Source organism: Symphalangus syndactylus, chromosome 24 (assembly GCF_028878055.3).
Source record: "Symphalangus syndactylus isolate Jambi chromosome 24, NHGRI_mSymSyn1-v2.1_pri, whole genome shotgun sequence".
NCBI classification, from domain to species: domain Eukaryota; kingdom Metazoa; phylum Chordata; class Mammalia; order Primates; family Hylobatidae; genus Symphalangus; species Symphalangus syndactylus.
Genome location: NC_072446.2, coordinates 22,066,277 through 22,209,689, shown reverse-complemented (window position 1 = coordinate 22,209,689; position 143,413 = coordinate 22,066,277). Strand labels below are relative to the sequence as shown.

Sequence of the window (143,413 nt, the reverse complement as noted above, 5' to 3'; positions counted from 1 at the left end):
GGAGGCTCAGGGTTTCCAGAGAGGGGCTTTCTCAACTTTCTGTTGCTGGAAAGTTCTGTCCCAGAAAGGGCAGACACTTGAAGAGCTCCTGGATCTGGCAGAAGGCTCTGAGACTAGGAGACCCTTGGTGTCCTCGCTCCCCGGCACCCCACCAGTTCTCGAATACAAGGGAGTTTCCAGAGAAGTCAGCCTCCTGGCTGCCTCCAAGCCTGCCCAGACCTGCAGGCCCAGGTCTCCATGAGGCCCAGTCCTGCCTCGGTTTCCCTGTTTTTAATTTCTCGGAGAGGCCAAGGAGTTTGGAGTTGAACAGCCTCATACGAGCACTAATTTCCCCTAGGCCTGGAGCATAGGAATTTTGGAGCCATAAACAGGCTTCTCACAGCCCCCATGATGAGTCCTCCCCACACTCCATCCACACCGGACTCTGGGCTGAGCTGGGCAAGGAGCTGGTCTGGGGTGGGCTGGGTGGTTGCCTGAGGGTGCGGCTCAGAGCTGGGGGCGCTACCTCTGCCCTTCTGTCCCCCATCAGAGCTGCCCCAGCTGTGTGAGAACCCCTCCCACAACGGCTACAACAAAGGGCACGCAAGTGAGACACCAGGAAGAACTGTTTCAGCTTTGTTATACTCAAAGGTGTTCGTACCCGTCAAGCCTCCTAGAGCAGACCTCCATGACAGCTGCCCATGGGCCAGATTCAGTCTGGAGATATGTTTAGTTTGGCCCTTGAAGTATTTTTTTTTTAAACGTGAATCAATTGCCAACATCTGACATGCCAGGAGATTTCACATAAAGTCCTTTCCTCTGGCTTCTCTTGAAAAATGGGAAGATGTGGCCATACTGGGCCCACATTCCTGCTGGACGCAGGAGGCCTGGGAGTGGGGTTGCGGGAGACCCTTTCCTAGTGGCACATAGTAGGTACTTTCCTGTTCACCCAGTCCCTGCGTGCCCAACTTTCCTCATATAATTTCCTTGCCAGGGTCTTGAAGTATGAGTAGGAGTGAGCCAGAAAAGGGCAATGGAAAAGCCTTCCAGCGAAGGGGAACTGCGTGAGTCAGTGAGATGCATCTGCTCAAGATTCACTCGACAAGTATGTATTGATGCTTACTGTATATGCAGGGACATACAGCAGGAAACCAAACAAGTCAAAATCTCTGCCGTCTGGTTCTCAACTAGGGGTGGTTTTGTCCCCCACGGGACACTTGGTTATGTCTGGAGATGTGTGTGGTTGTCACAGCTGGGTGGAGGGAGGGTGCTGTCAGCGTATAGTGGGGAGAGGCCAAGGAGGCTGCTGAACCAATCCTACAAAGCCCAGGGCGGCCTTCAGGCACAGAATGATCTGGCCCCAAATGTCAGTCAAGCCAAGGTCGAAGGACCCTGGTCTGCGGGCACAGACACCAAATAGGACAAGCCAATGAACTCAAACCGTGAAGCCAGCGGCTGATGAGCGCTTTCTGATTAAATGGGCCAGAGCATGGTAAGGGGGATGAGGAGGGCTGTGGCTGCTCAAATAGGTGCTGTCTGAACAGGGGCAGGTCCTGAAAAGATTGTGGCACTGCTGGCAGGGTGGCCCTGGCATTGTAGGTGTTCACTGAGCGGCACTTTCTGTCTTTCCACCCTGCCTAATCTTCATGACGGCCTTGCTGTGGAGCAGGGATCTGTGTTCCTGACCGGGCATCGCAAGCCATTAAGAGGCTGACCCAGGGCCCCTGACCACTCAATCGGTGTCCTTGTAGTGCCTGGAGGTGGTGATGGTCTCTGAATTGCCTCCTCTCATTCAGTCAGTCAACAAACATCTAACAGGAGCCCACTGGAGCATAGGGGGAGGGAACAACTTAGGGTGAACTGCTTAGCTTACAACATGTGGTAGGTACACAGGAGAGACTGGTGAGAGGAATGAAAAGAAGGAGTAAGTGAATAAGCAAGCCTCAGTCCATTAAGATAATGATTATGGCCAGCATTGATTGAGCGCCTACTGTGTGGCGGGCTCATCCTAAACCCTCTGTGTGAGAGTCTTACAGAAGGAACACTTCTGAAAGGGGGGCCAATGACCATCCCCACTTCCAAGGTGAGAAGACTGAGGGGAAGAGAGGTGATGTCAACTGCCAGAGGCCTACCAAGAGAATGGCAAGGCTGTCACCGGAGCCTGGGCCTACCAGATCCCAGGGTGCACTTGCTGCCTCAGTGTTGTGTATGCTGTGACTCAAATCGTTATGCCACCAGCCCTGTGAGGTAGCTGCTAGCATTATCCCATGTTACTGATGAGGAAACAAGGCTCAGAGACAGGAAGTGACTTGCCCAAGGTGACACAGCATGTGCGTTTGAATCTAGATTTCACGCTTTCAGCCACCAAACCCTGCCCCTCGTAAGCCCCGGCCGCTCTGTGAGGAAGATTCGTAAGTCCCAAGGGGTTGGGGAGGGAAAGCGGGCCAGGGAGCTAAGCCCTCCAGGGTCTGCAGGACCAGGCAGGAGGCTCTGAAGGAGGCAGGGTCCCTGGTGGGCAGATGGGAGCAGGTGGGCCTGGGGAGCCGCCAGCCTTCCGCCCCCACGTGCAGGCATGCCCGCCAGGAGGGCCTGTGGAGAGGCCGCCCCACGGTGTGCGCCGGGCTGACAATGGCTCCTTGTGTCTGTGCCAACGGTGGGAGAGGGGAGGTATTGTTTGCCAGGACACCTTCCCGCCGAGGCTGGCTGCAGGCGGTCCTTGTCCTAGGACGCTTGGCACGGGGCTGTTCCGGACGCCAGAGGGAAGTGTGTGTGTGCGTGTGTGTGGCTGGGTGTTCTGGGCCACATTGGTGCTGGCCTGCGGCTCCCTGGGTGTGCCTGTGCACGTGTGTGTGGGGGCGAGGGCATGTGTGTCTATCTCTGAGTGTGCCCTTGCACATCTTGCACACCCGTGGCCAGTGTGTCTGAACAGCCTTGTGGCTTGGGGCTTCTGTGTGTCTCCCTGGGCGTGGCTGTGGCTGTGACTTTGCGTCTGGCACCGTGTGTCTCTCTGTACCTCTGGACCACGTGTGGCTCTGAGCACCTTTGGTTTGCGTGCCCACATGTGTCTGAACCTGTCCCTCTGCCTGTGTCTCCACCTCCCTCGGGGTCTGCCTGTGGAGCATCTTGATCCCAAGGGGGCAAGAGAGCCTCTGTTTCGGAGTGCGGGCTGAGTTCTATTCGTGGCTGATAGGTGAGGGAGGGGGGGACTTCAGGCAGAGGGAATGGTGGGTGCCCAAGCTGGGGGGCAGGACGGAGCTGGCATATCTGCAAGAGCAGCCAGGAGGCTGGGTGGCCGCAGTGAAGTGAGCGGAGGCGAGAGGACACCAGGGGCCACCCGCAGGCCAGAGTCCAAAGTGAGGTGCAGCCATCGGAGGATTTGGATGGGACCATGACGTGGTCTGTTTCATGGCAACGCCTTTGGCTGCAGGTGACAAATGGGTTGTAGGGCAAGCCTGAGAGGTGTTGGGAGTTGCTGTGGCCAGTGTTAGGAAGCAGTTCCACAGCGCCACCTCAAGGAACCCCCACTCCATGGCAGGGGTTGCAACTTCCCCATTTTGCAGAGGTGGAAACTGAGGCCCAGGGGGAGGAGAAATGCCTCCCAAGGCCTGCGGCCTGGGAGCTGGTCCAGTGCTAAAGCCAATTTGCAACCTCCTCCATCTTGGCTGCCTGCCCCTCTGCAAGTCGCTCTGCATCTTGAGGCTCTGGTGTCGCCTGTGCTAAAGTCAGAGAACCTGGAGTCCTCGTCAGGAACCAGGACTCTGGAGCCAGACGACCTGGGTTCGAATCCTGCCTCTGTAGCTGTGTGACCTTGGGCAAGTCACTTAGCCTCTCTGCGCCCCAGTGTGCTCATTGGCCAAATGGGAGTGCTTGGTCATCATTACCTCCAAAGTGCCGTGCCACTGGATCTCACTTGTGACAGCCACATCTCCTATCCCTGCTTTATTTTTCTCCAAAACACTCATCACCTTCTAGCATACTACATCTTGTATTTACTTCTGATGACACTGGAGTGTCCGTCCCACGGCATTTTGGGTTTTTTTGTTCATGCGTAGTGTCTAGAACAGGGTCCTGCACATAGTTGGTGCTCAGTACATTTTTGTTGCAAGAGCCAGGTAATACATGTGACATACGGGAACACAGCCTGGCACGTAGTGGGTGGAATGGAGGTGTTCGCTGTTGTCATTAACTTGGGAGTAGGTACTCGGAAGCATGACAGCCCAGTCAATCCTGATTAGGAATGGGTGTCCCATCCCCTTTTCTGCACATCCTTCTTGCCTTCGGGAACTGCTCAGCCCACTCTGGGCCAGACATCTCTTATATTGGTCTCTGAACATAGGGAGACTCTGGCAGGTGCTATGAGCTGCCGGTTTCAAGCCTCATGAGGGATCAGTGACCCGGTTTCCCCACCTGACCACAGCTGATCCAGAGGCTTCGATGGTCTCTGCTCTCTCAGGACTCTCCCCTGTATATTCCCCTGTATATATTCCCCCTGACCAGCCCACTGCCCCAGATCCCAGTCCCTCTGTCGGTAAATACAGTTGGCAGCTCTGGCAAAAATGTCCTGCCAATGGTACAATGAGTTGTTGGTGAATATTTAGGAAGCCCAGCGGGTTTGTTAAGGAAGCAGCTTCCTGAGCATAAATATTTCTAAGAAAGAATGAAAGGAGGGGCCTTGGCCTCAGAGATCACTGGGTGGCGTGCTGACCTCCCAAGGTCATCATGTCCAGTCCCCTGCTGCCTGGTCATTGCTTCTGGTATCCCATTGGCACCTGGCATCCTGGTTTCCTGAGAAGAGTCAGGAGCTGCAGGGGGAATCCGGGCCCAGGCAGAGAACAACCTGCTCTGTCCTCTCACTTCCTTCCTGCTTTTCTTCCAGACTCCCATCCCTGGCTGGGACATGCTGCAGTTGTCAGGAGCTGCACAGGAGAAGAAGGTTGGGGGCTGACTAGGGTAGCCATGGCTTCCTTGAGGACCCACTGTGGTGTGGGGGCTTTGCTCAGCATAACTGGATAACCTTGGTATCAGCCCTCCTCTCCTGCAGCTGCCACGGTTCAGGTCTCTTCTCCCATTCCTCTCTCTCTCCACCCCACATTTATTGAGCACCTACTATGTGCCCAGCCCTCGGAGACAATGAAAAGACCTCTGCCCTACCTTTGCCCTGGTTCTGATGCCCAGTACCTGTCGTGGGACAGTTGTGACAGCTGCTCAATTGTCCCTTTCAGTCTTTCCCTGTCCCAGCCCTTCCCCTTCCACAACTCCTGAGTTCATCTTCAGAAAGTGCAACTCCAGATCTTGCTTCTGCTCTGCTCTAAAACCATCAATGGCTCCCTGCTGCGACCTGGAGAAAGTCCAAATGCCCTGGCTGGGTAAGCCTGGCCCTGCTCCTCTACCCCAACTGCCCTCTGCAGCTTCGTTCCCCATGTAGCCAGCCACGAGGATGACCCCTGGTTTTTCAAACACATCCTGGCCCCTCCCACCTCCTTACTCTTGCTCAAGCCATTTCTGCCAGCCCAGAGCCCTTTCTCAGCCCACCTCTCATGTCTGTAGCCTTTTGTTTGTTTCTTTCTTTCAGGACACATCACACAGTGCTTTGAATTGCACTTATTTATATCTTCTTTTCCTCCCAGAGGGCAGGAAGTTGCCAGATTCATTTCTGGGCTTGGCGCCAGGCTCAAAGTAGGTCCTCGTTAGATTCGCTGGCTGAGCTGGTGAGGATGCTGTATTTGCGCGGGTCTGGGGCCACCCAGCACATGTGCCCCTTCTTCTGGAGACCACATTGAGTTTCCCCTGCGGTGCCTCCACCCCCTTGGTCTTGTGAATTAGGAGAGTTGACCCCATCCATCCCCAGGGTCGACTCAGGGCTGCAGGCCTGGCCAATCAGTCCCCTGGCCACATGGATTGGTTCAGGGGTGAGCACACGATCCAGTCAGGGCCAAGAAATTAATCCTGCGACTTTGGAATGGGAAAGACTTTGCCGCCTTGAGATGGCTGAGCTCATTGTAGGATGTCAGCCTGGAGCAGCTGAGGCCACTGTGCCACCCTGAGAAAGAGAGACCACCTGAGAATGCCAGTGACATGGGGCAAAGCAGAGCCAAGAGGCGCAGACAGCCCCCAGACGAAAATCGTCATCGGTGCTCCTGGATCCAGCTGTATCTGAAGCAGTCATGGCTCTCTCATTCTCCCTTTTTAAAACCCACCTTGGGTTGGGTTTCCATTGCCTGCAGCTACAAGAAATCCTGACAAATAGCTGAGCCATCTGAATATACATCTCATCACCTTACTGTCCGCACTGCCATGACCCCATGCGAAATTCTCTCATGAGGGACCCCTTTGAATATCCAAAGCTGGGGGAGGCGTCTCTTCCTCCACAGAGCTTAGGTGCTAGTTTCTTTTTTCACTCATGGGCAATATGAGCAATGGTCACTGGTTCTGGTTGCCTCAAGCTCCTTTTGGAACAAGGAAAAGAGCAAGTAGAATAACCTAAAGGACTAAAATGGGCTCGAGTTCCCAGGGGCTAAGGCTGGGCCCTCAGCCCCACTACTGTTCAGCATGGACAGGCACACAGCAGATGCTTCTCGGCCATTCACTGCTTGACAGTGCAAGGCAAGCTTTCTCAACCTGGGCCCTTGGGCATCCTGGACCGGCTGCTTCTCTGTGAAATATGCCAGGTTTGGTTAGGAGCAAGTTGCTCAGTCTCTGTTCTACTGACATTTGGTGCCAAATAACTCCTGGTTGGGGGCTGTGCCGTGCATTGCAGGACTTGTTTAGCAGTGTCCCTGGCCTCGCTACCCGCTAGATGCCAGTAGCACCTCCTTCGCTGAGTTGTGACAGCCACACATATCTCCAGACATTGCCAAACATTCCTTGCAGGGCAAAATCACCCCCTGGTTGAGAATATGTGCTGTAAGCAAAGTGCGTCTCACAGGACCCGGCACATAGCAAGTGCTCAATAAATATCAGCAAAGATGGTTCGGTGACAATGATGCTAAAGATGATCACTTAGGAAATTTGGGGCCTCAGTGAGATCCAGATTTGGCTATCTTAAGTGGGAAGGAAATTTATTAGAGGAACATGAGTGAGCTTACAGAATTTATGAGAAAGCGGAAGAGTCAGTTCAAAACAACCCAGAAATGGAGGCAGTTCAGTAGATCCCGACAGCAAGAAGCAGATATGCTGATAGCGGCAATGAGCTATTCCCGTTTCAGCCATCCCCCCACTTCCTCCTTCCTAACAGAACCAATTTTGCTCATTTTGCACAAGAACTCCCTGCCCCCACCCCTCCCATAGGCTCCAGGAAGATGGGCCTCAGCCAAGCCTCAGGGGACTGATTCCGGTTACTCTAAGTCAGCCACAGTGCCCCCCACCCCAGCAAGGCCAGTGATTGATTTGGGCTGGACGTGGAATGTGATTTTGGCCAATGAGATGTGTTGAGAAATTTGTTAGAGGCTTCTGAGAAAGGTTTCCTTGCTCTTTGAGAGAGATAGAGGCTTATTTCACTTTGTATAATATAGGTTTTCTTCTTTTTGAAGGCTGAATAATATTCTTTTTTTTTTTTTTTTGAGACAGAGTTTCGCTGTTGTTGCCCAGGCTGGAGTGCAATGGCGCAATCTCGGCTCACTGCAACCTCCGCCTCCCGGGTTCAAGCAGGCCGCATGTGTGTGGCCTGTGCAGAGAGAGACTGGCAGCCTGGAGGGGTGAGATCTGGGTGGAAATGAAGAGTTCAACCAAAGAAATTAACGAAACTGCCAGAAGCTTGAGCCCCCGAGAAGCTCCTGATGTCTGGGGGTAATCCCAGGATCTCCATCTTTTTTTTTTTTTTTTTTTTGAGACGGAGTTTCACTCATGTTGCCCAGGCTGGAGTGCAATGGCACAATCTCGGCTCACTGCAACCTCTGCCTCTCGGATTCAAGCGATTCTCCTGCCTCAGCCTCCTGAGTAGCTGGGACTACAGGCGTCTGCCACCACACCCGGCTAATTTTTGTATTTTTAGTGGAGACGAGGTTTCACCGTGTTGGTCAGGCTGGTCTCAAACTCCTGACCTCAAATGATCTGCCCGCCTCAGCCTCCCAAAGTGCTGGGATTACAGGTGTGAGCCACCACACCCGGCCGGATCTCCATCTTTTAAAAAACATGACTTTCTTCTCTGGGCAGGTGGGAGGCTGAGGGACACCTCAGCGTTAAGTCAAAAACAACCGAGGCAGCATTCATGCCTCCTCCTTCCAAAAGCTCCCATGCCTCCAGGGCTTGGGAGCCTCCAGCTCTAGGCTGCGGGGATCCCCTCTGCCATTCAGGCCCAGCCCCTCTACACTGGGCCCTGAGCATGTACCTGGCTCCCCCAGTGTACCCGAGGGCCTTGCTGTCACCGGATGGATTGAGCAACTCAACCGAGTGTGCATTTTCCAGCTCAGGCTAACCACCATTCAGTCACTTCCGCTCACGTTCATAGACCAGTTGGTTCCTTGTCATTTCTCAGGGGACACCATGACCCTTCTTGTGAACTCTCCATGATGCAGGCAAGAATCTGAGTCACCCAGAGTTAGCAACCTGATTCACCTTTGTCCCCCAAACCCCTGGCCTGGCTCTCAGATGAAAACAAATAATAATAATAATGAATACAGCCACTAATTCCCACAGTGTCCTGAGAGCTTTACAGGTACCTGCACTGACTTTCAGGTAGGTACATGCTTGTCCCCATTTTCTAGATGAGGAGACTGAGTCCCAGAGAAGGTGAGTAACTTGCTTATAAGGGAAGGAGGAGTCGTGATCTGAAGCTAAGCAGTAGGGTAGATACATTCAAGCATGTTTGGTTAGACATTTAGCAAAACACCTTTTGCTGAAAAAAAAGTTTTGAAAAAAAGTTACGAGAAAAAGATTGGAAACTCTATTTTTAAATGTATCACCAGCTTGGGAGGCCAAGGTGGGCGGATCACTTGAGGTCAGGAGTTCGAGACCAGCCTGGCCAACATGGTGAAACGCCATCTCTACTAAAAATACAAAAAAAAAATTAGCCAGGCATGGTGGCAGGCACCTGTAATCCCAGCTACTTGGGAGGCTGAGGCAGGAGAATCACTGGTACCCAGGAGATGGAGGTTGCAGTGAGCTGAGATCACAGCATTGCACTCCAGCCTGGGCAAGAAGAGTGAAATTCCGTCTCAAAAAAATAAAAATAAAAATAAATAAATGTATCACCAGCTCCATCCATTCATCAGACACATATTTCCGCAGTAGATACCTTGTGCCTGGAAGGTGCTTCTTACAAGGGACATGGGAGTGAACAAACAGGTGAGGTCCCCTCCCCCCTGGAACTCATAGTCCAGTGAACACAATCAATCCATTTAGGACTTGAACGTTTGAAATTGAGACTGCCCTGTACCTATAATTATCAGAACTGTATGAGATCCTGAGGTGGAAAGATAGTGACTTCTGTGGGCTTTTTGGCTCAAACACAATTCTTTTAAGATAGAGACCTGCGTCTCAGGCTGCCCACCGCAGTGTGAGGATATGAGAAAGACCCAGGGCCATGTGATGTCACAGAAGGCACAGGACTGCCAGGTGCAGTGGCTCACACTGTAATCCCAGCACTTCGGGAGGCAGACATGGGGGAGTCGCTTGAGGTCAGGAGTTCAAGACCAGCCTGAGCAACACAGCAAGACTCTGTCCTCTGCAAAAAAACCAAAAACCAAAAACCACAGGGCTGGGAGGTCAGACCAGCTGCCTGGAATCCCAGCCCGGACCCTCACCAGCATGTGACCCAGGGCAGACCATGTGCTCTCTCCTCAGGAAGCCTCAATTTTCTCATCTGGAGACAGGGACAATGAATCCCTTCCAGGATCACCGTGAGAATACAGGCTGAGCATCTCTAATGCACAAATCTGAAATCCGAAATGCTCCCGAATCTGAAACTTTTTGAGTGCTGACCTGACGCCCGTAAGTGAAAGCCCGCGGTTTTCTGTTGTCGCTGTTGTTTCACGGCTGAGCCCCATATCTGCTGATATCGCTATTCTGCTTGGTTGCCCTGAACTCCTTATTTTCCCACTGTATTAATGCTATGTCATGCTTTTTACCATGGAGTACTTATGTGTGAGTAAGCGTAAGACAATGATTGCTTATTGATAGCATATAAATTCAGAGTCAGGAATAAGAGTGATGCCAAACAACCACAGATTGTCCACATGGGTAACTGAGATAGGTGTGGGACGCCTTTCTTTCTGTTGGTGCAATGTACACAAAATTTGTTTCATGCACAAAATTATTAAAAATTATGTACAATTGCGTTCAGACTGTGTGTATAAGGTATGTATGAAACATAAGTAAATGTCACGTTCAGACTTGGGTCCCATCCCTAAGATATCTCATTATGTATATGCAAATATTCCAAAATTTGGAAAATATACAAATCCAAAACACTTCTGATCCTAAGCATTTTGGATAAGGGATCCCTTAACCAGTACCCTGTGTCAATGTGGTATATACTGTGTAGGAAAATGTATTCGTGGTTCAACTCCCAGTCTGCCTGAGGGAAAGTCGATTCCAGAAAGGCCAAGTGATGAATGTTCTTCATCTTTGTGGTCGTCATCTGGGCTCAAGCACATGTTACAGGGCTCGATGTCAAAGGAGCCCTGAAGTCCCTTCAACAAGGGAGTTGGCTGGATGAGGACTGTGGCGGCCTGGAGGGTGGCTGCGACTCAGCCTCCACGGGGAAGGCATCCCAGTCATGCCAAAAAGCCATCCTCCTCAAGAGAAGCCAGAGATCCAGATTTTGATAGAAACTCTCCCAATTTTTAGGCCAGGCACAGTGGCTCACACCTGCCAGCACTTTGGGAGGCCAAGGCGGGCAGATCACCTGAGGTCAGGAGTTCAAGACCAGCCTAGCCAACGTGGCGAAACTCCGTCTCTACTAAAAATACACACACAAAAAAAATTAGCCGGGCATGGTGGCAGGTGCCTGTGATCCCAGCGATTCAGGAGGCTGAGGCAGGGGAATCACTTGAATCCAGGAGGCCGAGGTTGCAGTGAGCTGAGATCACACCACTGCACTCCTGCCTGGACAACAGAGAGAGACTCATTCTCAAAAAAATAAAAATAAAAAAATAAGAAACTCTCCCGATTTTTAAACGTTTCCCACTAATGAAGGCAAAGCATTGGACTACCACCTTGCACCTTCTGGGATGGCAAGTAATCAAAAACACAGACACTAGCAAATGTTGGCGAGGGTGTGAGCAACTAGAACTCTCATATCTTGCTGGGGGGATTGTAAAGAAGTACAGTCAGTTTGGAAAACAGTCTAGCAGTTCCCCAAAAGTGTAGATTGAGTTACCACATGATCCAGACAATCCACTTCTAGGTATATACCCAAGAGATACAGAAGTATATGTCCATGCAAAAACTTACACACAAATGTTCATAGCAGCACAATTCATCATAGCCGCACGGTGAAAACAGCTCCAATGGCCATCACTGGATAAATGGGTGAACCCCATGTGGTGGGTCCATACAACGGAATATTATTTGGCAATAAAAAGAATGAACTACAAATTCATGCTACAGTGTGATGAACCTCGAAAACATGATGCTGAGTGAAAGAAGCCAGACACAAAAGGCCACACAGGGCACGATTCTATTCCTAGGAAATGCCCAGAAGTGGCAGATCTGTAGAAACAGCAAGTAGATTGGTGGTTTGGGGAGGCTGGGATGAGGGCATATGGGGAGTAGGCATGGGATACTGGGTGTTTTGGGGAGGTGATGAAAATGTTCTAAAATTGATTGTGGTGATGGTTGCGCAACTCTGTGAATATACTTAAAACCGTTGAATTGTACATTTTTACAGCGTGAATTTTATGGTAGGTGAATTATATTTCGATAGAGCTGTTAAAATACAAAAGTGCTGGCCTAACAGAGCCCCTTGGTGGATTAGAGTCAACCACTGGCCACGCTTTTTCCATTCCTTGATTCTGGAGGTTATCCTCAGTTTTCTGGAAACTTCAGCCATCTGGAACACCGGTTCCTGCACATGAGGCGGGACTGTCCCAGAAGGCAGAATTTCCCCATGGGGCCCAGCAGTGACAGAGAAACACCCTGGAACGGGAGGTGAGGGGTGTTGCTACTGACACTTCCCTTTTTGCTTTTTTGTAAAAATAAGCCATTAAATGTAGGCAGAGAAAGGCTCTGTTGATAACTTCTAGCCCCAGACAAGAAGGAAGTGGAGTGGATGAGCTGGTGGGAAAACAGTGGTGGGCAGAGGCCAGTGAGGCCGTGCAGATCCTGGGTGGCCTGAGAGGAGGTTCAGCAGGACAAGCGCTGACCTGAACACTGGCTGGTTTTGCCCCTTCACCCATCAGCCAGTGGCTTAGCAGCTACTGCATGCCAGGCACTGTGCTGGGTGGTGGGAGAATGTCACATGGGAGCGTCTTAGGAACATCCACACAGGGGAAGGAGCTGCAGAGAATCTGGGAAGGCCTCCTCGGGGAGGTGACATTTCAGCTGAGACTGGAATGAAGTGACATCCGGGGCAGGGGATCTGCGTGGGGGACAGGAACTGCAAGTGCAGAGGCTGCAGTGTGCCTGGCCCCAGAGAAAGAGGCTGCGCAGCTGCATTCAAGGGGAAGAGGGAGACGGGGTCGGTTAGGAGGTCAGGGAAACCATGAGGGAGGTCCCAGACCAGGCAGGGCCTTGCGGGCTGTTGTGAGGACTTTGACTTTGCTCTAAAAGAGGTGGGAGCCATGGAAAGCTCTGGGCAGAGAGTCCTGACCTGACCTGGGTTCCAATAGTATCCCTCCAGCCCAAGGGGAGAATGGGTGGGGGTAGGGGCAGAGCAGGGAGGCCAGGTGACTGCAGGAGCCCAGAGGGGAGAGCAGGGAACAATGGCTGGTCCAGGGTGGTGCAGGCTGAGGTGGGAGAAGATAGTCATTGTTTTCTGTCACTCCACAATGTACCTGCTGTGCAGAGATACAGGGCAGGTGAAACCGGAGATTCCACACATATATTAGACGCACACACACACACGCACACACACACACACATACACTCTCATATATGTCCTATGTAGATATGGATCCTATGCACATATTTCACACACACTCATATATGTCCACATAGATGTAGATTCTATATGTATATTATACCGATACATATATATTCTACATTCATATAGGTTCTGCACATATATTACACACATATATATTTTGCGTACATATAGATTTGGCACATGTATTAGACACACATTCGATATTCATATAGATTACCTACAGAATACCTACTTATTTGCATTCTGTTTGTATGTGTGGATTCGAGACATATTATACACACACACTCATAGACTCTACATACACATAGATTTGTCACACATATTATAAACCAAGTTGACTCTGACTTCTGGCACCCACTGTCTGTGAACTTGGGTCTTGGAAGGGGCTCAGCTCTGGAGTTAGGGAGTGCAGGATCTGCTGCTTAGAGCTGTGGGATTCAGGCTTTGCTTCTCTGAACCTCATTTTCCTCATCTTTAAAATGGGATGACAATACCTGCCTTGCGGGGTTGTTGGGAAGTCTTGGTGAGATCACCATTTATGCAAAGCAGCTGATCTGCTCGGGAAGACTATTTAATAGCAGTCATCACACTAATAATGAGGTGTGTTTTGGGGCCAAGCAAACCCCACGGAGCACCTTCCTGGAACACAGGTGTGCACCACGCCTACACGCCCTCTCTCCCGCTCAGCGAGAATGGGAAAAGGAGTAGGCCTGGGGCCTCTGTTTGGGAAGGATGGACCAAGAACTCCAATGGAAACCTGTGAGTCAGCAACAGGCATAAAACAGTTAATGGGCGTGCCGCTTCAGCTACAGTAATGATGGGGAGATGGAAGCCTAGATAATGTCCAGAAGACAGGTGGATTAGTCAGAGTTGTCTCAGTTGCAAGGAACAAAAATCCAACTAAAACCAGTTTAGGTGAAAGATAATTTATTGGGTCACATAAAAAAATAGCAGGGAAGCTTGCTTCAGGCATAGCTAGATCCAGGTGTTTGAATGATATTGTTTTCCACGTCTCTCTGGAAGACTGAGTTAATCAATATATATAAAGCACTAACACACCTAATGCTCAGTAAGTACTAGCTGTTATTTTATTACTACAACTGCTGCTGCTACTGCCACAGTGACTATGACTCCCACTGATACTAATATGAGCCTATCAGTCCCGCGACCCAGAGGGAAACTCCAGCACTCTTTCTCAACCGTTCCTATCAAAGCCCCCAGGCTGGCTCCCACTGGCTGTGACTGGGTCATGTGGCCATCTCTCACCCTGCCCCGTGGCCCGTGGCCAGGTCCTCAGTCACAACGACATCTTTGAAGCTGGGGTTGGGTCAGCTTTGCTCAAACTCCATGGACTGAGAGTGATAGAGCGAGACTCCTTAATGGAATATCAGAAAGACAGAGAGTGGAGACTGGCCAGGTCCAGCCATCCTTCATGTGGGCCCTGGCGGGGCCATCTCTGCTGCCTGCCTGTCCCCCACATGGAGGTTGGCTGCGCCTGTCCAGTCATCCTCTTACATGCTTCCCATCACTTGGGAGTCCTGAGGCCTAGAATTTTCCACAATGTTACTTTCATTGCACAAGAGGCCTCTGGAGTTGAACGGACTTAGGTTTGATACTCAGTTCCATTGCTTAGCTTCACCCCCCTGTGCCTCAGTTTCCCCCATTTGTCAAATGTGGATAATGATTCTCACCTCCTTAATTCAGCAGATATTTTATGGAACACTATTTCTGGTACTCAGTGGCTACTACCTGCTTTAACACTTTCATTTTGACTCGCAACGACCCTGAGAGTTCAATATAACCATCCATTTTTACATATGAGGAAACTGAGGCACAGAGAGGCACAGTCACTTGTCCAAGGTCCCCCTCCAAGAAGGAGAGGCAGAGCCGGGATTTGAACCCAGGGGTGATCAGGCTCAGTGGCTGTCCACGTCGCCGGTGCCTCACCTGAGGAGGCTAGCAAGGTGTATCATCTCTCACCTGCCTCAGTTTTTCTCATCTGTGAAATGGCCTCATGGCTTTGGAGCAAATAGAATGACAGATAAAAGGGAAAAATGACACAGGGATCTCCATTTGTTTAACAAGTACTTATTCAGAACCTACTGTGTGCAGGACACACACAGCCAGGCTGTGGAGAAAACAGAAGCGGGTGACAGGATGGGAGAGGTCGAGAAGCCGCTAGGAGGAGAAGGCAGTTGAGCTGTGACCTGGGGCAGGCGGATGGGCCTCCCTGGGAAAATCTGGGTGTGGGAAGCGCCTGCCAGGCAGGAGGAACCTCAAGTGCAAAGGCCCTGAGGTGTGGACAGGTGAGACAAGACCAGGACAAGCCCCGCGGTTGCCGTTGTCTGGAAACCAAGGCACAAAGAGAGGAGGGGACGGAGCCAAGGCCACGCAGCTGGCAGAGGTGGAGCTGGGATGTTAGGGGAGGAACAGAGGTCACGACCTCTGCAAGCTTCATCCCCCGCCCCTCACCCCCAGCCAGAATCTTCCAGAGGGGTGGCCTCCCCTTCCTGAGCCACCCCAGCTGTTGCGGAGGCCGCTGCTGTCCTGGTTCCCTTGTTTAATTACAAACAACATTTTTCGCCCTCACTTAATTATGCAACAGACGCCCGTGGATCTGCCACCATCTGGCCCCACTTTCTGGCTTGAGACGATGAGTCCCCGTGACTTCGAGGGCTGAGAGGGGAGCAAGCGGGAGGCACCTCGGCCAGGAGGGCACCGAGCTTGGCATGGCCTCAGCTCTGTGATGTACCTGGCCACGTCTCCGAGTCCTCATCTGCAGATTTGGGACAATTGAGGGCTGGCGCAAGGGTCTGTGAGACAAGAGCTGCTTGACAAAGAGGAGCCCTCAGCCCTAAAGGGGGCCTCGAGGGGCCAGGATGCCATCCCCGAGAGGCAGAGTTAGCCCCTCCTGTGTCTCAAAAGTAGAGTAGAGAGAGTTCAATTCCACCTTCCGGCAACCTGCGTGGGCAGCAGAGTTCCCATTACGCAGATGGGAAGAATGAGGCTCCAAGCAGCTCAGGGACTTGCCCGAGGCCCTGGCATCTGAGTGTGGGAGCGGGTTCATGGCTCCAAAGTCCTCCATTTGCACACGAGTGTCTTGCAAACTGCAATTTTTCTTGGGCTGTCAGTTATGAGGGGAACAGCCCTCCCCTGGTTTATCCCCGGGGAGCTTAGCGTGGGGCTCTGTGTGTGGCCCTGTGTCAGCTGTGATGTCCCGGCTGATTTGAAGCCAAAACTGGCCCTTCCAGCTGGGGAGGGGAGCAAATGTGAATTATTTTCAATGCCCTAATTAATAATAATAGTAATATTCACTGACAGTTACTAAACACTGACTATGCACCAGGTACTTTCCATGAATTATCTCATTTTCAAATGATCACCAGCCTTCTGAGGGAGGCGCTGCTGTGCCCACCCCACCGGTGAGGAGCCCAAGGCACTGAGCATGTGGTGGTGGAGGTAGGATTCGAACCCAGGCCCTGCAGACAGCAGAGACTGGCGCTGCTGAGAGTCGACTGTGGAACACGGGGCTTTTTCTGGTTCCGTCCTCTTCTGGCCTTTCTTTAAGAGGCAGCACCAGCAGCTGGATTCCACTTTGAGTTGCAGTGTGTCCTGGGGTTGGAGCTCTGGGAAAATCCCAACAGCAAGCGTCCCGGGCTGCCTCCTGCAGGTGCATGGGTTGAGGACATCTATGCAGAGGCTGGACTTGTCCAGGAAGGCGTGGGAGGCACAGATATCAGGGCCCTCGGCCCCCCAGGAGCCATGAGGTGCAAAGAGATGCCTGTAAGGCCCCTTACCCAGGCTGCCTCGCCAGCTAGAGGCTTCTGAGCCGCTCTCCAGTCCTCTGCCTATCATCCCCATCAAACCCACGAGCTGGGCCTGGCGGCCACACGCCCTCAACACCTCACTCCAGCTCCTGGCCTGACCTGGCCCCAGCCTCGCCTCCTCCTCATATCCCTGCACTGCCCTCACCCCTAGGATCCGTTCTCCACACACGATTAGAGGGAGCCTCCTAGGACCCAAGGCTCACAGTGCCTCTCCCCTGGTGAAACACTTTTGAGGGCTCTCCACTGCTCTTGGCCTAACCCCCTAAGTCTTGTTGCAGCCTCAACAGCCTTGCATGGTGTCTCCCAGTAATCTCTGCACATGCCGGCCTCCCCTCTGTCTCCAGAACCTATTCAGACAGTTTCCACCTCAGGACCTTTGCATTCTCTGTGCCCTTTGCCTCGACTTCTCTGCCACTGGATCATACAGCCGTATCATCCTAGTCCACACTGTGGCCAGAGGAAGCTTCCTGAACCCTGCATCTCAGCAGGTCCTCTGCTGCCTAAGTCCTCTCTTGGGCTGAACACCCCATCCCCAAATCCAAAGCCCTGGATGGGGCTGAGGCTGCCTGCGCCCCCTCCAGCCTCCTCTCCTGAGCTTCTTTTAGTGCCCCCAAAGGCCTGCCTCTGTGCCAGGGTTTCTCAGCCTCGGACTGCACCATTCTCTGTTGCGGGGCTGTCCTGTGCTCTGAAGGACACTAAGCAGCATCCAAGGCCTCGGTCCACTGGATGCCAGCAGCACCGTCCCCAGTTGTGAAAACTAACATCTCCAGACAGCACTAAATGTTCCCGGGGAGAACAAAATCACCGCAGTCGGGACCCCCTGGGCCAGGCTTTTGTCCCTGCTGTGCTCTCTTTTGGAGACACTCCCCACCAGCCCTCTGCACCCACCCTGCTCACCCCTCTGTGTTTTTCACAACCCTTAGATGCCACCTGCGAGGAACCTTCCCAGCCCAGGCAGGTCAGGAGACTTCTGGGTGCTCCCACAATGCCTTACACTCATCATCGGAGACCTGATGATGCCATCTTGTAATTGTCAGGGGCATGTTGGCCCACTCCTCACCCCGCCCCTGGGGATGTCAGCTCCACAAGGGCGGGCTCTATGTCTGCTCTGTCCTCTACCGTGTGACACACACAAGCACCGAGCACAGGGCCTGGCACGAAGGGGACGCTCAGTTCACATTTCACCATCTCTCCACCCGTCTCTGCCTCTGTCCTCATTCATCACAAACACACCCCAAGTCCACACATGTGCGGGTGCCACGACTGCTGAAAAGAATCAGACGTGGTTCCTGCCCTCAGCCCACTCACACTCTGGTGGGCAACACAACACAGTAGGGGAGCCACAGGGGGCATCTGATCCAAACTATGGGGAAGAAGGGAGGGTCAAGATGGGCTTCCTGGGGGAGGTGACGTCTGGATGACTGAAAGGATGAAAAGGAGGATCAGCAAAAATAGTGCCAGGATACGGGGTACCCAACGTAGTGAATGTCCTAAATGCCACTGGGTTGTTCACTTTAAAATGTTTAATTGCATGTCACATGAATTTCGCCTCAATTTTTACAAATAAAAAAATAGTGCAAACAGAGTTCCAAACAGAGGGAATAGAATGTGTAAATGTCTGTTGGACAGAAACTGAAGGTCATTTCACTGGCGCTGCAGATCAAAGGAGCAGATATTGGAAGTGGTGATGAGACAGGAGAGCTGGCCAGGGGCACTGTGGCCACAGAGAGGAGTTTGGGCTTTTTCTTGAGTGAGTGGGAGCCACAGAAGGTTGTAGGCAGAGGAAGGAATGTGGAGAAGAGAGTGGGTGAGGCTGAAAGCAGGAAGAGCAGAGAAGGGGCGATGGCCACAGTCCATGGGTGAGAGGGAGGAGCCTGGCCCAGGGCTTGGCCAGGGAGGTGAGGAGATGTGGTTGGATAAAGGAGATATTTAGGGCATAAACCCAATAGTTACGATGGTGTAAATGTGGAAGGTGAGAGGGGAGCATCACGGACAATGTCCGTGCCGCCTCAGTCAGGAACCCATCCAGGACCTGCCCCCACGTCCCCCAAGAGCCTTCTCTGCGGGGGCAGGTGCAGGGATCCAGCTCTGTGCCTCCCTTCTCAGGGGCTCTGCCTCCCCCGAAGGCTGTGTAAGGGGTGGTCTTGGCACTCCCATGACCTTCTGTGTTACCTCTGGCTAATCTCTTGGCCTCTCTGGGCCTGTTACTAAGGCATCTTTGTCTACCCTTCCGGGAGGAGTGAGAGGCACAGGAAACCACCGCCCAGGCAGAGGACCTTGAAGAACCTGTCCTGCAGGGTGAGGCCCTCACCCGCCCCTCCCGGGGTACTCAGCAGGTGAGGGGGCACCTGATGCACAGCCTGGGCAAGAGACCCAGCTCCACCATGCCCTGCACGGCTGACTGGCCTCTGCTCACCTGAGGGACCCTGAGGTCCAATCCTCCAATCCCAGGGGCTGTGCCCCCAGGCCCAGCCTGGGATTCTGAGCCTCACACTCTGGCCAGGCCTGGGGGATGAACACTCTCCCTCAGCAGCCTGGGGTCAAGGGCATGGGGGCTGGAGCCAGGGCCTTGGGGCAAATCCCAGCTCTGCCCCTTCCTGTTGAGCTGCCTTACGCAAGTAACTCAACCTCTCTGATGCCCAAAGAAAGAGATCTGTCATGGAGGCTACATCTCACACAAGTGGGGCTTTTCCACATGGGGTGGATATGAGTCCCGGTTCACACACTGGCACTGTAGAGTTTCTTCGTGTTTTTGCAAATGGAACTGATTTTCTATCTTGTTGTCGTGGTTATGCCAGGCTGGAAGAGGCTTCATCTGATGGTGATTCCCACCCTCTCCACCACCCCACCCCACTTCTCCTGGGAAGGCCCTGGGTCCCCTGGCCTTTCATGAGGCCGAGGTGTTGGGGATAGGAATGAGGATAGAGGCACTGGTGTTGGGTGTCGTCTTCCCACCAGACATTGCCTGACGCAGGCTGGCCCCTGCCTGAGGCCCTGCATGGTGCTGTGCCTGCCCCTTCTCCATCCCCCCTGGTCCTGGGGGTCATTTGGCTGCTTCCTGGCTACTTCAAGGGCTGGTTGGAGGCTGCCTTTCCAGAATCCTGGAAAAGCTGCTTCTACCTGAGGTTCTGGGCCTCACTGGGCTCAGTCCCAGGCCGGGGGCCACCCCTGACACCCCCTCTCTGTACCTATCCTGCGACCCTGGTTCTGGTTCTGGGTGGGGGAATCTTGCTCTCTGCAAGACGTGAGTTCTTCCTGCTCTTCTCAACTTCTGAAACTCAAAAGCCAGGAAGCCTCCTGGGATCCCCGTACTTGGTGTCCCAGCCCTTCCCAGAGGCATTGAGTACAGACTTACCGCGGGGAAGGGCGGAAGGGAGAAAGGAAGAGAGCAGGGGCCTAGCTGGGTGCAGGGCAGGGAAGACAGGCCAGTTCTGCAGCCTCCCCAGACAGGGCCCTCAGGATCCCTTTACATTTTAAAAAACTGCTGAGAACCCCAAGGAGCTCTTGCCTGTGTGGACTCTATCAGTCGATACTCATGTTAGAAATGAAAACTAAGAAATGTATAACGTATTTATTTATTCACTCAAATGGAATAATAAATCCATTACATGAACATAACATTTTTATAATAAATACCTATGCATTTTAAAACAGACAAATTTAGTGAGAAAAGTGGCATTTGTTGGATTGTGGATATTTCTGCATCTGTCTGTAACAGCTAGCCTCTGGGGGACAGCGGGTCCTCACACTTGCTTCTGCAGTGGATCAGCTGTGAGACTTCGTTTAGGATGAAGTACCTGAGAAAACCTGGCTTCCAAAGGCACATAGTTGGAAAAAGGGAGAATATTGTCACATTGTGAAATACATGTATATTGAGATGGAGTCTCACTCTGTCGCCCAGGCTGGAGTGCAGTGGCGTAATCTCTGCTCACTGCAGCCTCCGGCTCCTGGGTTCAAGTGATTCTCCTGCCTCAGCCTCCCGAGTAGCTGGGATTACAGACATCTGCCGACATGCCCGGCTAATTTTGGTATTTTTAGTAGAAATGGAGTTTCACCATGTTGGCCAGGCTGGTCTCAAACTCCCGACCTCAGGTGATCTGACTGCCTCGGCCTCCCAGAGTGCTGGGATTACAGGCGTGAGCCACTGCACCCAGCCATGAATAGTCTTTAATGCTACACAAAAACTAGTCAGTGGTAATGTCTTAAATTCAGATGCAATGTGGAATCTAAACATCTATCAATGAACTTTTCAAAGTCTTTACACTCATGTGAGAATGAGAGTAAAAAGGGCAAATAATCCTACGAACCCCTTGAATGGGTCTTGGGGACCCCTAGGGATCTTCGGACCACACTTTTAGAACTGTTGTGTTCTCTACAAAGGACACGAACTCATCATTTTTTATGGCTGCATAGTATTCCATGGCGTATATGTGCCACATTTTCTTAACCCAGTCTATCATTGTTGGACATTTGGGTTGGTTCCAAGTCTTTGCTATTGTGAATAGTGCAGCAATAAACATACGTGTGCATGTGTCTTTATAGCAGCATGATTTGTAATCCTTTGAGTATATGCCCAGTAATGGGATGGCTGGGTCAAATGGTATTTCTAGTTCTAGATCCCTGAGGAATCGCCACACTGACTTCCACAATGGTTGAGCTAGTTTACAGTCCCACCAACAGTGTAAAAGTGTTCCTATTTCTCCACATCCTCTCCTTTTTGCTGATATCTTGGTCTTTCCATCCTTGGAATGAAAAAGCTGGGCCTTGACAAGGGGTCCCTCCCCAACCCCCACCTTCTCTGCCAGCAGCTGGACTGCACCAAGCAGGGGCAGGTGGAGGGGGGCTCATGCTCTAAAGCTGCAGGGTTCTCTCTGGGGACCCAGCCCTGCCCGAGCCCCCTTTATGTGGGGTACCCCGGAGGCCACTGGGGTCATGCTCCCCATCTCGACAGCTCTTTCCTTTCTGTACATGGTACCTGCCCTGCCCTACAGCAATCTCTCAAGCATCTGGGCCGGCAGACGCCCTTCTCTCTCCCCTACTCTCCCTTCAGACGGGCTCAGTCAAGGATTTCTTTTCCGCAACCCCAAGCCGACTGCGTCTCTGTGTCCCTGTCATCATGGCACACATCCCACACCCTCATCTTCCCCAACCAGGCAGCACGTTCCTCAAAGGCCAGGATTGTGTCTTCATCATCTTTGTCCCCCCGGGATCAGACAGTGGGCCTGGTGTCCAGTAAGCGTCCAATACATATTTGCTAAAATGACATGAATGCAGGACTCTGGGAGAGGTTCCTCTTATCGAAGGAGGTTGTACAAGTTAGCTTTGGGCTGCAAGGAATAGAAACTCAGCTCACACTGACTTAAAGTATAAAAGGCACTTACTGGCTTGTATTAATGAAAAGCCTAGTAGGAGGGTGAGCTTCAGGCTTGGTTTGATCAGAGCTTCAACTCTTTTCCTCTGCGATTTACCCAGCTCTGCTTCCATGTATTGTTTTTGTTTTTGTTTTTTTCCCCTCTGGCTGGTTTTCTTCACGGCGTTAAAACAAGCATGACAGTTCCAGGTCTCGTTCTGTCCAGACAAAGATCTCTTCAAGTGGCTACTTGGAACGCATTCCAGAGGCCCCTGACATTGATTCTTCTCTAGACTCAAACTAACCTAGTTACATGTCCGCCCTTGAACCAGTGGCTGCAGCTGAAGGTGAGATTTAGAAAATTAGCTTAGATTTGGTGTCAGGAAGGCAATCAGCTCCGCAAAAAGGGGGACCACACCAGAGAAGCGTGGCGATCCCCTCAAAATAGGAGTAGTTACCAAGAGAAGACAAAGTGGGCAAGACCGTCAAAGCATCCACTCTAGGAGTTTAATTATATTCAAATCCATAGCAAAAAAAGAAGCTGTTTTTTGAGCAAAAACCAACCCAGGGAAAACTTTGCTAAATGTCCAGATATTTCACCAGAACCTTGTGTCAAACATAAGAAGATAACAGATTTCTGTACTCTCTGACTGAATTTTGCTGACCAAATCCAAAGTCAGTTCACAGAGCCACAGATGACTTTACTGATTTTTTTAAATGTGTTTGTTTTTCTGATTATGATAACAATACATGCTTGTTGTTAAAATATTTAAATAATGCAGAAAAGCATTTAAAATAGTGGCTCTCAACCAAGGGTGGTTTTGTCCCCCAGGAGACATGTGGCAATATCTGGATACATTTTTGGTTGTTAGGATAGGGGGTAGGGGTTAGCTCCTGGCATCTAGTGGGGAGAGGCCAGGGATGCCACTAAACATCCCACAGCGCCCAGAACAGTCCCCTGCAACGAAAATTATCTGACCCAAAATGTCAATAGTGTCAAGGTTGAGAAACCCTGATTTAAAGGAATGTAAAAATTACCCCAAATCCTACTGCCCAGAAATAAACACTGCCGACATTTTGGCAAACATCATTTAGAATACTCTTTTTAATATATGCCCATTGCACACACAACTTAATACAAATGAGATTGTGAACATAAAAATGCTTTTCTCTACAGTGTCATGGCTGTCTCTCTATATTGCTGTTTTTGTTTGTTTGTTTGATTGTTTGTTTGTTTTTTGAGACAGAGACTCGTTCTGGTACCCAGGCTGGAGTGTAGTGGCGTGATCTCAGCTCACTGCAGCCTCCGCCTCCCAGGTTCAAGCCATTCTCCTGCCTTAGCCTCCCGAGTAGCTGGGATTACAGGCGCCTGTCACCATGCCCAGCTAATTTTTGAATTTTTAGTAGAGATGGGGTTTCGCCATGTTTGTCAGGCTGGTCTCAAACTCCTGACCTTGTGATCCGCCCACCTTGGCCTCCCAAAGTGCTGGGATTACAGGTGTGAGCCACACGCCCCGTCCTCTATATTGCCATTTTAATGAGTATTTGTAATACAGCTTAACACAATGTTTTATATTTATTTAATGCAATTTCATAAATTTTTAATACAGCATTTCATTATATGAGGACTATTGTTTGCTTAATGAATCTTCTGTAGTTTGGCATTTCAGAATTTTTTTCTCTATTTTAAATTTTTCACTATTTTAAACAATGCTGCAATGAACGACTTACCCCATAGAGACTACTTGGCCTATTATATCTTAGAATAAATGCCCCCAAGTTAAATTTCCAGGTTGCTTTAAAATTTCTGCCCAGTGAACGGCAGGGTGCTTGTTGCCATTCTGCTCCCAGAAACCCTTGCAGAGTCCCTTCGGGACAGTCTGAGAATCCCCATTTCCCCATACTCTGCAATACTGAGAGTTGCCAATCTTTTTTGTCTTTTCTAATCTGATAGGCAGAAAATGACACATCATTGATAACTGGTAGGGTGGAACTTGTCTTCATACTTTTTTTTTTTTTTTCCTGAGGCAGGGTCTCCCTTTGTCTCCCAGGCTGGAGTGCAGTGGTGCAATCTCAGCTCACCGTAACCTCCACCTCCCAGGCTCAAACAATTCTCCTACATCAGCCTCCCAAATAGCTGGGACTACAGGCATATGCCACCACACCTGTCTAATTTTCCTTATTTTTTGTAGAGATGAGATCTTTCCATGTTACCCAGGCTGGTCTGAAAATCCTGGGCTCAAGCAACCCTTCCACCTCGGCCTCCCGAAGTGCTGGGATTATAGGCATGAGCTACCTCGCCTGCCAGAATAGTGAGTTTTTAATAAGGTGTTTGCCTCTTCTTATTGTTTTGCAAGAACTCTTTGTATATTAAGGATAGTAATTCTTTCTATGAGTCTTATAATTGACTGTAAAAGTCTCCCTCCCTCCTTCCCCTCCCTCCCTTCCTTCCTCCCTCCTTCCCTCCCTCCCTCCCTTCCTTCCTTCCTTCCTTCCCTCCTTCCTTCCTTCCTTCCCTCCTTTTGTTCCCTTCTGCTTTCTAAGGATATGCCTGGTGTTTGGCATGCATTGCATGAATTACATTAGGAAATAACTTTTGTGACAAACCCATTTAACAACCATTCTTTGTTCCCACCTCCTGATAATGCTCAGAGCCACAGCAACAGCCTTTGCCCAACTCCATGTCATTAACCCTTGATCTTTTCCTGCTGAATTGCAGATTGCTTTCCGGGGCTGGCAACACAGTTTCATTTTCACCTTCCTGCTGATGGAACTGCCCTGGCTCTGTGCCAGATGGCTGTTTACATAAGAAATGATTTGATTATATTGTACAACCAATGGCAGCCTTTCTCAGAATAAAGAAGCCAGAAACATATAATCAAAGCCATTAACTGTGTACAAAGAAACGCAGCCCACTCTAAATTTCCCACCAACCATAATCACAGTTTTCCAGGGAAAAATAAGAACAGGGTTATGGTTCCCTACTAAAAACGTGTTAGGAGAAAGACTTTTAAAAGGAAATTGTGGCTATAGTTCAGTTGCACTCTCAGATCAACCCTTGAGCCTTGACTCCAATCCCAGCTCTGTAACTCACTGTCCTTGTGACCTTGGACAAGTCGTTTACTGCCGAGAGCCTCCGTTTCTTTATTGTAAAATGGCTATAATAGTAATATCAACCTCAAAGGTTTACAAGAGGATTAAGTGAGACAGTGCATAAGAACACTTTCTTAGTCAGAATGTCTTCAGCCGCAAGGAGCAAAACACTTGACTAAAGAAGGAAAAAAAAAGCTAGAGGACTTATAATTTCATTTAACAGGATTGTTTCATTTGGAGGCATAAAGATGTAACCAGTGATTCACATTCTTTTCATCTTCCTGCTATGCCATTCTCAGCAATTTATGGACATGTCTCCTCATGGTTTCAAGACAGCTGCTGTGGCTCCAGGCATCACACTGGGACATGATAAAATCAAGCAAAGAGGAGGAGGGCATATTTTCCCCTGTGTCTCCTTTTATGATGGAGAAAATTGTTTCCAAATTTCCTCCCTGCAGATCTGCAGACTTCTTATTGGCCAAGATGGCATTACATCTATAATTCCAAACCAATCACTGACGGAGGAATGAGAATGACCACAGTTGGCTTGGACCTATAACTCACTCTGAAGCCGGGGCGAGGAATAGCCACTGTCCCTGAGCTCCTGAGTAGATGCACAACCAACAAAACTGAATCCCATCAGCAAAGGAGTCATGGGTGGGCAACCGCTGTGTCTACCATAAGCACAACTCCTGGCACACATGAGGTGCCCCCAAAGGCTGGCATTTGGCAAGCTCGAGACTGGGAGTCCACACAGTGCTCCAGGTAGGAGGATTACGACTGCGATTGGCCAGGGAGTCCCTCTGGGTGCCAGACCCCTGTATGCAAAGCCCCACTCAGCATCTCCACTTGATTGGCTTATGGGAACCTCAAATCCAACACACTATATTTGAACTCATCATATTTCCTCCCCACTGGCCTCTTCTGTTGGTACCCACCTTGCTCAAGCCAGAAGCTGGCTGGTCCTCAAGAGTCCCTGCTTTCCCTCCCCATCTGTGCCCACATCTCTCCAGCTCTGCCATCATCTTCCACCTGGACACCAACCAAGCCCCGCTCTCCCTGCTGCTGTCTGGGCATCAACAGCCTATGCTGTTCCCTCTGAACGGAACTCTTCCCGCTCCTGTTTCCCTGTCACCTTGCTGAGGAAAGCGCTTCTGATCTCCCCACGTTGAATCCCTCATTACAAACCTCACATCCTGACATACATCTCTCCATTGCCCTGATCACACTTCTTATTTACCTTGTGATTATCTCACTCATGTCTCACCCCACCAGGCTGCAACTCCACGAGGGTGGGAATTGGGTCTGTTTTGTTCACTGATAACCTTCAGTGCCTGACACATAGCAGGGCCTTAATTTTTTTTCCTGAATCCTATAAATGAATAAATTCATCCCCTGCCCTGTTGCCAGGGAGATCGCTCTAAGAAGCAAACTAATCACTCCCTCTCCTGCCATAAGCCTTCCATGGCTCCCCTTTACCCACAGGACAAAGTCCAAAGGGCTTAACCTGGCTCTTTCAGGCTCCTCAAAGTGGATTCTGCCACCTCTCCAGCCCCATCTCACCTGCCCCATTGTCCTTTATGGTCCAGCCATCCTCTACTTCTTAGGTGCCTCGAAGTCTCCATGTTCACTCCTGCCCCTGGATCTGCCTATATACTATGTCTCTCCTGGAAACTTTGTCTCAAAAAATCTTCATTCTCATTGTCAAGGCTTTAAAATTTGCCACTTTTGGGGAAGGTTTAGTTCTGTAAGCTCATTCTGGAAATCTGGGTTCCTTCTATCTAGTTGTTGTCATGCTCAATCCATAGCTTCCAGTTAAGTCCAAAACAGCTGTTATAGCTTCTCCACCACATCTACGTTCCAGGCAGTGGGGAGAGAGAAAGGGTCATTCCTCTTAAGGGCATGACTCAAAAGTGGTGCCTATCACTTCTACTCAATCCCATTGGCTGGAGCTTAGTCATATGACCATGCCTAATTGCAAAGGAGGCTGGGAAATAGAATCACTGTCTGCTGATTATGTTAGCTTGTTTCCCACTAATGCTCCAAAATTCTCTCAGTATGAGAAAAAAGCTGATGGATGTTGGTGGACACTGATGGTCCCTGCCACACTCACCCCCACAGTGCCGATCATGGAGTTATCTCTGCCCAGCCAGACTGTGAGCTCCCTAAGGACAGAGACCGTATATGGTGGTCATTGCAGCATCCCCTGCAACTCACAGAGTGCTGGTTGTGACATATGGCAAATCAGAGTGAATGGCAGAGGCCGGAAATACAAGGTGGAGAAACTGAGGCAGGCCCCAGTTGAGTTCCACACACATTTTCTGGGTGCTGATTACACATAAGACTCTGGGCTTGGTCCCGGTGCCTGGGGGGGCAGCAACACTTCTCTGGCCTGGCAGTGTCCCCAAAAGCACCCAGTCGGGGGCTGCAAGACCCCACCCAGTGGGGAAGCTGCAGAAACAGAGCAGAGTCCACAGTCAGAACAGGAGGCACCACAAGGGCCTATAGGTAAGGCAGGTCCTAGGCCCTCAGCCCACCTGGCCCTGGCCCCGCTGCACTCTTGGCCACTCCCCAACGTTATCTGGCCTTGGGCCCAGCCCTGAGCACCTGCCCTTCCCTGCTCTCCCGAGAGGCCTGAGCTGGGGTTCCCCTCCCCTGTCAGCTGCCGTGCGAAAGGCCTTATGGGAGCTCTCCAGGTCCAAGCTCCAGCCTCGACAGCTGCCGTACTTGCTGTTCCCTCTGGCCAGACCTCCCTTCCGTGCTGCTCTAGCTTCTGCTCTCAGCTTAGACGGCACCTCCTCACTCTCTCCAAAAACCACCTCCCACCCCGGTGCCTCCCCACCACATTGTGCGTCTTGTTGCTTCCCAGCATGGGTCTGTGTGGGGTCGTCGGGGAACCCTGCTCTTGTTCATTAATTTGTTGGCTTCTTTGCTGTCTCCCTCAGTAGAGACATGGACCTCTTCTGTCTTGTTTTCCACTGTATCCAGAGCCTACCCCAGGGCCTGGCACATGGTAGGTGTTCAGGTAATATCTATGGAATAAATACATACACACACAGTGAGGAAAGACAAGAGAATTAGCACTCGTTGCACTCGTATGACATGCCAGCGCATGCATTGTTCACTTTGAGTCCCACGACATCACTGCCTGGTCAGAATCATCATCCCCATTTCACAGCGGAGGAAACTGAGACTCAGAGAAATGAAGTGACTCGACCGAGGTTACGCCAATAGGAAGGGCCAAGTCTCAGACGGGGGGAACTATTTATAACGAAATGCAAAGATCTTGGAGGAGGTGGTGGATTCTTGGTTGTATACATCGATCAAAGCTCATCAAACTGTACACTTGAAATCAGAGGTTCTCAACCAAGGATGGTTTTACCCCCAGGAGACATTCGGCAAAGTGCAGAGACATTTGTTTATCATGGGGATAAGCAATGCTGCTGGCATCTCGTGGGTAGAGGCCAGAGATGCCGCTCAACATCCTACAGTGCCCAGGACAGCCGCTACAGCAAAGAATTATCTGACCCAAAATGTCAGTAGTGCTAGGTTGAGAAACTCTGCTTTGAAGGAATGTAGTTTACTGAACATAAATTATATACTCCATTTATTAAGGTATAATCAATGCATTTTTTGTAAAATAGAAAAAATAGAAAAGAACTAACATAATTGGAAAAGAAACCAACTAAGTACAAAACAATGGCCACATAATTTAAAAAGGCAAAGAACAGATCAGAAAATACAAAGAGCCTATACATAAATGATAAGGGGCTCCACCTTAATACTAATAAGGGAAATTCAAATTATAACAAAAAGCCGGGGGGTTGGCTCATGTCTGTAATCCCAGCTCTTTGGGACGCTGAGTTAGGAGGATCACTTGAAGCCAAGAGTTTGGGAAGAGCGTGGGCAACATAGTGAGACCCCATCTCTACAAAAAATTTAAAAATTAGCTAGGTGTGGTGGCGTGAGTCTGTAGTCCCAGCTTCTCAGGAGGCTGAGGCAGGAGGATTGCATGAGCCCAGGAGTTCGAGGCTGCAGTGAGCTATAGCTAAAAAAAAAAAAAATATACAACAAAAATAATCACAATGGGAAAAATTTTTTTTAAATGACAGATGGGCTGGTGAGTGTGGGGGAAGTAGGCGCTCTCATCCTCTCGTATTGGGTGGAGGGAGTGCAAACTGGCAAAGCCCTGGTGGTGGTGTGGTAGCACTTCCCATCATTTTTGCAGCAATCTCAATTGTGTAGAAATACACACGTGCTCAGAGAGCTGTGTGCGGATGCTCACTGTGGTATTGTTTATAACAGTGAAGTTCAGGCCGGAAAGCTAAATATCAATGAAATCAATGAACGTGGAATTAGGTAAATAAACCATGGTCCATTCATGCCATGGAATACTATGTAGCAGATCAAAATGATAAGGCAAATCTCTACACACGTAGTTAGGCGAAACAAAAAAAGCGGGCTGCAAAACCACATTTACAATCTGTTTCGAATCAGGTGGCCTAAAAGAAATCCAGGGCCGAGGCCGCTAGCGCTTGCCATCATTCATCACCCCTTCTCCTCACTTTTGAATGGGGCAGCAATGCGCCCAAGTGAAATAAGACCTCCCCAGCCTCCCCTGAAACCACGTGGGTGCAAGGTAGTAGCCATGAGACCCAGGGCACACACTTTGTCCCTTCCCTGCCCTCTTGCCTTGCTGAGAAGCAACCCTCTTGAGGCAGGAGTTTGAAAGTCACATACCAACATGGGAGACCAGGAAGCTGGTCATTGGTGATGTCTCTGAACAAGTCTACAAGCCCAGACTTGCTCACCTCTGGACTTCTTTTTACACAAGAGAAGTGAACTCCCATCGGGAGAAACCCTGGTGTGTGTAACTTTTTACTTGCAGCCAAATGCAATTTCAGAGGCAGCAAACTCACTGCAGGGAGGATGGCTGAGTCTTCTGCAACAGAACTGTATTCAAGTGTCATTTATATAGTGAAGACTTTTCTAAAATAAATCAATACATCAAATAAAGCCTGTCTGGCTAGAGTCTGTGGGACTTTTGCTGTTTCTTTCAAAAAGTGTTTGTTGATTGGCTCAAGTCCCTCTCAACCCAGGCAAAAATGCCAAGGGGAAGATGGAAGGGCATCCAGAGGTTTCCCTGTGACCTGCTGAAGGAGAGGTTGGAATGCTGTTTTCTTAGGAAAAGCTCCATTTTCCTGGTAAGAGGACTAGAGCCTGAGTCTCTCACCCCAGGGAGGCTCAGGGGTCAGTCCAACAAGCCCAACCCGGGCTGCCCCTATCATAGTTGGTGACCCTCTAGCCTAGACATGCCAGCCTCCAGGCAGTGACCTGGCTGTCTCTCCCACCTGTTTGTCCTCTTCCCAGAAGCAGGATGCTCCCTTTATCTCAGGCCAAAGTACCCCCTCACCCCCCCGGGGAAGGGGAGGAATGCCACCTGTCATCACGGGATGGGTGAGTCACCTCTTACTGGCTGGAGGCCATAGCCAGCCCAACCTCTCTCTTTTGCCCCCCAGCACTCCCCTGTGGGTGGGGAAGGATGGGAATATCACCCTAAAAATCGTGACAGCAACAGCTGCCATCTCTGTGGCATGGAACCTGTCACTGGAAGCTTAAGTACACAGCCCTGGGTTCCAAGCCCAGCTCTCATGTTCTAACCTGGTGATTTGGGGGGAGTCACCCCTTCCTGATCCCCATTTATGCATTTGGCAAACATTTATTATGCAAGCACTCTGAACCAGGCAGGGGGTGCTGAGGATGCCACAACGAACACCCCGAAACAATCCTGCCCTGTGGAACCCATTAGGTAGAGACGTTCAAAACTAACAATAATAATAATAATATTAATAAATTTTAAAATTCCAAGTGTCAGTTGGTGATGATGTCACAGAGAGAAGGGGTGAGGAATGCTGGTGCAGAGGTCTTGTTCATGTAAGCAGGTGGTCTAGGACGCCCTGAGATACATTGAAAATGGAGGAAAGGGCTGGGTGCGGTGGCTCACACCTGTAGTCCCAGCACTTTGGGAGGCCGAGGAAGTCAGATCACCTGAGGTCAGGAGTTTGAGACCATCCTAGCCAACATGGGGAAACCCTGTCTCTACTAAAAATACAAAAATTAGCTGGGCATGGTAGTGAGTGCCTGTAATCCCAGCTACTCGGGAGGCTGAGGCAGGAGAATTGCTTGAACCCAGGAAGCGGAGGTTGCAGTGAGCCAAGATCATGCTACTGCACTCCAGCCTGGTGTCTCAAAAAAAGAAAGAAAAAAGACAAATAAAAAACAAAATGGGGGGAAGACCTGGAGGAGGCGAGAGAGGGAGGCTTGTGGTTCTCTCAGGGCACAGAGTCTCAGGAAGAGGGAACAGCAAGTACAAAGGTCCTGAGGCTGCCGTGTGCCTGATGTGTTCCAGGAGCAGGGAGGAGGCCAGTGTGGCTGGAAGGAAGATGCCAGAAAGGCAGAGTCGGGCTGTACAACCACGTGAGATCTAGGGACACTGCCAGGACCTTGTCTTTGACTCTAAGTAACATGGGAGCCAGAGGAGGGTGTTGAGCAGAGCAGAGATGTGATCCTACTTCCTTTGGGTAGCAAGACAATGATGGAATGGGGGAGATAGTTTGGAAGCCATGGCAACAATCCAAGCACACACACTCATGCCAGGGTGGGGCTGCGGACCTTGGAGGGTGGTGGGATCCTGGATGCAGGCTGTGGATGGGAGGTGGTGGGGCAGAGGCTAGAGAAAGAGAAGAGTAAATGAGGACTCAGTGTCTTTGTAAGATGGAGATTAAACAGCATCTGCTTTGCAAGGTTGCTGTGAGCCTGGGTCGAGGACTGAGAGGTCATGGGCAGGTAGCAAAGTGTAGGTAAATGTCAGCTCCGTTACTTCCACACCCAGCTCAGTGAATCCTCACGAGGTCGTTATTAGGGCCATCAGCTTTGATTTTACAGGAAGTGGAGGTTCAGAGAGGTTAAGTGACTGGTCCAAGGTCACACAGCCTGAAAATGGCACAGCCAGGATCCAAGGCTGAATCTAGAGCCTTGTTCTTGGCCTTCTACCCTGCTGCCTCTTCCCTGCTCTCCCAGCACCAGGCCCTTGGATCTTGAACTGATCAGACCTGAGGGGCTCCCAGCTGGGAAGGGAGAAAACCGTGAGTGCAAATGCCTCCAGGCAGACAGGACCTGGGCCTGCCCCACTAGGGGGCAAATTAGAAGTGGGGCTAGTGAGGCAGCATAGCCATGTGGTTAAGAGAAGCACTGCGATGCCAGACCACCTGGGTCCAATTTGGCTCTATCCTCACTAGGTGTGTGATACTGGAGATGTGCCTCGTTTTTATTTGTGCCTCCGTTTCTGCTGTGGTGAAATGGGATAATACAGGTTATTGGGAGGACTGAATGAGCTGGTCCATTCAGAACAGGACCAGAAACTCAATAGGTGCTCCAGCTCGGTTTCCACCAATCTTGTGTCCCCAGGGCCTGGGGCCACCTGCCATGCCTTTGGGTCCCCATCTGTCCCTTGCTCGAGGTTCACATCTTGCCTTGGCTGCTGTGAACTATGTGCTTTTGGGTTTCTCACCCAACTTCCCTGCACCCACACTTCCTCTGACCCCAAAGTGAGAACCATATCTACTAGTGGTGAGGATCAACAGGCACAGTGCCTGCAAAGGACACTGGATTGTAACTGTGACAGGCCTCAAGTGGGTGTTCAGTGTGCACGAATGTTCATGACAGCTGGAAACCCAGATGTCCTCCTGCAGTGGAACACTACTTGGCCACAAAAAGGAACAAGCGCATGATATTTGCAACAATGCAATAAATCTTGCAGGCATTGTGTTGAGACCAAAAAGAACACTCCTGGTTTTTGAAACTCTAGAGGAAACACAACTAAACTTTGGTGACAGCAAGCAGATCAGTGTCTCCCTCGGCTGAGCTAGGGGTGGGGAGTTGTTTGGTAAGGGATATAGGGAACTTGGTTTTAGAAATGTTTTGAATGTTGTTTTGGGTGGTTGATTCGTTGGAATTAATCAAACTAAACCCGTAAGACCTGTGCATTTTATTGCATTTTCATCATATCCCACTTTTAAAAAATTTTCTTTTTATTTAATTTTATTTTTTGAGACAAAGTCTCACTCTGTTGCCCAGGCTGGAGTGGAGTGGCACAATCACAGCTCACTGCAGCCTTGACCTTCCCAGGCTCAGGCGATCCTCCCAGCTCAGCCTCCTGAGTAGCTGGAAACACAGACGTACATCACCATGCCCAGCTAGTTTTTCTACTTTTTGTAGAGATGGGGTCTCACTATGTTGCCCAGGGTGGTCTCAAACTCCTGGGCTCAAGTGATCCTCTGGCTTCTGCCTCCCAAATTGCTGGAATTACAGGCGTGAGCCACCATGCCCGGCCCCCAATTATTTTAAAAAGCAACAAAAAAGCTTGTCGTTGTCATCATCATAAATTTGTTCTTATTTCTCTGACTGTTCTATGGCACCAAGAGCCCCCTTAGCCCCCTCTCTTGAGGCCAGGAGAGACCCGGAGCTAAGTTTGGGGTGACTTTTCCCTATCTCTGGTCCGTTAAAGGTCTCTGCCACATAAGGCAGATGAGTTGGCACTGTAGAAAGAGCCCTCAGACCCAGGTCCAAACCTGACTCTGGCTCCGCCTCGTCCTTGCTGGCTGCCCCTGAGTGAGTCATTTAAGCCTCAGTTTCCTCATCTGTTAAATGGGGCTAATAGTGGCGCCCTGCTTGTGAGGTGGTTGCCAGGATTCGTGGAGATTCTTAGAGATAAGAGGTGTGCAGGGCCATGGATATTGGAGGCTCACAGAAACAAAACAGAACAAAGCAAAAACCCCCAAAGGAAAAAACCCCAAAAACAAAATAAGGCGAAGCAGCTAGGAGAGGGTGGGGGTGATTGAGCGCAGTGGCCTGGAGCCCGAGTGCTGGGCATCAGGTCCTGCTCCTGGGCCATTGCCCTCACCTCTCTGTGCCTCAGTCTCTGCATTTGTAAAGCAAGGATGATACCAGCACCCACCTCACAGGCTGTGTGAGGGCTGATTGAGTCACTCACGGAGACAGAGCAGTTCGTGGTGCATGGTGTGTGCGGCTGTTATACTAAGGGTTGGGAAGGGGAAGAGCTCACCATCTCGGGGGTAACTCAGAGAGCCCAGTCCCTCTTGAATTGCTGCCTGGCCCAGGCCATGGTGTCCCAGCAGGTGAAGGGATAGGCAGTCCAGCCCCCACCCTGTCAGATGCAGCCGCAGGGGCTGTGGCTCACCAAGGCCCGGGGCCTGTCCTGGGCTCCTCACTTGGCTCCCATGGCTGGGAGAGATTGCTTCCTTCCTCTCTCCTGGGTGCCAGGCAGGCCCAGAAACCACCTGATGTCAGCAAGGCCTGCCCACCCACTGGTGGGGAGGAAGTGGGCGGGTGCCCAGGGACAGATGAGCCGGGCAGACGTGCCCTGAGGCAGCACAGTCAGGGCTGACGTGGGCATCATGCACCTCGAGGCTTTCGGAGCTGGCCCCGGTCCCGTTTGCCCACATCAAGCAGGTCAGAGTGGAGAGGGGCAGGGGCGCTGGGGTCAGGGCATGCACTGACTAGGCGTCTGTCCCCACTCCTCAAAACACAGCCAGGAGATGAGTGCACTGGGGTGGTGGCCTGTGGAAGAGGGGCAGGGTCTGTGTCCAGATGTGGCTGGAGGGTGGGGTCGACTGTGTGCAGTGCGTGTGTATGGAGGTGACTGTGTGTCTGGCATGCGAATGTACGATTTTAGGAAGGTGAGTGAGCTTGTGCACAGGTGTGTGTGTGTGCACGTGTGTGGCTAAGCATGTGTGAGTGAGTAGGCATCTGTGTGCCGTGTGTGGGAGCCAGGCAGGGGGCAGCATGTATGGTTGAGTGTGCCAGCACATTGCTGAGCATGTACTCGTGTGCGTCTGGGTGTGTGAATGACAAAGTAAGTGTATATGGTTAATTACATGAGTGTGTGAGTGAGCGTGGGGAGGGATTGTGTGTATCCTTGATTGTGGGAGTCAGAGTGTGTGTATGTGTGTGTGTGTATGCACATGTGCTGTTGTGAAAAGTTCTGCAAGAACCCCTCCCCTTTTTTAAATTTTATTTTTTGAGATGGAGTCTTGCTCTGTTGCCCAGGCTGGAGTGCAGTGGTGCGATCTTGGCTCACTGCAACCTCCGCACCCTGGGTTCAAGCGATTCTCCTGCCTCAGCCTCCTGGGAAGCTGGGATTACACATGTGCAACACCACGCCCTGATAAATTTTGTATTTTTTTTTTTTAGTAGAGACGGGGTTTCGCCATGTTGGCCAGGGTGGTCTTGAACTCCTGAACTCAGGTGATCCACCTGCCTGGGCCTCCCAAAGTGCTGAGATTATAGGTGTGAGCCACCGTGCCCAGCCAAGAAACCCATTTTGCATACAGAGCTTTGCTCCTTTGCACGAAAATGTTCATGAACAGGTGGGGTCAGCTGGTGGATGTGTTTAAAATTTTGACAGAAGTGGCCAAGGAGCTCTTTAGAAAGGGCAGAGCGGAGTGGTGATATCCAAGTTGATCCCTGACCAATCAGAACAGGTGTCAGCTGCAAATACCCAAGCCAGCTGAGCCAGCCCTGGTCACCCCAACTTCTGTCCCCACCAGCAGCATCCAAGAAGGCTTGACCTTGAGTCATTCTCAGGCCGCCCCCAAAGCAAACCAGCGAATGGTCAGCTTTATAATAACAAAGTCAACATATTATAATCTCATGGGCAGTCGGTTACAATGGCAAACATTCATTCATTCATTCACCAATATTCACTGAACACCTACTATGCCCCAGGCACAGTTTCTGGTGCTGGGGATGCAGCCGGGAACAAGATGGACAAAAATTCCTTTGCTGGTGGCACTGGTGGGAACAAGCAGATGACAAAATAAGTGAACAGCCTGTGGAGAGGGTTAATTGGTGGTAAGTGCTGTGGATAAAAATAAAGCAGGAACAGTAGATCCAGAACGCCAGGTGGGTTTGCAGTTTTAAAAAGACTGGTCAGTTGGGGCTCCGTGGGAAGCCGGCGTTTAGGTGAAGACCTGAAGGAGGTGAGGGCCGAGCCACATGGATCTCTAGCGGACGAGCAAGTCCCAGGCAGAGGCCACGGCAAGCGAAAAGGGCCGGCAATAGCACACACCTGGCCGGTTCAAGGAGCAGAGAAGGGGCCAGTGTGGATTTAGTAGCTTTTTAAAAACTGATGATAAAAGCAAATGGTGCTTGTGGAACCACCACACAGAAAAACGAATACAAGAGAAATTGAAAGTCCACAGTCACTGAAGGGTGGGGGCAGGGGAGATGGACTAAGGATCCGGGCGTCTGGGGTACAGTTCACTTGATAATCAAAGCAATTTTCCGTTTTGACAAGGCAACACCAAAATAGCGCAGCTGCGTCCAAACCTCCCAGCCGCAGCGAAACACCCGGCGTTTTTACACTCGCACCCCAGCCCTACGCTGAGCCAGGCACGTAGTAGGCGCTCGCTCTGCTTCTACATCCTCCCAGCTGCTCCCTGGGTCCTGAGCGGGTGAGGAAAGATGAGTGCAAACCCCCCAAGGTACAGACTGACTTATCCCCAGATCCCCACAGGCCGCCAGCCAGGCCCCCAGCGGCCCTGGAATGACAGCCTCGTCTCTTCCTCCTCCTGCTTTTATGAGCTGTGAAGGAGGCTTGTCTCGCGTTGCACAATTGCCCCTTAATTGCTATTTCCTCTCAGTTATGAATTATGTCATGGATATGGCCGCTCACGTTATTAAACTTCCACACAGGCCTTATCGTCTGGAGCCCGGCCAGCAACCCAGCCTGACCTACTTTCCCACCGGATTTCAAAACCGCCTCCCTTGTCCTCTTGTTGGACTTTTCCTAAGGAGAGTCTACTGTGCCCAAAAACTCGACGCTAAAAATAAAAACTAGAACGGAGAAGGGGGGCCACAGATGGCCCCACCGAAGGCCTGAGGCTCAGAGCGGCCCCTGGTGACTGGGGCCAAACCCCTCCCTGCCTAAAGCTTCCTCAGAAACCTTGTCCTTGGGATGCAGGGTTCCCAGCAGGACAGGCAGGGACACCAGCCATAGTCCCAGGTCCCCTGCATGATCAGATCCCACTCTCGCCTGTCTCGGTCAAGGCCAGGATGACTGACTTTGGAGACAGGCAAACCTGGGTTCAAACCTTAGCTCTGACAGTGACTAGCTCATTCATTCATTCATTCATTCATTCACTCCAGGTATTGACTGTCTCCTGAGTGCTGCCCCTGTGCTGGGCAGTAGGGAAATATCTGAGAAGGAGGCAGACACAGTCTCTGCCCTCATAGAACTTTTAATCTAGTGGGCAGAGATGGGCACAAAACACAAATTTTGAAATTACGGCAATGAAGAAAACAAGACAGTGTGGTAGGTTTGAGACCAGCAGGGCTGCCCGTTTGAGATAGTCAGGGAGAACTCTCTGCGAGGAGGGGTCATTTAAGCAAAGACCCCAATCATGAGAAGAGCTGGATCCAGAAGGCCGGCCCTAATGAGGGAGAGGCTCAGGAGGTGCCTCGCGTGCGGGATAGAAGGAGGTGCTTGCTTTCAGTCTCAGCCACGCACAGGTTGGCATTTGAGAGTGAGAGCCTCCTGAAAGCTTCACCCTGGGGATCTCACTTGCCCCAACCTAGTCCTGGGCCTGCTGGGAAGGAAAGGCATCTAAGCAAAGGACACAGCGAATGCAAAGTCCCTGCAGTGGGATGAGCCTGGTGCTCTGGTGCAGAGAGAGCCAGGGAAGAGTGCAGTGCAGGGATGGGGAGGGGGGTGAAGCTGGAGAGGTGGGGGTGCAGACCACAGAGGGCCTCGAAGGCCATGCTGAGGATTTGGTAAGGGAGAAGCTCTATTGTGAGGGCAGAGCCGGCAATCCTCGTGGGTGAGGTGATATTTGCGGGGGAGGTGGGGAAGACTCAGGATGCATTTCTAGACCGGATGATTTCTTGATTGATGTAGGAGAGATTAGCAAGTGCTTTATTTCTCAGAGTCTTTAATATTCTTCATCAGGGAAGTGGGAATAATAACATCAACCTCGCCAGAGAAGGTACCATACTTAGCACGGTGATTCACCTGGGTCACCCAGGAAGTTCGTGGCACAGCCAGGACTGGAACCCAGGCCCTGCTCTCCAGGATGATCGCAACAGGCAGCGGCTGGGTCTTGGCATGAGATTCTCCAGCGATGCCACCTCCTGGCCAAACAGGCCTCGGCAGCAGGGGCTGGATTTTTTTCTTTCTGAATTGTGCTTATGTGTGGGGCTGTTTATCTAACTTGGCTGAAGTTTGAGTCCTGGGTCTGTAAACATATCCTTTTAATTATTATACAAATGGTACATGTTCATGGAATAAAAATTTGAAAATGAAAATAAGCAAGAAGAAAAAGAACAGAGAGAGAAAGAGGGAGGAAAGAGGGAAGGAAGGAAGGAAGGAGGGAAGGAGGGAGGGAGAGAGGGAGGGAGGGGAGGGAGGAAGAGAGGAAGGAAGCAAGGAAGGAAGGAAGGAAGGATCTAAATCAGCACACGTACACCTAGATGCATTATATAAGGACCTTCATTGCAGCATCCTTTGACATAACAAAAGCCTCCAAACAATGTGAGTATCCAAGAATAGGGGACTTCGTAGCTAAAGAGTATTAAAGAGTATTTCAATCCTGTGCTGAGACTGAAGTGAATAAAGCAGATATCACTGTACTGATTTGAAATAACAGCCAAGATGTAATGTTAGCCTAGAAAAATGAGATGCAAAACAGTGATTATAGAATGCTACAAAGTGTGTGTGTGTGGGTGTGTCTGTGTGTGGGGGTGTGTGTCTGTGTGTGTGTCTGTGTGTGTCTGTGTGTGCGTGTGTATGTGTGTGTCTGTGTGTGTGTGCGTGTGTATGTGTGTGTCTGTGTGTGTGTGCGTGTGTATGTGTGTGTCTGTGTGTGTCTGTGTGTGCGTGTGTATGTGTGTGTCTGTGTGTGTCTGTGTGTGTGCCTGTGTGTGTGTCTGTGTGTGTCTGTGTGTGTGTGTTTGTGTGTGTCTGTGTGTGTCTGTGTGTGTTTGTGTGTGTCTGTGTGTGTGTCTGTGTGTGTCTGTGTGTATGTGTCTGTGTGTGTCTGTGTGTGTGTGTCTGTGTGTGTGTCTGTGTGTGTGTCTGTGTGTGTCTGTGTGTGCGTGTGTATGTGTGTGTCTGTGTGTGTGTGTGTCTGTGTGTGTGTGTGTGTGTGTCTGTGTGTGTCTTAAGGAGAGAGCGAGGAATGTGTTTACCTATTTGCTGGTAGATGCTCAGGTTTCCTGACTTTCGCAGGGTAAAAATGGCAAGTCACAGATGGGAGGAAGGATGATATTTTGCCTGTCCATTTGCACTGTTGAAAGGAAAACTTTTGGCTTTTTTTTTGTTTTTGTTTTGCCATGTGCGTGCCTGTCTTCTGTGCAACATTTTAGCAATATTTGAAAAAGTAGAGACTTTTCGAAAGGCCCTGAGATAATCTAGGCTGGTGTTTCCCGAAAGCTCCCCCAAATCCCAGGATTCCAGCAAGGTGCCTGTGGGCCATGGGGCTTGGGGTGGAGCTGCAGGCGGCCTGACCCTCCTTACTCAGAGATGTTTCTCTTTCATCTTTTTTTATAGGTTGGACAAGTAAAGGTTCAGCTGTAAAAGGGTTTTGCCTGCTTTGAAATGAAATTTTTGAAAAGCTTTGATCTTCAATAATCTCTTCATTCTACTGATGAGGAGACAGGAACCCAGAAAGGAGAAAAAAAGGATCATCTCAGAGTCAGGCAGACCTGGGTTTCAGTCTAGCTTTGGCTGCGTGCCTTGGATAGTAAATTTTCCTCCTTGAACCTTGGCTTCTTCCTCCAGGGAGAAAAACCCACCCGAAGGTGATTAGTCCACAGATAGCAAAAGTGGAAGTAGACCCTGAGTCCTTAGCTAAGGACCAGAACGATCTTGGCAGAAACGTGCACAGGAAATCACGTGACCTCTGTCTCACCATCGGGTGTTCCAGGAATGGCAAAAGTGTTCCCTTTTCCCCATTTCACTCAAGTCTAGAATCAGGCATATCTCAGTTTGTTAGAAGTCAGCTCACTACAAAACCCAGGTATTCCCTGGGACACATTCAACTGCAAGGGGCAGAGAAATTCAACTCAAATGACTTTATCATTAAGGAAGTACGTCTTCCTGTACATTCAGAAAACCCAGAGATGGCATGGCAGCTCCGACAGGCACGCATTCAGCTTCGAGGAACACAGACCCTGATCCCTGGCAGGGTTTATTTATATTGTCCCCTGCTACAAGAAATCCAGAGGCATCCAGAGCTGATGGGGTGACTCAGGGGTGCTACCAGGGGCTCAGGTTCTTTCCCAGTTTTGTTGTTGTTGTTTTGAGACAGAGTCTCACTCTGTCGCCCAGGCTGGAGGGCAATGGTGTGATCTTGGCTTACTGCAACCTCTGCCTCATGGGCTCAAACAATGCTCCTGCCTCAGCCTCCCGAGTAGATGAGAGTACAGGCGCCCGCCACCAAGCCTGGCTAATTTTTGTATTTTTGGTAGAGACGTGGTTTTGCCATGTTGGCGAGGCTGGTCTTGAACTCCTGACCTCAAGTGATCTGCCTGTCTCAGCCTCCCAAAGTGCTGGGATTACAGGCATGAGCCACCGCACCTGGTCACTTTCCCAGTTTTTGCTCAGCCGTCTCGAACATGTGGCTTCTGTCCTCATGGTTGGCCATAATTGCAGCATGACCATTCCACCCTCAGCTCGTGTCCGCATTACAGGCCGGAAGAGGGGACAAGGGCTGAGCAGTGTGTCCACCGTGTTTGTCTCTTTTCAGAAAGCTCTTCTGGGGGCCCCACTGGGAAAATTTGGCTTCCGTATCATTGGTCATACTGCATCATGTGGCCATTCCTGGCTGCAAGGCAGTCTAGGGGAGTGAGTGCATTTTGCTGGCTCATTGCCATCCCAATAAAGTCAGGGTTCTGTCAACAAGGAAGAAAAGGAGCGAGGGCATTGGGCAGGCACTGAGCAGTGTCTGCCCCAGTAGTTCAAGAATTGTTGATACAATGGCTGAAAGACATCTTCCAAAACCTGTGTTCTCTTTCTTTTTCCATTCTACCATCCTCAGCATGTGGGCTTCCATCTTGAGACTTGTTCTATCCCCTCAGTTTCAGGAGGGGGGTCCCTTCCTTGAAGGCATGTGCTGATGCCCCCTCAAAAAAAAAGGGCTCTCCCACCAGGGAGGAGAGTTGAAAAGAGCTGTGGTTGGGCAGTTGACTGTCTGTTCCACCTCTGTTCACCGGAACTTCTTCTGTTCCATCCTCTTTTCAGTTCAGCTCACTGCGATTTCATTTCCATCTCACAACATGGATCAGTCACCTATGCCTACAGGAATGCTGCCTGAGAAACCACCCCCAACCTTTTATTCTCTTGAATAGGGAGTTGGCTGCAGGTTGGTGGACCTTGGCTGGACCCATTAATGCATTTCCTGTTCAGCTGGAGGTCTGCTGTCTGGGCTGGGCTGGCTCTGCTCTGCCTCACGGGTCCCTCACCCTTCTCCTGGGACCAATGGGCCATTCTGGGCATGGCTGTTGATAGTGGGGGCACAGGCACAACAGCCACGTGGAAACACGCAAGAGATCTTTTTTTTTTCTTTTTTTCTTTTTTTGAGATGCAGTCTCGTTCTGTCGCCCAGGCTGGAGTGCAGTGGTGTGATCTCAACTCACTGCAACCTCCGCCTCCTGGGTTCAAGCAATTCTCCTGCCTCAACCTCCCGAGTAGCTGGGATTACAGGTGCGTGCCATCATGCTCAGCTAATTGTTTTGTATTTCTTTCTTTCTTTCTTTTTTTGAGATGGAGTCTTGCTGTCACCCAGGCTGGAGTGCAATGGTGCAGATCTCCACTCACTGCAGCCTATGCCTCCTGGGTTCAAGCGATTCTCCTGACTCAGCCTCCTGAGTAGCTGGGATTATAGGTGTGCATCACCACACCCAGCTAATTTTTTGTATTTTTAGTAGAGATGGGGTTTCTCCATGTTGGCCAGGCTGGTCTTGAATTCCTGACCTCGTTATCTGCCTGCCTTGGCCTCCCAAAGTGCTGGGATTACAGATGTGAGCCACAGCGCCCAGCCCAGTTGTTTTGTATTTTTAGTAGAGCTGGGGTTTCACTATGTTGGCCAGGCTAGTATCAAACTCCTGACCTTGTGACCCGCTACCTCAGCCTCCCAAAGTGCTGGGATTACAGGCATGAGCCACCACGCCCAGCCACATGCAAGAGATCTTAAAGCTTGGTCTCAAAATGACACACTGTCACTTTCATCTCATGCTATTGGCAAAAGCAAGTCCCATGGACGAACTGAAGTCAAGGCTGAGCAAATTCGCTCCATCCCTTTTGTGGAAGGAACCACAAAGTCACACGTGGGCGACTGTCTTCCTTATCATCGCTGTTTGCTGATGTTCCTCCGATCTCTCTGACTTTGTTTTGGTCTCATTTATGGGTTCCTCTTCTCTCTCCCTTCAAACACTGTGGGGCCCTAAGCGTTCCATGCCAGCTCTTCTCTTCTGTCTCTATGTGTGGTCTCTGGGCCATCCCAATCATTCTCTAGTTTTCAGTCACCACGTTGGCACTAATGACCCCCCAAATCCATTAGTGGGCTCTCTCCTAAACATCTCACAGAACTCCCAGATCTTTCTCCTGCTTTGACCTCAGCACCCTCAGCCTCAACTCCACTTCAAACTCCCTCCTCCTTTATTCCCACGGCACACAACCCCCTCCATGCAGCTGCCCGCCCAATCTGGGAACCTGAATGTCAGCAAGCCTACCTGTCTCCATGGTCCGTTCATGCTACAGCTGATGCTGATCATGACCACTGGCTGAGTACTTCCTGTGCGCCAAGGACGGGGCTAAGCCTCATCCCAATATTTTCTGATTTAATTCCTGAAACCCCTCCCCCCTCTCTGAGGAGTGAGGCACTGATATCAAGTTGTCTGTATTCCATATGGCGCATGCCCTCGTGGGACAGGTGGCTTCTTTCAGAAGCTGCAGTGATGTCTCCCAAACCAATTGGTTCTGTCAATCCCCAGTGAAAAATCCTTCAGAATCCTCATTGTCCCAGAGACCTGGGCTAAACCCCTTGGTCTGAAGCAGTCAGGTCCAAGATTCTTTCATTTATTCACACACAAAAGGAAATGACTGCACTCACTCCATAAGCCAGTCAGCCTCTGGGCGCTGGAGAAACATGAGAGGCCCCGGGAACTTAGGCCCAATGGCAAGAGAGAAAATAATAAATATCGAATATGTCAGATAGTGACAAAGAGATATGAAGACAATTAAGGCAAGGCAAGGGGAGAATTATTTACGAAGGGTCACTATTCCAGGAGGGAATTCAGGGTCAGCCTCTCTGCTAAGAAGGGGTTGCAATGAAGTAAGGGGGTGGCAAGTACAAAGGCACTGGGGTAGAAAGGGGCTTGGTGGCCGCCTGTGCAATGAGTGTGAGAGGTGGAAGAGGCTACAGTATGGGCGTGGCTTCCTCCCTGAGTGAAGTAGGGAGCCATGGGAGGGTTTTGAGCAGAGGAGGGCCCTGCCCTGACTTTGATTTTTACAGAATCCCTCTGGCTACATGTGGATAACAGTCTTCATGGGGGCCAGGAAGCGGAGAAGTCTGCTGCAGGAAGTGAGGTTTTGCAGGCCTCACGACACTTAGATCACAGAGAGGATTCAGGGGTTTGAGTGACATTCTCAAAAGACACAGGAAAACCAAACAGGATTTTTGGGTTAACCAGAACCTGCCAGAAGATGGATGGTGCCCAGCATGCCCTGCCCCCAGGCACCCTGGTCCATGGGCCTTTTGTGCAGCATCCTCGGTGGGTGTGGACGCTGTGGTGCTGGTGTTGCTGATGGGTTTTCCCCTGTGCCTGCCTCCCGGCTGTTGAGGACAGTGCTGGGGAGGATGTGAGCACTTAGCACCCCAGCGTGGTCCAGGCAATGGTGGCCCAGCTCCCGCCAAAGACGCTGACTTCTTTGAACCCGAGAACAAACATTGACGTTCTTAGTTCTGCAAAAAAAAAAAAAAAAAAAAGCCCTGCGTCCATGCACACTGTATCCATGCAAACTCGCTTATCTCGCTGCACAATCCTTCAAAGCACAACACAATGTATTTATGTCTGTGGTTTAGGTTCCCAAAACCTGTGACATCAGATAAGTACGATGTTCACAAAAACAAACATCGCAGAAAGGAAAAAAAATGACCAAAAAGAAGCCGCTGGTTTCAGCCTCGACTTCCTCTCCCAAGAAAAAGGGGCTCTATCTGGCTGAGGTTTCACTGTGTCGAGGCTGGGGAGGTCAGAGGAATGCCGTCCTGCCCTCTGTCCAACTGCTCGCGTCTGTCTTTGATGTGTGACTCTCTAAGGCTGAAAAATCTCACCTGCAAAATGGAAATGCCAATCTCCACCTCTTGGGACTCAAAAAAATAATAATAAAATGATAATAAAAATAGACCAATAATTGCTCATCTTTGGATCAATTGTGTTCCATAGGTCATTTCCTTAGTAAATCCTCACATTGGCCTGTGTTTTGCCTTCACGTGGGGTGGCTACTGAGAACATCTCCAGTTGACACATGGGGAAACTGAGGCTTCAAAGTAGGAAAAATAGGCAGTTATAAAACACTGCATGGCCACTTTTGGTTTTTAGAAAATGCAAACGTAATATATAAATTAAATAAATAAATAACAAAACATAAAAATATAATTAGGCAAAAAAGTTTGGCCGGTTAAATGCCCCAAAGTCACAGTGGTTTCCTGAGTATCAGAGTGACCACTGAGACAGGAGTCCCACCGCTGTCTCTTTCTCGTCATTCCCGTCTCGGCAAAATGTCACCTCTGCTGAGAGGCCGTCCCCAAGCTCTTGCCTGAGGTGGCCCTCTGGTCCCTCTTATTCCACTCACCTTATTTTATCTCTTTCTGCCCTGACCGTCGCTGGAATTTGCCGTATTTTTTCATCTGTTTCTGGGCTTACCGCCTGTGTTCCCCGTTACAGCTTCAGACCCACGAAAGCAGGAAGTTCACCCCGTCCCCAGAGCCTTGCCCAGTGCCTGGCACTAGTGGATCTCAATACATATTCTTGGACCAATGGAAGGTGTTTTCTTATTTTTAAAAAATGTACTTTGCACACCGGGCAAGGTGGCTCACAACTGTAATCCCAGCACTTTGGATGGACGAGTGGGGAGGATTGCTTGAGTCTAGGAGTTCAACACCCATCTGGGCAACATAGTGAGACCCTATCTCTATAAAAAAAAAAATTAAAGTATTAGCAGGGCGTGGTGGTAACTGCCTGTAGTTTCAGCTACTCTGGAGGCTGAAGTGGGAGGATTGCTTGAACCCAAGAGGTTGAGGCTGCAGTGAGCTGTAATCATGCCACTGCACTCCAGCCTTGGTGACAGCTAGACCTTGTCTCAAAAATAAAAATAAAAAGTAAAAAAATTGCTTTGCTTTTTAAAAAGCAAAGCACACCATATGGGTTATTTTTAATTGTTGTTTTAAGTGCTGGTCAAAAATGAGCTGGCAGGAGCCTCAGCAGGAAGGCATGGCCTCAGCGGGCTTATCTAGCTGAGTGTGAAGGAAGTGGGCACCCTGGCTTCCCACAGAGTGGGTCAAGCAGCGAACATCCCAGAGTTTCCCAGCCCAGCCTGCCCCCAGTTCTCTGACGCTGGAGATCTCCCCGCCTGGGACAGGGTTATCTTTGAATAACAGCGTGTTCAGTCTCCCCCGTGGGGTGAGGCTGCCCTGAATCTCAGGGGGCAACAGGGATCCCCTGGGCCAAACACAGCCCCCAGGAGATGTTGCTTGGCCCATGCAGTTCAAACAGCTTGGAATTTTGGCATTATGTTAAAAATCAAGATATTTTGGAAGAAAACTTAAAAAATCCTCCCAAAGGGCACCAAATAAGATGAGAATAATTGGATGGGAAGATTTCACATCCTTAAGATGACAATTCTGCCAACATACACAAACTTAATGCAATTTAAAGTAGTGACCCACAAGGTTTTTTTAGTTGGATAAAACAATCTTTGAGTTCACAAAGAAAAAAGTACAAAATAAAAGAACAATGGGAAGGATCAGGACAAAGATAATATTTCAACTCACTGGGAAAATGGAATATTTAATCCAGGACCCCGCAGAGCCCACTATCAGCAAAAGACAAAAATGGACTCCCATCTTCTACTACAAATCCAGAGAGTTCACATAAGACACCCGGCTTGTCCAAAAGTCCGGACCACACTGGGCCCTTATTTTTGCAAGGCAGCAATGGACTGATGCCGAGTTGCATCTCGGGGACTCTCCACTTCACCACAGTCTCCACCACTCCCTACTGCATCCCACCTGACTGCCTTCAATCATCTGTGTGTCTTGCTTGGGCGTTCATAGCCTCTGAACTCACTACACAACAGAAGGACTCAGGGAACCTTTGAAGTTGGATTTCTGCTGTTAGCCACCTTTGTACTATTTTCATTTTTCATAGTGGAAATGTGTATTTACAGGAGGGATGTGGCTTGAGGCATGATTAAGAGCATGATTAAGTTGGTCCACCTGGGCCAGGCGTGGTGGCTCATGCCTGTAATTCCAACGTTTTGGAAGGCTAAGGTGGGAGGAATGCCTGAGGCCAGGAGTTCAAGACCAGCCTGGGTGACAGAGTGAGACCCTGCCTCTAAAAAAGAAAAAAGAAAGAGAAAGAAAAAGAGCATGGAGCTAGAAGCTAGAGAGGCTTGAGCAACCTGTGAAGAGTGACTTCCCCTCTGAGTGCCTCAGTTTCCTCCTCTGCCACATGGGGATAATAAGAGCTGTCACACATCATGTTAGTTGCAGAGATTTGTGCCATTCTGCAAAATTCTTAGCCCGGGGCCCAGTGCAGTGTTGGTGCCAGGGAAACAGTGGTGATGACAAAAACCCTCCCATCACATCTACAGCTTTTAGTTCTCAGGCTTCTAAGGGAGGAAAGAAAAAGAAAGAAACGAAGGGAGGACGGGTGCAGAGCGGAGCATTTGCTTTTACCTTTGATCTCCTTTTGCCAAAAAGGAGGGGAGAAAGTAAATAAACAGCCCTGGTCTCCTTTGATTCCAGTGCCTGGCCTGCCTGGCACAGAGCTCCAGAGCTGATAAGAACCAGCCAAGTTCTAATTGGGCAACTCCACCCTCCTGACCAGGCCTTCCCTTGGCATTTGGAATCCAGGACACCAAAGCCCTCCCTGCACCCCACTGTCAGCGTGCACCATTAATGCCCTTCTCGCCTTCCCAACCACGGGGGAAAAGATGGAGAGAACTTCCCCACTGTGGAACCCCACACAAAACAGTCGGGTGGGTTTGGAGACAAGAAAAGCGTCTTGGAAAGCGGCTTCCGAATACATTAGAAACCAAGTCCCCGATCCCAGGAAGAAGCCCCCACACTGGGGACTTGTGGGAAAACGAAATGCGCAGGGAATTGTCTTGACGATGAATTTAGCAGAAGGCCGGTGAAGTTCTCGGTGCACAGCAGAACCACCCCTCCTACCCCCCAGTGGTTGGTGCAGAGAAGCCGTGTGGCACCGTGGGTAATGGTGTAGCTTTGAACCCATTCGTTTATGGTTGTGTGACTTTGGGCAAGTGACTTGGCCCTGTCGAACTTCAGTTTCTCGTCAGCCCTAGCGCTGGGCTCATGGGATTGTTAAAGGTTAACTGAGGTTGTGCCCATCGGGTGCCTGGTGCATATATAGCAGGTGCTTGCGATTGGACACTGTGATTATAAAATGGCTTAGGGAGTCCCAGGGTGGCCTTAGGAGGAGAGAAAAAAAAAAAAAAAAACACAACGCCCAGGCCTCATGTCCAGAAAGATGAAAGAGAATCAGTTTGAAATCTCTAAAGGCACCAAGGGCCATGCAGTGGCCAAGGTCAGGCACCGGGTCTGCTTGAAGTTGAGAGGAGGTAAATTCAGGACAAAGTTTAGCGTACACAGAAGACATTCCTTCCACATTCCCCCCAGGTAGGCCCTAGCTGATGGCTTTAAGAGCTTCCCCAGGGCCTCTGCTAAATAGCTCAGAGCTAAGACAGAGGCCCTGGGAGAAGAGGCAGAGGTGAGGGGCCCCTCCCACCCCTGCCTCCTCCTGGCTGTGTGACCTGTGTGCCTAGCCTCAGTTTCTCCACCTGTAAAATGAGGCCATAATAACATCAACTCTATAGGTTTTGAGGATAGAATACATGGCATTCTGCTGGTGCTCAATGAATGAACAAAAGTCACAAACCACAGCTACTTCCGGGATGAGGCTGTGGAAGCGGTTGTCAGCAGGCAAAGAACTGACTGCTCTTGACTCCTCTCTTAGGAAGTCCAGGCTCAATTCCACATCCACGCCCCTCCACCTACCCTGGAGGCAGGGCCTTGTTCTGCATTCCCGAGTCCCCAGGGCCTGGCATAGAGCAAGTATTTGTTCAATGAATGCCTGAACCTGGATGCTCTGTGGAGTCAACCTCCACTGAGAGCAAAGGGAGGCCCAGAGAGGCCAGATAACTTACCTAAGGCCTCACAGCCCCCTGCCTGCCTGAAGGCAGAGCTGGAACTGGGGCTGAGCTGAGCCTGGTCTGCACCCCTACTTGCTCTGGGCCTTCCCCTCGGGGAAGCCTGCTGTCCCCTACCTGAACACACCCTGCCCAGGCTTCCCCCACCTGGCAGAGCAGGCACAAGGAGCTCCTCAGGTGACCCTTCCACGAGTGTTCCAGATGCTCACTGCCCTCGGCAGGGACTGGCCTTCCCCTCTCTCCCTGGTAGGCTGTCGGCCACCAGCTTGCCACCTGCAGGCCTTGTCTGGCTTCAGACGAGTTCCATATGACCTGCACTGTGTGGTTCTGTGTGACCTGCACTGTGTGGTTTTGTATAACCTGCACTGCATGGGTTTCCTTCATCATTTTGAATCATTTGCCAACATTTAAAAATTGGCGATTTCATATAAAACCCAGAATTTCCAGCTTCTTTCGGAAAGTCGGCCTCTCTGGCCACCAGGCCTGCTTTTTTCTGGCCCTGGTCAGCAGGAGCTTCGTCCTAGGCCTCTTCAGTCCCTTCGCTCTGACCTGGTGGTCCTCACTCAACCCTGGGCCTACTCTCCCAGGCTTGCAGCCTCCTTACATAAAGGCCCAGGCCTGCCCGGAGACCAGGCCACCCACTCTCCCACCACTGTGCGGCGCCTCCTCTGTTCACCCTCAGCCCGGGCACTCCCAGGGAAAGCCAGAAAGGCAGGATCGGAGCTGGATTCTAGGTGTGCAGTAGACAGAATAATGACCCCCCAAAGGTGTCCACCTCCTAATCCCCAGAGCCTGTGAACATGTGACCTTACATGGCAAAGGGACTTTGTAGGTGTGATTCAGTACAGGATCTTGAGATGGGAAGATGAGCCTGGCTTATCCAGTGGGCCCAAGGCAGTCACCAGGGGCCTTATGAGAGGGAGGCGGGAGGGTCAGGCCCAGAGGACCCACTCCGACTCCAGTGGGAGCAGAGGTGGGAGCGGTGCGAGCCAGTGAGTGCCACTGGCCTCAAGACAAGGCATGGATTCTCCCCTGAAGCCTCCAGAAGGAACTCCATACTGCCCTGCACCTTGATTTTCCCCTCGCAAGACCCACTTTGGCTTTCTGACTTTCAGAACAGTAAGGTCATGAAAGTGCGTCATTTTCAGTTTGGTGTAATCTGTTACAGCAGCAATAGGAAACATCCCAGGGTTTGAACCCAGGCTTGGCCACTCCCTGGCTATATGCCCTGGGGCAGGTGACATAGTACTGCGCCTGGGTTTTCCCATCTGAAAAGGGGGTGAGCAGAGACTTCTGTTAGGTGGGGGCTGTGTGTGGGGGTGAAGTCAATGGCACAGGTAAGGTGTGGGGCAGAGCCCTGACAGCTCACGCGCTAGACGCCACCATGGTTAGCATCGCCCTCTTACTTCCTCTCACTTCTCTCACTGTCACTGAAACCAACTCAGAGCAGGCTTTTGAATCTGCCCACTGCTGCCCAAGATAAAGACGAAACTTCCTACTTAGGATCCTACACAATCTGCCTTGCCTAATAATAATAATAGTAATGATTAAAACAATAATATCCACTAGCACTGATCAAGCACTTGGCAAGAGCCAGATATTAACTATGCATTAAACTCATTTAGACCAGGTGCAGTGGCTCACACTCATCCCAGTGCTTTAGGAGACAAGGTGGGAGAATCGCTTGAGGCCAGGAGTTCAAGACCAGCCTGGGCAACATAGCAAGACCCCCATCCCTACAAAAAATAAAAAATTTGGCATGCGTGGTGGCATGTACCTATAGTCCCAGCTACTTAGGAGGCGGAGATGGAAAGGATTGCATGAGCCCTGGAGGTTGAGGCTGCAGTGAGCTGAGATCTCACCACTGCACTCCAGCCTGGGTGACAGAGTGAGTGAGACTCAGTCTCAAAAAAACACACTCAAAGAAATTATTTAGGCCAGATGCAGTGGCTCACGCCTGTAATTCCAGCGCCTTGGGTGGCTAAGGTAGAAAGATCGCCTAAGGTTAGCAGTTTGAGACCTGACTGGGCAACAGAGTGAGACCTCAACTCTCCAAAAAAATTAAAAATTAGCCAGGCATGGTGGTGTGCACCTGTAGTCCCAGCTATTCGGGGGGCCGAGGCAGGCAGATCACTTGAGCTGAGGAGTTGGGAGGCTGCAGTGAGCTATGATCAAGCCACTGCACTCCAACCCGGGAGACAGTGTGAGACTCTGTTTCTAAAATAAATAAATAATAACTTCAAAAATTCATTTAATGCTCCCAACAATCCTATCACTTGCCCTATTTTTCTGATAGGTAAACTGAGGCCCAGAGGATTAAGTCACTTGCCCAGGATCCCCTGGCAGGCTGGTAGCTAGCTGGGATTTGAACCCACGTGGTTGGGTCTTGGACTGGATGCTAACCACGGGGCCATGCTGCCTCCATATGCGAGCAGACCAGGGAATAACACTCAAGGCCCCAGGGAGTGGCCAGAGACTCAGTGATCACGGCCTCCCCTCCATACACTGCCTGTCCTGGGTATAATCCTGGGCCCGAGAGATCTGAGGGTCATGGCTCCTCCTGGTACACAGTACGAGTGTGTTTATTTTGCAAAACAGTTTCCAGCAGTGCCCACTCTCTGCTGGACACCTGGTTTCCAGAAAAAATGCAGACCCCTCCACTGTACTTAAGATGGTGGAGACAGGCCGGGTGTGGTGGCTCACGCCTGTAATCCCAGCACTTTGGGAGGCCGAGGCAGGCGGATCAGCTGAGGTCAGGAGTTTGAGATCAGCCTGGCCAACATGGTGAAACCCTGTCTCTATTGAAAATACATAAATTAGCCAGGCGTGGCAGTGGGTGCCTGTAATCCCAGCTACTCAGGAGTCACTTGCACCTGGGAGGCAGAGGTTGCAGTGAGTTGAGATCACGCAGTTGCACTCCAGCCTGGGTGACAGAGCAAGACTCTGTCTCAAAACAACAGCAACAACAACAATAAAAGATTGTGGAAACAGATGAGTGCCTAGGCTGTCACAGCCTAGTGAGGGACAGCAGGGGCCTGGGAGCAGGGGAAGGTCGGGGGAAGCTCCCTGAGGCCCATCTGAGGAGAAGCCCAAGGAAGCTGACGCTGGCATCCTTGAGCAGCTGGGCTGAGTGCTGCAAAGCGGATCCACCCAGGAAGGCCCCGGTGAGAGGAGGCCCGTGTGCTTGGAGAGGTGGATGTGGTCACAGGTGGCTGGAGTGCTGGAGAGAGTGGAAACATCAAGAGGTCGGCCTGGGCTCGGCCACTTACTGTGTGACCTTGGGCAACCTTCACCACTTTTCTGAGCCTCAGTGTCTGCATCTGTAAAATGGGAATAAGGATAGCAGGATATCTCCTGGGGTGGTTCTGAGGATGCGATGCATCAATACGTGTGAAGGTCAGCGCCTGGTATCAGGAAGGGCTGCATCGGTGCGAGTCGGTCTTGTTGCTGTGATTATTATGAATATGAAGCATCGAGTTGTCAGCCTGCACGCCACCTCCCCTTCCAATCAGCTCCTCAGATGCAGAAGCCGTGGAGCTCCCACAAGTTCATGGGTCATGGGGATGACCCGCGCGAGACCAGTGAGGACCCCCTGCCTGTGGGGAGGGATGTCTTCCCAAGAAGTTTCATGTCCGCCATCCCAGACCCGGGATCCAGACTGGCGTCTACACTCCCTGGGGTTCCCAGCTTCAGGCAGCGTAGCCCTCTGCCAGATGTTTGCCCTCCATGTCCCTCCTGTCCTTTTGTGTATGACACGAGTCCTTCCCCCGCTCCCTTGAGCTCCTTCATCATCTTCACCAATACCATTTGTCAGTCACACTCAATGCCCAAGTTCCTCTTTTTCAACCACATCAACAATATGAATTGCTGAGAGTTTTTGAGCACTTGCTACATGCCTGATACTTTCATTCATTTATACATTCAGCAAGTAGCCTGAACACATCCTGTGTGCACTGGAGTTCCTCAGAAATAACAGACAAAGGTCCTTGCACTCCCTGCTGGGCTTAACATCTTGGGGGTGGGGAGTGGAGATGATCATAAAGATACCGGCAAAGTCTACAAACTATTCTTTGTACACATAAACTCCCTGAATCACAATAATAACCTTATGAAAGGTGTTCCCCCACTTTTCAGGTGAGAAAAACCAAGGCTCAGAGAGAAGGTCTTGCCCAAAGTCACACAGCTATGAAATGTCCAACAAAGTCACACAGCTATGAAATGTCCAAGCTGGGATTCGAACCCACACCTATCAGACTCCAGAGCCTGTGCTCCTTCTCTCCCCGGGAGCCTGTCTACTAAGATGTTGGCCCGGCTCCACATACAGTCATCTGCCTCGCCAGCAGCACATTTCAGAAGCTCCACAATGTCTGAGGTCGGGGGTGTCGGTGCCCAGGGGCACAGCTCACTCCCACAAGGCCCTGGGCAGGGTGAGCTCTGCCCTCCCTTCCAGCAGCCTCTGACCAGGAAGGCCAAGTACACGGTCACTCTCTGGCCAGAGCCTGCGGGAACAGGACGTCCTGGTCCTCCTGCCCTGGTGGGGCCCAGCAAGCTATTTTTGGGCACGTTTATTGATGGGACACGGGTGCCCAGCTGGACTCCTGATTTAAGAGGAAGGCTCCAGGCTGGCCCAGGGTGGTTCTGCTTCTCCAGGCCCTTGGCTGCCTTGGGACAGCAACCATCTGCTACACCCCAGGTCAAGGGTGTAGCCTGAGCTGGCTGGCTCCAGGAGGAGCAAGGGTCCCCACAGGTGTGGATAGATTTGGCGGGGGCGTCACACAGACTACTACTATTTCCCAACATTCTGGAGCCTGATTAATTCATAGGCAGGCAGAACACAGAATGCGTATGACAACAGGTTTTGAGGTTAGACTTGGGTTCAAACCCCCTCTGTGTCCCCTACTAGCAAATTTACTGTGGGCAAGCCAGGCCAACTCCTGGAGGCTCCGTTTCCCTGCCTGTGAAATATAACAATCCTTACGCATGGGGAGGGAATGAAGCTTGAATTAGATAGCCCCCACAGCTTAAAGCCTGGCATACAGTAAGTACTCAATAATGAATAATAACTTTGCAAATAATGATTGACAGCTGACATTTATTGGGAGTTTAGCAGGTGTGAGGCAGTGGGCTAAATTACTGACATTTTTAAAAATCTCATTTCACCCCCCAACAATTCCTGGAGGAAGGTGAATGATGCACTTACAGGTGCCATTATTATTCTCTTTTACAGATAAGAAAACAGTTCACAAAGAGGCATGATTTGCCCGCTATCACCCAGCAGATGCGTGGCAGAAAAACCTGCCTTTGAACTCCGGCCCTCAGAGAGGACGGGGCCAGGCTGCAGAGCTGCGCCTCACGCCCCACTTTCCCTCCCATGAGGACTGGTTACAAAGACCCCCTCAACACCTAAGTCCACGCCGCATCGTGCGCCCCTCAGTCACTGCCTGTCCCAGGAGGTAACCTCCTGGGCCTTCCTGTTGATGGAAATTCAGACACCAACATCCCTGAATATTCCCTTGACCCTTCTTCCTGCCCTTGGGTTATTTTGTTTTCCTGGTTCATCGGCAAGAAATCTGCAAGAAACTGGCTGGGTTGGCAAAGGCTCTGGGCTGATTTGGAGGCCGCTATGCTGTGTATGCTGGGGTGGGTGCTGGGGGCCTGGCGGGCAGGGAGGGCAGAGGCTGGCATGCCGGGGCACCTCAAGGCCCAAAGTCAATGTGGTTTTTCCTTGGTAAAGTGCCCTCCTGGCCTGCACCTGCTTACAATTCAACGCAGTGCCCTGAGGTTACGTTGCAGCCTCCTTCGGCTGAAAGAAGCAGCCTTTTGTGATCTATCCTCTGCCGTTCTAGCCTTCTTTCCCCCCACTGGACCCCCTCCAAAAAGAACGTGCCTTGCCCTGCTTCCAGGCCTTTGGCCCTGCTGTGCCCTCCTCCTGGACCGCCTTTCCTCCGTGGTTCTCTCACCACGTGCTTCTTCTCCTGGTACTTCAGGACTCCTACACTCTAAGGCCCTCCCAGAATCCCCCCAGCCCCCTACTTGGGGTTGCCACTGTGACAGAGGGACATTGCTTCCAGAACTACGTTGTACTCTAGACTACAATGCCCAACTGGTGAGCTGACACCTCCATGTAGGTTTCACGCAGGCCCCTAACTTTACAAAGTGGAATACTCCATGTATTTCCCCTCCTAAAACCCCAGCCCTGCCCACCTGTCTTCCCAGCTCAGGAAACAGTGCTGCCCTGTTCAGACCAGGTCCTGGTGGCCCCTTGGTTCCTGTTTCCCTCACCCCACACATCCCATCCATCCCAAGTCTTGCTGACTTGACTGCTAAATACATCCAAAATCCATGCCCTTGTTGCCGCTTTCACAGCTACCACTGAGGTGCAGGCTGCCACTGTCCTTGCCCACCTGAACCATGGCAGTGAGCTCCTCCTCCCTGGTCTCCTGGCTTCCAGCTTTGCTCCACTCAATCCACACAGTCAGAGGAAATATTTCAAAAGACAAACCAGCTGGGCGCAGTGGCTCACGCCTGTAATCCCAGCACTTTGGGAGGCCGAGGTGGGTGGATCACCTGAGGTCAAGAGTTCGAGACCAGCCTGGCCAACACGGCGAAACCCCGTCTCTACTAAAAATACAAATAATTAGCCAGGTGTTGTGGCGTGTGCCTGTAATCCCAGCTACTCGGGAGGCTAAGGCAGGAGAATCTCTTGAACCTAGAGGCAAAGGTTGCAGTGAGCTGAGATGGAACCATTGCAGTCCAGCCTGGGCCACAAGAGTGAGGCTCCATTTCAAAAAAAAAGAAACAAAAATCTGGTTTAGTGCTAAATGTTTAATGATGCCTTCTCAACAAGGGGGAGCCCTGATTTTTACATGTATCCATTTCTGTGGTGTAAATAGTCCCACCATGGTCCATTTGGAGCTACCAGTGTGACTTACTGAGTATGGCATTGGGAAGACCTTGCTGTACTATTTCCATCATGGGATATGGCATATGATATGATACGACATGACAGACATCAATCACTTCAAGAACACAGAGAACAGTGAAATGGTGAGAAAGTGGTGATCTGTGAGCAGTTGTTACCTTTGTTTTTGTTGTAACTTATTTAACTGGAAGTTCGTGCAATTTAATTCTTAGTGATGGCTGTGTGTGACAACTAGCTTGCAGAATTCATGAGCCAGTAGGAGCTGGTGCCAGCAACCCCACTAGTTGAAAGCGACACGAGGGCAAGGATGTTTCCACCTTGTTCCCGGCTGTTTCCTGGGGCCTGGAACAGTAGAAGGAGCTCAGGGTAGGTGTTCAGCCCACATTTGTTGACTATTTTATAGTGCACCTGTTTGCATCAGAGAGCACAAACTGTTTGCCTCAACTTGACTTCATGGGCTGAGTCCAGCCCACAAGCAGGTGTCATTTGGCTCTCAGAATGTTTTGGACATTTTTACAAAATTTATTGCCAATGTTTAAAAGTCAAGGTTTTTGTTTTTGTTTTTTTTTTTTCATGAAATCTCACATAAACCTAGATGTGTAGCTTCTCCTGGAAAATCAGAAGCTCTGGACCCGACTCCCTCATGACAACAAAGGCTGCAGCTGAGGGGCGCGCAGCCAGCCCCTTCAGACTGGGCATGGGCTCGCCAGTTTCTGCAGGCCCCACCCCTCCCCGCAGTCTCACACCAGGCCCACTTCATTCGTTAACATAAACCGCTGGGCCTGTGGATATTTGAGTTGCAACTGCCATCTTCACCTCCATCTTAGCACTTGTCACAGTGTGGGCCTGTCACAGTGTCCCTGCCAGACAGTGAGCACCTTGGGGACAGGCTTTGTGAGGGAGGCCCTCTGGGGTCCCCACTCCTGGTACATAGTAGGTCCACAGGTTCCGGAACTAGATGAAATGTTTGTTGTCCAGTGAATGCCAACCCCCACCCAGCTACCTGAATTGGGGCACGCACTAAACTCAAGCCCCGACCGGAATGTGACAAAGAGGTTGGCCGAGGCCAGGGTTTAAAAATACCCCAGGGCTGGTCAGCTGCGAGGTGCTTGGAGGTGTTGAAACAACCAGGCCAATGCTGGCTGCAGGCCAGTGCACCCACTTTGCTCTGTGTGATGTGGGCTAATGGGAGGGGTCACCAGCAGGTCCTGGCGTGCGGGGGTAGGGAGTGGGAGGGGTAGGTGCAGTCCCCTCCCCCACAGCCCTGCTTGGGAAAGGTCAGAGATGTTTATAAACAGCATGGGGGTGACATGACATAATTTCGCATAAAGGGTTACCAGGCAGGGCATGGACACAGGGCGGCCTCCCCTGATGTTTCCACGCTGTGGTCTCCTGGCGTCAAGAAAGCCGGGATGCTGCTAGCACTGTGGTCTCCCCGCGGCCTTCAGAGCCATGGCCCAGCCCGCTGGAGCCAGGCTTAAAAATAACGCTCCCAGCACAGTCTCCTGGGGGACAGCCAGCATGGGGGCTGGACAGGGAAGGAACGAGCTCTGCTGGAGCGCCCACTGGATACCAGGCACGTCAGAGGCATGAGCTCACGGAGCTGCACACAGGCTTTGGGAGGGAGGGACTGTCATCCAGTTGGGGAAACTGAGGCTCAGGAGTGGTGCCACTGGCTCAATGTTTCCCAGTAAGTGGCAATGCTGCCATGCCAATCCATGAGACCAGAGTGACAAGAAGGCAGGCTCTGTGTCATGCTGCTGTTCCCGAGTCCCTGGAACAGCGTTTAGCCTTAGCAAGCCTCAGGAGGCAGTTCCCATGGAACCCGCTCTCCCAGCACAGCTTGTCTCCGTCAAGGGCAGCCCATCCTTCCAGATGCTCAGGGCGGATACCAGGGCATCATCCTCAACTCCTCTTTCTCTCACCCCCACACCCCGTGCTTGCTGCTCCACCAAGACACAGCCACCCCTCCCTGCCCTGGCTCAGCCCCACCTCTCTCACCTGACCCCTGCAGGAGCCTCCTTCCTGGTCTTCTGCTTCCACCCTCACCCTAACAGTTTTGCCTCCATCAGTGTCCAAGGTAACACACTAGACTTGTATCATCCATCACCTGAATGTATTAGGATGCAACAGTGAACAGAACACACACGTCCCTGTCAGCGTGGAGCTGACATTATGGAATGGGGGAGGAAGGGGGCATCAGCCTTCATAGGTAAATTAAATAGATCATGTTTCCAATAGCAGTCAGTGCTAAGGAGAAAAATAAGCCGGGGAAGGAGGAGGGGAACATCAGAGAGGAATAAATCTAAATAGGGGGTGGGGGTGCAGGGCAGGAAAGGTCTCATGGAGCAAATATTTGAGTACAGCTTGAAAGAGATGAGGGATTGGGCAATGGGGATTTCCAGAGGAAGGGCATTCCGTGCCTGGCATGAGCGAGGATGGCAGAGAAGAGGCCAGTGTGGCTGCAGCAGAATGAGAGAGGGGCAGCGTGGGAGGAAGTGAGTTCAGAGAGGTGAAGGGCAGCACCCATAGAACCTTGCCCGTCGAAGGAAGGACTTAGCTTTCCTCTGTGGTAGGTGGGAGCCATGGAGGGTTCTGAACAGAAGAGGGCACAGTCTGACTTCATTTCTGAAAGAATCTCTCCAGCTGGGTGTAGAGGATGGGCTGTCAGGAGCCATGGGAAGGGGACAGTCAGGGTGACTGCAGAGGTTCAAGCAGAAGAGAATGGTGAATGGGCCCAAGGGGTGGCTGTGGAGGTGAAGAGGCGGGGAGAACGGATCTCGGATTCCAGATCTGTTCTAAGGTGGAGCTGACGGGGCATGCTGCTGGACTAGATGCGATCAATAGAAATCAAGAAGCCAAGGATGTTTGGGCTTCTGTTAACACAGGAGCAGAAAACCAAACACTGCATGTTCTCACTTATAAGTGGGAGCTGAATGATGAGAACACATGGACACAGGGAGGGGAACAACACTGGGGCCTGTTGTGGGGGTGGGGAGGGAGAGCATCATGATAAATAGCTAATGCTTGCCAGGCTTAATACCTAAGGGATGGGTTGATGGGTGCAGCAAACCGCGATGGCACACGTTTACCTATATGACAAACCTGCACGGCCTGCATATGTACCCCGGAACTTAAAATAAAATCTAAAAATAAAAGCCAAGGATGGCTCCAAGGTTCCAGATAGAGCAGCCGGAAGGATGGAGCTTCTGCCTTACAGAGATGTCCAAGTACCATGCTGGGCTCCGGGAAGGATAGGAGTGGGGCGGCCCTTCCCCGGGGGGCACACGGATCCTGTGTGAAGGTCATCCCCAATACAATGGGCTTTGCTTTATGAAATTCCCTGCTGATTCACATCAGGATTCTTCTCCAGCTCCTCCTTCCCATCCTTGTCCCCGAGTCCCTTGTAAATTGTGCAGGAGCCACCAGGTCCCTCCTCCCCTCGATTCCTGAAGAGCAACAACGCTTCTATAGCCCTCATCATGTGCCTGGCAGGATCCTAGCCCTTTACTTAAACTTTGTGAACTCATCTGATCATCACAGCAATTCCAGGAGCTGGGGACTCTTAGTACACTTATTTCATAAATGGAGAAAAAAGGCCCAGAGCGGTTAAGTCACTTGTCCAGGATCACACAGCTAGCAAGTGGTAGAGGCAGGATATGATCCCAGGCAGTCAGGCCTAGGCCTCATGCTGTTAACCACTACACTTACTATCTCATCCTTGGCCATGAGGAGTCAAACTGGGCTTGAGAGATTGGGTGAGGGGAGAGGGCTTCAGCCGCCCCTTCCACATAAAAGAAACAGTTGCCATTTTCTGAGTACCTCTCCCGTGCCTAGTTCTATACCCAGGCTTCCTCTGTTCTGCATATCAACAGAAGGGGTATCACAAGGATTGCACCCATTCCACAGATAAGAAAACCGAGGCTCAGAGAGGGGAAGAGCCATGTCCACAGTTACAGCCAGGACTGAGAATGTGGAACTCTGGGACTCCAGACCCCATTCTGTCCCCTCCTCCACATTGCCTGTGCTGTCACCCGCTTCCTGCCTTGGTGGTGAGGGGGGTGCTCAGGGTCAATGGCCACACTGCATTTTCTTCTTGCTGGAAGCAGACGGAGGACAGGAGAAGTGACAGATTGCACAGCTGCACGGATTCCCACTCTCAGGGCTTGTAGATTTTGTCTGGCACAATCAACATGTCTGAGGCCAGCTCTGGGCCAGGTGCTGGAGAGACTGAGATAGGAACGCAGAGTGGAGGGTGAGAAAGATCCAGGCCCTAGGTGGCTTTGATGAGATAGACAGTGGTGGGGTTGTTACAAAAGTTCAGAGAAGCTGCTCAGAGGAGCAGATGCACATGAACCTTGTGCCCCAGACAGCCTCTTCACCTCTCTGGATCTCAGTTTCCATCTCTGTGACACGGGGTGGTCATACCTGCCACCCCATCTCACAGAGCTGGTCAGAACTAAAGGTGAACACCAAGGGGGCACGCACTATCTCCACCTTGCCCTCTGCTGTCTTCCAGGACAGAAAGAGCATAGGACCCAGCTTGTTGTAGGCATTCTGGGGACCTGGCACGCAGGAGGTGCTCAGGGCATGCAGGACATACGGAAATAAAGAAATAAACTTCTTTGGGACTTATTTTCTTCCCCCATAAAGTGAATTATTTCCATGCACCCATGCACTTTACAAAGACATAGACCCTCTCAACCACCTGGCAAGGTGAGTACTAAGATCATCTTTGCTTAACAGGTAAGAAAAACGGACACCTAGAGAAGCTACGAGATTTCACCAAGTTCCTAGAGCTAAGAAGGGATGGAGCTAGCATTTGAATTTCACTCCCTCTGCCTCCTCAGCATTCACAGAACTAATTGCAGAACTGAACTAATAACAACTTGTGTTTCGTGGAGCATTTATTACATGCCATGCGTTACTCCAAACACTTCACGTATATAAACTAATATTAGTATCTACCTCAAATGTGTGGGAGAGGTGATGTTTCCTGCCCATTTTACCCATAAAGAAAGAGGTTGAGGGCCAGGAGCTGTGGCTTAGGCTTGTAGTCCCAGCACTTTGGGAGGCTGAGATGGAAGAATTGCTTGAGTCCAGGTGTTTGAGACCAGCCTGGGGAACATAGCAAGACCCCCATCTCTACAAAAAATAAAACATTAGGTGGGTGTGCTAGATCATACCTATAGTCCCAGCTACTTGGGAGGCTGAAGTGGGAGGATTGCTTGAGCCCAGGAGGTCAAGGCTGCAGTGAGCTGCGATTGTGCCACTGCATTCCAGCCTTGTCTCAAAATAAAATTTAAAAAAAAAAAGAAAGAGGTTGGCCAGGTGCAGTGGCTCATGCCTATAATCCCAGCACTTTGGGAGGCCAAGGCAGGTGGATCACCTGAGATCAGGAGTTCAAGACCAGCCTGACCAACCAACATGGCAAAATCCTGTCTCTACTAAAAATACAAAAATTAGCTGGGCATGGTGGCAGGCTTCTGTAGTCCCAGCTACTCGGGAGGCTGAGGCAGGAGAATCACTTGAACCCGGGAGGCAGAGGTTGCAGTGAGCCAAGATTGTGCCACTGCACTCTAGCATGGGCGACAGAGCAAGACTCAGTCTCAAAAAAGAAAAGAAAAGTAAATAAATAAATGAAAAAGAAAAAAGAAAGAGGTTAAGTAACTTGTGCAAGGTCACAAGTAATTTGCAAAGCCAGGATTCAAACTCAGGCAGTCTGGCTCCAGAGTCCATGGTCTTAAATCACAACACCCTGCAGGAGAGGGTTGGCAATGTTATCCCAGGCACAGAGCCTGGCACATGGGGAGCACTTACTGGACTGTGAAAACCTCGCAAACCGCGTAGGGACAAGCAGGGCTTTCCTATTCTGAACCACACTGAGGTCTCCCTTAAGAATTCACTTATTTCCATTTCTTCCTGTGAATCCCACTTGACAGAGAAGAAGCTGCCCACAGACCATTTTCCCCCTTCCTCCCCCTCCCTCTAGGAAAATTCTGGGCAGCATCCACCAGGTCACAGCTGCCAGCCAGAGGACTGGCTAGAGCAGAGTTTGGCCAGGTTATCGGGTTTCGTGGTCAGCCACCTTCGCCCCTGACCAGAGCTGTCTTTCCAAAACAGAACATTCAGTCACCGCCTGTCCCTGCGCCCAGCTGTCCTTGTGCCCCGACCTTGCTTTCTGCCCACCGGCCCGGGGTTTTTCCTCGTATTCTTGTCTCTTACTGATATCTTGCAAAGATGACTGGAGCAGAGAAAAGGGAGTCAGGGAGCAGGCTGAGAGAAACGATGAGGAGACAGAGACAGAGAAAGAAGAGACAGAGAAAGAGGCGACAGATGGACAGAGGAGAAAAAGGAGACAAGAAAGACAGAGAAAGAGGAGACAGAGGCGACAGACGGACAGAGAAAGAGACAGAAAGAGAAAGAAGAGACAGAAAGACAGAGAAAGAGGAGACAGAGATGGAGAGACAGAGCTGGAGAGAAAGATAGAGACAGGAGGGCCCTGCAGGTGCCATCTGCCCTTCAAAGCTGTCTCAAGGGCAGGGTTTGTAACCTTGCATGTCCATCCAATGCATCTTGACCTTCTCCCAAGGCTGCAGCATCTTCTCCCAACAGCCCCCAACCTGCCACCAGCCCAGCAGGTCCTAAGAGACCTCGTTTTCCTTCCCCCCTCACCTCCACGCACAATCCCTCGCCTAACTAACTCCTCCTTATCTCCCTTCCTCCAGGAAGCCCTCCTTGCCCCCACAGCCCCTCTATGCACCCTGATTACAACTCCCTCATACTTTGTGTTTCATTGATAGGTTCGCCTCCTCCACTGGAATGGCAGCTCCTCAAAGGCAGGGTCTGGATCGGCCTGGCTCGCCCTGCATCCCTGCACTCAGCCCAGTGCCTGACTCATAGTAGGTGTTCAATAAATGTTGGTGGAATGAAGGATTAAGCCAGCTGCTACGTGTCAGCTCCTTGGAGAATCCTTCCTTGGTATGGCTTACAACTGTTTGGACTTCATCGTGTGATTATTTGATTTAGGGTCTGCGTGGCCTCTGGTCCGAAGAAGGCAGGGTCTGAGTCTGCTACGTTCACCCTTGTCTTCCCAGCACCTGGAACAGTGCCTGGCACAGAGTAGGTGCTTCAGTATTGGTTGAATGAATGAATGGAGCATGAGCAAATGAATTAACCGTTAGCCCTCTGGAGGTTTTGAATCATATTTTTTAACCTGTTTGAACCAGTTCAAATGTTCCCCATTGCCTTTCAAATCAGACCCGAAGTCCTGCCAAAGCCTATGAGGCTCTGCAAGATCTGGCCCCTGCCACGTCTCCAACCTCTGCTCTTCTCACACCTCCCCTATAGGCACCAATGTCTCTAGGGTGCCCTGCTTGGTAGCAGTTGTCATCCCTCTCCACACCCCACCATAAGTCATGTCAACAGAGCTGGGTTGGTTGGTTTGTTTTTTTTCTATGAACAAGACTGCCTAGAAAAATGGAGCACTTTTGCACAAACAACCTCAATGTCACCAATGGACCTTGGCCACTGTGGGACAGTCTCCAAGGTTTGGCCGGCCAGCTTCCCAGGGCCCTGAGCTGAGACAGGGTTTGCGCCCTGGTCGCTCTGTCTGTTTCCCACCCGACCCTCTAAAGGGCTGGCTGGCTGGGTGGGAGGGGTATCCTTAGAGCCCCTGAGTCTGACCTTCATGTTCTGCAGGAAGCCAGGGGAGGGGACCCAACAGAGTGGACCCCACCACATCCGTTAGGCTCAGACCAGGCCTCACCCCCTCCAGAAAGCTGCCTTGGCCACTTTCCTGGCATCTCTGGACTCCTGTTCTCACCCTAATTGCATCTCATATCATGCCTGGCTGAAATTCTCTACTGGACAGTTTCTTCTACTGGACTGTGCTCCAAGTGGTTAAGGCCAAGTCTTTTCTATCTTGGTGTCCCCAGAGCCCAGATCTGGCCTATGAGGGCCATCAGCAAACATGCAGTGAATGAACAAAGGATTATTGAACAAGCACTTCCTGCCTTGGTGCATGCTGACTTCTGTCTCTCTTACTAGGATGGGGTCCCAAGGACCTTGTCTCTTTTAGTTTTGCTCCTCAGTGTCTAACACTGCTTGACATATCAGTGGCACCACAAAACATGTGTGCAATAAACAAACAAGGCCTTCCTCCCATCCATCATATCTGCCTCTCCTCCTGGACAGGGAGCATTATGAGGTCAAGGACCAAGCCTTATTTATTTCTAGCTCCTCTGAGCCTAGCACTGGACCTGGTACAAAAGAGATGCTTGGTAGGTACTTACTGGATGGATGGATGGATGGGTGGTTGGGTGGATGGATGGATGGATGGATGGATGGATGGATGGAGTCGAAACTGATGGATCAATGGAGGAGTGAATGGATGGTTGGACAGAGTAAATGAATAGAATGGGCGGATGGAAGTGCAGGTGGGTGGATGGATGGCAGATGGGTGAATGAAAGGCTGGATGGATAAATACTACAGTCCAGGTTGTGAACGTGGGAAATATTGCTTTCTACCCCCCCCACACACAAAAAAGCCACCATTTTAGAAGAGCTAAAATCATTTTAGAACAGCTAAAATGAGGCCAGAGAATGACTCAGCTAGAGTTTTTATGAGAGATATTTAAAAGAAAAAAAAATATATGAGAAAGATGGGTCTCGGAGGCTCTGAACTTCTTAAGCAAAACCCTGTAAGGTGGCTGTGCTTTCTTGTAGCGTTTATGTGATATTTTATGGAGGGCCTGCCATATTTAGTGCCCTTGGGTTTGGTCTGGAAGTAGAAAGAAATTTCAGATGTGGACCCTGACCCCAGGTTGCTCAGAGTCAGACATATGCCCATTCATCCTCAATGCGTCTTCTTGTTGGGGTGTCCAAAGAGCAAAGGTTTGGGAAACAAACACAGATTTGGATCCTGACTTCTTTTCTGAGTGACCTCATGCAAGTATCTTGGCTTCTCTGAACCCTGGTTTGCTCATCCTGCTTTGCAGGGTTGTTGCAAGCACACAACAAGCCCATGCTTACCAAATGCTGAGCCCAGGCTGGGATTGCTGCCGATGATTGGTAAACACTAAACTGGGCCTCAGTGTGCGAAGCTGCTGACTTACTGTGTGATGCTGTCACAAGGTCGGAACTTTTCTGTTCCTTCATTTCAGCTCAGTGGCATTCATCCTTAACAAGGGCCATGAACTAAAGAAGAGCTCAGGCTGGGGGACCCAGTAGACCTGGGTTTGGGATCCTTTGCTCCCCGGCTGCACGGTTTCAGACAAGCCACCGTGCCTGTCTGAACCTCAATTCCTGCATCTACACTGCAGACCTCCTTGCTGTTTCTCAATCACAGCTGTCACCCCTGCGCCCAAGCTCTCCTTTGGCAAGACAGCCAAAGAAAGTGAGTTCCTGGCATCCACCTTGGGGACGTGTAGGCTTCCAAATGTGGTGCTGCCTCGAGGTACTCCAGAGCAAAGAGGGGTGCAGAGGGATCTGGAAGGGCAAACAGAAGACACCTGGCTTCTCACCTGCCTGGAAGAGGACCCCCATTCCATGTGGTCCCACTAGCCTACTGATTTATGTTGCCAATAGTTTATACCACATGGCTTTATAGAACATGTTTATTCAGCGGGGTGCAGTGGCTCATGGAATCCCAGCACTTTGGGGGACCGGGGCAGATCGCTTGAGGCCGGGAGTTTGAGACCAGCCTGGGCAACATGGTGAAACCCCATTGCTACTAAAATTACAAAAATTAGCCAGGCATGGTGGCACATATCTGTAGTCCCAGCCACTCAGGAGGCTAAGGCAGGAGAATTGCTTGAACCCAGGAGGTGGAGGTTGCAGTGAGCCAAGATCGCACCACTGCACCCCAGCCTGGGTGACAGAGCGAGAATCTGTCTCAAAACAACAACAAAAGAACATGTGTATTCATTTATTTTTCCTAGTCTAACTCCCCACCTGATACCCCTGTCCGCTCCATAAAAGGAGAGTTTCTGTGCATTTTTTTTTTTTTTTTTTTGAGATAGAGTCTCACTCTGTCACTCAGGCTGGAGTGCAATGGCACGGTCTCAGCTCACTGCAACCTCCGCCTCCCGGGTTCAAGTGATTCTCCAGCCTCAGCCTCCTGAGTAGCTGGGACTACAGGCGCGTGCCACCACACCTGGCTGATTTTTGTATTTTTAGTAGAGATGGGGTTTCACCATGTTGGCCAGGCTGGTCTCGAACTCCTAACTTTGTAATCCGCCCCCCTCAGCCTCCCAAAGTGCTGAGATTATAGGTGAGAGCCACCGAGCCTGGCCTACATTTCTGTACGTCTTGATTGCTTTTCCATCCTCGGGTTTGAAAGCCCAGACAGGCACATGGTCTTTGTTAAGTAAATGTGTTGAATAAATGGATGTATGAATGGATTAGCACATAAAGTAATGAATGCATGAATGGATAGGTGCATGAATAGCTGGGCCCAACAGAATCAGTTAAGAGGCTTAACCAAACACACACACACACACACACACACACACACGCATACACAAACACACACACCTACATACACATACAGAGGTGCTCGAGTCCTGCTCCAAAAATAAAAATAAAAATCAACCCTCAATGATCACTTACTCATTAAGTATACCAGGCCCCATGTTTAGCCTGTGATGTAGGGCATTTCACTGAATCCTCATGACCACCCTCTGCGGTAGGGACTAATGCGATACTTTTTTCATATGTCAACCCTGAGGCTCAGAGAGGTAAAGTCACTGACCCCAGGTCACACAGCCAAGAGGTGGAAGAGCCAAAATAGAATCTAAGATCTATTTGATTCCAGAACCATGTCTGACCTTACTGGGCCAGTGAGGTCACCTCTGAATCGAGATTTTTAGGGTTCCCCAGGTGAATCTTATGCACAGCCAGGTTGAGAACTCCTGGGCCAGAGCATTGAGGTTTGGGGGAGTCTGCTGGCTTTGGGACCAGCTGATCCAGCCCCTGTGCTGCCTCGCAGCCTGGTTCCTTGTCTCTGACACAGGCGTGACAGCAGCGCCTACCTCAGGGGATTTCAGGAGGATCTAATGAGTTAATCCACGCAACGTGTTAAGGAGAACACAGTAAGCACTTCTCACAGCTCCCCTGGGGGAAGACAGATGCATTCCCAACCTCCTAGTGCAGTGCCTGGGACAAGCTGGAAAGGGCATGTCAGCAGCATTCGAGAGGCTATGGCATCTAAGAGTGAACAGGGATGCTATAGCAATTCCATCCCCCAGAAAAATATCTTGCAGAAATACTCGCACATGTCCACAGACGTGTGTGCCCTACAGACCCACGACAGTGTGGCTCGTCATAGCAAAAGCCAGGAAGCAGGCCCAATAGACATGTTTAGGGCAGGGTTCTCCACTTCAGCAAGGCAGACATTTGGGGTCACATAATTCCCTGTTGTGGGGGCTGTCCTGGGCATTGTTGGATGTTCAGCAGAATCCCTGGCTTCTACCGTCTAGATGCCAGTAGCATGTCACTACTCCAAGTTATGATGACAGAATATGTCTCCAAAATTGCTGAATGTCGCCAACATTACTGAATGTCCCCTAGAGGAAAAAAAATTCACCCCATCCAAGTGGAGAAGTTTGTGACATGCCCAAGGAGATAGAGCTCATATTTCAGCAAAGCTGTGACTTTATCCTGCACTAAGTCCCAGGTCACACTTTTCCTATTTGCTTTTTGTGGATTCCTCAGACTTTGCGCCATTCACAATCATGTGTTCTATGACTAGAAATAATTTCATTTCTTCTTTTCCCATCTGGCTGCCTTGGCACGTTTGAGGACAGAACTTGCACAACACAAATTGTAGCTCAAGTGGATTATGTAATCTGCACAGGGATGCTTTTTCGGGAAGTTAACTTTGTTCAAATATTGAAAATTCGTAAAATAGAAGAATATGAATTTTTTTAATGGGATCACCCAGAGAGGGCAATTTTCTCGCAGTTTGCTCGTCTGAGTAGCTTTCTCCATTTTGAAATTTTATTATAAAGTTGTGATCACACTGTATGTACAATTTCAAATCCTGTTAGTCTCAGAGTCTTCAAAATTATACTTCTCGTGTTACTACAAAATTTTCTTTGACATTCTCTTTAATTGTTGTCTATTGTTTATCTCTCATTCTCTGATCTTCCCTAATCCTTAATAATGAAAATTGCAGGCTGAGCATGGTGGCTCATGCCTGTAATCCCAGCACTTTGGGAGGCTGAGGTGGTGAGGTCAGGAGTTCAAGACCAGCCTGATCGACATGAAGCCCTGTCTCTACAAAAAATACAAAAAAAGTCAGATGTGGTGGTGCATGCCTGTAATCCCAGGTACTCAAGAAGCTGAGGCAGGAGAATCGCTTGAACCCAGGAATTGGAGGTTGCGGTGAGCCAAGATGGCACCATTGCACTCCTGCCTGGGCAACAAGAGTGAAACTCCATCTCTAAATAAATAAATAAATAAATAATGGAAATTGCAAGCTTTCACTGGGCATGTGAACACCCAGAAGAAAATCTACACTTCCCAGCCTCTCTTGCAGCTAGGTGTCCGTGTGGCCAATGGGATATAAGTAACGTCTAAGTAATGTCCGTAGGAAGGGGTGCCTCTACTTTTTCCCATCCTCCTTGCTGGCTGGAGTGCAGATGTGATGGCCAGAACCTGAGTGGCCATCTTGGGACAAGGTGGAGCAATGAGAGAAAAGGATGCTGACTCCCCACTGAATTTGTGCAGCCTCCCTGCTAGTCCTAGACTGCCACCTCCACACATCTTTTATGTAAGAAGCAAATTTCTGGTTGGGCGTGGTGGCTCATGCCTGTAATCCCAGCACATTGGGAGGCCGAGGTGGGCAGATCACGAGGTTAGGAGTTCGAGACCAGCCTGACCAACATAGTGAAACCCTGTCTCTACTAAAAATACAAAAATTAGCCGGGCGTGGTGGCGGGCGCCTGTAATCCCAGCTACTCGGGAGCCTGAGGCAGGAGAATCACTTGAACCCCTGGAGGCAGAGGTTGCAGTGAGCCAAGATCGTGCCATTGCACCCCAGCCTGGGTGACAGAGCAAGACTCCATCTCAAAAAAAATTAAAAAATTTTCATTTGAGCCCCGGTTATTTTGGCTTTTCTGACACTCAAGGGTGAGCCTAATCCTAAGTATTACACTAATATTTTGTGCAGAAGGTGTAACATCCTCTTAGGAATCATTTCCTGATTAACTTAAACATTCCCTGCTTATTAGACATTTAAGTAGATTCTGATTCCTCACTACTCTTGTCAATTCTTTTTTTTTTTTTTTTTTTTTTTTTTTTTGAGATGGAGTCTCACTCTGCTGCCCAGGCTGGAGTACAGCAGTATGATCTTGGCTCACTGCAATCTCTGCCTCCTGGGTTTGAGCAATTCTCCTGCCTCAGCCTCCGGAGTAGCCCGTATTACAGGCGCCTGCCACCATGCCTGGCTAATTTTTGTATTTTTAGTAGAGATGGGGTTTCACCATGTTGGCCAAGCTGATCTTGAACTCCTGGCCTCAAGTGATCTGCCCACCTTGGCCTCCCAAAGTGCTGGGATTACAGGCGTGAGCCACCGCGCCCAGCCTTACTCTTGTCAATTCCATTGTGAACGTCTTTGTCCACTGTCACTATTCGTGATTATTTCCTTAGTACAGAATCCCAGAAGAAGGGTTTGGGGGTCAAAGAACATGAACATTCTTAAAGCTGTCAGTGCCCGTCACCCAACTGCCTTCCAAAATGGTTCAGCTGACGTGATGCCCTCCTCCTCCAGCAGGGGATGTGAGGACCCGTTTTGGGACCAGGGTAAAGATGACAACATTCCTCATCATTCCCTCCAGCAGCTGAAAATGAGTCCGAGATAGTCATTTTTGGATCGTTCTTAAATACAAGATACGGATGAGCAGTCATTAACCACGAAGCTTAGGAGACCTAGAGTGATCTACTGTCAATCTGGGTTTCTTAGTTGCAAGGGACAGAATGCACCCCTCTGGCTAGTTTACACAGAAAAGGAGTTTATCAAAGGTTATTAGGTGGTTCATAGGACCCTCAGGGGGGTTACCGAGTCAGGACTGGGGGCAACACAGCTAGGAATGAGGCTGGAATTTGATGGAGAGCTGCCCCAGTGAGCCCCACTTCTACCCAAGGATGCCCCCCACTGCATCCTCCAGACCCAGGTTCTCTTTCCCACCTCTTTTGTCCTATTGTTCTCTTTTAATTGGAAGCCTCTCACAGGGGAGCCCACGTCACACTCCCGCACCCGGGAGGCTCAGGGAGGCCAGGAAAGCAAGTTTTCTGGCACTTCCTTTGAGAGATGTGATCTACTAAGGTAGGAAATTCCCTGAAGGGTGACCGCAGGGTGTGGGCTGGAAAGTAGGGCAAAGGTCAGCTCCTCCGGCAAAGACGGTTGGGCTTGTGGGAAGAATCCAAAAAGGTTTCTAGCATCACCTTCTCCATTTCTCCTCCACTGAGGGCAACAGAACAGCAGAGAGAAGTAAATGACAAAAGTGTCATTCCCATTTGTGTCACCCTTAGGGTTCACCCAGCTCTGCAGAGGCTAAGTTAGAGTGAGGACCTTGAGATCTGTCCTCGCTTCACCAACCTGAGGCCAGCAAGCCAACGCGGATGTCTCTATCTGATGGATGTGTGTCTCCTGGACCCGACCACATCCTTCAAGGAGACATTTGTGAAGGATGTGTTTGCCTTGTCCACCGTTGTACTGAACAACACCAGCATCCGAACAAGCCCTGGCACACAGTAGGTGCTCAATAGATAAATCTCGAATGAATGAATGATGGCACTGGACTCTGCCTTGGAAGAAACCTTGGAGTCTGGAGTTAACATGGATTGACTCGACCAGTATTTCCTGAGCACCTAGTAGGTGCTCCAGGCCCTGTTTTAGGTGCTGGGGATACTGCAGGAAAGCAAAGAGAGTCCCAAGTCCCTGTCCTCAGAGTGAAGGAGATGGGCAATCCATTTTAAAACCCCAAAATATTCATATAGCACAGCACAACACAACATCATATAATCTGATCTAATGCAATACCAAGTAAAATGTTTTACAAGGAAACGTAAAACTGGATAAGTGATTTGGAGATGCTAATTTAGAAAAATAATTGAGGAAGGCCTCTCTGAGAAGGTGATGTTCAAGCAGAGATCTGAGGTAGGAAGGGAGTGAGCTGAGCAAATATCGGAGGGAAGTGTATTCCGGGCGGAGAGAATAGCCGGGCGCAAAGGCCCTGAGGCAGGAATGAATGAGCTTGGCTTGTGCCCTTTGTGGTGAGGCAGTCAGGGAGGCAAGGGTTACACCAAGTTTCCCAACTGCAGCAAATCTACAGAACCCTTAACTGGTGGAAACAGGAGGTAGGGAGGGATGAGTACTTCACTCTTGAGCTTCTCTGGGAAAACATGATGTCAGGGACAGACAGTAAATCTTGACTTGTCCCAGAAAACAATGGGCCCATGTAACCAGTGAAGTGTTAGCCTGAAAGTAACCAGCCAAAGGGCTGGGTCGTGGGTGGGTCATATGGAATTCGTTAACAGATCTGCATTAGAAAAAGAGCTTCCCAGTTGGGGGCAGCAGAAGCTTCTGGCTAACATCAAAAAGATGTTTATTGTGGTGATTCTGTGCAGACATGAAAAATGGAGATTCGCCACACAGAGATGTGGAAAGATGTCCCCAATACGTTAAGTGAAAAAATAGGTCACAGGATAGTATTATATATTGTACAATCCCTTTTGAAAATTCACTATTCATTCATTCAGAAAATATTCATTATGGACCTACTGTGGTGTGGAAGACCCAGAAGCTGTAGTGCCTGCCTCCTGGAACTGACCACACAGTGGGGAAGGCAGATAACGATCAGATCAGTACACACACATATCATCCAAACCTTTGATCAGCACTAAGGAAAGATACCCGGTGCTACCAGAATGTGCACATACACCAAGTGATGGAAAAAGGCTGTGAGGATGTGCTCCAAAACGTCAAAGCGGTAGTAAGGTTTCAGGTGATTCCACTTTGCTTTTTTGTTTGTTTGTTTTTTGGGATGGGGTCTTGCTCTGTCACCCAGGCTGAAGTGCAGCAGCATGATCATGGCTCACTGCAGCCTCGACCTCCTGGGCTCAAGCCATCCTCCCACCTTAGCCTCCCGAGTAGCTGAGACCACAGGCATGCACCAGCACACCTGGCTAATTTCTTTTCTTTTTCTTTTTTTTTTAATTTTGTAGAGATGAAGTTCTCGCTATGTTGCCCAGGCTGATCTTGAACTCCTGGGCTCAAGTAATCCTCCTGTTTCAGCCTCTCAAAGTGCTGGGATTACAGGCGTGCGTCACCACACCTGGCTTTATTCCATTTTTCTTATGCTCCTCTTTCTTTTGATTGTCTGTAGGTTCTGATTTTTTAAAATAAATGTCATGATTTATAATCGAGTGAATAAAAAAAAACAAAACTCAAAATGAATAGGAACAGGAGAGCTGGAACTCACGGGTCTGCAGACGACTTAGACCCAGGGAAGGAAGAACACACAAGAAACCAATCAACAGAGGCTGGAGTGGGAGGTAGCCTCACTTCTCTCTGGACACCTTTTGAACCTTTTGAATATGTAAGTTTTCAAATAATAGTAATAAGCAAAGGTATTTTAAAATGAAACTTTGAGTCAAGTTTTATTTTCATGAAAAATGAAAAAGCAGACAACAGTAGGATCTCGATTTAAATACGCCAGCTGAGCTGAATTCCCATCAACATCTTAGAGTGGTTCTCTCCGGGTCACCTTTTTAGTTTTCTTCTTTGTACTTTTCTGTGTCTCCTATATTTAAAATAAGAAGAATAAAAAAAGATGAGAAAAAAAGGCTACCGAATATAGACCATTTACCACGGGCAAGATCCCATTCTGGGTGTTTTACAAATATGCTTTTGCTTCATCCCCACAACCTTCTCATTCCTTACTTTCATTTGACAGATGAGGAAACTGAGGCTTAGAGTGCAAAGTCACTGGCCAGGGTCACCCGGCTGGATTTGATCCGCGTCAGTCAAATCCTAAAGTCTGTTTTTAAACTAGGAAGCTCAAGTACCCTTGATGTGTCCTTCAAGGAAACGATTTTTGCTTTGAAAATCAGGGGGAAAAAACAAACAAACCAAACAAGAAATATGACATTTTTTTAACCACTTATTTAAGCTCTGATGGGACCTGAGACCAGCCGGGCTTGGGGAGGGTTTCTCGGCAGGGCACTGTTTGTATTGTGGGTGGGGCTGTCCTGCCTGGCAGTCCCCCATGGCACATCCCTGCCTGCTCGCTCCCCTGTCATTGTGACACTCAGATCCCCCCGTCTCTGCCAGCCTCCCCTCCTTGGAGACTGCTGGCCTAGACACTGCAGTGACAATGAATTCCTGCTGGGGCCTCACTCCTACTGTGCTGTGAGCCAGTGTGGGTTGACACCCCCTGCAGACCTGAGAAGCAGGTGCCTCAATGGCTTTGTTTTACAAGGAGACTCAGAGAGGGCTGGGTGACTTGTCACACAGCCAAGACTTGGCCCCATGCTATACTGTCTACCCTCTGGGACCAAGTCTTTTGTGGTTGTGGGGTCGAAGCAGGGGAAGGGAAAAGGTGAGTGGCCTGCAGTCCCAGGCTGAGAGGGAAGGCAGCCACGAAGCGCCGTCCACTCTCCAGCCAGCTGAGCCAGGCCGGGAGAAGTGAAGCTTTGCTGCCAGGCTGGGTAGGCCAGGCTGGGCGGCGGGCAGGCGGCCACTACAGTGGGGACCGGGAAGCCGAGCACTCCCTCCCGGCTGCCGGGCAGCGTCCCATGGCCGCCCGCCAGGCCCCGCCTGACGTCAGGGTCTGACCAGGGACATAATGTGCTGGCGTGGGGACAAGGGCTGACTGCAGAGAGACAGAGCCGCAAGGCGGGGCGGCCAGGGGAGGCGGGCAGGCAGAGGAGGAGAGAGAGAAAGGGAGAGAGAGAAACAGGCAGAGTGAGAGAGAGAGAGAGCGAGAGACAGGGGGTGGGAAAGAGAAACACAGAAACAGATGGAGAGAGAAGGAAACAGAGGGAGGGAGAGAGACAGAGAAAGTGAAAAAGAGAGACAGAAAAGAGACACAGAGAAGGAGAAAAACACAACTAGGAAGATGTTCAGGGAAAGCTGGAGAGACAGCAAGAGCCAGAGGCAGCAAGAGCCAGAGAGAGGAAAGTGGAGGTGCTGGGGGGAAAACGACAGAGAAAGGAGGCCCAGCAGGGGCTGTGCGGTTAAGGGCAGGTGCTTGGGAGACCCCAGACCTGGGCTGGGGCCTTGGCTCTGCCCCTGTGAGCTGGTGACTCACCTCTGGGAGCCTCCACTCCTTACCTGGTGCAATGGGAGTCTGAGTAACAGGGCTTCGCTCATTTGGGGAGGGGACAGAGTCCCTTCCCATGATGCGAGAGGGAGGACAGGAGTCAGATCTGTGTAAAGGACTTTGGCATAGCCCTGCATGTAGTAAGTGCTCAATAAATTGGAGGTGAAAATTGAGAAAGAGTTGGGAAGAGGGAAATGGAATGCCAGAATGTGAGTGGATGGGGGTTGCCCCCATGGACAGAAACTCGCTCCACAGCACTCCCTTCCCTGTAGCCTTGGAACAACCCCCTTCCTGTCCCTGCATGGCTTCAGCTTGAGGCCACCAGCACAGACCTTGGCCTGGCCTTGCCTGTCTTGGGGCCCAACCCCCTGCTTATGGGTTCAAGAAGGCCATGATCCCAAGGCCATCGCGTCACCAAAGCCAAGCAAGGCCAGACCCTAGTCACTTCTGGCTTTCCAGCCTCGTCACCCCTCAGCCGCTTAATTATTAAATGGCCTGGCAGGGCTGAGGGACTGAGCCAGCCGCCTGCCTGGGTGGGGGCGGCCGTGCCCCCATGTCCTCCATTAGTGCAGGGGCACACACGCCAGAGGCCTCAGGTAGCACTTGCTGAGGTGAGGATGCAAAGAGCCCTTTCTCTAGCTCCCACTATTCCCAGAAGCCTTCATCAGCCTCAGCCTCAGCCTCAGCCTCCAAATTGCCACTGTGTGCCAGGCATGCTTCTGAGCACTTCACAGGATTAATCTACTCAAGCATCCTGACAGCCCCAAGAGATGAAGTGCTATCATTATCTCATTTTACAGATGAAGATGCTGAGGCTCAGAGAGCTGGAGTCACTGGTCCAAGGCCACCTGCTAAGGAGTGGCAGGGCCAGGCAGCCACTTAACCACAGAGCAGCTACAATTCCCTGCACAACTTGAGTAGCAGCCTGTGCCAGGTGGCAACACAAGCACCCGGATCATCCGACCAGGGAGCAGTTCTTGGCTGGGGGTGATTTTGCCCCCACAGGAGACATTAGGCTATATGTGGGGACATTTGGGGTTGTCACAACTGGGGAGAAGTTACTGGCGTCTGATGGGTGGAGGCCAGGGATGCTGCTCAATGCCCTACAGTACACAAGAGAACCCCCATAGCAGAAAATTATCCAGCTCCAAATGTCAGTAGCACCAAAGTTGAGAACCTTCTATAAGGTAAGTTCTATTACAATCCCCATGTTATAGATGTGGAAACTGAGGCACAGAGAGAAGGTGCCACTATAAGGTAAGTTCTGTTACAATCTCCATGTTATAGATGTGGAAACTGAGGCACAGAGAGAGGGTGCCACTTGCACAAGAAGCCCACTTCATGCCCTGCTCTTCCATAAGACCCCACTGCCAATCTGCACTAAGACACCCCTGCCTCCATTCCAGGCCTTCTGAGTCCTCACTTGCTCAGTACAGATGATGCTTCGCCTCTTCTCAATATATGAAGGTGGTCTTAGTCATTGACAGAAAAAAAGATCAAGCCACAAAGTCACCGGGAATGTACGAATGCCTTAAAATGAACTTGTATTTTATTCATGGCAGCATTGAGGGACATTTGAAATAAACCATACATGGATTCATGGAGCAAGTATTTTCTGAGCACCTACTATGTGCCAGGCCCTGTCCTTGGTGCTGGAGATACAGCCGAGAACCAGACAGACCCAGCCCCTCCTGGGTCTTTAGAAGGTGATAGTCTGCTGGGGAAGGCAGATGATAGACAAGAAAACAAACACACAACCAAGGTCACTTTTGACTGTGTGAAATGCAACTGTGGGGCAGGAGAATGGCTGTTCTAGCGAGGGTGATGTCCAACAGGTCCTCTCTGAGAAGATGAGACCCAAAGGAAGAGAAAGGTCCAGTCTTAGGAAGAGGCAGGAATGAAAAGTTCCAGGCAACAGGGCACGTGCAGTGGCTCACATCTGTAATCCCAAGACTTTGGGAGGCTGAGGCAGGTCAGGAGTTCGAGACCTGCCTGGCCAACATGACGAAATCCTCTCTCTACTAAAAATACAAAAATTAGCCAGGCGTGGTGGCACACACTTATAATCTCAGCTACTTGGGAGGCTGAAGCAGGAGAATTGCTTAAACCTGGGAGGTAGAGGTTGCAGTGAGCCGAGATTGTGCCACTGCACTCCATCCTGGGTGACACTTCTGAGCTTCTGAGCACTTTTTTTTTTTAGACGGAGCAAGGCTCCGTCTCAAAAAGAAAGAAAGAAAGGAAAAGGAAAGGAAAGGAAATGGGAGGGGAGGAGAGGAGAGGAGAGGAAAGGGAAAAGGGGAAAGGAAAGGGAAAAGGAAAGAGGAACAGGAAAGGGAAGAGAACAAGAAGAGAATAAAGAAAAGAGAAGAAAAGAAGGCCTGGCACGGTGGCTCACGCCTGTAATCCCGGCAGTTTGGGAGGCCGAGGCAGGTGGATCACAAGGTCAGGAGTTCGAAACCAGCCTGGCCAACATAGTGAAACCCATCTCTACTAAAAATACAAAAATTAGCTGGGCGTGGTGGCGGGCGCCTGTAGTCCCAGCTACTGGGAGGCTGAGGCAGGAGAATCACTTGAACCCGGCGGGCAGAGGTTGCAGTGAACCGAGATCACACCACTGCACTCCAGCCTGGGCAACAGAGCAAGACTCTGTCTCAAAAAGAAAAAAGAAAAAGAAAAGAAATGAAATGAAAAGTTCCAGGTATAGGGAATAGCATGTGCCAAGGCTCTGATGCAGGTGTTTGCCTGGAGTGTTGAAGTACAACCAGGAGGCCATGACTGGAGCCAAGTGAGGCAGGAGAGCAGAAGAAGATCAGATGGGGAAGTCACAAGTGAAGAGATGTGTGATACAGTGTGACCACTATAGGGGCTTCGCATGTGGGAGGTGGGGGCCATGGCAGGGTTTTGAGGAGAGGAGGCACAGGGTCTGATTTGGGTTCTATTAGGTTCCTCTTGGATGCTTTGGTTAGCTGAATAGTGGCCCTCCAAAGATGTTCATGTCTTAATCCCCTGAATCTGTGAGTGTTACTTTATACGGCAAAAGGAACTGGGCGGCTGTGATTCAGTGAAGGCTCTGAAGATGGGAGGATTAGTTTGGATCACCCAGGTGGGGCCAATTAATCACAGGAGTCCTTATACCACGGAGGCAGATGGAGACCTGCCTACAGAGGAGGAGAAGGCAAAGAGGAGAGAGAATGACAGAAACAGAGACTGCAGTGATGTGCTTTGAGAGTGGAGGGGGGGCCATAAGCCAAGGGCCATGAGCAGCCACTAGAAGCTGAAACAGACAAGGAGACAGATTCTCTCCTGGAGCCTCCAGAAGGAAGTGGTCCCACCAACACTTTGACTTCTCACCTCCAGAGCTGTAAGAGGATAAATGTGTGTTGTTTTCAGCCACTAAGTTAGTGGTCATTTGTTTTGGCGACAAGAGGAACCGAGTGTGATGTGGTGGGGAGGATAGACTATCGGAGGGTGAGAGTGGGAGCAGAGGACCCATGGGGAGAGGCTGCTGCGATTGTCCAGGCAGGAAAGAATGGCAGACGAAGAGAAGTGGATGCCTCACTCGGCCATCCCTGGGCCGGTGCCTAGGACACGGAGCTGGCCACCGCATGGTTCCTGTTTTGAAGAAGACTCCAGCTAGAGGAGGCCCAAGAAAAGTTCTGGGAAATGGGAAGGACGGGCTTAGCTGGGCTAGAACCTCATGTCGGTCAGGTCTCTGTCCCAATGTCCCCTGCAGGGTGGTGTCTTGACCATCCCTGCCCGGGGAGCCCTCTCACGCCTCCTGCTCCCTCACTCGGCTTCAGTTTGCTGTGTGTGTCCCATTGTCATCCCGTGTGCTACACCTCTGTTTCTCCATTGTCTGGACCCAAATGAGGAAGGACTTTGCCTATCCTGCTCACTGCGCGTCTCCAGCACACAGAAACGGCCTGACACGAAGATGTGCTCAGCACATACATACTGGGTGAACGAACCAACAAATGAACCCCCATTTTCCAACCAGGAAAATGGTTGAAAACTACACCAGGAAAGTGACTTACTCAGCACCACACAGTGGCTAACTACGGATCCAGGATTTGAACCCAGAACGGACTCCAAAGTTTGCACTAAGTAGCCCACTTCCTTGTAACACCAATGACACTGCCTGTGTTCCAGAAATTCCTACTTTGTGGGAGTAGCGCTGTATCCTTCTTGAGGGATCAGACACTCGAAACACAGCACCTCGGGGAACCTACAGGACAACTGACCTGCTCAAGGCTATTATTAGACGAGGAAACCGAGGTTCAGAGAGATTGGGGTCTTCCCTGAGGTGCACAGCCAGCCGGCGGCAGAGCCTAGAGCTGGGACCTGACCCTTGTTGGATCCCACAGCTGGGGGCCTCTCTCGTATTTTCCACCTTGGAAATAAGAAAGACTCTCCTGGCCTAAGAGGCAGAGTAGGTGTAGCTCACACTGCCCGATGCCCGGGCTGAGCCTGGAGGAAGCCCAGCAACACCCCAAGCTGGAAGCTTCTGAAAAATGAGGCTGGGGGGTTAGGATCTAGGTCCCTGGGGTGAAACCCCAGCTTTGCCCCTCCCCTGCTATGTGGCCTCAAGCAAGTGGTCTCCCCTCTCTGGCCCAGGTCTCCTCTAATAACTCCAACCAAAATTCTGGACCGAGTTCATAAAGCCCTATAGACTACATTTTAAAATCAAAACACCCAGCCAGGCGCGGTGGCTCACGCCTGTTATCCCAGCATTTTGGGAGGCTGAGGCGGGCAGATCACCTGAGGCCAGGAGTTTGAGGCCAGCCTGGCCAACACGGCAAAACCCCATCTCTACTAAAAATACAAAAATTAGCCAGGTATGGTGGTGGGTGCTTGTAAACCCAGCTACTTGGGAGGCTGAGGCAGGAGAATCACTTGAACCCAGGAGACAGAGGTTGCAGTGAGCCAAAATCGCACCATTGCGCTCCAGCCTGGGCGACAAAGTGAGACTCCACCTCAAAAAAATAGATAAATAAAAATACAAATAAATTAAAAAAAATTCAAAGACCCAGTGTATATTCTAGCTGACATTTTATATCAGATTGTACTGCTTGGGGACATACAAATGTAGTCATAATAAAATGTAATAAATCAAATTTGAAAAAAGTTAAGAAATAAAAGAGGAGTTTCTTTTCCTCTCATGTGAATGAAGTCCAGATGTAGGCAGTTTGGGATGGATTTGGTAACTCTATGAAGCTCTCAGTGTCTCAGCTTCTTCCTGGACACTGGTCTGCCATCTCTAGGTGTGGGCCCCACTTTCTTATGATCCAAGATGAAGGCCACTGCACTGGCCTTCACGTCTGCCTTCCAGAATGGCAGGATGGAGAAGGAAGGATGATGAGTAAAGGGCAGGCATCAACTAAATCTCTAGGAAACATTCCAGAAACCTGTCACACTACTAATTTCAACCCCTTGGCCAGAGCTCAGGCACATGACTGCACCTAGCTGCAAGGGAAGCTAGGAAGGTCTGTGTTTATTCTGCACAGCCATGAACTCAGCTACAAGCCAATCAAATATTTGTAAATAAACAAAACAATTTCAGATAGTGATGTATCCTGAGAAGGAACAAAACAGGGTAATCTCTTGGACAATGAGGGTGGGAAAATGCCTCCCTCAGGAGGCAGCACAACTGAGATATAAATGATGATAAGGCCTGAGGGACAAGCATTCCAAACATGAGGAACAGAAAAGCAAGCTGCCCCGAGGCAGAAACAAGCCTGGTATGGTAAAGAAACAGAAAGGCCATCGTGGCTGGAACTGGGACAGGGATGCGGTGGGAGGTGGGCACAGCTGGTAGGAAAGGAGTTCAGCAGGTTAGATCCTGGGAGAAACGGGAAGGCCAAGGGAAAAATCTGGATTTTTTTTTCTCTAAGTACAGTGAGGCAATATTAGAGGGTTGGGCCGATATGCTATCACTAACGGAGAGAATGCTGAGCTCCCCTGGTCCCTGGAGCATTTGCCATAACCCTTCTGAGCACTCCATTCACTCGCCAATTCATTCCTCTCATAAATATTCACTGCTGACCTGCTCTGTGCCAGGTACTGACTTACGGCAGCAGAAATGACTCCTCCAGTCCCCACCCTCAGGAAAAGGAGAGACAGACTGAGCAAACACAAAAGCCTATAAATACAGCTCCCAGATGGCTGCCAGTGGTTTGGAGGGAAGGTAAATGGGGCCACAAGAGGATGTGAGTTCACCTGGGGATGGGAGGGGGTTTCCCACTGGAGGTGATGTTTGAGCTGAAATTGGAATGATAAGGACACTTTATCTCGTGGTATGGAGATGAGGGAGAGAACATTGCAGGTAGAGGGAACAGCTTGTGCAAAGGGCTAGAGGCAGGAAGAGAACTGCATATATCCAGAAACTCACCAGGCTCTGGCCTGGCAAGAGTTGAGAAAGGTGAGAGGGAAGGTGTCTCAAGATGGCCCTGGAGAGGTGAGCAGAAGTCAGATCACAGAAAGCCTGGAAGGGGCCAGGCGTGGGGTCTCAAACGCCTGTAATCCCAGCACTCTGGGAGGCCAAGGTGGGCGAATCACTTGAGATCAGGAGTTCAAGGCCAGACTGGCTAACATGGTGAAACCTCGTGTCCACTAAAAATACAAAACTTAGCCAAGTGTGGTGGCACACGCCTATAATCCCAGATACTTGGGAGGCCGAGGCAGGAGAATTGTTGGAACCCAGGATGGGGAGGCTGCAGTGAGCCGAGATCACGCCACTGCATTCCAGCCTGGGTGACACAGACAGATTCCATCTCAAAATAAATAAATAAATAAATAAATAAATAAAAGAAAGTCTGGAAGGAGGGTGGGGCTCAGGGATGCCATGTTCTGGGAGGATGATTTATGAAGAGCTTTGACCCCAAATCCCTGGGAGGGGCCTGTGGCCAATCCCAGACAAGCAGGGCCTGGCTGTCCTTGGACAGTGTTTACAAGCTTGCTGATGACTCGGCCTTCTGCCTTCCTGTGGTCTGCTAATCACTGGGTGCTATGTGCCGGGATGTTCTCCTGCTCCTCAGCCCTGAGACCACACTCTGACTCATGCCTCCTACCCCAGCCACCCCCTCCCATCACCACCAAGGCTGCCGTCTCCCCCATGACCCCCAAGGCCACACAGAATCACACGACCCTGGCACCAGGAAGTACACCTGTGTCTCCAATCAGAACTGCCCATTTCACAGAGGGAGAAACTAAGGTCCCATGAGAAGAGCCTTTCCCCAAGTCTCACCCCAAGACAGGAATAGCACCAGGGCCTGGACCCAGGTCTCCTGACACCTGGTCCTAATTCTTCCCACTGTTTAATGAGAGAAGAGAGAAAATGAGAAGAAAGGAAGCAGGAAGAGGTGGAGGAGAAAGCAAGGAGGGGGTGAGGAGAGGGAGGGAAGGGGAGCTGGAAAAGCAGTGTTCACATCCCCAACTCCTAAGTGAGCCCTGGGAGGGGAGAGGATTAATGTGTGTTGGGCACCCACTGCATGCCAGGTGCCTCGACTGTGTCAGCTCCTTCAGCAGAATCCTCACAGGAGAATGGATACAGTTACATACTCTAAATGCTTTGGAAAACAGAGAAGCTGTACAACCCATCTACCATCACACAGCAGTTACCTGGCAGAGAGGAGAAAGGAACCCAGGTCTGGCTGCAATTCCTAGCCCTAAGCACACCCCAAGCCCCAGGCTGCCTCCAGCCCAGTCTCTGCTCCGCTCCTCTTTTTGAGGCAGTTGCAGCCTCCACTTCCACAGCTGATCAGCAGAGGCTTTCCCCTGGCTGCCCACAAGCCAGCAGACGGATTTCCTTTGGCCCACAGGGCATCTTAATTAAATTTGAGCTAATGTTCATAAATCAAGAGATTTCACATAAAAATTCAGATTTCTACCTCTCTTAAAACACTGTAAGATTTCACCGTGCTAAATCCACATTCCCACCTGGCAACCGTCAGCTGGGGACAGGGGTATTTGTAGGGGACACACTAGTTCCACCACACTCCCCACCTCTCCCTACTGCCTCCCTAGTCCAGAGGCTGAATGTCGGGTGCCATTCATCACAATGCATACACTGTTGTTTTCTGAGAGCAGGGACTTATTTCTCTGTAACTGTATCTCTTTCAAAAAGAGGAGAACAAGTACTAATCCAAAAGGGGTCAGCTTTCATGAAAAATGGGGGAATGTCTAATTCTTTGCGGAACCGACAGATACTCCTTCATGTTTATTATGCAAACAAAGTGTGCCTGAGCCCTCACACCACTGCTTAGCTTCCTAAGCAGTGACTCTAGCAGGACTGTCAAATTTAGCCAATGAAAATATAGAATGTCCAGTTCAATTTGAATTTTACATCAGTAACAATTTCCTCAGTATAAGTATGTCCTGTGCAGCATTTGGGACATTCTTATACTAAAATATTTTCTTTGCACATCTGAAATTCTAATTTAACTGGGCATCCTGTATTTTATCTGGTAACCCTCTCTAGACTAGTCACCTTGCTGGGTGAGTGATCTTGAGCAAGTCATTTAAGTTCTCTGGGTTTCAGGTTGTTCCTCATAGATAAGGTTAATAATAGCATGAGAGGGTGAGGTAGGAGGATCCTTTGAGGCCAGGAATTTGAGACTAACCTGGGCAACATAGCGAGATTCCCCAGCTCTACAAAAAAAAAAAAAAAATTTTTTTTTAATTAGCCAGGTGTGGTGGCTCGTTCCTATAATCCTAGCTACAGGGGAGGCTGAGGCAGGAGGATTGCTTGAGCCCTGGAGTTTAAGGCTGCAGTGAGCTGGGATCACATCACTGCACTCCAGCCTGGGTAACACAGCAAGACCCTGTCTCTAAATAATAATAAATAACACGAGGACCTAATGAGATATTACACATGAAGAGCTTAGGACAGAGCCTGGCTCACTGTACATGCTCAGTAAACGTCAGCTGCTGGGGCAGATGACACCAGCTGCTTGCCCAGCAACCATCCCCTTCTTCCTCGCTAACTGAACCCTGGTTAGTGGCAGCCATAGTGTCTGGCCCCAGGAGATGAATGTGATTGGTCTAGTCAAGCATGCCACACCCATTCAAATCTGCCAGTGATTGGACCAAGGTGAGCATGTGACCTGACTCTAGCCAATGAGGCACAACAAGAAGTCAGCTGGGATGAGTGCTCCAGGGAGACTTTCTCTCTCTAAGGAGCTGGCACTACTGCCCCTGTTCCTACCTGTTTGTTTTGGACACATCCATTGGGAAAACCGGATACAGGATCCCAGCCCCCATCCTAAAACAGTGACATGGCCAAGGTCTAGGCTGGAGGACTCCTGGGCTGACAATGCCAAACTTCGTTTTAAGTAAGTGATAGATGTCATTATGGCCGAAGCCACTGCTAATTGGCTCTATATTGTGGCAGCCCAGTTATGTTACTGACTAGCTCTGTGCCTCAGTTTCCCTATATGGAGAATGGAGGGAACGATAGTATCCGCTTCATAGGGTTGTTGTTAAGTTATTAAATGAGTTAGCGTAAATGAAGTGCTAATTACTGTACCTGGCAAGTTATACTCACCATATAATTGTTAGTCATTATAATTCTTCTGTTATTTGCTTCCAGGTCTTTCTAACTGATACAGTCAAAAATTCCCTGAGAGCTGTGAATTCTGGAGTTTGATAATACATCAAAGAATCCAGGCCCCAAAATATAAGCAAATGTTGTGCCTGTTTAAGGTGAGTCAATGTCAAAGATTCATTCAAGAAGTTTCCTTATATCTCATTCACCCTGCAGAGGATCTAAGCAGATTCGACAGGCTGTTCATCAGCTCCCAAGAAGGGAAGGTGGGAGATGGGCGTGTCAGCCAATCCTGGAAATAAGAGATGGTCCCATCATTTGGAATTTTGGGTAGAAACTGCAGGACCAAAATATGGTAGCCTGAGTACAAGTGTATTAGTTAGGAATGCCTTCTGCTGAAAGCTTCAGAATGCCCCAGTCTCAGTGGGTTAAACAGTAAAGGCATTCTATTATTGCACGGACAAAACTTTGAAAGTTGATGGCTTCAGGGTCAAAAAAGCATCTCAGCAATGTCATTCAGCATCCAGCTACTTTCAGCCTTCATATTTAGCCATTCCATGTTGGCTTTTTATCATTAGCTTCGTGGCCCCACAGTAACAATATAGTTGCCACAGCCCCAAGCATCACATCCCTTAATGCAGTTCAAGATAGGAGTGTTGGGTGGTGCGTTAAAAAAAAAAAATCTTGGCCAGGAACAGTGGCTTATGCCTGTAATCCCAGCACTTTGGGAGGCCAAGGCAGGTGGATCACCTGAGGTCAGGAGTTCGAGACAATCCTGGCCAACATGGTGAAACCCCATCTCCACTAAAAATACAAAAATTAGCTGGGCATGGTGGCACACACCTGTAGTCCCAGCTACTCGGGAGGCTGAGGCAGGAGAATCGCTTGAACCCAGGAGGTGGAGGTCGCAGTGAGCCAAGATCGCGCCATTGCACTTCAGCCTGGCGACTGAGCAAGAGTCCATCTAAAAACAAACAAACAAACAAAAAAACACAAAACACTCCCGTTGAGCTTTTTTTTAGAGAGCTTCTTGTTGTTGTTTTGTTTTGTTTTTTTTAGATAAAGACAAGGTCTCACTATGCTGCCCAGGCTGGTCTCAAACTCCTGAACTCAAATGATCTTCCCATCTCGGCCTCCCAAAGTTTTAGGATTACAGGTATGAGCCACCATGCTTGGCCTCTCCTTGAGCTCTTTTAATCTGGAAAGAAAATCTTTCCCATGATCTCCCTGAAAGGACTTCCCTTCACATTTCATTGGCCAGAACTGGTCATATCTCTGCTCCACGCTGCAAAGGAGGCTGGAAAAGGGAAGTGGGATAGTGTGACTGACACAGCCCAATCTGAATCCCTCTCCCCTGGCTGGACCTATCACCTCCCACCCCCAAACAAAATCAGGGCTCTGCTGTTGAGGACTGAGGGTCCAGCTGTTAGGCAGCCAGTAAAGGGTGTCACCATAGTGTAAACCTCTGCTTCTTCCAGAAATCTCACTGACAGGGTAAAAGAACACAAATACACAGGGCAGAGAACAGGCAGAGGAAGAGGTGATGCCGCTGGGTTATAAAAGCTGCACAGCAGCTGATGGGTGAGGGATCCCACTGAGCTGGCCAGAGAAAACTGGCAGCAAGTGCCTGCAGGAAGGTTGGGTGAGGCAGAGGCAGGTACATGGCACCCCAGAGCCCTGAAAGGGCTGAGACCTCTGCAGGGAGCACTGAAGCCTGAGGAGTGAGATGAAAGTCCCCAAGGACCCTCAGCCCCCTTCATGCTCATGGAAGATTCTAAGGTGAAGCAGTTGAACCAGGGATGCCCTGACCACAGGAATGGGGGTTCTACACAGAAAACAAATGTCAATCTATTTACTGAACAATGAGATCTGCAGACTCCTTCTCCCACCTGGCCCTCAGGAATAGCTGCCTAGGACAGGAGATAAAGGCTTTCCTATCTTGGGAAGCACCCCTGACTGAAGACAAAAGAGAAAGCTCCCGGAAGATAATGATTTGGAGTTCCCCAACAAAGGACCACGGCCCTACCCAGGCACCCCACCATGTGACAGGCCCTGCCCAGACACACGGAGCATGCAATGGTGATTAATTGCCTCACACTTAAATATCACGGAACATGAGACATTTGAGAACTGCTAACACGAGACACAAACAGGAAAAGGTCCTGGGGAAATGCCAGTGCTCCTTGGCGGGGGACCTAGTCTCGGATCTGTCAGAAGCTGGCTGTGTGGCCTCGGCAAGGTCCTGTCCCCTCTCTGGGCCTCAGTTTCCTTGTAGTTTAGGAGAATCTTTCTGGCCGGGAACTTGCCTCAACATATCTCCTACTGGGGCATGTGAGTCCTTTGCTCTGCTTGAGAAATTATCCTGAAAAGCATTGGGTTATTTTGTGGATCTCACCTGGATGACCTAAAGGGTGTGGATTTCAAGGGCAGAAGAAAACTTACCCGTTCTCACGGTGCCTGAAATTCCAGCATGCTCCTCTAAAGGAGACCCTTGAAACAAATACATTTCAATGGATGATACTCAAAGGATGTGTGGGAAGAGAGTGGCTAGAGAAGGCTGGCTTTGAGCACTTAAGCATTGCCTGGCATTTTACATACATTGTCTTATTTCCTTACTCTCTTTGTGACCTTGAGGAACCACTTAACCATGCTGTGCCTTAGTTTCCCTATCTGTGAAATAGAATGTGGTTGAGACTGTTAGTTGTCCCTAAGTATCTTCCCCTACTTCCATAGTAATGAACTTGTAGCTGAGCATAAGACTGTCTCAATAAAAAGTACATTTCCCAGCCTCCCTTGCAGTCAGATGTACCCATGTGACCAAGTTCTGGCCAATGGGATGTGACTCTAAGCTATGTGGCTGATTTCCAGGTTGTACTTTATTTTATTTTATTTATTAATTAATTTATTTATTTTTGAGAGGGAGTCTTGCTCTGTCACCAGGCTGGAGTGCAGTGGCACAATTTCGGCTCACTGCGACCTCCACCTCCTGGGTTCAAGTGATTCTCCTGCCTCAGCCTCCCAAGTAGCTGGAATTATAGGCACGCACCACCATACCCAGCTAATTTTTATATTTTTAGTAGAGACAGGGGGGGCTCACCATGTTGACTAGGATGGTCTCGATCTGCTGACCTCATGATCCACCCACCTGAGCCTGCCAAAGTGCTGAGATTACAGGCGTGGGCCACTGCACCCAGCCTGTACTTTATTTTTTTAATTATTAATTTTAATTTTTTTAGAGATGAGGTCTTGCTATGTTACTCAGGCTGGTCTCGAACTCCTGGCCTTAAGTGACCCTCCCACCTTGGCCTAGAGTTACAGACATGAACTACCATGCCCAGCCAGGTTGTACTTTTTTTTTTTTAGAGACAGGGTCTCGCTATGTTGCCCAGGCTGGAGTGCTGTGGCTATTTACAGGAGTGACCCCACTACCGGATCAGCACGGGAGTTTTGACCTGCTCTGTTTCTGATCTGGGCCATTTCAGCCCTCCTTAGGCAACCTGGTGGTTCCCCTCTCCCAGGGAGATCACCATGTTGACACTGAGCTTAGTGTAGACACCCGATTGACACAGCACACTACAACCCAGAACTCTTGGACTCAAGTGATCCTCCTGCCTCAGCCTCCCGAGTAGCTGGGACTTCTGGCTCACACCACTGTGCCCAGCCTAGGTTGTACTTTAAAGGGAAAGGATAGGCCATTCCCCCTTTCCTTTTCCCACTGGCTGGAATGTGACACCCTAAGGAGGGCAGAATAGCAAGTTAGCAGCCTGGGCACGGGCAGTGGGTGTCTGCACTGTCAGCCCCAGCCTAACACACTGGGTGTGAAGCCTCAATGTGTTGAGACATGTAAATCACTTACCACGGGGCTTGGAACAAAGTCGGCATTCTGAAATTGTGAGCTGTTTTATTATTACCATCAACGTTATGATTATAATCATCACTCCAAATGGGCCTGTGCAGGAAGGCCTCTTAAGGCCCATTTTTCAGATGAGAAAATGGAGGCTCAGAGAGGTTAAGCCCCTTCCCAAATGATCCCGGGGGGAGGGTAGCAGAACCAGATCTGCCAATCTGGGGAAGGAGTAAAGAGAAGCAGTGGAGGGTGGAAGGGGGAGCAGTCCCAAGTCCCCATGCCAGCCCTTCTGTCTGGTTGGTTTAAGGGGTTTTCTTCAGCGGGTCTAGGGCAGTGGGTCTTAACCAGGGACACTTTTGTACCCCGGGAGACATTTGACAATGCCTGGAGGCATTTTTTTTTCTTTTTTTTTTTGAGACAGGGTCCCGCTGTCTCCTAGGCTGGAGTGTAGTGGGCGATCTCGGCTCACTGCAACCTCCACCTCCTGGGTTCAAGCGATTCTCGTGCCTCAGCCTCCTGAGTAGCTGGGATTACAGGCACCCGCCACCATGCCCAGCTAATTTTTGTATTTTTAGTAGAGACAGGGTTTCACCATGTTGGCTAGGCTAATCTCAAACTCCTGACCTCAAGTGATCCGCCCACCTCAGCCTCCCAAAGTGCTAGGATTACAGGCGTGAGCCACCGTGCCCAGCCCTGCATTTTCAATCACCGCGACTGGGAGAGGAAGCCAACTGCCGGCCCTAGTGGGTGGCAGCCAGGGATGCTGCTCAGTACCCTATAGCACACAGCACAGCCCTTGCCAGAAAGAATCACAGGGCTGTGAGCGAGGAGCCCTGGTCTCACGAGAGGATGCCCACCCCTCACCTGGCGCCCCAGGAGGTGGGAGGCTTCGCGGGCTCCAGGTCTTGGGCAGGATTCTCTGATTTCTTCCCCTGGAAGGCGTCTCTCTGCCCTCACCGCATCTTCCTATCACTCGCCCTCTCTGTCCACACAGGCCCATTTGTGGGGCGAGGGATTTTCATCAAGGGGAATCTCTAACCTCAGCCCATCCCTGCAACTCACCCCTGCTGCCTGCCCCGCTCCCGAGGCCGGGAACAAGCCCCAACAGTTCAGCCTTCCTCCCCACCCACCCGTTGCCAGCAAGGCCAGTTTCCGGGTGGTGGGTGGAAGGCATGGTGCCATCTGAATATGGTCCAGTTCTCCCCGGTGGGGGAGGGAGAGAAGGGTTTTGCTCCTGGAATGCAGGGCCCACACCATCAGAGCTGCCCGTCTGTCTGTCTATCTGTCCATGTGAGACAGGAGTGGGGACTGTTGAGGGAACTACTTCCAAATTTCTCCTCCCTCAATTCCCAGGAGGTGGTGAGCCCCAGCCTTCTAGGATGGCAGGCCAGGCTTCCAGAACTTTCCATCTCAGCCACACAAAACCAAGAGACTGAAGCAAAAGGTAACCCCCTGAGGAACTCCAGGGATTTGTGAAAAACTCAAGAGGGAGTGGTGCCCGGGCCTAATCCGCATCCAGAGGCCGTTCTGTTGGTGAGCAGTGGCTCATTTACTGAAATACAGACTGCACCCTGCGGCCGCGGCAGCCACGCCCCTCTGCACCCACCAGTCCTGTTCGCTGGCCTAGGCTTCAGGCCGCCAGCACCCACATCTTTTTGCCAAGGGCTTTCTCTGGCCGCCACAGCCCACTGAGCCCATGCAGGACAAGTGAAGTACCTGAGAGATCATGCCCCTGGCAGCTGCCCTTAACCAACCACTGACAGGAGTGGATGGAGGAAGACGCCCGTTTCCTTGCCCCTTGGTGGAAATAGCCTGGAGGCATGTTTACACTGGCTCCCAGAGTTCCCCAGTGGGATCGAGCCCCAGTTGCCCAGACCAGTAACTTGCTCAAAAATGTCCCCTGTGTGTGTCTTCTCATCTCTGTCTCATGTCCCCACTCCCTTACTCCCTTACTTCCCGAGACTACCTCCCAAACAAATCACTTGAATCCTTGCCTCAGTGTCTGCTTCCGGGGGCACCCAGACTAAGACCAACACATTCTAAGAGTCAGACACAGATATATGCAGATCAGGACGAACGTGGCTGCTCCCTCTAGCAACTCACAACCAGCTGGAAAGCCCAACAGCACTCACACAGACGCAGAACTGCAAATGGGGAGAAGGCTGAGACTGTGAAGCAACAGAAAACCTTGTTGTTAAAACCCGCCAATGGGCTGAGCGCGATGGCTCACGCCTGTAATCCCAGCACTTTGGGAGGCCAAGGCAGGCGGATCACCTGAGGTCAGGAGTTTGAGACCAGCCTGGCCAACATGGTGAAACCCCCCATCTCTGCTTAAAATACAAAAATTAGCCGGGTGTGGTGGTGCACACCTGTAGTCCCAGCTACTCAGGAGGCTGAGGTAGGAGAATCACTTGAACCTGGGAGGCAGAGGTTGCAGTGAGCTGAGATCGTGTCACTATACTCCAGCCTGGGTGACAGAGCAAGACTCCATCTCGAACAAACAAACAAATCAATAAAACCCTTCAGGCAGGGCACGGTGACTTACGCCTGTAATCCCAGCACTTTGTGAGACCTGAGGTCAGGAGTTCAAGACCTGCCTGGCCAACATGGTGAAACCCTGTCTCTACTAAAAATACAAAAATTAGCCAGGCGTGGTGACACGTGCCTGTAATCCCAGCTACTCAGGAGGCTGAGGCAGGAGAATCACTTGAACCTGGGAGGCGAAGGTTTCAGTGAGTCGAGATCGTGCCACTGCACTCCAGCCTGGGCAACAGAGTGAGACTCAGTCTCAAAAAATAAGTAAATAAATAAATAAAAATAAATTTAAAAAACCCTCCATAGGCCACCCTCCCCTCCCAGGCCAAAGTTCAGGTCCTCTAGGTCCCGAACCATCTGCCACCCCTTCCCTTTCCTGTGCTTACCTCTCCCCACCCTGCTCCAGCCATAATGGGCTGCTGGCTGTTTCTCAGTTGTGCTGGACGTGTTCCTGCTTCAAGACCTTTGCACTTGCTGTTCCTTCTCCTCAGATGCTTTTCCCTAGATCTCCCCATGGCTGGCTCCTCCTTCTAGTTCAAATCTTGATTCACATGTCGCCTCCTCATGGGGTCACCTCAGCACCCATCCCCCACCACCTCCCACCAGTCACTTTCTAACCATGTCACCCTGGTATATTGACTTCAGAACCCATATCACAGCCGGAAGTTATATGTTTACTTATGTGTTGAATGATCCCCAAATGTGGGCTCTGTGAATATGAGCAGAGGCTGTGTCCCCGGTGCCTGAAACAAAACCTGGAGCAGAGTAGGAGCCCTATGACTGTTTGTTGGAGAAGTCATTCAATGTTTAAGTGATGAGAGGGAAAATGAATGAATGAATCATAGAAAGACATTTCACAGGGGGACTCAACCTTGTCTGGAAAATCAGGGAAGGCTTCCCTGAGGAGGTGACATGGAGCCGAGATATGAATGGAGAAGGGGTATTAACTGAGCCAAAGGGACAGGAAGAGCTACTCAGGCAGAGGGAAGAGCACATGGAAATGTCCAGAGGATCCCGGAGGACACACCAGGACTGTGCAGGGGACAAGCCCGCTGTAACCGAAGGTTTTCCTTAATATTTTTGAACCTATTATGTGTCCAGCTCACGGATACATGGAGAACAAAGCAGGCAAGTTGCTGTGCCCCTGGAGCTCCCGATCTGGTGGGGAGGACAGACACCAACCAAAGAGTGGGCCAACGTTTAGTCCCAAAGGTTCAGTTGCCCTTGCACAGCCTCCTCTTACGGTACACTGCTGATGCTTGCTTTCCAAAATACCCCAGTGAGATGCTGTGTAGAAACACACTTGGCATGAACACACACACACATACACATACACAGTAAGTGAAGAATTCCCTGGATTTCCCACCAAAAGAGGTCAGAAAAGACATTCACAGTAACTCCTTTTTGTTTTTAATAATTTAATTAATCACCCCCTACCAATGTGATCACCATTAGCACAGAGCTGCAATTTCCTGAGTTCAAGAAAGAATGGAGCAGCTATGCCAATTGTATTACAATGGATCCTCGCATATAAAATTTAACCCCCACCACCCCGCCAGCGTCACTAGTCTGGCAAGAGCCAAAGCCAGGTCCAGTCAACTGGTGGGTTCTATATGAAGTACTGGGATGGAGCCAGGTTTCATCTCTAGGCCTCCCAGTTCCGGACTCATATTTTGTCCCTCCCAGCAGTCAGAAAAAGGCTCCAGCTGGACGCTCAAGCCTCCCCTCCGCTGCGCGGCCACAGCAGAATTGGTCCCACTCCATTTGCGTTTCCTACTGGGCTCCTAAAACCTTTTGAGTTTTTGACCCCAGGATGTCATGGCAGAAGGGTCACAGTTAGGGAATTCCCTGTCAGGGAATTCTTCATTTATGTGTGTGTGTGTGTGTGTGTGTGTGCGCGCGTGTGCTGAGTGTGCTTCTACACAGCATCTCTCACTAGGGTATTTTGGAAAATGAGCATCTAGGCTGGGTGCAATGGCTCACGCCTGTAATCCCAGCACTTTGGGAGGCCGAGGCGGGCGGATCACTTGAGGTCAGGAGTTTGTGACCAGCCTGGCCAACATGGCAAAACCCCATCTGTACCAAAAAATACAAAAATCTGCCTGGTGCAGTGGTGTGGGTGTATAGTCCCAGCTACTCAGGAGGCTGAGACATGAGACTCGTTTGAACCCGGGAGGCAGAGGTTGTAGTGAGCCGAGATCATGCGATTGCACTCCAGCCTGGGCGATAGAGCAAGACTCTTTCAAAAAAATAATTAATTAACTAATACATTAATTTTAAATTAAATTAAAGAGGCAGCTGCCACTCATCTCTACCTGATCCCTGCCAATGAGGAACGCAGGCCCAGGGCTGCCAGAGTTTTCCCTTCTGTTTCAGAGAAGACAGAAATTTGGACTTTTATATGAAATCTCCCAATTTCTAAAGATTGGTGATCAATTTAATATGTGCGTGTGTGGTGTGTGTGTGTGTGTGTGTCATTTCTTAACACTGTGAAGAACAATCAAAATACACATCCAGAGTTGGGACTGCTGTTAGTGACATTTGCATCGTAGAGCCTTGAAAAGGATGGTGCCCAGATGTGGCCTAATTATCCAGATTCCAGAATAAATGTTTGTTAACTGACTGAATGACCAGCAGTTATTCAGATTTTCACAGTGAAAATCTCCAAAGCACACCGACAATCCCTGTCTCCATTTCAATGCAATTTTATTTTTCCCAATCACCCATGCCACCAGTGTCTTTACATCTCCATAGCTATTCGCATTAACAAGCTGTTCAACTCATTAAATGCCTACTGTGTGCCGGGCTCTGGGAAAAAAGTTTTATTTAAAGTTGAATTACCTGGGTCCCCACTTCCAAGTTGCCCAGAGAGGTGAGGGAGCATCCCATGAACAGACAATCAGATGGAAGGACAGTGGCTGCTATGTTCACCCTGTGGCCTGTGTGCCTAGAACAGGGCCTGGCACATAGTAGGTGCTCATGCATTTTGTTCAACTGAATGAATACAGTCCAATGGGTGTTATATTAGCAAACATCCTCAACAGGGTCAAAATGCTTAGATATTGCAATGGTTTGTGGCCCTTCAAAGGGCTGTAGTATGTAAACAGACATATAGTATAAAAATTAAATTTTTATGAGGCTTAATTTAGCCATTCCACAATGTATGTATATTTCAAAACATCATGTTGTATATAAATTTATAATTTTTTTTGAGACAGAGTCTCACTCTTGTCACCCAGGCTGAAGTGCAGTGACACGATCTCGGCTCACTGCAACCTCCACCTCCCAGGTTCAAGCGATTCTCCTGCTTCAGCCTCCCGAGTAGCTGTAGCTGGGATTACAGGCACATCACCACGCCTGGCTAATTTTTGCATTTTTAGTAGAGACGGTGTTTCTCCATGTTGGCCAGGCTGGTCTTGAACTCCTGACCTCAGGTGATCTGCCCACCTCGGCCTCCCAAAGTGCTGGGGTTACTAGATGTGAACCACCGCGCCCCGCCTAAAGTTATAAATGTATGCAAATAAATATATACAATTTTTATTTGTCCAGTTAAAAAATATATGCAAGTTTTTGTCAATTAAAAAAATTTCATGAGGGGAGGGGTTTGGGTGATCAGGGAAAGATGTCTAAAAAGGCTCCTATAGGTGAGAGAAACTCCATATTAGAGGGAAACATGGGGCTATAGGAACACCTAACAGGACCCCTTAACCCAGCCTGGGAAATCACAGAATCCTTCCTGGAGGAGGAGGCCTTTAACTCATTCTTAAAGGGTGAAGTCAGCTAGAGCAGGGGTCAAAAACCTTTTCTGTAAAGGGCTAGATAGTAAATATTTATGCTTCATGAGTTCCTGTCACAACTATGATTACAGATCTAAAGCAGCCATAGATAAAACTGAAATAGATGTGGCTGTGTTCCAATAAAACTTTATTGACAAAAACCACAAGCTGAGCCAGATTTGGCCCCCAGGCCATAGTTTACTGACCTCTGAGCCAAATGATGGAAAAGGAGAAAGCAAGCAAAGGAAGTCACTTGAGGAAAAGCTGGAGGTGTAAAAGAGCGGAGAATTAGGAAAGAGCCACGTTGTGGTTTTCCTTCTCCCTGAGGCACAAAAGGAGTTGTCTACGTTTACACAAAGACTTGGGCTCTGATGCAAGCTGAGTGCAGGATTCCAAATTCACCCCATCGACAAGTATTTATTGAATGCCTACTAGGGGCCAGGCACTGTTCTAGGCACTGCAATGACCCAGCAATGAACAAAACAGATCTTCTCCTGGGGAAGACAAACACTAAGCACACACAAGTGAACAAGCAAGCCAAAAAAATACAGCTTCCTCACCTGCTGTGTGACCTTGAAGAAGTTCCTTAACCTCTCTGTGGCCCAGGAGGATAATATAATCAAAGTGCAGGCCCAGCACATGGTGGTTGTTCTATAAATATAGCTGCTATTATTATTGTAAGTCAATATGCAAATAAATACACATTTAAATTAAAAAAAAAAAAAGGCCAGGCGTGGTGCCTCATGCCTGTAATCCCAGCTACTCAGGAGGCTGAGATGGGAGGCTGAGGCCAGAGGACCACTTGAGCCTGGGAGGCAGAGGTTGCAGTAAGCAAGACTGCACCACGATGACAGAGAAAGACCCTGTCTCCAAAAAACAAAAACAAAACTGACACAGGCAGTACCCAGGAACCGGGCAGGTGCATGAGATGAGGGTGGGGGGTCGACTTTGGATCAGGTAGTCCAGGAGGGCCTCTGAGAAAGTGGCAGTCAAAGACGCCCTGGATCACCTTCTGTGAGCCAATATCCTAGAATTAGAGTTTGCAGCCCCATGCCCTGCGGCCTCGCAAGAGCAGTTAATTAAAAATACCTGCCTCTCTGGAGCACCGGAAGGTGTCTTCTCTAATTAGTGTGTGAGTGTAAAGTGCTTTGAAATCCAAGGATAATAGGGGAGTGAGGGGTGAGGCTCTGGTCACAGGGCCAGGGTGTCCCGCTGGGAAGCGATCCATGAACCCGGAGAGCTAGACTCAGAGAGCCACGCTCGTGCTCACAGGTCTGCTGGAGCCGACCCTGAAAGGGGCCGGGCGGAGACCAAACTACACCGGTCGCGGTCAAGAGATCTTTATTGGAGGTATCGAGTGGCACTACGCAAGGAGAAGGAAGAGAAGAGAAAGAGGGCTGCTGGTGTGCTGGGTTTTATATCCCTTGGGCCGACGTGGATTGGGCTAGGGGCGGGCCCAAGGGAAGGCAGGAGATGCTTCTTTCTGATTGGTGGGTTCAGACAGTGCCCGGTCAAGGAGGGGAGAAGAACCCGGAACCGGCCCCAGCTTAAGGTACGGCGCCATTTTAAGGTACCCCATGTTACCTAACATTCCTCCCTTTTTGTTTTCTTAAATGGGGGAAAATGGGCGTCGTGGTTCATCTGGCTGCTTCCTGCTGAGTGGGGGCGCTGTGGGGAGGGGGCACAGGGAGAACTGTCAGGGTTGTGCATGGGGTAATGTTCCTTGTAGGTATAGATCCTCCAGTGCCGTGAGCCAGTTGAGGGGCAGGGATGGGTTGGCGATGAGCCAGCTGTCGGCGCGGAGATCGTTAAGAAATTTGTGGAATCGCTTGGTGGTTGTCATGACTGGCTTGGGTTAGCAGGTTGTGAGCCCGTCTGTGGAATCTGTTCCATCCTCGCTGGTGGCTAACAGTTGGTAGTTTCTGAGGAGAAGCTGGGTAAATGTTTGGTTAGATATGGAAGAGATTTGGTTTTTCATAAACTTAATGAGGCAGGGGAGTAGTGCGCAGAAAGCGAGGATACCCATTAGGGGGCCTAAAAAGGGAAGGCTAAGAGGGGGGTTTTGAGGGTTTCCCAAAGGGAGGGAGTAGTGCTAGCATTCATTAGTTTACGTTTTATCTGATGTAGGTTTTAATGCTAGTTTCGATTACTTGGGACTCATTAATGTAATAACAACAGTTCTCCTGTAAGAAGATGCAAGTACCGCCTTTTTCGGCTGTGAGTAGGTCGACGGCGTGGCGGTTTTGAAGGGTGACACCAGCTAGAGATGTGATTTGTCGTTGGAGGGCGGCTAGAGACTGAGCCATTTCCTCAATGGCCGTCTGCATCTGGGTTTGGAAATCTGAAAATTGGGATACGCTGTATCCTAAAGAGGTGGCTCCTAGTCCTGTACCTATGAGAGAGGTTGTTAGAGAGTTCCAGGTGCCTCCATAGATAAAGCGCGTGTGCCCGAGCCTGTCAGTCCCCTGAGCCTGCCTCCCTCTGTAGCATCAGCTGCCCAGTCCCTACGGGCACCTGAGCGATGACTCAGGCATGAAGGGGATTCTTCGGAAGTTCCTGGTGAGAAAGAGAACCAGGCGAAAGTGTGGCTTGCAGGAGCGGCCAATGAGGAGCAAAGAGGAGGGTGACACCCGCCTGTGTCAGCCCCTGCTCATCATCTCCCCAGCGGGAGCCTCCTGTGCACTTTCCACAGGGCAGAGTGAGCCACTCTTGATTCACCTTTCCTCTGCCCAGGCCTGCAGTGGGCGGGTGCCCACCGTGGTACACAGCCCGTGAAGCAGCCATGCTCTGCCACTGAGTCTTGGCAGTTTGAACGGATGCCAGCCTATGAGATTAGAAGGAAGATGGGCAGGACGTGAAAAATCAGAAGCTGCCTAACTACTCCTGGGAAATTGTTCCTGAGACCATGCCCTTCCTGCGTCTACTTGTAGCATCACTCTTTCATTGGCAAGCATGTATTGAGTACTAGGCAAGGCCAAAGGAGGCCTTGAAGTAGATACAGCAGGACAGGCAAGGGGCTGGTTCCGTGGCCAGCTGCTGTTTGTACCTGACCACTGTTCCTCCCCCATGTTCCGGTAACAGCACCCTTCCACCACTAACTCTCCATGTGCCTCCCCAGCCAGAGATGGTGGATGAATCAGGCCTGGGAAGTCAGCATATTCCATCCCCCCGGCCCCAGGGATTGGTCTGAGATGGGCATGTGACCCAAGTCTGGCCAATCACAGTCAACCCCTAGACATGTGCTGAGGCTACACAGACAGTCAGCTTCTGCTCACTTGGCTTGTCAGTCTGGCAGAATGGAAGCTGGGGGACACTAGGGACTATTTTTGCCACCACATAAGGTGACCCTAACTGACACAGAGGAAAACAGAACCAAGAAGTGGAAACAGCATGATTCCTAAACAACAGGTGCACACCTGGATCCAGCCATTCCTGAAGCTGAAACCATCTGGTCTTTTCATTTACATGAACCAAAACATGCACAGAAACACACACTATTTTTTTTCTTAAGTCACTTTGAGTTGGGTTTGTTTCTGTCACTTTCAACCAAAAGACCCTGACCATACAAGTGGATGTATAGCTGTTTCCAGGCTGGAAAACAAATAGCTTTGGCAAAAGCAGACCATGAGACATCCATGTAAAATCTGGGAGTTGAGGGCTGGGTGCACTGGCTCACACCTGTAATCCCAGCACTTTGGGAGGCTGAGGCAGGTGGATCGCTTGAGGTCAGGAGTTCAAGGCCAGCCTGGGCAACATGGCGAAACTCTGTCTCTACTAAAAACACAAAAATTAGCTGGGCATGGTGGCATGCACCTGTAATCCCAGCTACTGGGGAGGCTGAGGCGCAAGAATGGAGAATTCCCTCCCTCTGAACTTTTTATTTGGTGCTATAAATAAACACTTTCGGGTCCGAGCCGCAGTCAGGTGGATTTCCAGTTACTTGCAGCTGAATGCATTTCTACCTGTCACTCCTCCTCAGGACCATAGGTTGCTCTGGATTCCCACCATACACATGGAGATACTGAGGTCTGGAATGCAGAGAAAACTTCCCCAGTGTCACGTGGTGGAGTCATGAGTTTCCTGACTCACCACCCAGTGCTCTTTCCGCTCAGGACAACCTCGTGGTCCATTCCGTTCATTCAGGCGGCTGTATGCATGGCCAACAGCTGCTTTGTAAATTAAACACTTCCCATGGAGGCAGTGATGATGATGACCTTGCCCCTGAATCTTTCCAGCCTCTTACGTAAATCGCCCCTGGGTCACTGTCTCCATGCCTTTGGATCCAGGACAGCTTCCCCATATCCTTTAAAACGATGAGATAACCAAATGTAAACCCAGGGCTCCTGGAAAGGTGTGAGTCATGCATCATGGAACAGAAGGTTCACAGCCAGGAGTCTGCCTATCACGCTTGTCACCCAGCCTTCCAGGCTTGCGTGGAGCTTGTTCACTGAAAAGCTGATTCATCTGCAGCTTGTGGTCAGCTCTGACACTCAGATCATTTTCTGCTCATCTTGTGCCTGGCTAGTGGCCTTTAATTAGGTGCTGTCAACTTCCTGTCTTCCTGTCTCTGTCCATGTTGTCTTTCCCCCTATTTTAAAAGGACTGTATGAATACTAAAGACATGATGATGATGATGATGATGATGATAGCAGTTAGCACTTACTATATTCGAAATGCTCTAAATAAATTTAAAAGTTGTTTCTCAAAAGTCACTGTCTGAGATAACTAGTATTACTATTGCAGTTTTATGGATTGGAAAGCAAGGGCTTAGAAAAGTGAAGTCACTTTCCTTGGGTAACAGAGCCAGGAGTATTTGGTGGAGCTGGAATATGAACATGAGTGTGTTTGACCCTGGAGTCCAGCTCGAAAACACAAAGCCAGTTGGGTCTATTAAGCCAGCTTCAGAGGCTCCACTACAGCAGCTTAGACTCTAATTACATTTACTGTTTGTTTAAAAGACTTCTGGACAGACTAGAGACCTCATGGTGTATTTGTCATCTTAAGGTTGTCATAAAGGACCCACAGTCTTTGCACTCTCCCTCTCCTCCGTCAACAGCAAGTCAGCAACTTGTCCTCAGTCTGGTCTTCACATCACAGATGGCTGCCACAGCTCACTCATCACCTCTTCACACAATGTCCAAAGGAGGCAGAGAAGGAAAGGGGCAAATAGGTTTCTCTTTATGTGCCTCTTTCTTGTCATAGAGGAAACTCTTTCCCAGAAGCCCCCAGCTGAGTTTCCCTTCGGACAAAACTGGGTCATGTGACCACCTCTGAGCCAATCACAGGTCCAGGAGAACAGGGTGGCCATGACTGGGTAAAGCAAATGCAGTTTTTCCCCTAGGGCTGGGCACACAGCCAGCTGCACAAAGTCAGGGTTTTCTCAGCAGGAAAGAAGAGGGGAATGGCAATTGGCAAGGCAACCCCCAGTGTCTGATACCCCAGCATTTAAAAATGTTTAGCACAGGCACCCATGTTGATTTGCAGTATGATTGTAGGCAGTACATGAAGTTGTGGTTGTGTGTTTTTAAATAATTTTAGTATTTATTAAGTATTTAAATGCATCTGAAAAAAACATATAGGCCAGGTGTGGTGGCTCACACCTGTAATTCTTGCACTTTGGGAGACCGAGACTGGTGGATCACTTGAGGTCAGGAGTTCGAGACCAGCCCGGCCAACATAATGAAAACCCATCTCTACTAAAAATATAAAAATTAGCCAGGCGTGGTGGTGGTGTCTGTAGTTCCAGCTACTCAGGAGGTTGAGGCAGGAGAATCACTTGAACCTGGGAGGTGGGGGTGGAATGAGTCCAGATCATGCTACTGCACTCCAGCCTGGGTAACAAAGTGAGACTCTGTCTCAGGAAAAAAAAAAGAACAAAAACCATATATATAGCTATCTCATCAATCAGAACCACAACAACTATAAAACAACTATAAGGTTTTTTGAAAAAAAAAAAGTTAAAGGAAATATTAAGTAAATAATAGATCATTTGCTTCAAGATTTGGCAAATGTAAGGGTAGGAAACGCTGTTCTATGTTATCCTGCTTGGCCTTTTTTCCAACTTCTCAGAGGCCTTCTGCCTCCAAACTCCCTCTTGAGGAAAATAAACACCCACAAAGATTTTTGCATCATCTGCAAATATGATTCAAATAAAGCCTTGAGCTCAAATATAATCCAGGCTTCCTCAGCTGGGAAGGACAGGCATCTGGAGTCCAAGCCTTTCCTGGTATTTCACCTCTGTCTTCATGGTTTTATGGGGTTTTATTGGGTCTGCCCCTCCTCTGGAAAGCCACCACAAATCCGATTTCTGAGAGAACAAGATATAAATAATAAACAGAATGACTCCTTGAGATTTCTTGTCCTTGTGAGGAATTTTCAAACTTTCCTAAGACATGAAATCTTTTCGTTTAAACAAGAGTTTGGGAGTCTGTCATGAGAACTGGATAAATAATGGCCCAGTGACACAGGGACATATGTCAGAGCCTTTGTTCAAAGAAATAAAGTAGCTCAGTATGTGCCGATAGCAAAAGGCGCCTGAGATCTATTGTGATGTGAGAACAGCAAGGTACAGAACAATATGTGCGAGGTACACGACCATATCTGCAGACTTTTGCTGTAAAGGGCTGCATAGAAAATCCTTTGGGCATTGCAAGCTGTACAGTCTGTGTTGCAGCTGCTCAGCTCTACCATCGTGGCATGAAAGCAATCATAGATAGCTCACAAAGCAGCTGGGCTGTGTATCAATAAAACTTTATCTATGGACACAGATGTACATTGCATATAATTTTTGTGTGTCATAAAGCATTCTTCTTCTTTCAATTTTTTTTTTTTTTTTTGAGACAGAGTCTCACCGTGTATCACAGGCTGGAGTGCAATGGCATGATCTTGGCTCACTGCAACCTCCGCCTCCTCGGTTCAAGTAATTCTCGTGCTTCAGCCTCCCGAGTAGCTGCGACTATAGGCATGCAGCCACCATGCCCAGCTAATTTTTGTATTTTTAGTAGAGACAGGGTTTCACCATATTGGCCAGGCTGGTCTCAAACTCCTGACCTCAAGTGATTTGCCTGCCTCGGCCTCCTAAAGTGCTGGGATTACAGGTGTGAGCCACTACACCTGGCCTCAATTTTGTTTTGTTTTGAGACAGGGTCTCACTCTGTCACCCAGGCCAGAGTGCAGCTGTACAATCACAGCTCACTGCAGCCTCAACCTCCCTGGGCTCAGGTGATCCTCCTGCCTCAGCCTCCTGTGTATCTGGGACTATAGGCATATGCCATCACCCCCAGCCAATTTTTGTATTTTTTGTAGAGATGGAGTCTCCTTATGTTGCCCAGGCTGGGCTCACACTGCTAGGCTCAAGTAATCTGCCCGCCTCAGCCTTCCAAAGTGTTGAGACTGTAGGCATGAGACACCGTGCCTGGCCTTTCTTTCAAATTTTAAAAATCATTTAAAAACGTAAAAACCGCCCTTCCTTCCTTCCTTCCTTCCTCCCTCCCTCCCTCCCTCCCTCCCTCTCTCTCTCTCTCTCTCTTTCTTTCTTTCTTTCTTACTTTCTCTCTCTGGCCCAGGCTACAATCTACTCGGCTTGCTGCTGCCCGCGCCACGGACTGCCTGGGAGTGCCGGCGCGCGCCACCGCTGCCTGCCTTTTCTCCTTTGGATGCAGGCACGCGTTCGCCATCTTGGCCACGCTGGTCGCCAGCTCCTGACGCTGAGTGCTCTGCCCGCCTCAGCCTCCCGAGGTACTGGGACTACAGACGGAGTCTCGCTCACCCAGTGCTCGGTGTTGCCCGGGCTGGAGTGCGGTGGCGTGGTCTGGCCTCGCGGCAGCCTCTACCCCCCGGCCGCCTGCCTTGGCCTGCCAGGGTGCTGGGATTGCAGCCCCTGCCCGGCCGCCACCCCATCTGGAAGGTGGGGAGCGCCTCTGCCTGGCCGCCCCGTCTGGGAGGTGAGGAGCACCTCTGCTTGGCCGCCCCATCTGGGAAGTGAGGAGCGCCTCTGCCTGGCCGCCCCGTCTGGGAAGTGAGGAGCGCCTCTGCCCGACCACCCATCGTCTGGGAAGTGAGGAGCGCCTCTGCCCGGCCACCCCGTCTGGGAAGTGAGGAGCGCCTCTGCCCGGCCACCCATTGTCTGGGAAGTGAGGAGCGCCTCTGCCCGGCCTCCCATCGTCTGGGAGGTGAGGAGCGCCTCTGCCCGGCCGCCCCGTCCGGGAGGAAGTGAGGAGCGCCTCTGCCCAGCCGCCCCGTCCGGGAAGAAGTGAGGAGCGCCTCTGCCCGGCCGCCCCCGTCCGGGAAGAAGTGAGGAGCGCCTCTGCCCGGCTGCCCCGTCTGGGAAGTGAGGAGCGCCTCTGCCCGGCCGCCCCGTCCGGGAAGAAATGAGGAGCGCCTCTGCCCGGGCGCCCCATCCGGGAAGAAGTGAGGAGCGCCTCTGCCCGGCCGCCCCATCCGGGAAGAAGTGAGGAGCGCCTCTGCCCGGCCACCCATCGTCTGGGAAGTGAGGAGCGCCTCTGCCCGGCCGCCCCGTCTGGGAAGTGAGGAGCGCCTCTGCCCGGCCGCCCCGTCTGGGAAGAAGTGAGGAGCGCCTCTGCCCGGCCGCCCCGTCCGGGAAGAAGTGAGGAGCGCCTCTGCTCGGCCGCCCCGTCTGGGAAGTGAGGAGCGCCTCTGCCCGGCCGCCCTGTCCGGGAAGAAATGAGGAGCGCCTCTGCCCGGCCGCCCCATCCGGGAAGAAGTGAGGAGCGCCTCTGCCCGGCCACACATCGTCTGGGAAGTGAGGAGCGCCTCTGCCCGGCCACCCACCGTCTGGGAAGTGAGGAGCGCCTCTGCCCGGCCACCCACCGTCTGGGAAGTGAGGAGCGCCTCTGCCCGGCCACCCACCGTCTGGGAAGTGAGGAGCGCCTCTGCCCGGCCACCCACCGTCTGGGAAGTGAGGAGCGCCTCTGCCCGGCCACCCACCGTCTGGGAAGTGAGGAGCGCCTCTGCCCGGCCGCCCCGTCTGGGAAGTGAGGAGCGCCTCTGCCCGGCCGCCCCGTCTGGGAAGTGAGGAGCGCCTCTGCCCGGCCACCCATCGTCTGGGAAGTGAGGAGCGCCTCTGCCCGGCCTCCCATCGTCTGGGAGGTGAGGAGCGCCTCTGCCCGGCCGCCCCGTCCGGGAGGAAGTGAGGAGCGCCTCTGCCCGGCCGCCCCGTCCGGGAAGAAGTGAGGAGCGCCTCTGCCCGGCCGCCCCGTCCGGGAAGAAGTGAGGAGCGCCTCTGCCCGGCCGCCCCGTCCGGGAAGAAGTGAGGAGCGCCTCTGCCCGGCCGCCTCGTCCGGGAAGAAGTGAGGAGCGCCTCTGCCCGGCCGCCCCGTCTGGGAAGTGAGGAGCGCCTCTGCCCGGCCGCCCCGTCCGGGAAGAAATGAGGAGCGCCTCTGCCCGGGCGCCCCATCCGGGAAGAAGTGAGGAGCGCCTCTGCCCGGCCGCCCCATCCGGGAAGAAGTGAGGAGCGCCTCTGCCCGGCCACCCATCGTCTGGGAAGTGAGGAGCGCCTCTGCCCGGCCACCCACCGTCTGGGAAGTGAGGAGCGCCTCTGCCCGGCCGCCCCGTCCGGGAAGAAGTGAGGAGCGCCTCTGCCCGGCCGCCCCGTCCGGGAAGAAGTGAGGAGCGCCTCTGCCCGGCCGCCCCGTCCGGGAAGAAGTGAGGAGCGCCTCTGCCCGGCCGCCCCGTCCGGGAAGAAGTGAGGAGCGCCTCTTCCCGGCCGCCCCGTCGGGAAGAAGTGAGGAGCGCCTCTGCCCGGCCGCCCCGTCCGGGAAGAAGTGAGGAGCGCCTCTGCCCGGCCGCCCCGTCTGGGAGGTGAGGAGCGCCTCTGCCCGGCCACCCATCGTCTGGGAAGTGAGGAGCGCCTCTGCCCGGCCTCCCATCGTCTGGGAGGTGAGGAGCGCCTCTGCCCGGCCGCCCCGTCCGGGAGGAAGTGAGGAGCGCCTCTGCCCGGCCGCCCCGTCCGGGAAGAAGTGAGGAGCGCCTCTGCCCGGCCGCCCCGTCCGGGAAGAAGTGAGGAGCGCCTCTGCCCGGCCGCCTCGTCCGGGAAGAAGTGAGGAGCGCCTCTGCCCGGCTGCCCCGTCTGGGAAGTGAGGAGCGCCTCTGCCCGGCCGCCCCGTCCGGGAAGAAATGAGGAGCGCCTCTGCCCGGGCGCCCCATCCGGGAAGAAGTGAGGAGCGCCTCTGCCCGGCCGCCCCATCCGGGAAGAAGTGAGGAGCGCCTCTGCCCGGCCACCCATCGTCTGGGAAGTGAGGAGCGCCTCTGCCCGGCCACCCACCGTCTGGGAAGTGAGGAGCGCCTCTGCCCGGCCGCCCCGTCCGGGAAGAAGTGAGGAGCACCTCTGCCCGGCCGCCCCGTCCGGGAAGAAGTGAGGAGCGCCTCTGCCCGGCCGCCCCGTCCGGGAAGAAGTGAGGAGCGCCTCTGCCCGGCCGCCCCGTCCGGGAAGAAGTGAGGAGCGCCTCTGCCCGGCCGCCCCGTCTGGGAGGTGAGGAGCGCCTCTGCCCGGCCACCCATCGTCTGGGAGGTGAAGAGCGCCTCTGCCCGGCCACCCATCGTCTGGGAGGCGAGGAGCGCCTCTGCCCGGCCACCCGTCGTCTGGAAAGTGAGGAGCGCCTCTGCCCGGCTGCCCCATCTGGGAAGTGAGGAGTGCCTCTGCCCGGCCACCCATCATCTGGGAGGTGAGGAGCGCCTCTGCCCAACCACCCATCGTCTGGGAAGTGAGGAGCGCCTCTGCCCGGCCACCTATCGTCTGGTAAGAAGTGAGGAGCGTCTCTGCCTGGCCGCCCCGTCTGGGAAGTGAGGAGCCCCTCTGCCCGGCCGCCCCGTGTCTGGGTAGAAGTGAGGAGCTCCTCTGCCTGGCCGCTCCGTCTGGGAGGTCTACCACGGAGGCCAGAAGCAATGTGGGGGCTGGACGTGGTGGCTCACGCCTGTGGTCCCGGCACTCTGGGGGGCGAGGCGGGTTGATCACTTTGGGCTAGGAGTTCGAGACCAGTCTGGCCAACTTGGCGAAACATGAAGAATACAACAGACAAACCAACCAACCAACTCAATGACAACAAAACAGGTCTACCCTGGAGTCATACTCTAATTTTTTCTATTTTCCTCCCTTTCTGATCCTTTATCCCACTTTCTTTTTCTTCCTCTTCCTTCTCCCTCTTCTTTGTCAAATAGAGGATTGAGTTATTATCACTGAAAAAAAAAAAAAAAAAAAAAAAAAAAAAAACGTAAAAACCAGCTGGGTGGCTCATGCCTGTAATCCCAGCACTTTGGGAGGCTGAGGTGGGTGGATCACCTGAGTTCAGGAGTTCGAGACCAGCCTGACCAACATGGTGAAACCCCATCTCTACTAAATACAAAAAATTAGCTGGGTGTGGGGGTGCATGCCTGTAATCCCAGCTACTTGGGAGGCTGAGGCAGGAGAATCACTTGAACCCAGGAAGGGGAGGTTGCAGTGAGCCCAGATTGCGCCATTGTACTCCAGCCTTGGTAACAGGAGTGAAACTCTGTCTCAAAAAAAAAAAAAAAAAAAAAAAAAAAGTAAAAACCATTCGTAGCTTGCAGGCCATACGGAATAGTGAGACAGATTTGGCTTGAGGATGATAATTTGCCAATCCATCCATAAGCCTCTGATGCAAAACAAAATTGTAGAGAAACACCAGAAGTATAGAGAGGCATGCTACATGTGCATGTGTGCGTGTGTGTGTGTGTGTGTGTGTGTGTGTGTGTGTGTGTGTGTGTAGTTGGCCCTCCATACCCATGGGTTCCACCCATGCGTAGATTCAACCAGTCATGGATCAAAAACATTCAAAGAGGCTGGGCATGGTGGCTCATGCCTGTAAATCCCAGCACTTTGGGAGGCCGAGGCCGGTGGATCATGAGGTCAGGGGTTCAAGACCAGCCTGGGCAACATGGTGAAACCTCGTCTCTACTAAAAATACAAATATTAGCTGGGCATGGTGGTGTGTGCCTGTAATTCCAGCTACTTGGGAGGCTGAGGCAGGAGAATTGCTTGAACCGGGACCTGGGAGGCAGAGGTTGCAGTGAGCCGAGATTGTGCCACTGCACTCCAGCCTGGGCTACAGAGCGAGACTCTGTCTAAAAAAAAAAAAAATCAAAGAGGCCAGGCGCAGTGGCTCACTCCTGTAATCCCAGCACTTTGGGAGGCCAAAGTGGTGGATCACCTGAGGTTAGGAGTTTAATACCAGCTTGGCCAACATGGTGAAACTCCATCTCTACCAAATATATAAAAAATTAGTCAGTGTGGTGGCACACGCCTGTAATCCCAGCTATTCAGGAGGCTCAGGCTGGAGAATCACTTGAACCTGGGAGGCAGAGGTTGCAGTGAGCCAAGAACGTGCCACTGCACTCCAGCCTGGGCGACCGAGTGAGACTGTCTCAAAATATATATATATATGTATTCAAAGAAAAAAATGTGTCTGTACTAAGCATGTACAGACTTTTTTCTTGTCATTATTCACTAAACAGTACATTAAAACAACTATTTACATTGGATTTACATTGCATTACATATTATAAATAATCTAGAGATGATTTGAAGTGTACAGGGGGATGTGCATAAGTTATATACAAATGTTACTTTATTTTACATAAGGGACTCAAGCATCTACGGATTTTGATATCTGTGGAAGGTCCTAGAATCAATTCCCAAGGATACCAGAGACAACTGGAGAGAGAAGTGGGGAGAGAGAGACAGATATTTGTTTATATCTCTAAAAAGACACACTAACAACTGGCAACAAGGGGTGCTTCTGAAGAGGGGAACTGGGAAATGTCAGAGGAAATGAGAAGGAAGAGATTTTGCACGACATGGCCTTTTTCACTGCTTGAGTTTTTCTCCACATGCTTGTGTTACTTTTACAAAGCAGAAAACATTTGCCAAAGGATTACTATGCCACAGACAATAAAAATGAGACACTATAAACAAATATATACAGTCATGCATCACATAATGACATTGGTCAATGATGGACCACATATACGACCGTGGTCCTGTAAGACTGTAAGGCGGTATTTGTACTGTATGCTCTCTACGTTTAGGTATGTTTAGAGACAGATACTTCCCATTGTGTTACCACTGCCTACAGCAGGGGTCCCCAACCCTCCAAGGTACCAGTCCATGGCCTATTAGGAACTGGGCTGCACGGCAGCAGATGAGTGACAGGTGAGTGAGCGAAGCTTCATCTGTATTGACAGCCACTCCCCATCGCTTGCATTACCACCTGAGCTCCGCCTCCTCTCAGATCAGTGGCGCCATTAGATTCTCGTAGGAGCTCGAACCCTATTGTGAACTATGCATGCGAGGATCTAGGTTGTGCACTTCTTACGAGAATCTAATGCCTGATGATCTGTCACTGTCTCCCATCACCCTCAGATGGGATCATCTAGTTGCAGGAAAACAAGCTTAGGGCTCCCACTGATTCTACATGAAGGTGAGTTGTATAATTATTTCATTATATATTACAATGTAATAATTGTAGAAATAAAGTGCACAATAAATGTAATGCGCCTGAATCGTCCTGGAACCATCCCCCTCACACTGGTTTTTGGAAAAAAATTTCTTCCACGGAGCTGGTCCCTGGTGCCAAAAAGGTTGGGGACCACTGGCCTACAGTTTTCAGTACAGTCACGTGCTGTACAGGTTTGCAGCCCAGGAGCCATAGGCTTCACCGTGCAGCCTGGGTGTGTAGCAGGCTATGCCATCTAGGTTTGTGTGAGTACATTCTGATGTTCTCACCATGATGAAATCACCTAACAATGCACTTCTCAAAACATAGCCCTGTCATTAAGGGACGTGTGACTTCACAGGCAATCACAGCACAACTTCAGCGGGCGCCGTTCATTGGGTCATTTGTAGAATGGAGCCATGGGAGTTGTGAGGGCACACCCCATGTGGCAGCCCTGTTGGTAACAAAACTAACACCAAGAGTTTCTATGAAGTGAAATTTGTGAGTCAATATTAAAGAAGGAGGGTCGGAGTGGAAGTTGTGGGAGGGGAATAAAATCTCACTCTTTCCGTTTTATGCTGTTCCTTATCAGGACCACAATAAAGCCAATCTCCTGCCAATATTTACTTTTGATTTTTTTCTCCAGAGTGGAAGAAAAATGCCCAGGCCTGACAGGAATAGGAGAGTAGGACTGAAAGTTGGAACACAGGCAGGAAGCTCACTCGGAAACAAAATCATCTCCATTAACCTCACAATGAAAATGACACTTATTTCACAGAAACACTCAGACTGACTCCACTTGCGAGACACCCCTCTTGTAACCCCAGTCAGCTTTCCCAGATATCTCGGGATTCCATGAAACCCACTGCAAGCATTTTGACCCAGGTTGGAAGCCTCAAACAGCAGTCTCCCACCTAAGAACATGGAAGATGTGGGTTTTTGGTCAGCAGTGGTTTCAAAATCAAGACATTTCACGTAAATGCAGGAGTTTCTGGCTTCCCTTGAAACACTTGGCTCTCTGGCCACCCTGAGCCCACATTCCCACCTGGAAACTTCAGGCTGCAGTCAAGTGGTAGTTCCTCCTTCCAGATGGGGCAAGGGCTCCCAGTTTGCCACAGTCCCCACCACTCCCTGTTGCCCTCCATCAGGACCACTTCACTCAATTCTTTTTTTCATTTGTACTTCATTCACTCAACCAATATTTATTGAGCACTTACTATGTGCCAGAAAGCTGCAAACAAAACTGACACAAATTCCTCCTTCATGCAACTTATATTCTGGCTCGGGAGGCAATGAACAAAAAGAAGGAAAAGCATAAATGCCAGAGGGTGGTAAGTTCTGCTGACAGTGAAAATAGTGCTGCAAAGGTGGAGAAGGCATGCTGGGTGTGGTCAAGGAAGGCCTTAGGAGGAAGGTACATTTGAGCAAAGATCTGAAGCTGGTAAGGATAGCAAGCCTTGAGGATATCTGTGGAAAGAACAGTCCAGCCAGCAAGAACAGCAAGTGCAAAGGCCCTGGGGCAGGACTGTTCCTTGTGTGTCTGTAAAGCGGCAAGAAGGCCAGTGCAGCTGGAGAAGAGTGAGTGAGGGGAAGGGGGCGGAAATGAGATCAGAGAGGGGATGAGGTATCAGTGTAGGGCCTCGTAGGATCTTTGGCTTTTACTCTAAGTGAGGCGGGAGCATGGAGGATTCTGAGCAGAGGCAATGTGGTTGTGTGGGTGATAGACTCCCTCTAGCTGCATGTGGAGACTGGACTGTGTGTGTGAAGGGGGTGGGATGGGATGGAGGAGAAAGGTGGAAGCTAAGAGGCCAGCAAGGACCTACTGCAGTGGTCCAGGTGCAGGGTGGCAGTGGCAGGACAGGGCAATGTCCATGGAGGTGGTGACAAGAGGTTGCAGTCTGGACATACTGTGTTTCCCGGTTCTTTTTTTTTTTTTTTGAGACAGAGTTTCGAACTTGTTGCCCAGGCTGGAGTGCAATAGTGCGATCTCGGCTCACCAAAACCTCCTCCTCCCAGGTTCAAGTGATTCTCCCGCCTCAGCCTCCTGAGTAGCTGGGATTACAGACATGCGCCACCATGCCTGGCTAATTTTTGTAGTTGTAGTAGAGATGTGGTTTCTCCATGTTGGTCAGGCTGGTCTCGAACCCCTGACCTCAAGTGATCCGCCCGCCTTGGCCTCCCAAAGTGCTGGGATTACAGGCGTGAGCCACCGTGCCCGGCCTTCTTCTTCTTCTTTTTTCTTTTTTGAGATGGAGTCTCACTGTGATGCCCAGGCTGGAGTGCAATGGTGCAATCTTGGCTCACTGCAACCTCCCCTTCCCAAGTTCAAGCGATTTTTCTGACTCAGCCTCCCAAGAAGCTGGGACTACAGGTGTGCGCCACCCCACCTGGCTAATTTTTGTATTTTTAATAGAGACGGGGTTTCACCATATTGGCCAGGCTGGCCTCAAACTCCTGACTTCAAGTGATCCTCCAGCCTTGGCCTCCCAAAGTGCTGGGATTACAGGCATGAGCCAACATGCCTGGCCTGTTTCCCAGCTCTTTTTGGCACTTAGGAGAAACTCCCCTCACTCACTCTCCTCCAGCCACATTGTGCTTGCATGATCCAACCTCAGGGCCTTTGCACTTGCTGTTGCCTCTGCCCTGCACACCCCGCCCCCAGATATTCCCAAGGCTTCCTCCCTCCCTCCCTTCTCAGGGCTAAAGCTGCTGAAATAGCCCACATTCCTGACATTCTCCTCCCTTGCTCTGCTGGGTTGGTCACTACAGTGAACTTCCTGGCCTCAATATACAGGAGATGTTTTTTTCTTGTTGTTGAGTTGTCTATCTCCTGCCATAGGGCATCAGCTTGAGGAGGGGACCAGTGATGTCTCTTTTTTTTTTTTTTTTTTAAACAGAGTCTCACTCTGTTGCCCAGGCTGGAGTGTAGTGGTACAATCTTGGCTCACTGCAACCTCCACCTCTTGGGTTCAAGTGCTTTAGCCTCCTGAGTAGCTGGGATTACAGGCGTGAGCCACCACACCCAGCAATTTTTGTTTTTTTTTTTTTAGTAGACATGGGGTTTCGCCATGTTGGCCAGGCTGGTCTCGAACTCCTGGCCTCAAGCAATCTGCCCACCTGACCCTCCCAAAGTGCTGAGATTACAGGCATGAGCCACTGCGCCTGGCCAGCAATGATTTCTCTCGTTCACTGCTGTATCCCCGAGTCTAACTATGCCTGGAGCAGAGTAGGCCATCAGTGGGATTTGTAGAAAGAATGAAAGAAGGCGTCAGAGATCGATTTCGTTTCTGCCACTCATTAGTGCATGACCTGTGCAAATGGCTCCTCCCCCCATCCCCAGTATCCTCTTCTGTAAAATGGGTCTCTCTACATAACCTCTATAGGGCTGTTGTGAGGATCTGGAAAGCCTTGGGCAAAAACCCTTTAGCACCATTCAGGGCTCTTCGAAGCTGCCCGTGTTAGGTGTTGCTATGAACCTTAGGAGGGAATGAGAGGATAGCTGGAAGAGAGTCACCCCTGCAGAGGCCAAGAAGGAAGAGAGAAACACATTTGTCCTAAGATGGGACAAGGCTGTTTTTTCCAGGATTTTCAGTAAGAAAACGAAAGAGCATCCAAGAATCTCAGGGCACAGTCCTGCAAGCTTCTTGGCTGTCTGGCCTCTGCCCATCTTTCCTGCTCTCTGCTCCAGCCTTCAGCTCCCTTCCCCGCAGCCCTGCGAGCCCCTCAGCAGCCCCAGAATCCTCTGCTCCTCTGGGAATCCAGTCCCCTCTGGCTGAATGCCTCGCCTTCCCCTGGGGTCTGCCGCTCAGCCCTCTGCAGCCAGCCCAGCTCATGTGTGGAATTCCCTGGCGGCTGGCATGAGGGGGTGCCCAGCATCCCCTCCTCATCCTGTAACAGTGGATAAGGGCCAGCTGTTAGCATCATTGTTGTTATTACTACCACACGAACGCTTCCAATGGATCCACACCACCTAAGCAGCACCAGGAAGCCAGGGAAATGCCAGAAGCAGTAACAGTCAGCAACTGTGTAGTACCTACTGTGTACTGTGCTGTATTGCACATAGGCACCATTCCAAGCCCTTCGTGCTATTAACTCATTTAATTGTCACAGCGTATGAGGTGGGTACTATGTTAACTCCATTTTACAGATAATGAAACAGATCTAGAATGGTTAAGTAACTAACCACTGGGAAAGCTAGATTCAAATTTGAGGGTTGGCTCTAAAACCTGTTGTTTTGATTAACACTACACACTGCGGCCTTATGGCATTTTATTGTTTGAAATAATAACATTTCCTGAGCACTCACCATGTGCTAGCTACTAGGCTCAGAATTACCTTTCTTTACCCCGAAAGACCCTATGAGTTCATTTGATTATTACATAGTCCCATTTTACAGAAGAAGAAACTGAGGCATAGAAAGATAGTGCCTCACACAGTGTGGCAAATTGTGTTTTCTTTTTTTTTTTAAGATATACCGTCTTGCTCTGTTGCCCAGGCTGGAGTCCAGTGGCAAGATCGTAGCTCACTGCAGCCTCCTAGGCTCAAGCCATCTTCCTGCCTCGGCCTCCCAAAATGCTGGAATTACAGGGAGTGCACCCAGCTGCGCATCGTGTTGTCTTAAGATGCTTACAGCATCATCTCTCATCCTCATGATCTGTTTCTTCTTTTTTTTTGTTAAAAAAAACCCAGCTTTATTGAGATATAATTCATATACCATAAAATTCACCCTTTTAAAGTACACAGTCCAGTGGGTTTTGGTGTATTCACAGAGTTGTGCAATCGTCACCACTATCTAATTTTAGAACACTTGCATTGCCCCCAAAAGGAACCTCATACCCATTAGCAGTCACTCCCCCTTCCCACCATGTTGTGAGGAAACCCAAACCAGCCCAAGTGAAGAGACCACACGGAGAAGTCACACACAGGTGTCTTTCTGATGGCCCAGCTGTGGCAGCAGCTGCCAGACATGCAAGTGAAGACTCTCCGACCGAGGCCAGCACCCCAGCCACCAAGTCACCCTCAGCCTTCAGGCTGTCCTAGCCGAGGCCCCAGACACTGTGGAGCAGAGACAAGCTATCCTGCTGTGCCCTGTCTGCATTCCTGACCACAGGATCTGAGAGATACCATTCCAGGCGAGTAGAATGGCTGCTTTACACTGCTCTGTTCTGGGGTGGGTTTGTTATGCAGGAGGAGTAACCAAGCCACAGCTGGTAAGGGGCAACGCTCAGGTTTGAACCCCAGTCCTTCTGGCTTTGAGGCCGCCCCTTAAACCGCATATAGGCTGGATGATCCCCTGGATGTGGAGGAGTCGGCGCTCCCTTTCTTGTGCAATCGACTCAGTGCATCGGGGTGATGTGCCCTTTCTCTAGCTGACCTTCTGGAAGCACATAAATGGGGACAGAAATGCTTTCTTTTTGTTTTGTCAGTTTATTGCTGCTGCTGCTGCTGCAGTTGTTATTTAATAAATATGAATTCTTTTCTTATTTTTTGCTAGTTAGAGTAAGGCTGGGCGTGGTGACCCTTACCTGTAATCCCAGCACCTTGGAAGGCCAAGGTGGGCAGATCGTTTGAATCTCAGAGTTTGAAACCAGCCTGGGCATCGTGGTGAAACCCCATCTCTACAAAAAAAATACAAAAATTAGCTGGGCACAGTGGCATGTGCCTGTAGTCCTAGCTACTTGGGAGGCTGAGGTGAGAGGATGGCTTGAGTCTGGGAGGTGGAGGTTGCAGTGAGCCAAGATTGCGGCATTACACTCCAGTCTGGCCAACAGAGTGAGAGCCTATGTCGAAGAAAGAAAGAAAGAAAAGAAAAGGAAAGAAAGAAAGAGAGAAAGAAAGAAAGAGAAAGAAAGAATGAAAGAGAAAGAAAGAAAGAAAAGAAAGAAAGAAAGAAAGAAAGAAAGAAAGAAAGAAAGAAAGAAAGGTTAGAATAAATAGATAAGAAACACAAAAAATCCACCTGCCATCCCCACCACGCAGGAAAAACCTCCACATAACACTTGAATCTTGTAGAATTGTATCTTCCAGGCACTTAACTCACGCAATTTCACTGTGCATCAGTGGGCCAAAAAGGGTGATGGGGAGAGTGACAATCTTTTTTCTTTTCTTTTCTTTTTTTTTTTTTTTTGAGACAGAGTCTTGCTCTGTTGGCCAGGCTGGAGTGCAGTGGTGCAGTCTCGGTTTACTGCAACCTCTGCCTCCCAGGTTTGAGCGATTCTCCTGCCTCAGCCTCCAGAGTAGCTGGGATTACAGGTGAGCACCACCACACCTGGCTAATTTTTGTATTTTTAGTAGAGATGGGGTTTCACCATGTTGGCCAGGCAGATCTCAAACTCCTGGCCTTAAGTTATCTGCCTGCCTCAGCCTCCCAAAGTGCTGGGATTTACAGGTGTGAGCCACCAAGCCCGGCTGAGAATGACAATTTTCATATGGCAAGTGAGTGCAGCTGGCAGGTCCTATTTTTTGTTCAACATGGCCCCAAACACAAGATGACCCCTCTCCATCCAGAGGCTATTTGGATTTTCTAAGTGTTTATAACGCACCACGGTTGAGAGGAAATTTAACATATTTTTCAGGATCATTTTTGATTCTACATAAAAAGAGACCTTTTTTATCCCTTCCAAAAATGAGATTGAGCTACGCAGATGGTTTTGTACCTGACTTTTTCACGTAACAACATACTTTGAACTGCTTTTGGGCAAGCGGCTTTCTCCTGGCCTTCTTCATGGGAAGGAAGCGCTCTGGGAGTCCACCTGCGCTCTCACAGAGTGGCAGTCAAAGTCGACCGGAATTCCACAAGCCGTGCAGTCAGGATGCTGAGCGAAAGAAGCCAGATACGAAGAGCACACACTGTGTGCTTCCCTTTATAGGAAGTTCAAAACCAGCAAAAGTCATCTATGGGGTTGGAATTCAGGACAGCCATTAACCTTGGGGGCGGTGGTAGGGAGGATTTACCAGGAGAGACATCAAGGGGGCTTCTGGAATGTCCTGTGTACATCTGAGTGCTAATTCCACGAATGTGTCCGCTTGGTGAGAATTCACTGAGCTCTTTATGTATAATGTGTGTACTTTTCCTTGCTATTAAAACACACATACAAACACACGCAGATGCGTGCGTGCACACACACACACAGTGTTCTTAGAGCACAGGCTGTGCTGTCTGGAAATACATGTTTAGTGCTTTTGCCACATATGGGCAGCGGTGAGTGTTGAGAGGACTGGGTATGAAGTTGGGAACCCAAGTCTGAATACTAGTTCAGCCATTGTTAAATGTGTGACCTTGGGCAAGTTACTTAACCTCTCTGAGCCTCAGTTTCCTCTTCTGGACTCTGTACCAAGCCCACAAGACCACAGAAGCAGCCCCTGCTCGCCTCTCCATCTGGCTCTTCTGTTCTTCTCTGGCTGTCTCTCTAAGCCCGCATCACACTGGCCACCATTCTTGTTCCTATCACAGCAAAGCTCAGTGTGGCCTCAGGGCTTTTGCCCTAGCTATTCCTGCTGCCTGGAGTTACCCTTTCCCTGATTTTCTTGTGGTTGGTTCCTTTTCCTCCTTCATGTCTCAGTTCAAAGGTTACCTTCTTAGAGAGGAGAGCCCCTCTCACTGACCACTCTCCACACCAGCCATCATCAAGTCCATTCCCTGGCCTCAGTTTCTTCCCAGTGCCTCTCAGGTTCTGAAATGGTCATATTTGTTTTTTGCATTGTTGTTGCTCTTTACTTGTTATCTGCTTGGCACTCCCTCTAGACCCATGGACTCTAGGACATGAGGAATCGTGATTGTCTTGTTCATTGCTACACCTCCATCACATAAAACAGTATGTATTTGTTGAATTAACCAATCAATCTATACAGTGATCTGATTCTGCTTTATGGAATTCTCAGGAAGTTTTGAAAGTACGTTTTAAACAGCCAGGTTTATAAGAATGAGGGAACTTTGAAAGCTCTGTTTGAATGTGGTTAGCTCTACTGAGAAGAATCTAGATAGGCCCAAGAAGCTTCATGAGCTGTGTCTTCCATAATTTCATCTACACTGAAAGTCACTATACCTTTTGCGACCACCCACCCCCCACCTCCACCTTTTGCTATTTGCACCTTTTGTTATTGGCCATTTGACTGGAACAAAATCACTAATATTCTTATTAGTTTATTTATTTCTCTATATAGAAATTTTCTTTTCTTTTTTTTTTTGGAGACAGAGTCTCACTCTGTTACCTAGGCTGGAGTGCAGTGGCATGATCTCGGCTCACTGCAACCTCTGTCTCCCAGGTTCAAGAGATTCTCCTACCTCAGCTTCCTTAGTAGCTGGGATTATAGGCACGCACCACCAAGCCCTGCTAATTTTTGTATTTTTAGTAGAGACGGGGTTTCACCATGTTGGTTAGGCTGGTCTCAAACTCCTGACCTCAGGTAATCTGCCCGCCTTGGCCTCCCAAACTGTTGGGATTACAGGTGTGAGCCCCCATGCCTGGCCAACATGGTTTTAAGATGGTCAAAAGGTACAAAGAGTGTACAAAGAGAAGTCTGTCTCCCTCTGACTGCTGCCCTAGAGCCAATTAGTGTTTCCAGGTACCTAGTAAGTGCTTCCAGAAATGTTCTGTGCAGAAACAGGCATGTGGGCTATATCTTCATCTTTCCTGTTTACACAGAAAAGATCTAGTTCAATACACTGCTTTATATCTTTGCTTTTTCTTTTTTCTTCTTTATAATTGATCTTGGAGCTGTTTCCATATCACACATTATATGTGTATGTTTTAGTTGCACAGAAAGGTGTATGCATCAATGGCTCAGAGAGTAACTGGACTCTCTCTCTCTCTCTCTTCTTTTAAGAAGAAGGTTTGCTCTTGTCACCCAGGGTGGAGTGCAGTGGCCTGATCTCAGTTCATTGCAACCGCTGCCTCCCGGATTCAAGTGATTCTCCTACCTCAGCCTCTTGAGTAGCTGGCATTACAGGTGTGCACCACCACACCCAGCTAATTTTTGTACTTTTAGTAGAGACAGGGTTTCACCATGTTGGCCAGGCTGGTCTTGAACTCCTGACCTCAGGTGATCTGCCCACCTCAGCCTCCCAAAATGCTGGGATTACAGGCGTGAGCCACCATGTCTGGCCTTTTTTTTTTTTTTTTTTTTTTGAGACAGGGTTTTGCTCTGTCACCCAGGCTGGAGTGCAGTGGCATGATCTTACATAACTGCAGCCTCTAAGTCCTGGGTTCAAGAAATCCTCCCACTTCAGCCTCCTGAGTAGCTGCGACTACAGTCATTCTTTTTAAAAACCATAGAATACTGACGGACACCTCAGGCAGCTCCGGTCTTTCGCTTCCGCAGGCAGTGCTGCAGTGATGGTCCTTGCATGCACCTTTGGGCCCAGGAAAATCACCGATTCCTTTTGAATCTGGTAAAGCAACCCGAGAGTTTACCCCTCCCCAACCTCATCTTCACCCCTCAGCCCACCCCGCCCTTGCTGGTGTTTGTGTTTTGGCCTTTTAAAGACTTTTTCAAAATTGACTTTGGCTTCTTGGCCTGAACTCTGAAGTGTTTGAGCTGATAAGATAGCAGGCTTGGCTGTGGGGGCCGGGGGTAAACAGTGACCCCGGGGCCCTCAGCCCCAGCAAAGGAGGGGCCACGGCTCCAAGTCTCTCCCGTCTCCAGCTGTGGGAGCAGGCGGTGTGGCTGGAGGAGGAAGCTGAATTGCGTTGGGCTCCGGATGGGTTTGGGAACCGGAAGGAAGTGGGAAGCCGGCCCCACACAGACCCACTTCTCTGGGCCTTCGAGAACAGTGCCAAGAGGCACAACATGGGCTCAGTATTTGCTGGGGTCTCTCTTAAACCAAACAGGACGCCATGGGCAAGTTGGAACAAAGTCCTTGCAAACCTGAAGACACATCTTGTGGAGCCCCAAGGAGCCGAGGGTCACAGGAGGGACCCTGCCTCCAAGGCCGTGGCAGACAGAACTGGCACCGTCTCCACACAGCGTCACCGAGTGATGTCCAGTCATCTCAGGCTGGGGATTGTAACCGCCCCGCTCTGATCTAGGCCACAGAAGTGAACAAATCAGTTCGGATTCCCACCCTCTAGAACTTTCTTCAGTTGAGGAGGGAAGAGAGAGGATAAATAGGCAAAAACTGGCCAGGGTGCAGGGGACTACAATGGAGAATGGCCAGGCTGCAGGGGCAGAGCAGGGGCACTGCCCAGCCTGGAGGGGGAAGGCCTCCCCAGTCATGCCTCGTCCCAGCTTAAAATGCTTCGGGGCCTCCCAGGGTTTCTCAGGGCTCCTGGGACCATGGCATCTGCGTGATCTTCCCTGCCCACCTCTACCAGCAGGGTCAGTGGTGCCAGCTTGGCAACACTTGGTGCCCGTGTCTACCTGGGGTCCCTGCATGGCTGCTCCCTCTGCTGGCAGCGCCCTCACCTCCCACCTCCCACTCAGCTCTCAGCTCTCAGCTGAGATGTCACCTTCTCCTACAGGAAGCCTTCCTTGATGTCCCTGGATGGTCTTGGGGCTATCACATGCTCCTGTATATTCCTCATCCCTGCTTCAGTCGCTCTGGGGTTACTTGTTTGTGGGTGGCCCAAGGTAGCCCAGCATGGCCAGAACCCAGCCCTGTGGATGACCCTGCTGGATTCAAATGCTAGCCCACCTCTTAGCTGTGCAACTTTGGGCCTCAGTTTTCCCATCTGGAAAAAGGGCATAGTGATGGCATCTACCTCACAGGGTGGTTGTGAGGATGAAGCAGTTTAACACAAGTACTTAGAAAGACATCTGGCACCAAGTTTGCACTCAGTAAATGTTGGCTGTGCCATTACACCTGTTCTCTCTCCCACAGAACACAGGAGGTGCTCACTTCATATTTGCATGCTAAATCAGCGCAGCCCTTCAAATATGCTCATGAAAATGAGCAACCGGGGGAAGGCTTAGTTAATTCAGATGCTCCTCAACTTGGGATGGGGCTGCAGCCTGATAAACCCACTGTAAGTTGAAAATATCATTAAGTCAAAAGTGCATTTAGCACACCTAACCTACTGAACATCAGCACAGCTCAGCCTAGCCTCCCTTAAAGGTGCTTGAAACCTTTACATTCACCTACAGTGGGCAAAATCATCTAACACAAAGCCTATTTTATAATAAAGTGTTGAATATTTCATGTAAAATTATTGTACTCCGTATTGCTAGACTGATAAAAGATTAAAGTTCAAAATTCAAAGTATGATTTCTACCAAAAGCCTATCTCTTTTGTACCATAATAAACTTGAAAAATCCTAAAATGAACCATTGTTAGTCGAGGATCATCTGTAATGGAAAAATTTTTAAAAACATAACAGTAAAGAGTGGAACAGTAATGATTTATGACTATGCCACACACACACACACACACACACACACACACACACACACACACACACACAGTCCAATACCCCGGCTTGGGGAAAAGAAAGAAACAGACTGTTCAGTGTGGTTTTGTTAGAAGGATGGGACAAAAAAATAATTTTTCTTCTTTCTTGTTTGATGGTTTTTTTTCTACTCTTCTTTAATAAGCATGGTTTCAATTTAAATGGGAAAAAAAATAACAATGAATCTAGAGAAGGAACCCGCAAGCCCTTTCTGTTCCACAGAGTTTTCCCACAAACTGGGGCAGGGGGTGGGGTAGGTGGGGTGTGGCAGGGTGGTCAGAGAAAGAGCTACCCTTTAGAAGTTAAGCAAGAGCAGGAAAACCATCGTGTGCCAGGCGGGGATAGGGTGCCAGCTTGACCAGGGGAAGTTGTGGCAACTAATAACAAAGCAACTCCTCTCCCAACTCTGGTCATGGCAAGACATGCTGGATGCCCCCATTCCCCAGACCCCAAGATGGAGCTAGCAACCCTGCCTAATGCCATGGCCCTGTGTTTCCCTGCAGCATAACACGTGTCGCAAGGCAGCGTCTGTAAAGAAAGGGCCTTGGCCGGGCACTGTGGCTCACGCCTGTAATCCCAGCACTTTGGGAGACTGAGACAGGCGGAAGGCGGATCACGAGGTCAGGAGATTGAGACCATCCTGGCTAACACGGTGAAACCCCGTCTCTACTAAAAATTCAAAAAAATTAGCCAGGCGTGGTGGCAGGCACCTGTAGTCCCAGCTACTCGGGAGGCTGAGGCAGGAGAATGAACCCGGGAGGCGGAGCTTGCAGTGAGCCAAGATCGCACTACTGCACTCCAGCCTGGGTGACAGAGCGAGCCTCTGTCTCAAAAAAAAAAAAAGAAAGGGCCTTGCCACTTGCCCCTACTCGCATATGTTACCTCGCCTCACCTGTCTAACCCTGAAGACCTGCCTGCAAGCAGTAAGGTACTACTGTTAGCCCCATTTCACAGAGGGGGAAACTGAGGCTCAAAAGGTGTAATAATTTGCCCAAGGTTGCCCAGTTGATCAATGACAGACTCTGAACTTAATACCATTTGGGCTGGACATGGTGGCTCAGGCCTATAATCCCAACATTTTGGGAGGCCAAGTCGGGAGGATTGCTTGATTCCAGGAGTTCAAGACCAACTTGGGCAACATAGTGAGATCTGATCTCTACAAGAATTAAAAAGTTAGCTGGGCATGGTGGCATGCACCTGTACTCCCAGCTACTCAAGAGGCTAAATCAGGAGGATCTCTTGAGCCCTGGAGGTTGAGGCTGCTGTGAGTCATGATGGTGCCACTGCACTCCAGTCTGGATGGCAGTGAGACACACACACACACACACACAGATTTTAACACCATTTGGTTTTATCCTTGTCTGTGGTGTCTGTGATTTGTCATCTTTTTTTCCATTTCCACTAAAGTAGATATTAACAAATGTAAGGCTGGAAGAATGGATGGATGAATGGGTGGGTGCATGATAAATGGGTGGATGGATGGATGGAAGGAAGGATGGATGGGTGGATGGATGGATGAATGGGTGAGAGATGGATAATGAGTGGAGGGATGGATGAATGGATGGATGGGTGGGTGGATGGAAGGATGGATGGATGGATGGGTGAGAGATGGATGATGGATGGAGGGATGGATGAATGGATGGATGGGTGGATGAATGGATGGGTCGGTGGATGGATGGAAGGATGGACAGATGGATGGAAGGAAGGATGGATGGATGGATGGATGGATGGGAGATAGACAATGGCTGGAGAGATGGATGAACAGATAGATGGGTGGATGGATGAATGGATAGATGGTTGGGTGGGTGAGGGATGGATGATGGATGGAGGGATGAATGAATGGATGGGTAAATTAATGAATTAATGGATGACTGGGTGGGTGGAATGCATGCATAGAATAAATGGGTGACTGAATACATAAACGAACTAACTAAATAAATAGTGATGAAAAGCAGAGGGCACTAAGAGGGTTTCACCTTTCAGGGATTGTTTCTGGACATTGAATGTGCCCTTTGGAAAGATTGCAAACTGGCAGTTATCAGGGTAAATTGGGCTGCAGACATATTTTGTTTGATCTTCACAGGGTTTTTAGTTTTTTGAATTGTCATTATTTTAAAATTAGGAAATTTCACATTAAAAATTTAGATTTCTGATTTCTCCTGCAAAATTGGGCCAGCACCCATACCAGGAAATAATATACCAGGACTGACGGGGCTGAGCCTCTGAGTGCTGACGGTCCCCACTGCTCCACAACACAGTCCTGCTATTGAGGTTGTGTCCGCTGCCATTTATCATGGCAGTTTGGGCTGGTGTTTTTCTCAGTACCATTACAAGGAAAATGAAAAATCTCTTACCGGTGGCTCTTCGTCAAAAGTGGAAAATGAACTTAGGTAAAGAGGAAATTGGGAGAGAAGTATCTCTTTGTGGCCATGGAGAATACTGTGGATTCGATGGGCCAGCAATGCATCTTGCCTGAGTGGTTAGGGGCACAGATGCTAGAGCCTGATGGCCTGGGTTCAAGCCCCAGCTGTGCCACTTACCGGCTGTGTGGCCTCGTGCAAGTCACTGAACGTTTCTGACCTCAGTTTCCTCATCTGTAAAGCAGAGGTGGTGTCAGTCCCCACCTCACAGAGTGTCAATGATTTTCTCTCCGTGGGGCTCTCTAGGTGTGAGCTGCCATTATCTTACACAGGGCTGGCTCCCGTCATGTGTGTGACCTGCCTACCCTGAGCGTCCACAGCAGCGGTTCTCAACCAAGGGCAACTGTGCCCCCCAGGGGACATTTGGCAATGTCTAGAGACATCTTGGGTTGTCACAACTTAGGTGGGGAGGGGCTACAAACATCTTATGGGTAGAGGCCAGGGAGACTGTGAACAGCCTACAAAGCTCAGGACAGAACACCAAAAGATTCTGCTGCGCCGTGTACTCCGCCCCGTGTTCTACGTGCTGAGGCTGAGGAACCCGGATCTACAGGAATCCTAGTCCCCAGAGGGGCTGAGCCATGGTCAGATATCTAGGAGTCCCTGAAGGCTGCCAGAGGTGATTCCCTCTAGACGTGGCAGGAGCCATTTCCTCTGGCCTGAGCCACCTCAGCCCTCAGGATCATCAGGCCCCAAGTAGTGCCCCGTCCCAGGGTGCCTGGCCCCAGCCTGCGCCCAGCCCCAGCCTGCGCCCAGCCCCACACAACAGGGAAGAAATGTGTCTGTCCCTAGCGCCTCCTGGTGGCCCGGCCCTAAACTACATGACTCTTCCCCGCCCAGGGTGGTGGGAGGGGAGGATGAGGACGTACCTTCCCGGTGTTTAATCCAGACTAGTTGGGAATGTGGGAATTTAAGGTCATGGAAGGCGGTAGCCAATGTTTCAAAGACAAATTGACATGGGTTTGAATCTCAGATCTTCCACTGACCATCTGGGAGGCCTTGGACAAATCCCATGACTCTCCTGGGCCTCAGTTTCCTCATCTGGAATGGGGATGATGTTATTTACGTCACAGTTTCGTTGGGAGGATTAAATTAAGTGCATAAACAGATGAAACATACGAGATGCTTAGGATTAAATTAAGTGCATAAACAGATGAAACATACGAGATGCTTCACAAGCTTCCTCTCAGATATTTCTTATTGCTGTGTTCATAGCAATTCATAGCCACTTGTGTTTGATGAATTTCCAGTGTACTCAGAGTGATTTTTTTCACTGACTATCAACAAATAATTTTGCTGCAAAGAAATACAGATATGGGAAAGGATGCACAATATATTATCAAATGACCACAGGCCTCAGAAACATTGTATACAATGAGATCTCATTTTTTGTTTGATATATCTATGTGTGTGTGTGTGTGTGTGTGTGTGTGTGCAGAGAGAGAGAGAGAGAGACTCTTGCTTGTTAACCAGCCTGGAGTGAACACGACTCACTGCAGCCTCCACCTCCCAGGCTCAAGCAATCCTCCCACCTCAACCTCCCAAGTAGTTGGGACTACAGGCACCTGCCATCATTTTTAGTAGAGAAAGGGTTTCACCATGTTGCTCAGACTGGTTTCAAACTCCTGGACTCAAGTGATCCTCCAACTTTGGCCTCCTAAAGTACCCGGATTACAGGTGTGAGCCACTGCACCCAGCCTGATATATCTATATTTTAAAAATATGTACTTTCATAACATGTATGAGAAACAAATACCTCATTTTCTTAGTATATAAAAATCCCTAGCAGATCAACAAAAAGACAATTATCCAAGAGGAAAAATAGACTAACAACTTGAATGCTTTACCACCAGAAAAGAAATATAAACAGTCTTTGAACGTATTTTTTAAATGTCCAATATAACATATAAACAATGAATATGTAGATTAGAACTATGGTGAACACCTTTTTCCCCTATCAGCAAGGCCAAGATCAAGAAGTCCAATCATACTTGGCCTTGGCTAGGATGCGGGGAAACCAGAGCTCACATAGGTTGCCGGTGCAAATGACTATTGGTAGGTACGACCTTAGAGAGCATTTAGACAACCAGCGTCACAATGTTTAAACGCACCTGCCCTATGACTGGGCGATTCAGTTGCTAAGAATGTATCCATCAGAAATAGCTCTGAATACATGGAAAGACTTCTGTGAAAGCGATACTAATTGCAGCATTGTTTGTTGCAGAAAAACCCTGGAAATACCTCCGTGACTATCACCAGAAAACTTGTTAGATAAATTATTATATTCAGACAATGGAATGTGCAAAGAATGCTCTCCTAGTGCTGATCTGGAAAGATCCGCCAAGGTACATTGCTAAGTTGAAAAAAACAAAATCCCAGTGCAGAACAGGGTGTGTGGTGTGCTTCTATTTAGAGAAATGAGTACAGGAATCCATGCACATATTTGCTTATCTATGTTCTGGATGTCTCTGTAATGATCCCCAAGAAATGATAACAAGAGTGGATTCTGGGGAGGGAAGCTTGGAGTTTTAAAGCTGGGGATAGGGGTTAAGGATTAGAGGGAGAAGAACCACGGTAAATCTTTTGGTATCTTTTGAATTTTTACATATGAATACATTCCCTTGTTAGTTTTTAAAAATTGAAGTTTTTAATGCATTGATAGATGACAGAGAGAAAAATGCCTTGAAGGGTATGCTCCAAGGTGTCAACAGCACTTATCTCTGGGTGGCTGATGTGAATTAGAAGCGACTTTTATTTTGTTCTTTTTTTATTACTTCTCTAATCATTTATTTATTTTGAGACAAGGTCTTGCTCTATCACCCAGGCTGGAGTGCAGTGATGCGATCACCACTCATTGAAACCTCTGCCTCCTGGGCTTAAGTGATTCTCCCAGCTCAGCCCCCTGAGTAGCTGGGACTATAGGCACTTGCCACCATACCTGGCTGATTTTTAATTTTTAATTTTTTTTTTTTTGTAAAGACGAGGTCTCACTAAGTTGCCCAACCTGGTCTTGAACTCCTGGGCTCAAACGATCCCTCTGTTTCGGCTTCCCAAAGTGTTAGGATTACAAGTGTGAGCCACTGTGCCCGGTCTGTTCTTTTTAAAAAATACAGAGACAGGGTCTCACTTTGTCACCTAGGCTAGAGTACAGTGGCATAATCATAGCACCCTGCAGCCTTGATCTTCTAGGCTCAAGTGATCCTCCAGCTTCAGCCTCCTGAGTAGCTGGGACCACAGGCATGCACCACCACTTCTGGCTATATTTTGTTCCTTTTACTTAGATTTTCTAATTTTAAAAAATAATTACCAGCTGGGTGTGGTGGCTCATGCCTGTAAATCCTAGCACTCTAGGAGGCCGAGGCAGGAGGATCATTTGAGCCCAGGAGTTTGAGACCAGCCTGGGCAACATAGTGAAACCCCGTCTCTACTAAAAATACAAAAAAAAAAAAAAAAAAAAAAAATTAGCTGGTGTAGTGGTGCTCACCTGTAGTTCCAGCTACTCAGGAGGCTGAGGCAGGAGAATCACTTGAACCCAGGAGGCAGAGGTTGCAGTGAGCCCAGATCACACCACTGCACTCCAGCATGGGCGATAGAGCGAGACTCCGTCTTAAAATAAAATAAAATAAAATAAATAATTATCAAGGTATATTCAGATAATTTTTTAAAAATTAAGTAAGTAAATACTTCAGTGTTCTCTTGGTAGTCAGGGGAAAAGTAACTTCTACGTGAAAAAAAGAAAAGACCAAAAACACATGCACTTCTCTAAACAGGCAGATTATTTTCATTGCCAAGGACATTACGGAGACTGAGGTCAGGTGGTTGGAAATATATTCTATGAAAAATCGAGAATTAATACAACTGTCCTACCATGCACTTTCTGGGCATCAAAACGCCAAGGTTCTAACTCAGATCTGAGTTCAAATTCTAACTGCCACTTACTAGCTGGGCAAGTTGCTCCTACGCCGTTGGCCTCAGTTTCCTCATCTGCAGTCTAAGGCCACGTTGCTGCTGGCAGGCTCGAGTGAGATCATGCCTGTGAAGTACTTGGCTCAGGCGTACTCAGAGACCCGGTTCAAACAGGGAACAGGCAGAAATTCTGCACCCCGCAAGGGTGACAGGGCTGAGGGAGGACAGGAGGGGCCCCTTTGCCGGACTGGGGATCAGTGTGCAACTAGCTGGGCCCGGAGTCCCCCGCAAACCGGCCAGCTCGGAGGTTCTTCCGACAGTTTGGAGAGAGTGACACCAAGTGGCCAAGTCTGAAACTACACCTTCAAGCCGGAGGGTTGGAGCCTCTCCCCGACCCCTCCAGCTGCGGTCCTGAGCCAGGCACTGAACTTCCCTGAATCTGTTTTTTCAACTGTGAAATGGAGGTAATCCTGCCTACCTGGCAGAGCGGAGGTGGGAATTAAATTAGGTAACCCGCAGAGATTCTTTCCAGGACCTCCATGTTGCACAACTTCAGGGGCCCCATTCATGAAATTGTGCAACGTAGAGGCACCCCTAACAGGTGGCTGTCATTATCATCACTCCCTCAGACACTGAGTTTCCTTCTGTAATCCCCTAGAGCGATTCTGAAGCCGGGTCTTCCAGAGTATAGACCAAGTACCAGTGGGGATTTGTGGGGAGATCTTAGTGGGCACAACACCCCAGTATCAAATAACATTTCATTCTCTGTCAATCATTCTGATGGCATCTAGGCGGCAGTCTCAGTTTGATAGGAACACGACGTTAATGCCTAACACTTACCTGCCTCCCTTCCGAACTTTCTGTTTGAGAGTGGGCCTCAGACTTAGTGCCTTCAGAAGGCAAAATTATTTGGCTAGAATTTAATAAAGTTACATGTTTTCATAATATTTACTTTTTGTGGTCACCTTCTATTGAGAGCAAGTGGTGCTGGTTTTCCCTTTACAGTAGATGTGGTAAATTGTATTATTGTCAAAGTATTTATCCCATTGGCAATTCCTTGGTGACCCTCCTGGCTGAAGTCAGGCTTGGCTGTGTGACTTCCTTTGGGCAACAGAGTATGAGCTAAGCTTTAGAGAAGCGGCTTTGTCATGTGGTTTCCCTCTGCTATGAGAATGGCCTGCCCCAGGAATGGGCTGCACCTTTAACCTGGATCAGAGTAAAGATGACATACGGCCCAGAGCTGCAGTGACCCACAACCAAGAAATAATGAGAAAGTAACTGGGGATTCATATTCTCAATATGAATAAGAAATCGACCTTTGTCATTAACAAGCTCCTGAGATGCTGGGGCTGTTTGTTATTGCAGTAAAACATAGCTTGAGTTGACTGATGCAGTAGAGACATTAAGTTTCCTTTAAAATTAATATACTGGGCCAGGTGTGGTGGCTCACGCCTGTAATCCCAGCACTTTGGGAGGCCGAGGTGGGTGGATCACGAGGTGAGGAGTTCAAGACCATCCTGGCCAATATGATGAAACCCTGTCTCTACTAAAAATACAAAAACTAGCTGGGCGTGATGGCATGCGCCTGTACTCCCAGCTACTTAGGAGGCTGAGGCAGGAGACTCGCTTGAAGCCAGGAGGCGGAGGCTGTAGTGAGCTGAGATTGTGCCACTGCACTCCAGCCTGGGTGACAGAGCAAGACTCTGTCTCAAAAAATAATAAATAAATAAACTGGAATGGTGCAGTGGCTCACGCCTGTAATCCCAGCACTTTGGGAGGCCGAGGCAGGCGGATTACTTGAGGTCAGGAGTTCGAGACCAGTCTGGCCAACATGGTGAAACCCATCTCTATTAAAAATACAAAAAAAAAAAAAAAAATTAGCCAGGCATGATAGTGCACGCTTGTAGTCCCAGCTACTAGGGAGGATGAGGTGGGAAGATAGCTTGAACCCAGGAGGTGGAGGTTGCAGTGAGCCGAGATTGTGCCACTGCACTCCAGCCTGGGCAACAGAGCGAGACTCTGTCTAAAATAATAATAAATAAATAAATAAATATACTGGCCTGATGCAGTGGCTCTTGCCTGCAATCCCAGCACTTTGGGAGGCCAAGGCGGGTGGATTACCCGAAGTCAGGAGTTTGAGACCAGCCTGGGCAACATGTCGTAGCCCTTGCATACTCCTGCCTTCCTTATCCTGTTTGGTTTTTGCTGTTGTTGTTGTTGTTTGTTTTTTGTTTGGTTGGTTTTTTGAGACAGAGTCTCGCTCTGTAGCCCAGGCTGGAGTGCAGTGGCACGATCTCAGCTCACTGCAACTTCTACCTCCTGGGTTCAAGCAATTCCTCTGCCTCAGCCTCCAGAGTAGCTGGGATTACAGGTGTCCGCCACCATACGCAGCTAATTTTTTGTATTTTTAGTACAGATGGGATTTTACCATGTTGGTCAGGCTGGTCTTGAACTCCTAACCTCAAGTGATCCACCCGCCTCAGCCTCCCAAAGTGCTGGTATTACAGATTTGAGCCATCATGTCCGGCCTTTGCTGTTGTTTTGTTTTGTTTTTTGCTCCATATCACCTATCATCTTTTGACCATATTTCACATTTGTTTATTTTCTGTATCCCTGTCCCCATTAGAATGTCAACTCCCTCCTTAAAGGCAAGGATTTTGTGGGGGTTTTTTTTTTCCACTTTATAGCCCAGTGCCTAGAACACTGCCTGGCACATAGTAGGTGCTCAGTAAGTATTTGCTGAATGAAGGAATGAGTACATGATGGCAAAGGTAGACAATAGCAGCTCCAGGCCCATGCTGCACGAGCTTCAAGTCCAGCTGAAAACACTTCTCTTTCGGCCAGGCGCAGTAGCTCATGCCTATAATCGCAGCACTTTGGGAGGCTGAGGCTGGCAGATCACTTGAGGTCAGGAGTTCAAAATCAGCCTGATCAACATGGTGAAACCCTGTCTCTACTAAAAATACAAAAAAATTAACCAGGCATGGTGTCAGGTGCCTGCAATCCCAGCTACTTGGGAGGCTGAGGCACGAGAATAGCTTGAGCCTGGGAGGCAGAGGTTGCAGTGAGCTGAGATCGCTCCACTGCATTCCAGCCTGGGCAATAGAGCAAGACTCCGCCTCAAAAACAAAAAACAAAAAAACTTATCTTTCCCAGTATTCTGGAAAAAGTACAGAATTGAATCCTTGGAGTGGAGCACACTGATTGTCCAGGCCGGGGTCGGATGCCTGTATTTAAATCCAGAAGTAGGCTCAGCCCCATCTAAACCATGTGAGCTGACACTGAGCCAGGAGTCTTCTCTACAAAAACCATAATGCTGTTACAGAGGCAGAGGAAATGGGAGCCAGGTAGGTAAAAATAATAGTTACCCACCACAAGAAGGAGGCTTATTCACCCAGCTGAGTGCTTGGACTTAGTATGGGTCCCACGAATAAGTTGTGTTCACTTTCCTTCTTTCCTTATTTGGAATCAAGTTGTATTCAGGTGGTGGCGGAGGCAGGGATAGTCTGTTAATACTGAAGATAGGACTAGAATAAGGGGCAGGCGATTCAGGCCCTCCCTGGACACCGACATATCTATGGAATTAAAATACTGCTGGAAAAAAGTAGATGCCTAGAGCCAAAAGAAATCTTGGTTTTTCTACATGTAACTTCTTACATAATCAGCAAAATATTAATTAACCTCTCTTCTGACACTGACAAAGACACCCTTGAGAAGAAATTTAAAAAGAAAGGTTGTTGGCTTGGATCTATTGCTGTTGATTAGTTTGTGATCCCACATGTGCTTATTGCATTATACAACCATAAGGTATATCACAAACCCCAAGACCAGCCAAGTGGGCCTCCTGAAATTGGCAGTCATGTTCAGCTAAAATTCTGAAACCATATGGCATAGTGCTGTTATTGGGAATGAGTAATCTATTTTGTTCCAGAATCTAAATTCTAAGCTCTTTAATAATGCCTCCAGTTGTAGAGTCTGAGAGTTGTCCCCAGTATCAGTTTTTCCCTTCTGTAGTGGTAAATGCTCCGTGGAAACACATTGCTGATTGCAATAAAGACTACATTTCCCAGCCTCCCTTGCAGCAAGAAGTGGCCATGTGACTGAGGTATGGCCAGTGAGATGTGAGCAGAACATGGGACAGCAAACAAGGTGATCAGCCATTTGGACCTCTGGATGGGGTCAACATGCTGGTGAGAACGGGACAACAAGTTAGGGGCCCAAGCCTCTGACAACTTTCTGGTACAGAGCCACCACCCAGCTCAGACATCCCTGTGAAAAACAAATAAACGCTTATCATATTTCAGTCTCTTATTTTATGTCTCTGGGCCCCACAGATGAAATTATGTTCTAATAATACACCTCTAAAGAAGTTGGCCTGGCATACATAAATAAAGCTCTTCCTCCTTCTTCTTTTCTTCTTTTTCTTCCTCCTCCTCTTCCTTCTTTCTTCTTCTCCTTCTCCTCCTTCTTCTCCTTCTCTTCCTTCTTCTACTTCTCTCTCTCCTCCTCCTCCTTCTCCTCTTCCTCCTTCTCCTTCTTCTTCTTCTCCTTCTCCTCCTCCTCTTCCTCCTCCTTCTTCTCTTCTTCTTGATTCTTCTTCTTTTGGTTTGTTGTTTTTTTTGAAACAGAGTCTTGCTTGACACCCAGGCCTGAGTCCATTGGTGTGATCATAGCTCACTGCAGCCTTGAACTCCTTGGCTCAAGTGATCCACCTTGGCCTCTTGAGTAGCTGAGACTATAGGTGTGCACCACCATGCCTGGCTAATTTTCTTTGTAAAATTTTCTTTAGAGATGTAGTCTCACTGTGTTTCCCAGGCTGGTCTCAAACTCCTGGACTCAAGTGATCCTCCCTCCTTGGCTTCCCAAAGTGCCTGGGATTACAGATGTGATCCACCACACTTGGCCTTCTTTTTTTTTTTTTTTTTTTTTAACAGAAGGAAGTATACAAGTTTGATTCACTTATATCAGTTTATTCCTGTTCAACAAATACTTAAGACCATCTAAAGGAAGATGCCTGCCAAGGAGGCCCCTATGTTATAGTGGCATTAAAAAAAATGACAAAAACTTGGCCAGGCACGATGGCTCACATCTGTAATCTCAGCACTTTGGGAGGCCAAGGTGGGAGGATTGCTTGAGCCCAGGAGTTCAAGACCAGCCTGGACAATATAACGAGACCTCATCTCTATTATAAATAGATAAATAAATAAATAAATCCTACTCTTTGGCACCTTTAACTTAAGTCCTCCAGGGAGCTGGTTTCCAAAGCTGGCTGACTATCAGCAGCATATGGGGAGTCTTTTTAAAAAAATAGATTCCTGGACCTTGGCCAGTTCATTTGAAGAAGCAGGATATTGGAAATTTGTAATTTTAAAAACACTCACCTTCCTACCAGCTGTGTGACTTTGGGCAAGTGATTTAACTTCCAAGTGCTGAAATGAATGCCATTGCCTCATCAGTGAAATGGGGACAATAATTGTACCTATCACATAGGTCTGTTGTGGGTGTGAATTTATTTCATGTGTACAAAGCACTGAGCATAGTGCCTGGAACAGAGCAAGATCTCTGTGTGTGAGTTATCATTATGTCTATTGGTGGGAGTATAGATTAATGCAAACTGGCCCAGTGCGATGGCTCACACCTGTAATCCCAGCACTTTAGGAGGCCGAGGTGGGAGGATCACTTCAGCCCAGGAGTTCGAGACCAGCCTGGGCAACATAGCTAGACCTCGTCTCTACAAAAAATTAAAAAAAAAAAAAAAATAGCCAGACGTGGTGGTGCATGCGTGTGGTCCCAGCTACTTGGGAGCCTGAAGTAGGAGGATCACTTAAGTCTAAGAGGTCAAGGCTAAAGTGAGCTGTGATTGTGCCACTGCACTCCAGCCTGGGTGATAGGGTGAAACTCTGTCTCAAACAAAATAAAACCAAAAAAACAAATGATGCAAAGTTTCTGGAGGACAGTTTGTGCTATCTACCAAAGTATTAAATATGTACCCAGCAACATGGTAGCTCATCCAGGGCACAAGAATGATCATTACAGCTTACATTTATTCAATAAGTATTTATTGAGCACCTACTACAGTACTTTAGTCAGAATAAAACAGGCTATACTTCAGGGACAAAGCCAGCATTGCAGTGACTTAATACGGCAAAGTTTCATTTCTTGCTTTTGCATTATGATACAAATTGAATACTTTTCTCTATCTGGAACAGGCTGATGCAGGTGAATCCCAAAATCGGGGCTCAGCCTGGGAGGGTTCTTGGCTTCACTCAGGAAAGAATTCAAGAGTGAGCCAACAGTGAAAGAAAGCAAGTTTATTAGAGCAGCAGTGTGCAGCAGAGGGGCTGCTCCGTAGATAGAGCAGGGCTACTTCATAGGCAGAGCAGCCCAGAACAGTGGCAGAGACCACAGCCCAGAGCAGTAGTCCCTGCAGACCAGGGCTGCCGATATTTATACCCACTCTTAATTATATGCTAATGAAGGGGCAGGTTATTCAGAAGTTTCTAGAAAAGAGGCAGAGGGTTCCCAGAACTATATAAGGTAACTTCTGGGTCATTGCCATGGCATTTGCAGACTGTCCTGGTGCTGGTGGGAGTGTCTTTATGCTAATGAGCAGTGAGGGCAACTAGAGGTCACTTTTGTCACCATCTGCTTGTTTCAGCGAGTTTCTTTACTGCATCCTGTTTTGATCAGCAGGGCTGTGATTTGTGCTTGGAAAATAAGTCCTACTGATCTCCTACCTCACCTTCTTTATCTGGAACAGGAAGTCTTAGAGATGAACACAGTAGGCAAAGAGAGAGCTAGAAGGTAACATGGAATTTTTTAACAGCCAGACCTGGAAGTAGCTTCCATCACTTTTGCATATCCCATTGGGCACAAATGAGCCATGTACTTCCAACCTTACTGCAAGGAAGGCTGGGAAAGGTAGAAGAGCATGTAGATATTGAGTGAGGGGTGTCTTTGTGACATCTACTATGTTCAAAGGACAGTGCTAGGAGCTGGGGCAGTCATGGGGGAGCAAGACCAACAAGGTTCCTGCCCTCATAAGTCCTCCCTTCTAATGAGGGAGATAGACAATAAACCTCTGCTCTAAACATGACCCCAGACATATGTCATTTTGCACTTGAGCAAGAATATCTGACGGATACATTTTCAGAAGCTGTGGCTGCTGCATCAAAGGGTATATATATTTGTCATTTCAACAGATATGGTCAAATTGTCCTCCATAGGACTGTGCCAATTTCCACCTCCACCATCAAGGTACAAAAGTGCTTTTTTTTGCCTGCAGGTTTGCCAACACAGCGTGTTATCAGACTTTTGGATTTTTGCCAATCTGATAGGCGAGAAATGATCTCTGTGTACTTTTAATTTGCATTTTTCTTATTATAAAGGAAGTTGAACATCCTTTCACATGTTTATGGGCTATTTGTATTTCCTTTTCTGTGTACTTGTGTGTACATATCCCTCATCCATTTTCCTGAGTCATTGGTTGAGGATATTACTAAATGAAAAAGTGAAGGGACAGAACAGAATGCATAGTAGAATCATTTTTGTAAATGAAAAGTGAAGCAATACGTTGGCATGTACATATAAATATACTCGCATAGGCATCAAAATTTTCTAGAAGCAGCCAGGCGCGGTGGCTCACGCCTGTAATCCCAGCACTTTGGGAAGCCAAGGTGGGTGGATCACTTGAAGTCAGGAGTTCAAGACCAGCCTGGCCAACATGGTGAAACCCTGTTCCTACTAAAAATACAAAATTAGCTGGGCATGGTGGTGTGCACCTGTAATCCCAGCTACTCAGGAGGCTGAGTCAGGAGAATCACTTAAGCCCAGGAGGCGGAGGTTGCAGTGAGCTGAGATTGCGCCATTGCACTCCAGCCTGGGTAACAAGAGCAAAACTCCATCTCAAAAAAAAAAAAAAAAAGAAGGTGTAAACAACTACAGATGTCCACCATGAACACCTCCTGTGTGCAAGGCACTGTGGAAGCTGCTGGGGATATAATGGTGAACAAGATGTGTGTGGTTGGCCAGGCGTGGTGGCTCACGCCTGTAATCCCAGCACTTTGGGAGGCTGAGGTGGGTGGATCACGAGGTCAGGAGATCGAGACCATCCTGGCTAACACAGTGAAACCCTGTCTCTACTAAAAATACAAAAAATTAGCCGGGCGAGGTGGCGGGCGCCTGTAGTCCCAGCTACGCGGGAGGCTGAGGCAGGAGAATGGCATGAACCCCCGGGGCGCAGAGGCTGCAGTGAGCCGAGATCGCGCCACTGCACTCCAGCCTGGGTGAAAGAGCGAGACTCCGTCTCAAAAAAAAAAAAAAAAAAAGATGTGTGTGGTCCCCGCCCTCAAGGAGCTAACATCTTAGAGGGTGAGAGAAGAAGGGCAAATTAACAAATGTTTTAGGTCAGGCGCGGTAGCTCACACCTGTAATCCAAGCACTTTGGGAGGCCAAGGTGGGTGGATTGCTTGAGCCCAGGAGTTCGAGAATAGCCTGGGCAAAATGGCAAAACCCCATCTCTACAAAAAATACAAAAATTGGCTAGGCGTGGTGATGCATGCCTGTAGTACCAGGTACTGGGAAGGCTGAGGTGGGAGAATCACTTGAGCCCAAGAAGTTAAGGCTGCAGTGAGCCGTGATCATGCCACTGCACTCCAGCCTGGGCATCAGAGCGAGATCTTGTCTCAAAAGAAAAGAAAAGACCAACAACTCAGTGGGAAAATAGTCAAAAAAAGGTCAAAAAGAGGAAAAAGCAAATGGCTCTTAAGCATACCAAAAGATGCTCAATTTTGGCCACGCACAGTGGCTCACGCCTGTAATACCAGCACTTTGGGAGGCCAAGGAGGGTGGATCACCCGAGGTTGGGAGTTCAAGACCAGCCTGACCAACATGGAGAAACCCTGTCTCTACTAAAAATACAAAATTAGCCCGGTGTAGTGGTGCATGCTTGTAATCCCAGCTACTCGGGAGGCTGAGGCAGGAGAGTCGCCTGAACCTGGGAGGCGGAGGTTCCAGTGAGCCGAGGACGCACCATTGCACTCCTGCCTGGGCAACAAGAGTGAAACTCCAACTTAAAAAAAAAAAAAAAAAAAAAAAAAAGCTCGATTTCATGTATAAAAAGAGAAATGAGATACCATTTTCCACCACCACCCTATCCCCACCATTGCACTGATTTAACCAAAGTGTCAAATTGACAATCCACTGTGTTGGTAAGGGTGTCAGAAAATGAGCACTCGCAAACTGACGCGATTCCACACGAAGAGGACTTTGGCATTATTCATTAAGTTTAAAATGACCATAGCTGTTACCAAGGCAATTCTGCTTTTAGGAGTTCATCCTACAGATTTATTCACACACAGCATGGATGCATAACATTTTAAGGAAGTGGGGAGGAACAGAATATATATTCACGTTTGCTTGTACATCCATAAACCATCTTAGAAAGTTACGCAATGGACTAATAACTGATTGTGAGAAGGAACAGCATATGCAAAAGGCCCCAAGCTGAAAAAGAGGTTGATGTATTTCAGGAACTAAGAATGTGCCGGGAAGGATGACATGTGACAAGTGGTGGCCTGAGACTGCTGAGCCTTGTAGATCACCACTTAGGAGTCTGGTCTTGAGTCCAAATGCAGTGGGAAGACATTCAAAAGAAGATGATCTGATTTCCATTTTAAGAGCATCTTGCTGCCATTTGGAGAAACTACTGGAGGAAGGCAAGATGCAAGTCGGGAGACTGATTAGTAGGCTGGACAGTTCCCTGAGGGAGGGACAGGGAGCGGGTGGCTGCACCTGAGAGGTGGCAGTGGTGATGACGAGCAGGCAGATTGAAGACGTTTGAAATTGCAATGGATGAGTTGGATGTGGCCCAGGAGGGGTAACAGAGCAGACTCAAGGAAGACTCAAGGCTGACTTCTGGCTTACGTGGCCACATGGGTGGTGATGGAGGCTACTGGGCTAGGAAGGCTAGAGAAAGGGGCCCAGATTTCACTTGGGTACCCCAGGGCGGGGTGTGTTAAGGTTGAGAAGTCAATAAACATCTGAGTGGCAACTTCCCCCTCTCTCTCCACTTCCCCAACCCCGCCTAGGGTCATGGTGAGGGTGGGGAGTGGGAAAAGGGCAGGGCATAAAAATAAAAAATAAAAGGCCGGGCACGATGGCTCACACCTGTAATCCCAGCACTTTGGGAGGCCAAGGTGGGCAGATCACTTGAGGCCAGGAGTTTGAGACCAGCCTGGCCAATGTGATGAAACTGTCTCTACTAAAAATACAAAAATTAGCTGAGCGTGGTGGTGTGTGCCTGTAATCCCAGCTACTAGGGAGGCTGAGGCAGAAGAATTGCTTGAACCCGGGAGACAGAGGCTGCAGTGAGCCGAGATCATGCCACTGCACTCCAGCCTGCGCAACAGAGCAAGACTCTGTCTCAAAAATAAAATAAAATAAAATAAAATAAAATAAAATAAAATAAAATAAAATAATGTTCATAGCAGCTTTATTCATAATAACTCAAAACTGGAAATGGCCCAAGTGTTCAACAGCAGAATGGATAAATGTTTACTATATATATATGTATGTATGTGTATATATGTGTGTGTGTGTGTGTGTGTGTATATATATACACACACACACATACAAGTATATTATTTAATATGTAATCTGGGAAGTCTACTAAAATAGTCTAAATATATTATTAGTATACATTATTTTAGTGTGTGTGTATATATATATATATACACACATATATTAAAAGAATGAAAATGAACAAACTACTGATACAGCCCACACAAATGAATCTCACAGACATTCTGTTGCACAACAGAAGCCAGACACCAAGGGGTACATATTGTCTAATGCCATTTATTCATTTTATTTATTTATTTATTGAGATGAAGTCTCGCTCTGTTGCCCAGGCTGGAGTGCAGTGGCGCGATCTTGGCTCACTGCAACATCTGCCTCCCAGGTTCAAGCAATTCTCCTGCCTCAGCCTCCCAAGTAGCTGGGGCTACAGGCACGTGCCATCATGCCCAGCTAATTTTTTGTATTTTTAGTAGAGACGGGGTTTCACTGTGTTGGCCAGGATGGTCTCTATCTCCTGACCTCATGATCCGCCCACCTCAGCTTCCCAAAGTGCTGAGATTACAGGCGTGAGCCACCGTGCTCGGCTGTCTAATGCCATTTATATGGACTTGTAGAATCAGCAAATCTAACTCATGATGAAAGTAAAAACTGAGAAACCAAGTTTCCTGGAAGCACAAAAGGCAAGGCAAGATCTATTTTGAAGCAAGCTCAGAGTGACGGCAGATTATGTAGGGGCCACAGGGCAGCCTTTAAGCTGCACCTCAAAAATAGCATCTGTCCCCTGGATATTTTAAGAGTGTCCTCTGCAGGGCATGGCAGGAGCCAGGGGCCTGTTTGGGCATCTCCAAGTGTGCACCTAAAGAATGTATCACCTGGCCGGGCAAGGTGGCTCATGCCTATAATCCCAGCACTTTGGGAGGCCAAGGCGGGTGGATCAACTGAGGTCGAGAGTTCAAGACCAGCCTGGCCAACATGGTGAAACCCCGTCTCTACTAAAAATACAAAAATTAGCCAGGCAAGGTGGTGCATGCCTGTAATCCCAGCTGCTGGGGAGGCTGAGGCAGTAGAATCACTTGAACCCAGGAAGCAAAGTTTGCAGTGAGCTGAGATTGCGCCAGTCTGGGTGAGAGATAGAGACCCTGTCTCAAAAAAAAAAAAAAAAAAAGAATGTATCACCCTGCCTCCCTTTGACTCTGAGCACCACCCGGCTCCAAAGCTGTGTCAGCAGCAATATAAATGGTGCAGAGATAAAGGGAGACATTTAATTAGAAGATGATTTGGAAATCATCTTCTAATTTAGGAACCAAGCTGCAAAATATCTTTCTCCCTTAATGGCACAAATGGGGAATTTGGACTTTGAACCTTTTCTCTTGTCAGGCCACCAAAAACGTCTTCCTGTGTTAATAGGAGGCAAATGTAAGGATTCAGGGCCAGGAGGGCTGTGGGCTGTGGGTCCTAGATTGTCTAGAATCAGAACATTAAGAACATGAGAGCCCTTTCTGGACCTCTTTGTTTATGCAGGGCTTCTGCTGGGCCTTATAATCACCTCATTACTGCTGCTATTTTTGAGGTAATTATTAAGCACTTTAATATGTGCACAGGGCATGTGCAGTCCTTCAATTACACTGCTCCTGCCTCATTGTCGGGAGGCGAGTTGGAATTGTTATCCTTGTTTTACACAAAAGAAAGCCAAGGCCTGGGTCAATGAACAAGTTCAGGGTCAAAAATGAGTCAACACAAGGGAGATGGCAGGAGGTGGGTGGGAACCTGGCAGGCACTAGCTCCCGCCCAGCTTGAAGTGCTTGCAGGTCTAAATTCAAGGGGTGTGCTACATCCTTGAAGAAGTGATCGAGGGCCAGGCGTGGTGGCTCACGCCTGTAATCCTAGCACTTTGGGAGGCCGAGGCAGGAGGATTGCTTGAGCCTAGAAGTTCGAAATCAGCCTGGGCAACATAGTAAGACCCACTCTAAAAAAAATAAAAATAGGCCGTGGATGGTGGCTCATGCCTGTAATCCCAGCACTTTGGGAGGCCGAGGCAGGCAGATCACTTGAGGTCAGGAGTTCAAGACCAGCCTGGCCAACATGGCAAAATCCCATCTCTACTAAAAATACAAAAATTAGCCAGGCGTAATGGCGGGTGCCTGTAATCCCAGCTACTCAGGAGGCTGAGGCAGGATAATCACTTGAACCCAGGAGGCAGAGGTTGCAGTGAGCTAAGATCATGCCACTGCACTCCAGCCTGCGACAGAGTGAGACTCTGTCTCAAAAAAAAAAAAACCAAAAAAAATACAAAAATAAAAAATAAAAAAAAGAAATGATTGAGGAGTATGTGCATGCATGTGTGTGTGTGTGTGTGTGTGTGTGTGGTGTCTGTTTCTGTGTGTATATCTATGTGTCTGTATGCTAGAATCTCTGTGTGGTGTTTTGTGAGTTGGTCTATGTATGCTTGCATGTGTCTGTGTGTATTTCTGTGTTTGCATGTTTGCCTGTGTGCTTCTCTGTGTGTCTGTGTATCTGTGTATGTGTATAGAAGGAGGGACAGAGATGGGAGAGGGAGGGTGACCAGGAATCAAGGAGAAGATCCATTTAGTAGACCTTAGAATGGCAAAGATGGAACCCTCTTAGAAATCATCTGGTTCAGGCCAGGCACGGTGGCTCACGCCTGTAATCCCAGCACTTTGGGAGGCCAAGGCGGGTGGATCAACTGAGGCCGGGAGTTCAAGACCATCCTGGCCAACATGGTGAAACCCTGTGTCTACTAAAAATACAAAAATTAGCTGGGTGTGGTGGCACGCCCCTGTAATCCCAGCTACTCGGGAGGCTGAGGCAAGAAAATCGCTTGAACCCGGGAGGCAGAGATTGCAGTGAGCTAAGATTGTGCCACTGCACTCCAGCCTGGGCCACAGAGCAAGACTCCGTCTGAAAAAAAGAAAAAAAAATCATCTGGTTCATACTAAGATGTCATTGTTAATTTTGGAAGATGTACTAATAGCATGGTGGTTTCATTAAAAAAAAAAGGAACAACTTAGTATCAACTACTGGTGAAGCGAGAAAAGGCTTACAATGAAATTGAAAAAATGAATGTGGATAATTGCTGAAGATGGATACTGGAGAGTTAGTTATATGACTCTATATTTCGTAGATGATGTTTGAAATTTTCCATAGTACATGTTTTGAAATTGTATAGACTAAATGTTGCAAACTTGTATCTTGTGGGTAAAATGCTGCTCATAAAAATCCTGCACCTCCTTTAGATGAGTCCTTGGCTCTCAGCGTGCCACAGTCCCCACCCTTCCCCATTATAGCCTGACACTGTTTATCTTCACTCTTGGGTCACTGTTTTTGTTTAAGTAGAATTAAAAAGAAACTGAATGAGTTCTCTTGGGGCAAGACTGTTATTTGCCATCCATATGTCCAACCTCTGCTTCTTTCTTACTTATAGAAACTCCTACACTATTGGCAATGCATTTTGAAATAACATTTCCCAGTTTCTCTTGAAGCTAAGAATTGTCCAGTGTTTCTCAGTCAGAGGTGATTTTGTCCCCCAGAGGACATTTGGCAAAGTCTTGGAAGACAGTTTTGGTTGTCACAACAGGGGCAGGGAGGGAGGCAGGGAGTGCTCTACTGACATCTGGTGGGTGGGTAGAGGCCAGGATGCTGCTAGACACCCCTCCAATCCCCAGGTCTCCCTCCCACAACAAAGAATTATTCAGTCCGAAATGTCAGTAGTGCCCGATTGAATGGCCAATGCATGATAAGTGGAAGTTGATGTTGGGGTTTCCAAGAAAGCCCTTTGGTGTCTTGCCATTCTTCCTGGAATATAAACATGATGGCTGGAGTTTGAGCAGCCATTCTGTGACCTTGAGGAGGGAGGTTCTATACTAAAGATGGAAGGAAATGGGATCCCTGACAACATCATAGAATTGCCATATCTTTCTTTGGAATGCAGATTTTCAGACATGGTTTTATCTGAAAGAAATAAATCTCTAATATGTTTAAGTCACTGAAATCAAATCTCTGTTACTGTCAGCCAAGTGCAGTTTCTAAATGATTTGTCTCTGTGCCCAGTTCTCTATGCTAATGGAGAAAGGAAAGATAGACTAAGAGGGCCACATGTTTAAAGAGAAAAAAAAAAGGCCTGGGACGCGCTAGCTCTTGCCTATAATCCCAGCACTTTGGGAGGCCGAGGCGGGCAGATCACCTGAGGCTGGGAGTTTGAGACCAGCCTGACCAACATGGAGAAACCCCGTCTCTACTAAAAATGCAAAATTAGCTGGGCATGGTGGCGCATGCCTGTAATCCCAGCTACTCAGGAGGCTGAGGCAGGAGAATCTCTTGAACCGGGACCCGGGAGGCAGAGGTTGCAGTGAGTTCAGATCACGCCATTGCACTCCAGCCTGGGCGACAAGAGTGAAACTCCATCTCAAAAAAGAAAAGAAAAAAACGAGAAAATACGTTTCTTCATAACAATGAAACAGTTCATTCCCTTCATTTATGTCACTTCTTGATCCCTGCAGGCATTTGAGTTTGCAACTCCTGGACTGATCCTTAACCAAAAGGATGAGGAAACTGAGGTCCTCAGCAGGTTAATGATGAGTTAGGAGCGAATCCACAACCTGGTCCCTCTCCCTGCATTTCTAAGGTACCAAGGCCTACGCACTGGTGAAGAATATGGTTTCTGCAGCCAGACAGACTTTGATTCAAACACTGGTACTGACACAGGAGAAGTTCCCTTATCCTCCTCGACGGGCATGTGATGGCGGTGTGGCTCACTTCCTCAGTGCATCGTTGCTCAAAACCCCTAGGGGGAGCAGGCCGACGGGCAGGCTGTGGGACTCTGGCCACGCAGTGTCTAGGCGTGAATGTTTACAGCTCCTGAGGCCCCAGTGGGCGTGTGTTACAGGGTGCTCTTTTCGTTTAACTGTCCATAGACAGCTTATGTTAGCTCAGTTAGACCCCTTGCCTTATCTCAAGGACAGAGGGCTATCTGTATCCTGGGGTTTCTTGCCTTGGTGTACCTGAAGAATTGGATCACACGTGGGCTTGGAGAATGAGCGCAAGGTTTTATTGAGTGGAGGTAGCTCTCAGCAGATGGGGGAGCCAGAAAGGGATGGAGTGGGAAGGTGGTTTTTCCCTGGACCTGGGCCGCTGAGTGGCCCAGGCTCTCCTCCAACCACCCCAGCCAAACTCCACATTGTTCCACTGGTCGATGGCCTGCCAGCATCTGCCGGTGCCTGATGGTGTGCTCTCATGCCAGTTCCTTCTTCTCCAGGTCTAGTCGCTTGTGTATTTTTTTTTTTTTTTTTTTTTTTGAGATCGAGTCTTACTCTGTCACCCAAGCTGGAGTGCAGTGACACGATCTGGGCTCACTGCAACTTCTGCCTCCTGGGTTCAAGCAATTCTAGTGCCTCAGCTGGGACTATAGGCGCCCGCCACCATGCCCGCCTAATTTTTTTGTATCTTTTTTTTTTTTTTTTTTAGTAAAGACGGGGTTTCACCATGTTGTCCAGGCTGGTCTCGAACTCCTGACCTCAAGTGATCTGCCCGCCTTGGCCTCCCAAAGTGCTGGGATTACAGGCATGAGCCACCGCACCTGGCCGTCGCTTGTGTCTTCTTCCACCAGTGTGTTCTTCTTGGCATCCAGCCACTTGTGTCTCTGCCTGCTAGGGTCTGGGGGTTTCTTCAGGCATAGGATGGGGGCATGGCAAGCCAGGGTGGTCTTGGGAAATGCAACATTTGTGCAGGAAAACAGAAATGCCTGTCCTCACGTAGGTCCATGGGCACAGGCCCAGGGGTGAAGCCCTACCCAGGGACCACGCCCTTCCCTTCCCAGAACTTCCCTGCCCCCACTCCCCTATCAGTACCACCAATTACTAGCTCCGTGGCTTTACGCAGCTCACTTAGCTTCTCTGTCTCTCAGTTTCTGATATGTAAAACAAGGATGACAATAAAGGCACCTATTGCCTAGGGCCATTAGGTGGATTCACATCGGTCCGTGCCCTGGCAGGAGGAGAGTTTTATGAATGGACTATCTATAAAATGTAGGTGGGGACCGTCCATTTCTCCATCAGCCGGGAAGGATGTTGGTGTTGAGGTTTACATACCTATCAAGGACAGTAACTACCACGGTTTCTGGTGCTTTGACAAAACCTCTGATGCATAGCCTTCTGGTCAAGCGTCTGTGATTTCATATTGTTGGAGCATTCATGGTATCCCTGGTGGTTGCAGCTTTCTATAAGATTGCTATGGCCGAACCAAGAAAGAAGGCATATGCAGATTTCTACAGGAATTATGATTCCATAAAGGATTTTGAGATGAGGAAGGCTGGTATCTTTCAGAGTACAAAGTGATCTTGGAATATGAAGAATTTCTTTGAGTTGAAATACCTAGAAGTTTGTCACTGACTTGTGTTCCTAAACTATGAAACATGAATGAATATGTGAGCTAAGAAATAGTTTCTCTGGGTCAGGCGCAGTGGCTCACGCCTGTTTTCCCAGCACTTTGGGAAGCTGAGGCGGGCAGATCGCTTGAGGTCAGGACTTTGAGACCAGTCTGGCCAACATGGCAAAACCCCGTCTCTACTAAAAATACAAAATTAGCCGGGCATGGTGGGCATGCCTGTAATCCCAGCTTCTTGGGAGGCCGAGGCAGAAGAATTTCTTGAACCTGGGAGGTGGAGGGTGCAGTGAGCTGAGATTGCAGCACTGCACTCTAGCCTGGGCAACAGAGCCAGACTGTCTGAAAAGAAAAGAAAAGAAAAAGAAAGAAAAGAAAGAAAGAGAGAGAAAGAAAGAAAGAAAGTTTCTTGACTGGGTGTGGTGGCTCATTCCTGTAATCCTAGCACTTTGGGAGGCCAAGGCGGGCAGATCACGAGGTCAGGAGTTCGAGACCAGCCAGGCCAACATGGTAAAACCCCATCTCTACTGAAAATACAAGAAATAATTAGCCGGGTGTGGTGGTGTGCATCTGTAATCCCAGCTACTCAGGAGGCTGAGGCAGGAGAATCACTTGAACCTGGGAGGCGGAGGTTGCAGTGAGCCGAGATTGTGCCATTGCACTCCAGCCTGGGCAATGGAGCAAGACTCTGTTTCAAAAAAAAAAAAAAAGAAAAAAGAAATAGTTTATCTTGATAAATAAACAATTAACAACAACAATAACAAAATGTAGGTGGGGTTTACAGAACCCAGGGATGCTGCATCACTCCAGCGATAGTAACAAAGGGAGTTTATCACAGCTAGATAGTAACAGAGGGGTCCTTAGCATCCCCACATAGTAACAGTGGCCTGGAGAAGCAAAGGAAGAAGTGGTCTCCAGGTCCAGAGAGAGGGAGCTCTACAGAGAGGCCACCTGACAGAAGCTGTGACCTCCTTCAGTCAAGGGACACAGTAGACCATGGTGACCCAACAGGAGAGCTGGGGAAATAAACAGCTCCGCTGGAATTGAGATGTTCAGTGAGCCAAGTGCATTTGTTAGCTCCCCAACCACTCTAAGCTCACGAGGAGCAAGAGAAAGCATGCCTTCCTAGTAGTTACCAAACAAATCCTGAGATGAACTCTGATTGGACCAATCTGTACCACATACCCATCTCTAAGCCAATCATCGTAGTTTTTTTTGTTTGTTTGAGATGGAGTCTCGCTCTGTCACCCAGGCTGGAGTGCAGTGGCATAATCTTGGCTCACTGCAACCTCCACTTCCCAGGTTCAAGCAATTTTCCTGCCTCAGCCTCCTGAGTAGCTAGGATTACAGGCTCCTGCCACTATACCCAGCTAATTTTTGTATTTTTAGTAGAGGCGGGGTTTCACCATGTTGTCCAGGCTGGTCTCGAACTCCTAACCTCAGGTGATCCACCCACCTCGGCCTCCCAAAGCACTGGATTACAGGCGTGAGCCACCGTGCCCAGCCAATC

General features: G+C 49.7%; 2 long non-coding RNA genes across 2 annotated transcripts; both read left to right on the top strand.

Annotated features, from left to right (window-relative positions):
* The first annotated feature begins 83,194 nt into the window (after positions 1-83,194).
* On the top strand, positions 83,195-89,426 carry LOC134735832 (uncharacterized). The gene is made up of 4 exons (XR_010119359.1): positions 83,195-83,380; positions 83,638-83,750; positions 84,652-84,748; positions 88,793-89,426. It is a non-coding gene; the product is annotated as an uncharacterized lncRNA (long non-coding RNA).
* Positions 89,427-95,270: 5,844 nt separating this feature from the next.
* LOC129474388 (uncharacterized) lies at positions 95,271-129,211 on the top strand. The gene is made up of 3 exons (XR_008654536.2): positions 95,271-95,302; positions 128,086-128,276; positions 128,944-129,211. It is a non-coding gene; the product is annotated as an uncharacterized lncRNA (long non-coding RNA).
* Positions 129,212-143,413: the final 14,202 nt, after the last annotated feature.